The sequence below is a fragment of the Silurus aristotelis genome (assembly GCF_946808225.1).
Source record: "Silurus aristotelis genome assembly, chromosome: 17".
Classification (NCBI taxonomy): Eukaryota; Metazoa; Chordata; class Actinopteri; order Siluriformes; family Siluridae; genus Silurus; species Silurus aristotelis.
In genome coordinates, this window is record NC_139590.1 from 8,811,269 (window position 1) to 8,919,832 (window position 108,564).

The following is a 108,564-nucleotide window of genomic DNA, read 5'->3' on the forward strand; positions in this document are numbered from 1 at the left end:
TATATATATATATACACAGTGAGGAAAATAAGTATTTGAACACTCTGCTATTTTGCAAGTTCTCCCACTTAGAAATCATGGAGGGGTCTGAAATTGTCATCGTAGGTGCATGTCCACTGTGAGAGACATAATCTAAAAAAAATCTTTTTTTTTTTTTTTTGGCTGGGCGATTTTATCGATTAACTCGAATGTGTAGTTTACATCGATATGTTTTAATAAAAATCGGTTTTCTCTTTAATGTCCGCCGACGCTCCGCTCTGGGCTTCCATAGTTTTGAACTCACTGTCGAGTGGGAGAGATGTAGGGCCCTACGAAATGACAGCGGCAGCACAAGACTGCGGTTAAGCAGCCGCATTCCGAAAATACACGGTTAAGCAGCCGCACTTTGTTTAGTGTTGCGCGTCTAATCGTACACTTCTGGTATGGGTGGTGAGAGCGGTCAAAATACCTGTAAAGACGATTCAGAACGGCGTTTCCGTTAAGAAACAGAACAATCAGAGCATTTGAATCACCATATTCAAACACTCATAAAACATTTTTTTGAGGTTTGCTCAATCTTTCAAAGAATTCTTATTTAGAATCTCGCTGTCTAGTATATCCTTATTTTAAATTTCAACTCATTTTACTGTGAAGTCTTTAAGAAAAGTAAAGGCAAAAATTACTCCAAGCATCACTGCATTTTTAACCATGTTCCACATTCAAACACTCATAAAACATTTTTCTTTATAGGTTTGCTCAATCTTTCAAATACTTCTAATTTACAGTGTCCCTGTCTATTACTTGAAATTTATTGTTAAATTTCAAGTCATGTTACTGTAGAGTTTTGGAGAAAAGTAAAGGCAAAATCACTCAAAACCTCAGGTGCATTTTCAATCATGTTCCACATTTAAACACTCATAAAACATTTTTCTTTGTAGGTTTGCTCATTTTATGTTATGTTACGTTCTATATTTACAATTCACAATGGCTTATTGTTTCTGATTGCACGTTAACCCATTTAATGAAGTTAAAACTTTTTTTTGAACATTTTCTTTGTCATATGCAGGTTGATTTTAAGCCGGGGGAAAAAAATTATTTAAATCGCAAATCAGATTTTTTGTGAAAAAAATCGGGGATTTCTTTTTTAGGCCATATCGCCCAGCCCTAATTAATATATATATATATATACACACATATACATATACATACACACACACACACACACACGTTTGGCTCTTCTCTTCCTCACCTGGAACCTTATAATACGAATATTGATATATTCACTGAAGGTGGTCTGGAAAGAAATGTAAAACTTCTTACACCATGCTCTGTTTAAATACTCGATTCTAAATGATCTAAAATAATTATTTTTGGGTGTCATTTAACTTATAAGGTGAACATGGCAATTTTGATGATCGGGCCGAGGAACAAAATGAATTTGAGGCAAAATAAATTAACAAAAAATGTCACAAGGTGTTAACACCAACAGCTTCATTATTAGTTAATTACACATACTCACTCTTTCTTTGTCCTAACTATTATATTTCAATTAAATAAATGTTTGAATGAATTGTATTTGTATATAAATTTATTTTAATATAAACATATGTATATACGTTATATACACAGAAATATGGAGGGAAAAAAAGCTTCATTATTTTTTCATCCACTCAGATTTTGGTCATCACAAAACCTTGACACTTTAAACCTCTGATGCTGACAAGTGTATGATAAAAAGCTAAATGTGGGTTAAACAATTTTAACTTCACATTAAGTGGTTTTTCACCTCCACAATGTGTATTAAAATGATGTAAGACACACCTACCTGGGAATTTTTATTATACAATAATTATATATTATTAAATCCATAATTTCCTGTTTATTATGTTTAATCTAATTGAAAGGCTACCTATTCCCTACAATGCCCACTTGATATAAGGAAGTGGTAGTTTACTGGTTAAGGCTCTGGGTTACTGATTGGGAAGTTGGGGGTTCGAGCCCTGGTATCACCAAGCTGCAACTCTCGGGGCCTTGAGCAAGGCTCTTAACCCTTTGTGCTCCAGGAGAGGTGTACCATGGCTAACTCTGCCCTCTGACCCCAGCTTTTTTAACAATGGGGAACACGAAGAAAGAATTTCACTGTACTGTAATGTACATGTGACAAATAAATGCACCATTAAACAATTTGGTTGTACAAAACACCACCACAGAACTGCAGCTTAGTCCGGCAGGGCAGCTGAGCAAGTTTACAGTCCATCTCCAATCTCTAAATACCACTTAGCAGAAACAGGAGCCACTGCGTGCGCGTGTGTGTGTGTGTGTGTGTGTGTGTGTGTGTGTGTGTGTGTGTGTGTGTGTGTGTGTGTGTGTGTTCTTACTTGTCAAATACAGACTTTAACAAGAAGTGATGCTTCCCTGGATCTGAACAAGTGCATCATTATTTCACTACAGAAGAAAAGAGAGGTCATTTCTGCTCCCCACTTTGAAGAGGTGGCTTTAATTTTTGTGCTGTGATTCACTGACGGTTTTTTCCCTCCTTTTTTGAATCTCCAATCAAAATTGGAGAAATAAGAAGAAATAACTGCTTTATGTTCACCCAGAGACCCATAAGAAAAGAGGCTTTGGCTAACTGTCAGTTAGACGTACTTCCATAAAAGTTTTTGTCACAAAACACCTGAAAATCTTTAAATCTGAAGGCGGATAAAGGTAGAAATGTGGGTAAACATGGTAACAGTCAAAGAACAAAGTGAGCACAGCCAATTTTATTATCCTTTTTTTTGGTTGTTTTTGTTTTCATACAGAAAGCCTGGGTTTAAATACAGAAGTGCTACAAGGAGGAGAAAACTCTCAAAGAAACATCAAAAGAAATATAACCTTGTATTTACATACTCCCCTGCTTTCAACCCTCTTATGTGCAATCTAGCACTCTCCAAAACACAGGAGATACACAGGAAGTCCATCTGTGCCTCTCGCTCTCTGACCGGCCAATCGGGAGTCGGCTTTAGATAACGGCATCAAGTAAAGTCACTTTCTTCAGGATTTTGCGACAGAAGTTGAGGAGAAAACGTCGTTGAAAAACAGACACATGACCTACTTGAACGCTGGAACGGAATGCTGATATCATAAGGAGACAAGCTACCTAGTTAAAAGCTCTGCAGTTCCCCCAACAAAAGCTGGGTTGTTTTTTTCTCGTCCTAAAATCCACGGGAACAAATGACACACACAGTAAAGGAGAATCCATCGCAACGGGATGGTGGGGGACGGTCACAGTCCACCGATAGAGAGTCCTTGTGTCCTGTAGTCACTATCCGTCTTGCCGATCCGTTTATCTGATCTGTAGACACCGTCGACTCCCACTGAAAGCTCGCTTATCCTGGTTAGGTTGGGCGCTTGGGGAGGGGTGTCAAGGAGGGAGCACAGGTGGGAAAAACCCTCGTGGGGGGTTTGGGGGTACAGCATCCCACTAGCGATGACCGTTCGGCTGGAGGTTCCCTGACGTTCCTGGGATTTTTGGCTGAGGACGTTTGAGGAGGGCAGGGAGGGACGCTACAGAACACAGTACCTTGGGATCAAGGATTGGCTAGAGTCCCTACAGGGAGTATATTTAGAAGGGGTAAATTTAAGAATGGCGCCTCGTTGTGGGCAGTTCTGTCGAAGCGGGGGGGCTGGGTGGATTGAAAGCTCGGGGCACTATGATTGTTTGAGGCGCTTTCGGGGTGGGCCCAGGAAAGGGCACTGAGCCGACGCCAGGGAACGATACGCCTCGGCGACCAGGTGAGGATGAGACGCCACCATGGACTTCCAGCCGGATGTCTCCATCACATCTGATGCATGGCTGAGAGAGAGAAAGAGCGAGAGAGAGAAAGAGCGAGAGAGAGAGAGAAATCATTTTTAGACACAATGTACACTTGTTCGCATGTTGTCCTCGATCTGCTTCCACCGCGAGGGGGCCAAACTGCACTATCACGCACAACAATGGCCTTTAACGACATTTACCATGCGCCTGAGTGGGTTTCGCTGGTGTGTACGGCGTGTCCGCTACCTCACCCCGCCAAACTCTCGCCCTTAATTGCAGTACAAGACCAGGATTTGGCAGGAAGCTCGGTCCTGCGAACGCATTTACCCCCGAAAACATGCTTAAGGTCGATCGAAGGACTACTGTCCTGATACTTTACGCCGGGAATGTAGACTTGAGCGGTGAAAAGCACACAACTAGACATAAACCTGAACAGTTTCTAACACGTGCAGCCTGTTTTGTAGCTGTTACTGTTTTATTTTTGTCAAGAATTGTTCTGTGCCAGGATGAAGGCTGTAAGTGCTCCAGCTCAACCCAGCATGCTCCAGTCAAAGCCCTCCAGCAGTTCCTCAACAGATCAATAGCTAAACTATTACTCTGCATGGAGCCGCACGGCCCCCAGGAGAGCGCAAGACGCTCATAAACAAATAAAAGAAAAACGGTGATTGTGAACATACAATCGTTTTTACAGCCTGGGAAACCAAAACACCACCGGCTGAGGGATTTTGGTGGATGCTGGAAAGGTTGCATTCCTGGCAACCGGATTTCACACATCAGTGCAAATCAGACACGTGTTTTAAAAACAATTGTTTCTATTCATTTATGCTGTTTCCAAAAAAAAAAAAATTAAGCCACAAAACAGCTGCACATAATGTAATGTGGTTAAAGAGCAGGCATGCTTTTGGCATCCCAAAAGACAATGGAAGGAATGCGCACGATTCCTGTGATTATGGTCACATCAACTGTAATGTTATTTTGCCTGTGCGGCTCCATCAAGCACAAATCTGCCATCGTGTAGTGAAGCAATGCTGCTCTCAATGGGTCTTTAAAACCCACTAAACAAAACAATCATAAGAGCTGGATTAAAAACATCCTACGTCGGATTTACATTATTTATTGAGCTGAAGATGTACATTAGTCCAGTCTCGTCTTTATTTATAATTAGTAACTCTGATTGGTACCTGGTGGACAGAAACAGACCGAATCTCATAGAAAACTTGTTTTTAAATCAAACACCAGCAAAGATGCTTTTGTGAAGCTGGTGATAACATTTCTTAAAAGAAAAAAAAACGTGTCTAAAACTATTTTTGGGTGGTTACACAGCAGAAACGTTGTGTGGGACTAGAAGTGCACGTGGATACTGAGTGATCTTTGCGGCTTGTGTTGTTGATATTGTGGTTGCTGAATGAATGTGCATTAGAAAGAGAGAGAAAGATAAAGAGATACAGACAGACAGAAAAAGACAGATAGAGAGAGTGAAAGGAAGAAAGGAAGAAAGGGCGAAAGGAAAAGCGGGAGAGACTATCAAAGACAGAAAAGGACCTACAACAAAGAGAGGAAAAAAGAGGGAGACAGACAGGAAAGAAGACAGTGAAAAAGTGAGAGCGAGTAATAGAGAAATAGAGAAAGTCCCCGAGAGAGAGAGAGAGAGAGAGAGAGAGAGAGAGAGAGAGAGAGAGAGAGAGAGAGAGAGAGAGAGAGAGAGAGAGAGAGTGTAATGGGTCAGGGAAGAAGTAAATCCGAGATTTTGAATCTTGAGAGGGGGAAAAGAGAAAGAAAGGGAAAGAGCCAATGAAAGATGCAGCAAGAGAGAGAGGCAGAGACACAGAGAGACATTAAGAGACAGAAAAAGAAAAAAGACACACGTTGGAAGACAGAAAAGGACCAACAGAAAAAAAGGAGACAGTGAGAGAGCGAGGGAAAGCATGCTGAGGAAAGTGGAGCATGGAGAAGCAACACATACTTGCATCAGCTAGATTGTAAAAATGAAAGAAAAACAAAAAAAAGAAAGTGCTGCATTACAGCTACATGGTGGTGGATGGAAAGGTTAATCACATGAGTGGGAAATCTAAATAAGGCCTCAGTCAGATGGAACTGGCGGGACTGAACCAACCACTGTACCACAACCAGCATGCGCTTTGTACAAAATTACCTTAAAGGTTAACGTTTATCTACACTTTATAGCTCCTGTGAGGTGGGAGGTCGGTGAAGCATGCTGGAAAATGGATGTGATGGAAAAGGACAGAGGTCGGCTTGAACGTGATGGTAGGGGAAAAAAGAAAGAAAGAAAGAAAATAAAAAAAATCAGTCACTCACTAGTTGATGAAGTCGACGGCTTGGGTTTTAAGCTGATCGGCGCTGTGCAGGTCAGCCAGAATCAGGATCTCGGCAGCGTTCTCCACAGATAGACTCGTACACAGGGCGTCCTCACACATCACCTTCAAGCGCTCCAGAGCATACTGCACACACACACACACACACACAGATGTGTCATGTAGAAATCCAAACCCCAAATAAAACAGCAATGTGGCTAATAGCTTCCCGTTTACTATACATGTTCACAACAACAGGTTGTAGAGACCTACAACAAAAAAATTATTTCAGCATCAATCAGAGAAGAGAAACTCTTACAGGACCTGTTAATTAGAAGCGATTTTTAATAATCTGATCAATAGATCGATTCAGATGAACCTACATCAAGTGATGTAAATTAGAGGTCGAACGGTTTTACAGAAATCGATAGTTTAGGTTGGATCGTACTTTCCAAAACACGAATAATCACCCGGTCAACAATTGTTTCTTTGGATTCCTCGATAAAAAAAAATACCACCATGTAAAATAGTATATTTACTTTATAACAAAAAAGTTACAAATAAAAAAATACGGTACTAAATTATGAAAATTCTAAATGAAACGTGAATAGATTAATAATTATATCAATAAATACTGAGATAAATTAAAGGCATGCATTTAAACTGAAACAAAAAGCAACACAATTAATAAAAGATTCAGATTAATAAAAACAGTTACATCCAAAATAAATAATAATAAATAAAAAACCCCGCTTCAAATAAACAGCACGTGACTTCAGTGAGTTGCCTCTAGAGGCTGCTCTCATATTGGATAAAGCAACCCGGAAAAACTAAATTGATATTTACACACAGTTCCAGGAATCAACTATATATGCCAAATAATCTGCAAAACCAATGAATAGGTCGACCTCTAATAACAATATCTGAATTCGATTATCAGGGCTTATAGAGATATAAATAATCCAACTGTGCATAGAAACCATCAGTAATATCTAATCCCTTAAGCTATTCCTTAAAAAGTTTTTTTTTTTGCTGCAACAATGCCACTTCTTTTATATATATATAAAGAAAAAAAAAAAAAAAAAAAATACACGTGCAAGCACACGTGAACACGCATACACGAGACGTTCAGAGAGTTCCAAATAAAAGCATGCAATCTCCCCAAAGACTCGGTCTGTCCTTTAACTGTCATCCAAAACACACAGAGACACAGAAATGAAAAACTATTGCCAAAACAGAACGTGTGAGGAGCTTCAGGATGTTTCCTGACAAGAGAATGCACCATCAGTACACACTAAAACTGTAAAGAATAGCCACAGGGTCCTCAAAAACACACAAACACACACACAAACACACACACTTTAGCAAGACAAGCAGCATTATGAGTGGTGCATTGAATAGGCTGATGTTATAAAGCTGCACAAGGCCAAAAAAAGCTGATAAAATGTATAACAAAAAAAAATACAAATGAAGGACCGATGTAATAAAGCTATGAACAATGCGAGTGTGAGGTGCTTATGCGATGGAAACCTTTCAAAAGACAGGCCACATCAGTTCTGCTCAGAATGGGATTCTCATATTCGGTTTTATTTAACAAAACAGGAACATTGTGTGCCTCTGTTGTGTAATAGACAGACTGAAAGAGATAAAGAGAGACAGAGACCTTGTCAGCAGCAGCAAGCAGGTCGTCGGCCATCTTGTCCAGGTTGGGTGCTTTGCCGGTGTAGATGAAACACATCATCTCCTTAAACACTTCGGGCTCCACGTCGTTGATCTCCACTCGGTTCTGCGAAACACAGGAGCGTCAAAATGTTCATATTGTTCATCAGCACCACAGCTGCCTTCTGTCTATCGAACAGTTTTTCCACTGGTCAGAATGGTTGGTAAACTCATTGTCTCAGTCAATTAATGTTCGTTTAATTATTTAATCGTATTAGTCTGTGTGTAATCTGTTACTATAGCAACGAGTGTATAAACATAAACCTTTTGCTCGTGTGACAGCCATCCGAGCTGCGCAATTACACGCAGAAATATACCCCAGTCACCCGACCAATCAGATTTGAGAATTTATTCATGAGATCCTGATTCAAAGATCTTTTGGCTCCCAGATTAATTGTTTCTTTTTTCTTTTTTTTAATTACCACCATGTTTTGACTGTTGCAAGTCTAACTGAAAAACACAATATTATGACAGGTGAAGCAACCAACACAATGTTATGGCTGATCGGTGTATATAAAACATCATACTACATAACAGTCCTCAGGGCCAAGTGACGAACCAAATACAGCAGAAAACCTGCTAAAAGGAACTTTAAATGTCTCATCCTACACAACCGTTACCACATTGACAGCATTATCAATTCACACACACAGCAATCAAGGCATTAGCCAGCCTGATACGATCAATCGGAAACCAACACACCCATCATCCCCTCATTTCAGGCGGGGAAAAAATTTTTTAAATCAACATCAGTGACTGGTCACATAGGAAACACATACCAATCTGACACAAGGACATGTTCTCTCTGACTCAAGTAATAAAAACAAGAAACAAACCACTATTTTCTTTCTACTCTTTTTCTTCTGCCAGGTTGATTTCATAGAATTAATCCTGCTCTCTTTCTCTCTCTTTCTCTCACCTCAGGCCACTTCACTGTAGCAGCATTTTATCGCTCTCCGCTGTGCTAACAGCCACCCAGCACCTTTTTCCTGCTCCGCCTGGGAACCAATTACAATCCTGCTTTATCCGAAGCACGCCGACCCGCGCAACATGACTGAGGTCAACACAATAGAGCTCCAGTCTAAGCGTGCACGCGCACACCCTTCTGCTGTGACTAAGCAAAAAGGAAGAGTGAAAAACAAGTCTATAAAACCCACAAACGTAAATTAAGTTCACACTTTTTCAAATGAAAAGGTCAAAGCGAGGCCTCAGTCACACAGTCATTCATCAACATCTAACTAACAACGAGAACCGCACGGTAAAAAAAGACACGCACACACACACACACACCTCGGTTGCCACAATTATTCTTGAGTTGACGGCCTTTGAGAACAACAGAGAGAAAGAAAGAGATGGCGAGGTGTACGAGGGTATGACATGACAAGGAGCAGTGAGAGTGTTTATAGCTAGTTGGATGAGGGATGGAGCAAGAAAGAGACTGAAGTAGAAGAAAACATGTTATAGAGACAGACAGAAAAGAGAAAAAGAAAAAAGGTGAAACACTAAGAGCAAGAAGTAGAGAGGAGACAGAGAGAAGGGAAAGAAGGGGAAAGCGGAGCAGGAAAAAAATTAAAGTTTGGTAGAGGGACCAAGAGGAAGAGAGACATGGGGAGGAGAGACAGAAGAGAGGAGAGAGCGAGAGAGATGGGGTAGAGGTAATTCAAAAATGACAGGAAAAGAAAGGAGTGAGAGGAGAAATATATGCAGACAGACATAGAAGAAAAAGAAAGAGAATGAAACATTTTAAGTGAGTGTCAGAGTGAGTACAAGGGATAGACCGAGTTAAGGGAAGTATTTCTTCTCTTTTTACCCCTTAGATAGATAGAGAGAGAGAGAGAGAGAGAGAGAGAGAGAGAGAGAGAGAGAGAGAGAGAGAGGGATGGATGGATGGATGGATGGATGGATGGATGGATGGATGGATGGATGGATGGAGGGAGGGAGGGAGGGAGGGAGGGAGGGAGGGAGTAGAAGAAAGAGTGATAAGCAGACAGACAGAAAGGTAGATAGAGAAAGAGAGAGTGTGTGTGGGATGCTGGAACCTGTTAAGGGTGAACATCCCTTTAACAAACAAGAGGAAATGCCTTCAAAAAAATAAATAAAAAAATAAAAAATAAATTATTTTTCTCCAGCCCCAAATCTAGACCATCTGAAAATGTAATAAAAAAACAAGGTGATGAAATTCTAGGAAAGAGGAAAGCAGAAAAAGATGAGAGGAGAGAGTGTGTGTGTGTGTGTGTGTGTGTGTGTGTGTGTGTGTGTGTGTGTGTGTGTGTGTGTGTGGCACAGTGACCCAGCGGTTTGTGAGCGGAGGGAAAGTGTAGGGAGAAAATAGAGAAATCAGGAAGCGTGTCAGTGAGGGGATAATAGTGGATGCTGCTGCGTCAGGGATGAGGGGGTTATAAAAAAATGGCACAGACATTACAATGAGGCTCACAACATATTATTTTTACTGCCAAGATCCTGAAAGGTATTAACATTTACAGCTCAGCTCACCTAACATACTCCTGTGCTTTAGTGACTCTACAACAGCAAAGCTGCACGGATTTCTCCTATCATGTGCCTCATCCTCCTGGCGTTTCCCACCGCTGCTCCGTCGCACAGGATTATTGGCTATACAGCACGTATAGGACAGAACAGGTTAATTGTAACCCTCCTTTTAAATGTTAGTTGCTGATTCCTGAAAGCATCATGTGTCAGACACACTACTTCATTTATTACCAATGCTAAAATCATTCAAAAAGATTACAAATTGTAATCGTGGGTTATTTTGGATAGATTTGGAGGATACGACACAATGGATTCATACTAATGCTACATGCTTCTGACTGTTACGGTACGTGTCTCGGTAGATCAGACCCCGGATGCAAACATGCCTAAAAACTAGGGCAGTAACGGTTCCTCGAATTATTCGAGAATTAATTCCGTTTGGTCCATTTAACAAAACACGGAACACTGTGTTTCCCACGGGCAATTATTAGTGGCGCACCACCCGCTGATCTCTGGAGCGCTCAGGACAGGTAACAGAAGCATGGATTAAAAATGGAGGATCTGCGAGAAAACAGCAAAGGGACGATGAGAAGAAAAAAACGCCATTAGGGACGATGAGAAAAAAAAAAAAAAAACGGCATTAAGTTTGGGATCATTTCACCTTAAAACAAAGAAAACACCGAACAGTGCGGTTACCGTTTTTAAAGTAATTGGAAATAAATTTTGATGTGTTTATTTGTATACAGTGCCACGTAGAGCAGAGGAGTGGAGCACGTTCGGCGATAAACACGCGGATTTAGCGCGTGGAAAATTTCAAGCAGCTTTTCTGGAGACAAGTAAACCACATCGCTATACTGTGCGAGATTTAATAAATAAATACAATAAGTGAGAATAATTAAGATTTTTATTAAACTAATCGTTTTTTACACTACGTGGCCACTGCGGAGGGATTTCTTTTAACGCAACTGTATTTGTATTTTGATGTAAAAATGGCTATTAATTGCACTAAATTGGTTTAGTTTTTTCGCTGAAATTCTAGCGTTCGATTTTAGCAATAAAAACGTACAATTTTCTCGAAAGAAAAACAAATGACGGTCGTTTTAAGAGACCCGTCTGATTTTCTCGCTCTTATTTAGTATCGCTCTTCAATACAGAAAAAGCACTAATCCGATGACTCGATTAATCGATGGAATAACCGTTTGAATACTCGATTACACAAATAATCGATCGCAGCAGCCCTATTACAAACGTATAAAACAAAATGTTTGCAGGTTCTGCATGAAAACGTTTCAGTTGCCTGGATGAATGTAAATATATACACTATATGGACTTTTCCAGCCCTATGTGGTTCGTTCCCGAACTGCACACGATTGAACATGATGTCTTTGGACGCACTAGAATAAAAGTTTCTGTTCACTTGTACGACGATACCACTGTGCACTAGAGCAGCTCCATGAAGATCTGCTGTGCATCAGGGATGGTAATATTCAGCCATTTGCATCGGGAATAAGTTGGCATTTGTATCACGGTGCATGGTTTTTAACATATTTGTGTCACTAAAAATAGGAATTGTTTATATATAATAATTAGTAGATGCCTTTTTCATTTAGACAGTGCCCAATATTTTAGATGTAGACCGATTTCTCCTCGCTAAACTGCTGCTACATGAGGATGACGCATCAACACTATGGGGACTGAGGCGTGTCCTGAGAGGCACACAGAATTCAGATTAACATGGCAGAGGTAGAGCTGCATCTTCCTGGAAACAGAACAGGAAAAGAACATCTGGTTTATTTAAGTTTTTTTTATTTTTATTTTATTTGCTCTACAAAAAGACTGTGTGTGAAAGAATCTGAAGGCAAAGTAAATTGATGATTTGCTGTCTGTTTCAACTAAAGAAATAAAAACTATCTGTGCCAGATTGAATTGTACAGCGTCATATTGTTTTCACTGCATAGGCAGCTGCTTCATATGTATCTTTAATGCACTGCATTGTTTGTGAGGTCAGACGCTGATGTTGGATGAGAAGGTGTTCGATCGGGTTGAGGTCAGGACTCTGTGCAGGTCGGTGAAGTTCTTCCACACCAAATCTCACTCATCCATGTCTTTATGGATCTTGCTTGGGTCGTCCCCAAACTTTTCCCACAAAGTTGGGAGCATTTAATTGTCCAAAATGTCTTGGTTTGCTGGAGCATTAAGAGTTCTTTCAGTGGAACTAAGCGGCATGTTTGGAAGTGATTGGAACACCTGAACTGGAATGATTTGGATGGGTGACTACTTTTGGCAATAAAGTGCATCATTTTCATCACAAGACTCTTTGCTTAATAAACTCAGTTTATGTGAAAGGCACTGTTACACTCAGCACACCCTTCTATTAATAGAATGACATTAATGAGTCAAACACTGATGTCTAGTCAAATTATCATGAGCCCAAAACCTTCATTTTGACTACTTAAAAAAAAAAAATATTACAATTAAAGCCACGGGTATTGTTGCAAGTTAGAGTCTGGAGTCTCTTCTATCATGTATTACCCTGAAAACGATGCTGAACTGTAGTTTCCACCGAGCAGCAACCAAAACAAATTTCAAAACGAAGCACGCGCTCTACCCTGATTGGTGGTTTGCTGTGTGATGGACCAGTTTCTATCAACCCGTAAATAAAAAGGAACGACTGAATTAGCAAAAAGTAATTGAGTAAAAAGTACCATATTTGACTTTGAAATGTAGTGAAGTTAAAGTCTCCCCAAATGGAAATACGTCAGTAAAGTACAGATACGCCAAAAAGCTACTCAAGTACAGTAACAAACCCGTTAACATAGTTACTGTACACCACTGTTTGGAATGTTAGGTTTGAAATCACAGGTGATCAGATGTCCACAAACTTTTGTCCATATAATGTGTGTATAAATACAAATAGTGTAGATAAGTGAAGCGAGAGAAGTATTTATTTATTTATTGTTTTCTTGTCGCATTTAAGGCAGAGCCGCGTGTGGCAAGTGTGATAAGAGTGTGGCGTTAGTGTGTGGCTAACGATAAAAATAATGCCTGGAAAAGAAACTCTATCCATTTCATCGAGTCAAATTCATAGCCATAAACTAATTACTGTTCTATATGCATTAAAAGTTAAATTGCGTATCCAGACTTTTATAACTAAAGTTTAAGTAAATGAGATCTTTTTTTTTCTTTCTTTCAATATGAAGCATGCATTTGCGTACCATAAACTCTTTACGTGGTTTATTTTTCGTGTTTTCCTTGAACACCCTCGCCGTTTTTATTTTACATATAGTATATTCATTTATTTTTAACAACACTGGCAGATATGAACATTTCATCGTGTCAGTAACACATGGTTAAGACGTGTGACTGAACAGGAATGATAATCGGTGTTAACGGGTTACGGGTGAGAGCATGCGTTTCTTGCCGGAAAAGCAGGAGGTGTTATATATATATTATATATATATATAATATAAATAAAACCATCCAGTATGTAAGGGACAAAACACAGCAGGTGATACTAAATAAGAGAGAGAAAAAAAAGCGCCATATCCAGTGCCACATCCAGTGTGTCTGGTTTTTCAAGATGAATTGATTTTATGTAGTGATAACGAGCTCGGTTTCTCTTTTCAAATGTTCCCTCAATTCGAGATCTCTGACCTTAATAAAAATTATTTAGTAAAACAAGTCTGAGACACAAAACTGAGCTTTTGAATGGTTTCACATCTTCAACGTTCAAATGGAATATTTGGCAACAATGTATAGTAGTACATACTGTACAGTACGTGTTTAATTAAAGACTCAACACTGGTTCATTAAGTACGAGTAGACGGACTGGAAAATGCAGAGTATCTGGAGGGGGGGCACACATAAAGCTGAAGTTTAACATGATTGAACGCGATTAACATTTGAAAAAACGCACAATCCCTTTCTAACATTAGAGAGATGTTTTAAATGAATCTGTACAAATGCGGTAAAAAAGGGGAGATTGTGCGTTTAAAATTGACCCTTAATTTGGGAACCCCAGCAATCCCGATTCTGACTGAATTCATCTGAAAATTTCTATATAACAATATTTTATACTTTCTTTTTTTGTACTCCATTTCTCTTTCTAGCTACATGTTGGACAGTTGTATGAATGTGTACATGACGTAGTTTCTGGAGGAGGAACTGCATAAAGAGAACATGGCGTATATTAATGTACGGCGCTACGAAGAACTGTGTCGATTCACCAAACGCAGCTACACGACGTCCGACGTGTAGAGGCGTGGGGACGGCACGCGTTTCCACTAAAGACAGATTAGCGAGGCACTCCTGCGCTGCAGGACGACTAAGTGACTTCTTACAATTACACTTGATCGTCTTAGAAGTGTTTAAATGAAGCTCTGCATCTTCTACTGCGTCCTACACTGTGGGGGCTTTGTTCCCTTCTCTGAAGTTTAATGAGAGAATAAAAGCCAGACAAGGCAACTGAGAGTCACAGAAAGAGAAACAAGCAGGAAAGAAGTTTTTTTTTTAATTATTATTATTTTATATATAAACTATTTAAATAAAAATAAAATTATAAACATACCTTTTTGCTTTCCTCCATTTCATGCTCGAACATGGCGCTGAAAACAGGAGAGCGAGCTGAAAGAGAGAGAAGCAAAAATTCAGTCAAACAAGCTTTAAAATATCGTCGGTTCTAATCATCAGCCTTGCCAGGGAAAAAAAAAAAAAACAGAGCGTGCACATTAAACGTAAGACGAATTCGAAAATGGCTAGCTGTTTCTGGATGAAGAAGAAAACGAGACGCCATCTTAGATCATCACCCTGCTCTGACCTGAGACTGCCATCTGGTTGCACCTCTAATTACCATAATAAGAGAGAGCAAATCCTTCATCATTCCTAGGAGAGAGGGAGGAATGAAAGAAAAAGAAAAAATAAATCATATGGGACCCGCGGCCATATGTTCAAATTCGGCACGACAGCACAAAGCGAAGCGATAGAAAAGGACATTTTATATAATTGCTGTCACATGGTGAAATTCAGACATTAATACTGGAGATTTTTCTAGCATTTTAAAGTACAACAATTCTATTTAACATCACAGATACCGGGAGAGATGGCATCTGATTGGGTGAGGGGGGGCGGGGGGGAAATTATAATAATAATCACCATGTGTTTGTACTGAGGTTGCAAAGAGATGGGAAATTTCTGGTAAATTTCCCGAAACTTCATCTGGGTCTAAAACTTACCAGGAATTTATGGCAACTTAAAGGGAATTATTTAGAAATTTTGGAAAATTTAAATAAACTATCATATACAAATATAAACATTTTATTTGGTCACAAGCTGGCATGCAATTTAAACTAATACAGATTTAATTAAAAAAAAATTACATTGTTAGTATCCATTTGTTGCACAACAGCTCATACACAGCACAAGGAAGTTTCAAGTATAGACTTATGTCATATTTATGTAATTTACGTGGGGACTCGCCAAGATGCACAGTGTGTGTGTGCAGGATTTGCACAGTGTGGGAGAGATGCACAGTGTGTGTGTGTGTGTGCAGGATTTAAGAAATGATGTTATTTTGCGGAGGGATGCAAAGTGCATGCAGGGGGTGTGGCCTCAGTAACCCTGCAGTAAGTGTGCTGTGTGATTGATAATTGTGCATTAAATCTGGTTGTGTTAACCAAAAGATTTCCCCACTACATTTTATTTCCCGGTTATAAGTTAACCTGCAATTTTGTCATTTCCCAGTTTATTCCTATTCATTCCCATGGAAAGTTCCCAGTTATAAAAAATCCCCGGAACTCTGCAACCCTTAGTTTGTACCACGCTAAACAGTATTGTTTTGTTAAGTTTGTTCCAAGTGGAGCATCTGCATGTACACCTCAAGGTTTAACATTTGGTTTGCTACGAGATGCTTTTCTGCGCATCACGGTTAAAGGGTGTGCATTCGTGTTACCACAGCCTTCATGTCCACCTTTAGTCATTCACACACACCCAAAGCCTCAGTTTATTAAAGAAAGACGTTTATGTTGGCACCTCGCAGTTGAAATTTGGTAGACCTGGCTGTTTTTTGTTTTTTACCGAATATTTGGCTCAGGTAGAAATAGGGTGACTGTGTGTTGCGGAGTTAGAGCTGTATAAAAAATTATCTATCAATTTCCTGTATTGTTTTTACAAAGTTTTACACAATTTTTTTTTTAAGCACCATATAGCTATAGGTGCTGATTTTTACACACTTCTTTTCTCAAGAAATGAAGACGACCATGTTCTTCATGCCATGGCATTCCACCATAACTAGAGGTCAACCTGGGGTATGCTTTTCAATTAGGAGTTCCTTCTCCGATTACAGCGTGATGACAAATCAGTAGCCGTTCAGTATCAACATCAACAGCACCTTTAGATCATATAGATATTTCTTTGATCATATGTAGTTCTTCCTAAAGCTGCTAGATTTAAAGGCGCACAATTGTATAGGATGCCTTTAGGTGTGGTAGAACTACATTCTCCATCACTTGAACTAGGAGACCCTAACCCTAACTCAAGCTGACAATGCCCCGTGTACAAAACCAACTCCATGAAGATAAGGCTTATAAAGTTTGGACTGAATGATCTTGAGGGGCCTGCTATAAAGCTCTGACCTCACACTACATGAGTACCTGACTTTACTAACACCCTTGTGGCTGAATAACCACAAATCTCTACATCCACATGGAACATCTTCCCTAAAGAGTGGAGGTTTTTAAAACAGCAAATGAGGCTAAATGTAGAATAGGATGTTCTAATGAAATAAACCATTATTTCATGGTTGGGTGTCCACAACCTTTTGTCCATATATATTAATATGTAAAAAAATAAATAATAAAACTACATTGTTTACTGTTTGAGGAGGAAAACAAACACCTCACTTGTTGTTCTCATCAATTAAATCCATATCTCTGAGGTGAAATGCCACCTTTCTTTGCTAAAATCCCAACCCTCAGAGCTGCTCATCTCCATTTTTGCTGGGTTTTTGGTGTAGGAGGAGGTAGTAATCTGTAATAGCTGTAAATTTGGAAACGCAACAAGCCACATTTCTCAGCCTTCAGCTTCAGTCGTTTCCCTGAGATTCTCGCCATCGTTGAAATTCTTGCCGCTGTTTTCCTCACTGGAATCTGAGGTAACTAAATATTACAAAACGGCGATTACTCGCTGACGTCCAGTACACCACAGTTATTAAGCCCTTAAGCCAGTCATACAGAGAGGCTTCACCACAAACCCCAACCAGATCTCCTTCTGTCAATCATACAACGCATCTCTCCACCAGTCAATAAAAGCAGCTGCGGGATTCATGTTTTTTAATAAAACTCTCTGTGTGGCTGCGGTGTGAGCAACCAAAAAAAGAGAAAAACAACCTCTATATCATCACTGACTAAAATAATAAAAAACTCTATACACCAAACAGCAACGTGAGAAACGCAGCAGACCATCGGCTTTTAAAATAGATACAATTCCATAGCAGCTTGTTGATGCAAAGAAACCGCTCGTGCTGCCTGCAGGGTCAAACTGCATTATCCGTCTTTTAATCGGCAGCGTGTCAAGTTCGGGAAATAAATAAAGAATAAAATTACTATAAAGAAGTGCTAATGACGCTGATAATTGCAACGCTACAAAATCGTGTTATAGTTAAGGTTTTCACTCTGAAACTCGAGATAAGGCTAATCTTAGGCCTGCTTTTTTTTTCCCCTCCTCCTGCTGCTGATAGTGTCTGAATAGCAGGTGAAGTCTGGCACATTGCAGCCTGCTCTAATCACTGCAGCCTCTCACGGTGACTCGACCCGCTCTGACCGGCCGGCCCCTCGGCGATTAATGAGCCGCGAGCTGATACGGAGAGATAGCGAAGATGGCCTTAGCTGGGCCATGAATGAACGAGCGACATGCTGAGAGTAAGAGAGAAAAGCGACAGAGAGCGGCGGTAGAGGAATGAGGGACGGTGGAGCAGGAAGAAAAGGAGGAACAGTTTTAACTGGTTATTTCTTTAACTTTTATATAGGCGAGTACTATAGTGCAAAAGTCCCCCTGCAATGCAGGAGAGTACTGCAGGGGGGGATTTGAATAGTGCTGTTCATTTTTCATTCCGCTTGCGTGATATTCGTGTCCAGTCTGAACAGACGCGCAAGTGTGGACTATAGAGTGCATACTAGTTACAAGAAAAGAAAAAAAAACAGGTACGGCATTATCATTTATTTTAGAGCAATTTTGTGAATGACGAGGTTGCCTCAATCAACAAAATCCATCTTTGGCCCATTTTCTCAAAGGAATTATAATCCAACATGCAGTATTTAACTGGTCTTGAAGGCTCTCTTCATTATTATTACAAATGATTACAATAAAGTCACGGAAATTTGATGCTTCATAGACAACAAAGTATAGAGTATATGTTTCAGTTACGCAGTCTTCATTCATTCGTCCTTCTCCACCAAATGGGTTTGCATTCACTGTCTACACTATACGGTCACCAGACTATAAGATTAGTATTTGCTCTTCAAACATCCCGTTCCACATTTAGCCACCCACTCTCAAATAACCTCCACTCTTCTGGGAAGATGTTACGGAGTGTGATTGTGGAGATTTGTGCTCATTCTGCTACACAGGTGTTAGCAAAGTCAGGTACTGATGTAGGGTGAGGAGGCCTGGGGTGCAGTCAGCATGAAAAATTCATCCCAACAGTGTTCAAAAGGTTTGAGATCAGAGCTCTACAGCAGGCCACGAACACGTGTATAGCATATGGTCACGGAGCTGGCTTTGTGAACAGAAGCATTGTCATGCTGGAACAGGTTTGGGTCTCGTAGTTCAAGTAAAGGGAGAATTGAATTCTGTCCCAATACTTTTGTACTTATAGTGTGCACCAAAGTACCGCAAGGAAAATAGATTACGGCTTTATATTTTACAGCAACAAAATCCACCTTCAGTTCGTTTAAAAAAAATAATAAAAAATTGAAGTTTTCATATCAAGTGGCTTTGTATTCACTATTTATGCTGCCTACGTAGGACATGACATAACCTTGTTATGAATGCGGAAAAAAGTGGGCTACATTGAGACCAACTGCGATAATTGAACTGCGTGCGTGATTATCTTCATATTATTTTATATGGATGCTGAGGTCAGTTATGCATGTGTGAGAAATGTGCATTTATTCCCAGTTCTTCTATTAAACCAAGTGTTTAGGCCAAAAAAAAAAAAAAGAATGTTTTTGAGAAATACATTTGCAATTGCGAGTTACAAAAGGCAATTAATTAAAGTTGAACAGTCCAACGAGGTGTTCGTTTTGTTTTTTTATTCCAACAATAAAATCTGTTCTGCTAATATTGCGCAATATTGATTTTTTTTCCACATTAAAACAAAAATCTCGAACATGAATCAGCCATAAGAAATTAACACGCAGAGCTGCTCGTCTCCATTTTTTCATTTAGTTTGTGCAGTGTGCACAAGAGTAGCTATAGTGCAGTCACGTGCGCAGAAAAAATTAAACTTTCGTTTTCAGAAGCGTTCCAATAGCAGACATAATAAATATTTACATTCCGATTCAAACCATGAATATTCAGAAGAATTAAAATGCTGAACGAATACATTATTTCAGTAAATGCCCATATCGCATACTACTAATTATGAGTACCTGATGAGTGTGTGTGTGTGTGTGTGTGTGTGTGTGTGTGTGTGTGTGTGTGTGTGTGTGTGTGTTACCTGCTAGGATGGCTTTGTGTGCTTGGAACTCCTGGCCAGCGACGCACAGCGAGCAGTCAGTAAAGCGAGAATGTTCCCACAACCCGCCCAGTTCATCCGCCAGTCTGCAGTCCGGAACCTTCACCATGTTCATCGTGTTCTGTCCAGAAATGTTGACCGAGTCCTGCACCACACTCACCTAAACACACAAAAAAACCACAACACAACAGTTAATAAAAGCATCAATAATCCCCAATAGCCCTGTGGATCATCCTGCGCTGTATCCTTGACGATAAAGGCGTGTCCTTAGCTCTCGATTGGTAAACACTTCCTACGAGCTTCCAGACGTTCGCTCATCTGTTCAGAAGATCATATTTCAATCAAAACAACGGAGGAGCCTTGAGACGCTAAACTACAGGTACTCCAGAGGGACACTGGCATGTCGAACAAAGTAGATAGCTAGTTATCTCTTAATTTACACAAATTGCTTCCATTTGTTTGTGGCAAAAGTGTGTGTGTGAGAGAGAGAGAGAGAGAGAGAGAGAGAGAGAGAGAGAGAGAGAGAGAGAGAGAGAGGGGGGGGGGGGTGGCCACCATGCTGACTTTGCCACCTGTTCCTGCAGACAGCAAGCACATTCATTTATCTCTCTACAGGGCACACACACTTCAGCCCAGAAACACAACACACACGCATGCACATGAAGATCTCTCCCAAAAAAATATTAATAAATAAACAGATCAAAGTTGCTAACACTCTAAAATGCGATCGTGCGCACAAAAAAAATTCATACACCGATCGGGTAAGTAATAAAACGAAAAGTCATAATTGCGCGCACATTTACATGCTGCTTGTCGAGCCAACAGATGGAAGCTTTTTAATTCTTTTTTTTTTTTTTTTTACTCTGCTATAATTAAATTCTGTTCCTCACGGCTATCAGAAAAGAAAAAAAAGAAAAAAGGGGCTTTTTTTCCTCTAGAGAATTTGATGTCAGGCTAGTTTTACACCTGATCGACATCCCATAACGCACGGTTCATCATAGAAACGGGATCGCGCAAAAGCTCAAGGCGGACAACGTCTCGTCTTTCTCTCGCTCACGCACACTTTAAGAGAGTGAGAGTGTGAAGAGAGAAACAGAGAGGTGGAACATGCACAACTTGAAAACCAAACACACGCTCGAAGTGTAATGTGCTGACAGACTGACAGCGAAAGAAAAGGGGCGTGTGGGAGTAAAGAGTGGCACACAGGCAGAGGGGAAAAGTGCACCGCAAACAGGAAATTAAATGTCAAGGACCCTTGTATGTCCTTAATGGAGGACTAAATGTTCACCCCGGGAGAGGAGGGGGGTGAGAGAGAGTGAGAGAGAGAGAGAGAGAGAGAGAGAGAGAGAGAGAGAGAGGGAGAGATGTTAACAGCAATAAAAGGATCAGATGTGTCACGAAGAGAAGATTGATGAGAATGAAGCTTGCATTGTATTCCATTATTTCATCTTAACTGGTGGTTCCTTGTGTGGGCTTTTCGGAAATGACTGACAAGTTCCACCGCTGAAATGTTCGAATATGTGTGTTTAAGCTTGTGGAGGGTTCGATCGCCTGGAATCAAAAATCCCTATTTTTTCATAGCATGGTTACTGGAAACATTGCTTGGGGACTCCATGTTGACATGACGTAATGCTGCCAATCACTAATACACCCCCAAAGGAGGATCGAGACCACTTTTGCTTTGGCATTATTATGCAAATTGTGTCCATGGTGGTTCCCCACACGATTACACCACCTCCACCAGGCTGCTGCTCCAATTTCTGACCCTACCATCTGTATGTCTCAGGCTTTTTTGTCATCAAGTGACGAGGTTTGAAAAATCTGTGCCCACTGAACTTTCTGTTCTTGGCTGAGATAAAAAGGAACCAGACATGGAAAAATTCTCAGGGGCTCAGCAGTTATAGAAACACTCCCCCCACAGACAGAGCTATTCAGAATACATGTCTGATTGGAACATTAAGCAAAACTCGTGAGCTATAACTTTATGCATTGATGCTACATGATCTGATCGGGTTATTGCATGAATGAAAAGGTGTGATAAGTACAGAGGCTCCGAAAGCAGTATTTACTGATTGTAATAAATGCTGTTATTTTATGAGCGCACTGCTTAGAACGATCATATCTTACTGGACACCAGCTGTTGATGATAAACAGGATCGACTAACCCAGTTTCTGATAGAAAGTTGCTATATAGCTAGCCTACAGGAACTGAGATGTGGAGGTGAGGGGCGGTCTGCTGCAAATAGTTTAAAAAAATACAAAAATAAATAGTAATAATAAAAAGCATGGTGGTGGTAGCATCATGGTATGTGGCTGCATGAGTGCTGCTGGTACTGGGGAGCTGCTGTTCATTGAGGGAAACATGGATTCCAACATGTTCTGGAACATTCTAACGCAGAATATATTAAAGCAGCCCTCCTTTCAGAAACTGAGCCGAACGGCAGTTTTCCAGCATAATAATGACCCCAAACACACTGACAACTGTCTTGCTGAGGAAGCTGAAGGTGATTTAGTGGCCAAGTATGTCTCCTGAACCTTTGAGCACCTGTGTGGGATCCTCAAGCGGAAGGTGGGGAAGCGACATGTGTCTAACATCCTGCAGATCCGTGATGTCATTATGGAAGAGTCTCCCAGCAACAACCTGTGCAGCTCTGGTGAATTCCATGCCCAGGAGGATTAAGGTAGTGCATGATATCAATGGTGCTCATGCTAAATATTCACACTTTGGACACAGTTTTGACATGTTCACTTTGTGTGTACTCACTTTTGTTGGCAGCTATTTAGACCATAATGGCTGTATGTTGAGTTATTTTCAGAGGAGAGTAAATCTGTACTGCTATACAAGCTGCACATTGACCAAAATATATCCAAGTTTCATTACTATAGTATTGTACCTTGAGAAGATTGAAAATGGATGCGCTAATATGTACTTACTTTGAGAGATACTATATGTGCACACACAATTTTATATATAAAATATATATATTAAATATGCTGATACTGGGTTGGGGTACTGGGTTGAGGTACTGGGTTGGGGTACTGGGTTGGTTGCTACAAACCATGTTTCTGAATTTCAGTGCTTCTGGGGTGGTACTTTGGCCTATTTAAAATATTGGCCTGATGTTTACACGCCCAGTAAACACACAAATGATTAAACATCCTATTAAATGCTTTACGTCTCTACTTAATGTTTAGCTCTAATTATTATCATTTTATTGTTAACCAAAAAATAATAATAAAAAGCCCATTTATGAGCTGTTCATTCATCAGTGTGAATTAAAAAAAAAAAGAACGTTGTAGATGAAGTGAGTAAAGCTTTCGCTTTCCTCTGGCTGCACTCAGGCCTCCACGGGCACTAAACCCTGACACGTTTATTCTCTCATTATTCTGTCTAATACGAGCAGTAAAGTAATGCCTTGTTCGGTGTGACACACTGCTTTAATGCAGATGCTTCGACACCTGCTGCTGTTCGTAAAGGATCAAACTTTTTTTTTTTTTAAAGGGAAACGGAGACAGAGTGCATTTATTAAAGTAGCCGATTACGATCGATACATGGATGCACATACAGGTATCGTGTGAGAAACATGTGTGTCCCTGACATGCAGCTAACGAGCGCTTGCCGAATGTTAAACACATATGCACATCCCTGTGTGTGTGTGTTTGTGTGCGTGCACACGCATGCATGTGTGATCAGTCAGCTCAGCTCTCTCCCCCTGCAGTGTGATTAATGAAAGCAGCTGTGGGAACCATGCTGTGAAACACAAGAACCTGCTCCTGTGTCTCTCTCTCACACACACAGACACACACACACACTCATCACTTGCTCATTAGTAGAAGAGTAGCAAGGGAAGATTAAGAGAGTAGGAAGAAAAGCACACACACACACACACACACACACACACACACACACACACACACACACACACACACACACACACACACACACACACACACACACACCAGTGACTGGACTGAATTTTGTCCCCCTTTGTGACAAAATTTCAATAACCAGCTTTGAAATGCAGTCGATACGCATCACCGGCAGCCTCGAGACCCTTTCACACACACACTACAGTTAATCTGGACAGGGTTAAGGGTCAAGCCATTTCAAATACTAAGCAATATTTCTTTTTAATGCAAGTAAGAGTTTTCATTATTGACCTTTACCTCAGTAAGCACAGTTAGGCTCCACATACACAATGAGGGGAAATAAATACTTTAGCTTTTCTGATTTCATATAGTGCATACATACACCTCTAATTTAGACACTGCTTGTTGCATGTATACTCACTTAATAATGTTTTATATATATATATATATATATATATATATATATATATATATATATATATATATATATATATATATATATATATATATATATATATACACACACACACATACATACATATATATATACCTCATCTAAAAAGAAAAGAAAAAAAAAAGACAAAAATATAGATCTAATTGCAAAATAACATTTAAGTAGAAATTGTACTTGGTGTTGTTATAAAAGGGACGTTGGGAATTTCACACAATTTCAAGTGCAATTATGGTAAAGGAGCTTGCTGGCGTTTTAAGGACCGGCGCTGTTTAAATAACAAAAAGCTGTAGAGCACCAGCAGTATCAAAAAGTTGTGAATGGTGTAAATGGTGCTATTCAAAAAAAGTGTGTTCCTCCAATTTTATTTGTTAGACCAATAGCAAGCATAAAAGAAAATCAGCGTGAAATTCGTCCAGTCGTTCGAGGTGTTCTCAAGAGCATAAAACCATCACTGGAAGACGACGAGAGATCAGGAAAACCTTCGATGAGCCTAATCCCCAAAAATGGCGAAATCGCTCGGCAACTCGTGCTTGATGATCGTCAGAGAACAATCCACGTGATCTCACTTCCGCACACACCCTACTGGCCAGATTTGGCTCCTGCAGACTTCGCCCTCTTCCCGAAAATGAAGATTCGGCAAAAAGCTTGCCGTTTTGACACCACTGTGGAGATCCGGCACGAATAGCAGATGTTGCTTGACAGGACACATTCCAGAAGTGGCTGGAACGCTGGGAGCACCGTATTTCTGTGCAAGTAGATCATTTTGAAGGTGATCATGTGTAAACGTAGAAAGAGTAATTTTTTTGCAAACAGAGCTAGTCTCAAAGCTTTTTGATACCACCGCTGATAATGTGGACAATGTCGATGGTAGAACAGTCCCTAAGACCTTGGACCACTGATCAGAAGGTCATGAGTTCAAATCCCAGCCCCACTAAGCTTCCAATTTTGGGTCTTGTTAGGGAATTGTTAGGTCGCTCTGGATAATGATGCCTGGCAAATGCCATAAATATAAATTACAACACCTTTCAAGTCTATTCTATATTCGACCCAGTGTACTAGTCAGTGCTGCACCGTCACTGTGCTATATTGTTCGTTTGTATTGTTTTGTGGCCTTAACATTGATTGCACATCCGATGTAGTCCTTTATGAGAGTCTACTCAAGGCAATGGCAAATTGATTTCTTATTCCCAAATTGATTGTCCCTCAACAATACATTCAAAAGCAGAGAAATCACTTACCTTATACTCAGCTCCCTGAATACACTACAAAACAAAGCCCTCAACAGAGTTTCTTCTGTCAGCAGGTTTTAAAACTTACAATCCCACCAACATATAAACCAACCCAAACCAAAAACACGAATAAAAATGGAGATTTGGGCAATAAGCAACATTTAAAAAGTAAACTTGCTTGGTATCTAAGCAGATAATTAGAGCGAACAGAATACCTCTCAATTGTTAAAAATATTAGTGACCACAAGCTATTCTTTCGTAACACTCACGGTGGCGTACTGTGTGTTTACATCAACAGGGAATAGTGTAAGGACTCTGCCCTCGTTTCACCTGTTGCTCACCATTGGTGGAGTTTATGGTTGTGAAATGTAGATCTTTTCATTTACCCCGTATTCGGAGTGTATATTCCACCTAGCGATAATGCCAAGGGGGCACTCTGTAAATTCTACGGAAGCATTAACGAATTGCAGAACACACCCTGACGGACTGTTTATTGTTGCTGGAAATTTCAATCATGCAAATCTCAGGACTGCGTTTCCTAAATTTTACCAGAATGTGGACTTTGCAACCAGATGGGAAAACATGCTGGATGTTGTTTACACAAACATCCCAGACCACATCTCTGTTATGCTGAACCCAGCAAACAGACCACTCAACAGGCGTTCAAAACCAGGTGAGAACCTGGCCAGCAGGGGTCATCTCTGCTCTTCAGGACTGCTTTAAATGCACTGACAGGGACATGTTTCTAGAACAACTTCTATGCCCGGTTTGAGGTGCAGAACAACGTGGCAGCAAGGAAGAGCACCTCTCCTCCTAACCACCAGGTGCTCTGTCTCACCACAGCTGAAGCTAGGTAAACTATATGCAGAGTTAACTCTCAAAAGTCTGCTGGTCCAGACAACATTCCTGGCAGAGCGCTCAGGGAATGTACAGAATAGCTAGCAGATGTCTTCACTGACATCTTCAACCTCTCCTCATGTAATCGCCAAGCTGCCAACTCACAATGCTCATAACCCTCTTTGCTCCAGGGGCGCCAAATCATGGCCGACCCAGCGCTCTGACCCCAGCTTCTGAGAAAGCTACAGGATATGCGAAAAACAAATTTCAGTGGGCTGTAATGTATATGTGACAAATAAAGGCTATTTTTCTTCCCTGAGCAGTGCCGTTGGTCCCACGTTCCACAAGACTATGACCATCGTGCCTTTTACAGACTCCTGCTTCAATGACTATCATCCCATCGCACTCGCACCCATTGTAATAAAGCGCTTCAAGAGGCTCGTCATGAGGCACGTCAAGACCCTGCTACCCCCCTCACTGGACCCAATGTAGTTTGGGTATTGTCAAATCTGTTCCACGGACGACGCCATTGCCAAGACCCTTCATCTGGCCCTCACCCACCTGGACAATTAGGAAACATATGCACAAATGCTGTTCATCAATATGCACGATCATCCCTCAGGACCTGATTAAGAAGCTGAGCCCACTGGGCCTAAAAATCTCCCTCTGCAACTGGATCCTGGACTTCCTGACTGGGAGACCTCAGTCAGTTCGGATCATGAACAGCATCTCCAGCACCACCACACTGAGCACTGGGGCCACTCAGGGCTGTGTGCTGAGTCCACTGCTGTTCACTCTGCTGACTCACGACTGTGTAGCAAATGCACAGCTCGAACCACTTCAAGTTCGCCGATGACATGACCATGGTGAGAGCAAGAACGACGACTCAGCATACAGAGAGGAGCCTGTCTCTGAATGTTGACAAAACTAAAGAGATAGTTGTTGACTTTAGGAGATCACAGAGCAGCCAATCTCCCCTGACCTTTGATGCATCCTCTGTGGAGCTCGTCAAGAGCACCAAATTCCTTCACCTGGTCACTCAACAGCAGCTCCATCCCCAAGAAAGCCCAGCAGTGCCTCTACCTCCTGAGAAGGCTGAGGAAAGCCCATCTCCATTCATGACCACATTCTACAGAGGGACTTTCGAGAGCATCCTGGGAAACTGCATCACTGTCTGGTTTGGGAACTGCACCGTCTCAATCGTGAGACCCTACAGAGAATAGTGAGGACGGCCGAGATCAATGGAGTCTCTCTCCCCTATATCTCGGACATTTACACCACACGCTGCATCCGCAAAGCTAATTGTGGATGACCTCACACACCCCCCACACACACACTACAGCCTTAACCCTAACCCTAACCCATCCCCTAACCCTAACCCATCAGGAAAGAAGTTCCGAAGCATTCAAAACTAGAACTAAAACTCTCACTCACACACACACACACTTAACTGTGTGCTACTGAGCTTTCACACATCTAGTAGATTGCTGCTGTTGCTGTTTTGCACAACATTGTGTTTTCATTATATTTACAAGTACACACTTGTTTACAGTTCTCTTTTTCACATTGTACTGTATAAGACATTATACAGTAGGTTTACTGGCAGCACTGTTTTGTGTATCTGTCCTGCACTTGTCTTGCGTTGTCTGTTTGCAACGTCTTTTGTCTACACCAGGTTGCAACACGGTGCACTTTATTTGGCGAAGACAAATTACTTTAGTCCTTAGCTCTGTGTTTGGTTATGTAGCACTATGTTGACTAGTCTGGCTATTGAGAGACCCACCCACAAACCAAACATGGCTCCCTCAAGAGAACAGAGTGTGCAGTCACAGTAGTCCGATTGAGGTTGAGGCGGTGGGACACTTTCTCCTTTAATGGGAAACCTTTCACAACGTAAGAAATCTATTTACATTTTTTTTTTTTATGTTCTTAGCTCCTCCCACAATTTGGCAGCTAATCGGAAGCTGAGCAGATGCAAGGGTGCGTGTGCAAGTGATTCATCTCTGAGCTGCACATGCACAGAAACCAATTACCTCCCGGCCTGCGCCTCAGTGAACCACTATATACGCCGACTTCTTATTCACTATACCTCTCATTTACTTTTATGTATTTTTACTTATTTATCTTCACCTAAAATGTTCTTTTATAATTGTACATAATTACTGTAACTTTTTTGACCTGCAAGGCACGCTACAATTTTGGTCACTGTTCCTTAATATAGACTTTTGGCTCCATTCTGTCGAAGGGATCTAAATAAAATCATCTCAGAGATCTCAAAGTAATGTGCATAGATGGTTGGATATGATGATGATATGATGATAGAATAGCCAGAATAGAATAGCCTTTATTTGTCACATATACATTACAGCACAGTGAAATGTTGTTCTTCGCATATCCCAGCTTGCTTGGAAGCTGGGGTCAGAGTGCAGGGTCGGCCATGATACGGCGCCCCTGGAGCACACAGAGGGTTAAGGGCCTTGCTCAAGGGCCAAGAGTGGCAGCTTGGCAATACCGGGGCTTGAACCCCCGACCTTCCGATCAGTAATCCAGCGCCTAAACCACTGGAGCCACCACTCCCCTTATGGATATGTATATAGGTGCTAGTCCTTTTAAAGAGTTGGTACAATTGTGCCATCAACAAAAGTCTCTAGTACTAGTTATTGTTGTCATCTAGTGTTAATTTAAGTCATTTTAGGTAGCAATTGGAACAGTGTTTATGAATTTCTTCACTGAAAAAATAGATAACATTAGAAAAACAATTGTGTCAGTTCAACCTCTGACAGCATCTCCCGACACAATCGTACTTACAACCCCACAACTACACTGTTTTACATGTATAGGACAGGAAGAGCTGTATGATGCTATTATGAAAGCTAAATCAACATGTCAGTTAGATCCAATTCCCACTAAACTACTGAAGGAAGTGTTATATACAGCTGGTGAGCCTCTTCTCAATATTATTAACTCCTCACTATCGTTAGGTCACGTCCCTAAATCCCTCAAGTTAGCAGTTATTAAGCCCCTCATTAAAAAACCTAATCTGGATCCAAACACGCTATCGAATTACAGACCAATTTCAAATCTCCCATTTATGTCTAAGATTTTAGAAAAGATTGTCGCTGCCCAGTTATGTAACCACTTGCAAGAGAACAATATCTTTGAAGAGTTTCAGTCAGGTTTTAGGCCCCATCATAGCACAGAAACTGCTCTAGTTAAAATCACTAATGACCTGTTTTTAGCTTCAGACCAAGGCTACATCTCCCTATTAGTTTTACTAGATCTTAGTGCTGCGTTCGACACTATAGATCATGATCTTCTCCTCGATCGCTTACAGAATTACATCGGTATTCAGGGACAGGCATTAAGCTGGTTTAAATCCTACCTGTCCAATCGTTACCATTTCGTAGATTTAAATGGAGAGCTATCCAGGATAATGCTAGTAAATTATGGCGTGCCACAAGGGTCAGTTCTAGGACCCCTGCTTTTCACAATATACATGCTTCCATTAGGAAATATTATTAGAAGGCATGGAATTAGCTTCCATTGTTATGCTGATGATACCCAGCTATATATTTCATCCAAACCAGGCGATACAGCTCAATTAGCTCGCATAACTGAGTGTGTTGAAGAAATAAGAGATTGGATGACCCATAACTTTCTGCTATTAAATTCTGATAAAACGGAGATTTTGCTCATCGGCCCAAAAAATAGTACACAGAAGCTCCAGCATCTCAGCCTGCATTTGGACGGTTGTTCTGTAACTACTAGTTCAACGGTAAAAGACCTGGGAGTTATTTTAGACAGCAACTTATCTTTTAAAAATCACATCACTCAAGTTACAAAAACAGCCTTCTTTCACCTTAGAAATATTTCTAAGCTAAGAAATATGTTATCTATATCTGATGCAGAGAAGCTCGTCCATGCGTTTATGACCTCTAGAATAGACTACTGTAATGCATTACTAGGTGGATGTCCTGCATCATTAATAAACAAGCTTCAGTTAGTTCAGAATGCGGCAGCAAGAGTTCTTACTAGGTCAAGAAAACACGATCATATAACCCCAATCTTATCGTCCCTACATTGGCTTCCTATTAAGTTTCGAATAGACTTTAAACTACTGCTACTCACTTATAAAGCACTAAATGGTTTGGCTCCAATGTATCTATCCAGTCTCTTAACACGCTACAATCCGCCACGCTCCCTGAGATCTCAAAACTCTGGGCTTCTAGTAGTTCCTAGAATAGCAAAGTCCACTAAAGGTGGTAGAGCATTTTCACATTTAGCTCCTAAACTCTGGAATAGTCTTCCTGACAGTGTTCGGGGTTCAGATACACTCTCCCAGTTTAAGTGTAGATTAAAAACATATCTTTTTAGCAAAGCCTACACATAACACACATCACACACATCACATCACAACCTTGTGCTCCAGAATATATGATTACATGCACATTATCAACTTGTGCTGTTAATATCATGAACAGCAGCTACGCTAATTCCTCTCCACTGCTTCTCTTTCTCTCCCCATCCCGAGGCATCCTGAGGTTTGGCCAGCTCCAGTCACGTCCCACCTCGTGAAGATTATGGACCTATGGATGATCATGGAGAAGTAGATGCCGAGTGTTTAAAGGCCCTGGCATGGAGAAGCTGATGCTGGATCTATGATGATCACAAATTGTTCTGTATTGTTGAAAGATTTATGACCAAACTCTTGATGTCACCCATATGAGGATGGGTTCCCCTTTGAGTCTGGTTCCTCTCAAGGTTTCTTCCTCATATCATCCAAGGGAGTTTTTCCTTGCCACTGTCGCCACGGCTGCTCATCAGGGACAAACGCACACCATTCACCTTCACTGTTGTTTTCTGTAAAGCTGCTTTGAGACAATGTCTGTTGTGAAAAGCGCTATACAAATAAACTTGACTTGACTTGACTTGAGTGTTTAATTTTACTGTGTATTGTAAAAAACTGTATATGGATGAAATTACAATAAAAGTCCTCTGAGCAAGATTTCACAAAATACTATCGGACTAAACCAGAAATTCGCTTGAAAAGAGTTGCAGGACAACCGGAAAGCAGCAGGGACAATACTGGCAAAAGGAACACGAAGTTTAAGGTTTCTAAACCCTTAAACCCTAAAGGAGCAGGAAATGACAAAGAAAGCAAAAAAGTTAAAATTATATGGAAATAAATAATAAAGTTCATCATGTTTGCAGAAAGAACTGCAAACATAAGTGCCTTTCAACTAGGATGCCGGAAATCATTAGGAGAGCTTGAACTGACTAAAACTGAAACCTTTCCAGGAAACATAAGGACATGTTTAGCATTTATCATACAATAGTCTGATTGGGAAAGAAACGAAACTGGAAGCAATGAAAGATTTTTCAAAATTGTCAACCGAACGAGGCGGCCTGGGGTGCATCGTGTCAGAAAACTCCTGCATCCTTCAAGAATACAACATACAGAAAAGATTAAGGTGATCAGCAAGTGTTTGAAAAACAAAACGCCACCAGGATTGGGAACGGGACTTTCGCAGCAAGTGTGAAATGTGTGTCCCAGTGAAACATCTTCCCGAGTCTGAGCTGGTATTCTGCTCAGCACAAACATTACTATTAAAGCATCTGTAAATTATGTTAATATTAAACTTTCAATTACTCAACATGTAGGAAATGTTTTAATGAATTGCTATCAACATGATAAATGATCTAACCAGCTGTTAATATGACAACTTCCTTCAAATATATGAGGACTCGGGTTGCCCGTGGCTGAGTAAAAAAATTGTTTAATACAAGAAAGTTTTTTTTTCCCCTCCAGCAAGACCCCCATTCGTTCAAGCAATTAACCAGGCAGCGGCGTTAAGCGCTGACTCGTGCAGATACAGGTCAAGAGCTTCAGTTAATGTTCACATCACACATCAGGAGAATTGTAAGATGTAGGACAGAAAACTAATGATATACCATAGGGGAAAATGTTACACTTGTAAAGCTTTTCATAAAGACTAGACTATACAAAAAAAAAAAAGGTTTGGGACACATGCCCATATGTGCTTTTTGAACATCTCATTCCACATTTAGTCCCAATTCGGGGAAGCTGTTCCACTAGATTATAGAGATTTGTGCTCATTTAGCCACATGGATGTTAGTAAAGTCAGATACTGAAAGTTTCTACACACATTTTATTCCAAAATTCCATACTTTTCCAGACTCAACTATGCAGACAAAGATTCTTAAGACCAGATTTCACAACTGAAACATTGATTTTAAATTCCTACTATAACGTGTTTAACATTATGATTTCTGATGTATGTCAGAATCTCTGATCTTTTCTGTGTGTTTAGTCGCCCGGGCCAGGGGGCGCTGTACTGCCACAACAACTGCTGCCTCACAACGTAACAACCAATCACAGCTGTGCGGATCCATTCGAATGCTGATCTTGTGGCAGCGCGCATTTTGCATATAGTGTTGTTTCTTATATCAAGTATTTTGGACTAATTCTTAATTTTAGAAGAAAAAAAAAAAAACACTAATCCTGAACTGGAAATCACTCAAATCGAATACCACGCTTTTCTTCGTTTTCCAAAAAGCGTAGGAACCCTGTTTTGATGTAGGGTGAGCAATCACGTAGATGCTCCGCTTCATCCCAAAAGGTGTTTAGTAGGATTGAGGTCAGAACTCTAGAGTAGGCCACTCAAGATCTTCCACTCTAAACCATATCTTAATGGAGCTCGATTTGTGCTCAGGGGCAATGTGATGCTGGAACAGGATCAGGTCTCCTAGTTCAAGTGAAGGGAAAATGTAATGCTACTGCATCCACAGACATCTTATATAGTTGCGTGCCTCTGACTTCGGTGGTAACAGTTTGGAGAGGAACAATATAAACGGATAGAAATGTCAACTGTCCCAATACTTTTGGCCAAATAGAAACAGAATAGAGTAAGTAAGTAAGTAAGTAAGTAAGTAAGTAAGTAAGTAAATAAATAAATAAATAAATAAACCATTCTCTTATGGAGGCTGCTTGCGAACAGAATCATTTTAAGCTTCACCCCGGTATCAAGCACCCCGAAGGCCTGAGGGGCATCCAGCATAAGTGAGGTCTGAGTGAGAGGATGATCTTTCCAATCTGTCCTGCTCGCCTGTTAACGCGTTAAGCCTCTGCACGACACGACACGACACGCCGCGGCACGGCCCTGGCCTCTCTGCCCGCTAGCTACCGTAATAAACCCCTGCGTCGTGTTCAGACGTGGAGAAGGACAAACACCGCGTGCCACCCCCTCCGTTTTATTCGTCCGTTTTTAATAGATGTATGCAGAGGACTCGGTTTGTGTGCTCGCTGTGCGGCCAAGCATGAAATAGTGTCAAAAGGAGGAACAACGTATCAGATGCAATACATTCATTAAATCTATGGAGAACGGCTATTTATTGCTTTAGTGTTTAATTTAGCTGAACAAACAGTAACACACACACACACACACACACATCTATGCATGTGCAAACAGTGCACACACTGCAAAATTAACCAAATTAGCCTCATCAGGACAGGGCTTCTCTTTCAATCAAAAGTAATGAGATGTTAGGGACGCAAACATGCACGTATACACACACACACACACACGTGTACACACATATATATATATATATATATATATATATATATTTTTTTTTTTTTTATATATATACATACCTATATATATTTTTTTTACTTTTTACAAAATTTTGCATCTTTAGAAGGCATCTTTTTGTAACACAGGCCCAACACACGTAAAAAAAAAAAAAAAAAAAAAAAGGACATATCAATCGCTTTTTTATAACGTAGACAAGGACGCAGTGTGAAGTGTGTGGTGTTCGTAACCTACTGACGACTTGCAGGATCTATGAGAAAGAAAGGAAAGGAAAGCAAAGCAAAGCAAAGCAAAGCAAAGGAAAGGAAAGGAAAGGAAAGGAAAGGAAAGGAAAGGAAAGGAAAGGAAGCAAAGTGCTGGAATTTGAGCTACTGCTGATGTGTGAGAAAAGTCGATCTTAGTCTCACACACACACACACACACACACACCTTCTACGCATCATTTCCTCTCAAGCTGTTCTCAGTCTGGCCCTGACCGCAAACACCAACCTGCAGCTCTCTCCAACATGTGCACATCTCTCTTCTAACCCACTGCTGGGGAAGCATTTGGAGTGTTTTTTTAATCAGCTGCTGCTCCGATGAGGCTCCAACAGAGAGAAACCCAGAGAAGTGTTGCCTTCGGTTCTTTTCAAGGTTCCTTCCCAGTGTCATCTCTGGGTTGTTCATTAGGTTTCTAAGGACATTTGGTGTAGTGTGAAAGCTAGTTTGGGGCCTTGAACGGTCCAACCAACTAATCCGTAGTAATAAATGGTGATCAAGGACTTGCTTCACCTGCACTATAGTGTAGACCACATTGTGTGTAGAAACTACTGTCATTCAATGAAATATAAACACCCAGCTTATCATGTAAGATCCTGTTTTAAGGTTGCCAGGTTGTTATACACCTATCAGGCATAACATTATAAGCGGTAAAGAAAATAACACTGATTATCTCCTCATCATGGCACCTATTAGTGGGTGGGATTTATTAGTCAGCAAGAACATTGTGTCCTCAAAGTTGGTGTGTTAGAAGCGGGAAAAATGGGTGAGCGTAAGGATTTGAGGGAGTTTGACGAGGGCCAAATTGTGACAGCTAGATGACTGGGTCAGAGCCCATCTCCAAAACTGCAGCTCTTGTGGTGTGTTCCCAGTCTGCAGTGGTCAGTATCGATCAAAAGTGCTCCAAGGAAGGAACAGTGATGAACCGATGACAGGGTCCTGTGGGGCCGAGGCTCATTGATACACTTTGGAAAGCGTTTCAAAACGGCGTCGACTGAAAACACTGTCAGTTTCCGAACAAAAAAACATTAGTGTGGACAAGGCCTTAGTCTACCCAGTGAGAAGACACACTTCATGCTGTCTGAAGAAACATGGGTTAGGCTTCACCCTTTCCTTTAGGTAGCATCAAGGAGATGAGGGTGTGTGTGTGTGTGTGTGTGTGTGTGTGTGTGTGTGTGTGTGTGTGTGTGTGTGTGACCACTGATCCATTGACAAATTCTTCTAACTTCTGAGCTCCGCTCTTAAACAGTTAAGTGTTCAATGCAACATCAAAGGCTTCGCTCCTTCCTCAATCATTAAAGCAGAGTCGTTTACTTTTAAGGCTTTATCATAGAGCTTTCCTCCCTGCATTAGCAGCGTGTACTGCGGATGCTGCAGGCTTTGCACTTTTCTCCCTCTTTGCCTAACTACTTACTGCCAATTCGGTATGGGTGTGAACGTGTCCCCGCGTGTGTGCGGGGCACAGATGTTGCAGCTGTAGTAGATCTCCGAGTTATCAGCGTGGCATATGGCGACACTGAATGAAAGATGGGTGCTGTCAGGGAAAAAGAGAGAGCGAACGAGAGCAAAAAAAAAACAGAGAGAATAACCACACGTCGAGGTGAAAAGAAAGAACGAGGTGAAAAGCAGCCATAAAATGGAGATCGATGGCAGAGAAAGAAAAAAATAAAACACAGGCACGAGACAAAGAAGAGTCAATTCTAATATGAAGAAGAAGAAAAAAAAGAGGAAGAGTTTAGGTCTATTTTTCTGCCTTTTTCTCCCTCAGCGTGTAATGACATACGGCGCGGCACCTTTAAAGGCAACTTTCTCCTCATTAAATACCTACAGTTTGGCTCACACACGTGCACACACGCCTTATTACTCCCATGGTGGAGATGTTCAGTCCACACAGTGAGCTACATGATGATGCCACCACTAAGCTACTGGCATCCTCTTGGATCAGCAGGACACATGATAAGGATGAAGACGCTTCCAAAATCTGGCCACATTTGTCTTGTCTGTAAAACATACAAATTTTTTTCTTCACTTTTTATAAACTAAAACTTTATAGAATAGAAAAGCCTTTATTCAGAGCACAGGGTCAGAGATGATACAGCGCCCCTGGAGGACAGAGGGTTAAAGAGTGGCAACTTGGCGATCCAATCAGTAACCCAGCGCCTTAACCACTGAGCTACCACTCATTATGGACATCCCATTTCATTTAGTTCCCATTTGCTCTTATAATGACCTCCATTCTTCTGGGAAGATGTTCCACTGGATTTTGGATATCTTCACGGAGCTGACTTTGTCAAATCCAAATGAATTGAACTGAATGGAATTATTGGCATGCTGGAACAGGTTTGGGTCTCCTAGTTCAAGTGAAGGGAATATTCAATGCGACCGCATCCAAATACATTTTATACAATTGTGCACCTCCAACTTTGTGGGAAAGAAACACATACGACTGGAAGAGTCGGGTGTCCCAATACTTTTGTCTATAAAGTGTAAGAGAGAGTAGTAGTTGCTGCTCATCATCAGAACCGATGCACAAAACCATAAAGCTCAAAAACAATGTGATGTACATCAAATGTAAAAATCTAAAAGAAAGCATAATTCAAAAAGAGAAAAAGTACAATTATTACAATTCCTGAAAGTTCACAGAGTTCCTGAAATACCTTTCCAAACTTATTTACCTCCTCTTCCTAAAACATTCCTTCAGAACCATAATGCCAGGTCTCACAGACTCCCTTCGCTAAATATCCACATGGTAACATCCACACAACATACAGCCCTATGTGCGTCCTTTCGTTTATTAAAAACAAAAACAAAAAAAAACACCACCCTTCAGGACTGTCTCGTTTGTACTAATGAGAAGTCTAGCGATGGCTGCTATACACGACCCTAGACAGCTCTTTAAACCACTGAAAAGCTGTCTTCCAGCACCGGACAATAAAAACTAAATAAGAACGGAAGGATCGAAGCGTCTCTGATCCGACCGTAAATAATCCAGGCGCATTGTTGCCTTTAATAACCCTAATAAAACTGAGGTGTCTCTGCAACACAGCCAATCACCATCCAGCCCGTCCCAATTAGCGTATGCTCAGGATGCCCTCTCGTAGCCCTCAGACTCTGTCAAGATGACTGCTCCTGACCGGTTACCGTGACAGTAATGTCATCTACATAAGCTGTCCGAGGAGAGATCTTTTCTCCAGATGGATATGTGGCAGCAGAGAAGTTTTAAGACGTATTAATTACCATAAGCACCTGCTTAGACAACAGCGACATCATGATGGTTACTGCTGTGTGATGCTGGAAATCAACTCCTCATGCTGAGTGTTATGCTCAAAAACCTATTTCAACATCTATAATGCGGAGGGTGAGGGGAGGTGAAGTTTGATGTAAAACCTGAAATAGAAACAAATGTGCAGGGAGTCCCTGACTTATGATGGAGATGCCTTCCAATCACCCCATCAGAACTGGAAAAATAGCGTAATTTCCATTCATTTAAATTTTATTTTAGTAATTTAATATATGCCAATTTAATCAATTACTCAATTTAATTAATATAATAGTGTACTGCAATAATTAGATTTATTGTACATATACACTGGCGATCAAAATTGGAGAACAACAATGACTGTAGCATGGAAAAAGATTACAACAAAATTTTCTGAAGGTTACAACAGTCAGCAATTAGTAGGAAGTGTACAGGCCTCTGCTCTGAATGACTTCAGCACATCTGCGGCCACAGGACAGCACTAGTCTCTCACTAGTGTCTGGTGTGATTTTGGTCCACTCTTCTTCCAGTCTCCTTCACAGATCGGTGACTGTAGTGGGTTTCTTGGCCATAAGTTTGTCACCAAGGATTTTCCAGAGGTTCTCTATTGGGTTGAGATCAGGACTCTGGGCAGGCCATGTGATTATTTCAATGTTTTCAGTTTTAAGGAACTGCTTTACCCGTTTTGCTGTGTGACATGGAGCGTTGTCCTGCATGAACACTGCGGGCTGATTGGGTGATGAACGCAGGGAAGGAACCATATGTTGTTGAAGAAGGTTCTGATAAACATTTGCATTGCCTCTGCCATGTAGCTGTATAAGAGGCCCAACTCCTGCTGCAGAAAACATGCCCCAAACCATGACACTTCCTCCTCCACTTTCCACTGACTTCTTTACACACTTTGGGTTCAGTCTTTCTCCAGTTTGTCTCCAGACATAATGTTTCCCATCGGACCCAAATAAATTAAACTTGCTTTCATCACTGAAGTGAACTTTGGACCAGTTCTCCTCTGTCCACACAACATGCTTAGTCTAGCCTTTTGATTCTTTCTGCTAATGAGAGGTTTGGTCAAATGCAGAGTGGGCTTTCAGTCCAAATGCTCTTAAACATCGAAACACTGTATGATGAGACAGATCCTTACCCTGTTCAGCGCTGAACTGGTGAGCAATTCCAGCTGGAGTGTGGAAACGATTGCCCATTGAGATCCTCCGCAGTATCCTGTCCTCTCTTGTATTTGTCTTCCGTGGACGACCAGCCTTCTTGGTGGACTTGAATGAGTTTGTGATGTTGTAAAGATTCAATATTCTTGAAATCACAGATTTGGAACGACCAACTTGTCTTGCTATGGCTGATAGGGTCATCCCTTTGGCCTTCATCTGGACAACCTGCTGCCATAGGCTTTCAGTCACTTTAGAACGGCCCACCATCTTGCAGAGTCAGTGAAACTGGAAGCTAAGCTGCCGGTTAAATAGGGGTTGACAAATAATCAAGGAAATTAGCACCAGGTACCAGATTAACACCAATAACTGGGAGGTATCGGAAAGTGTTCTCTAATTTTGATCAGTGTGTTTTCTGCAAAATAATGTTTTTTTTAAATGCCTTAGTTATTTTGTGTAAAAAAATTTTTTAATTAAAAATATGATTTTAGATATTTTTTAAACAAGTGGGCATTTGATTTAAAAATTGTTAAATGTTAAATTGTTAAAATGTAAACTGTTGTCCACAAATGCTAATAATAATAAACTGCATTAAGACAAAAGAAAAAAGAAAAAAACTACAATCAATTTTGTGTTTTGCATTTCTTCCCTCTGACCGTACCGAAATTGAACCGAATCGTGAATTTTGTGTACTGTTACACCCCTAGCATGTGGAAGCGGGTGCATTTAAAACAAAATAATAATAATTATTATTATTATTATTTTAACAAATAAATAACTAAAAACAAATATGAATAAATAAATAAAATTATCCTTTTTTTTTATTTATTTATTTTTTTACAATTGTGTCATCGTAACTCAGCGACTGCCTGTATTGTGTACAAAGAAAAACATGACGCAAAGTCAAAGTTACACTATATGGACAAAAGAATTGGGACACCTGACTGTTAAAGCCATATACACTGTGGTTCTTCCCCAAACTGTTGCCACAAAGTTGGAGGCAGTTGTGGGTCTCCCTAGTGTCAAATGACAGTGCCCCTGTGTCCAAAGCCAGCTCCATGAAGAGATAGATGCATGGGGTGGAGTAGAAGATCTTCAGAGCTCTGCAGCAGGCCTTTGGGAAGAATTGGAACGTGGAGGGCTTTTTAAACTTCTGTACATAGTGTCATTGTTGATTATTAGCACAATATTTGTCTTTGTCAGTTAATTAACTGATTTAGTCACACAGTCGTGGCTTGTTCATTTATCAACCCCAAGCCTTGCTGTGGTTGTGCACGGCATTTCAGAAATATGGTTAATTAGGAATCTTGTTCTGATTCCCGGTGGTTACAACGTACAAAGTCAAATGACGTGAAAAGAGCTGCGGTGCTGTTGTGTTGAGATGGCAGTACAAGGCTATTTTTATTCAACGTCGTCATTCGGAAATGCGATGTCTGGAAAACCGGTGAGCGCGGCGAAGACAGGACAGTGAGACTTTCCGTGTCAAAACAGAAGTCAGATTTGAGACGAACTCGCTCTTATTCCTTCTCTCAAACGTTCCCGAACTATTTCACAGAAACTAAAGCCGGCGCATTAACCACCAACGCTGCTCAAATAAACGCGCACTCACTCACTCCAGAAAAAAAGGAGGGAGCTGAGGGCATGTTTTCGTTCCCTGTGACGTAAACAGACCCGGTTTGGAAAGACTTAAAACGAGCCCTCATTCTTCTTCCCTTCTTCCCTCCCCCAGCTTTCCCTCGTCTTCCACATCCAGAAAGAAAGAAAAATGTGGGGAAGCCTTCTTGTGTGTGCCTGCAGGCTTCATTAGGCCGGCTTGAAACAGCCAACTCTGTGGAGCGTGCGTTAAACATTAATCACTGCATAGCATTAGGGCATGTAACCTACTGGAGGAAGGAGAAGAAGAGGGAGAGTGTGGCACACACTCGAAATTCAACCTGAACTTTTCCTGCACAAGAAGGAGCATTAACGCAGCAGAGCTTTCTGTGCATGATCAAAAGCACGTCTCTAGAAAGTACAGCAGTGTGTGTGTGTGTGTGTGTGTGTGTGTGTGTGTGTGTGTGTGGGTTGTGTTTTAAGTATAAATGATAACCATCATAATCTTCAAAGGATATCTGACAAGCCGTTAAGTAGAATAAGCTCTCGTTGATGATAATGTTAGTTTAAGGACGGCTGAAATGTCTCAAATCGGTCACATTGAGATAATAGAGAAAATGCGCAATTAAATAGGGAAATGACGGTGAGAATGCATTTCAGTGACAGCAAAAATTCTCAGTTTTAGGAAAATTAATAGCGGAGAGTTGATGAAAGTATTGGCGAACCCGACTCCCAAAACTGTTACTACAAAGTTGGAGGCACACAATTGTATAGAATTGCCTTTGGATGTGCTGGAGTTTTTCATTCACTTGAACTAGAAGGCCCAAACCTGCTCCATGAAGATCTGCTTTACATGGGTTAGAGAGGAAGATCTTGAGTGGCCTGCTCTGGAGATCTGACCTCAAACCTACTGAACAGATTTGGGATGAATTGAAGCAAGTCCGTTTCTAGCCTTTTTGGCACCCTAGGCAAGATTCCTATTGATCCCCCCCCCCCCCCCCCCAATACCATACAAATCAATCGCAACCTTCTATAAAGAAAAAAAAAAAGTTAAATGGATTGATTAATAATGCTTGTCAAACTGCCAGAATTATAGTATTTATAGTATGTAAACACAGTGTATATTCAAGTTTAGTTTAAAAAAATATATATAATAATCGTTTATGTCACATACATATAGAACAGTGAAATTATTTTCTCCACATATCCCAGCTTGCCTGGGAGCTGGGGTCAAAAACGCAGGGTCAGCCATAATACCGCAGGGTCAGCGTTTGGAGCATAGAGAGTTCAAGGGCCCAAGAGTGGCAGCTTGGAAGATCCGGGGCTTGAAGAAGCGACCTTTTCCGATCAGTAACCCAACACCTTAACCACTGAGCTACCACTCCCCCTACAGTTGATAATTTAAATGGTCATGGTCAAGGCAGGGGGCGCTATTTTTTAGGATAATGTTGGTTAAAATACCCAGATTTACTGCAATTTCTGTTGAAATTTTCACACAGCACACCAACTGTAGGACTATTAAAGCCAGTGCCCTACATGCACATTCCTCCATTACCAAACACCATTTCTTGAATCCTGAACACAGATTATTCAAGTCAAGTTATTGTGCAACAAATTTATACTAACAATTCGAGGTCAAAAAGTATTTTTTGCATGCGTCATCTTATGACCAAACAAAATGTTTGTATTGTTATGTTTATATTTTATACAGTTTAAATAAATTTCCCCTCATTTTAAACTAATTCCCATAAATTCCTGGTAACTTTCCAACTTGAAATCTTTCCAACATTCCCCAGATAAAGCTCCAAAATTTTACTGGAAATTTCCCATCCCTTCGCCAGCTAGGAAGACTTGTTGTTGTATACCTAGCATGAGTTCTAGCACACAGAGCGAAAACAATAAAAGAGATTTGTATTCATTCATTATTTTACTTGTATTTAATTAGTTATTTAAAAAAAAAAGCTTCTCAGAAATAGAAAGGTAGATATAGAATAGATATGAAATTGCTATACATCAGCACAAAAAAAACCCGAACCACAGTCGGCAGATCCTCTCCCATTCGAATACGTGGCATGATAATCTAGCAGCAGATAATAGTCCATCAGCCAATCACAGCAGTCTTTACCTCACAGAAGAGTGTCAGCTTGTCGTCAGGTAGCAGCCCGTTGGCCTCATCCAGCAGGAAATCCCGCCTTATAAACTTCTTGAAGCCCCAGTCTTTGCCTTGCACGAATCTGTAGGCCCGCTGACTCTCTGCAAACGCATCACATTAGCAAGGTCAGCCGTTTAAGCTTTAAACTGCATGAAAAACTGAGCAATATATAAAGCCGAAGAGCAACTCTGAGCTCCGCTTTGGTAAAATAGCATCGTTTAACAAAGTCAGATTTCCGCCTTGATGTCAGGTTCAAAATGGACACACTGGAGCTCCTGAAGATTTAGTAAGTCAGGAAGAGAAATGAAAGCGCATTTGTTACAGATAAGAAAAAAATATGTAAAGCCATAAATGAGATAAACTTGATTCAAGAGAATAAGTGTATACTAGGGGTGTGTGAGAGACATTGTCTACGATAATATCGTAATTGTGGTTTTAATGAGGTGCGATTTGACATTGAGTATATCGCAAACCCCCCGTTACGTGATGAAGTCTAGTAGGTTAGACTCATTTACAATGCGTTCTTGATTCAGTCCTTTAGAATGCATTCAGAATGATCACAAGATATGGGAGCAGAAAAGTTTTTTTTCTTAAAAAATCAGCATGATTACAAATGAGATACTGATGTTATACAAAAAGCTACAGCACTGTTTTGTGTCTCTGAGCAACGTGGTGTTTCGTTCCTGAATGAATCGCCCATCTAAACGATTCGGTTCAATGATTCGCAATGACTCCCTTATTAACAGTGGCTTACTGGCCACTGTAATAATTTCAATTTACAGTATCTTCTCTTTTTTTTTTATAATCTCTATTCTCAGTATTCAACGTTTTATGTTTAAAATATCAAAATTACATATGCATTTGTAACTGCAGGTTAAAGCAGGACGTCTTTCTGAGCCGCGTAAGTAAATGCATCTAAATGCCACTTTAGATGCAGCTTCTGTTTCCTCTGCATTGCAAAGATACATTTTCTTGATTGCTTGGAAACAGCCAAAATGTCTTCTCATTCTAGATGAGTGATTAAATGTAAGGCTAAAAAAATTGCTTTGTATAAGTAAAAAATGCCCATAAAAGACCAAAATGATTGTAACTTTACTGGAAAAGGGTAACCTCAGAGTAATTCACTGTGACGTGACCACCGGACAGAATAGGGAAAATATCAACCATATTCAGTTTGTGCTGTCTACGGTGGTCCTTAAGCTATCAGCACAATAACACACAGCAAAATATTGTATAATTATCGTTATATGATTTTATTTTTTAATATCGTACACCCCTAGTGTATACACGTTTACTCAATAATATGCATTAACTGCTCATGCAAATAATATCTTCATGTTTCTCCCCCCCCATTTGGCTTAAGACCAAATGCTGTCTGCCCTGTTCTGCATACCTGAGCTCAGAGATGCCCCTGACTGGTTCATGTCACTGGGATTAACGGAAGCAACAAAAAGCGAACAATTTTCTGCTGATATATAAAGTCTCTCAGATACCAAAAACCAGGCCATTCGTTTAGAGTGGGATCATCCGACAGCAAGTTTGCTACAAATGTATATTTTGAATTTGTGAATTTTTCCCTAGATGTCCAATAAGAGAACAGTAAAAAAATTGGGCCTCCATTGTCAATCATGATAAAACGACCAATCAGGCGCCTCAGTGAGCGGAAGAAACACTATATACGTCAATGTGAAGTGCTTCTAGTACCCATCTTTTACATATCGCATCCGTTCATTGCTCTGTGAGAAGATTTTTTTTTTTTTTTTATGATGTTCATACCTCACCAAAGCAAGGGGTCGTACACCGTAAATACCGCAATACATCTAGAGCTATAAAGCGAATATCGGCACCTCGGAGTGTCGTATCATTTCTCGGTATCATTTCTCACTTTGACGCCCTTTACTCCACTGTTCATCTCTCAATTATATTATTAGCAGCCGTTTGATCTGATTGCTCCTTTCACATGTCGCACACATGCATGTATATCTGGCTGGAGATATTGTAAAATCCTCGGCTCGCGCACGCGATTGACATTCACGGCGTGCGATTTAAAGCAAAAAGCCTGCGCGCCGTGCAAACAGCCAATCAGGGTCAGACCCCTGCAGTGGCTGTCCTTGGATTCGAGTTGCTACGCAATCCCGTAATTTAGACATCATGCTTTTGTAACAAGAACGCCACGATTTATTTGATGGACAGAGAATCAAATCGTCAACCCTCAATTTTTCAGCAACACCGCAAAGCTTGCTGTAGGCAGATGGGGTGAACTATGGGCAGTGGATTGAATGTATGAGAGACACAGAGAATCTAAGACGAAGAGACAGAGAGCACGAAATGAAATGCTGAAATGGCGAGAGCTCCAGACGGGCTGCTAGACGGTTTGCTAGAAACCGAGCTCGTCCGAAAGTGAAGGCAGGGGGAATTTACAGTTACGCCCAGAGCGGGAAACACGGCTGGTCTCGCTGGACGCAGGCTTCTCCCCAGACACGTCAGCAGGGTACGCTCTCGCAAATCCGTGGATCGTAAAAATAAATTCGATAAATCAATCTGAGCTTGTGCGCAGGAGGCTGGGCCTCGACAGCACAGGAAACGGCATCCGAGGTGCAAATTGAGAGCAGAAGCTGGCTGCCTGAGCGTGCGCTTTCATAAAAAGACGCTCATTAAAAACCGAGATGATTTAAGAATCTGGGTTGGCTTGGGGTTAAAAAAAAAAAAAAAGTTGACGCTGCTTAGCGGGAAAACGACGCCTAATTCAACGTGTCGTAGACCTGGAAAAACTTCCGATTTGATTGGCAGATCACAGAAGAAATTGTTTTCTTTAACAATGCTGACTGGCGATTATTTATCCCCCTATACGTGTGTTGCACCGATTGAGAAAATCTTCCTCAAAACCTTGCTCTAGTTCCTTTATCAGCTTTCTCTCGCGTTTATCTTCTCCCTTGCCCTAATAATGGAGGACATGCGGCGTGTTGTAAATGCCGGCGGTCTGAGTGACACCGATCCGCTCCGCTGGGGAGGATAAGTGAAAAGGTGAGACAGACAGGCAGTCACTAGCTGACTGGCATTTGGAATATGGGGTTCTGTGCAATTCGCTGCAAGCGATTCGGCAGCCGACCAACAACGTTCTAGCAGAGGGAAGTCGAGGTGACAAGTCACCGATCAAGGTCAGGCCCAAAGGTTGTCTGACAAAGCATCACAGATTGCAGACGAACTGAGAATCAGGACCAGAGAGCCGCTCTGTGACATGGCCAATCTGGAGTAACGAGAAAGAATGAGTCACGAACAAGAAATCTAAGCACGTGTCCATCTAAAAAAAAATAATTTTTGGAAAGACATGCTGGATGAACTTTCTTGCAACAGATGCTGTCAAAGAACTAAACAGAACGAACAACTCGAAAGTGATTGACTTGCACCGGCATGTGAGTGTAGTGGGGCATTAATCAGCAGGAGCTCCGAGTGTGCCTTATACTTATTATTCCTCAAAGACTTTCACAACAGCCACAGCCATAACCAGCTACAGAAGACAGTGATATCTGGACCTCTGTAATTTTGTAGTCCAAGTCTAATTGTTCAATTCAGCACTGGAACAATGCAGTCTGGAGAACGTAGTGGCTGCCTGCTATATAGATATAGATATATAGATCGTTTCTGCAGGTTTCAGGTGTAAGACTATTTACGACCAATAACAATGAAATTTAAGATCTATATCACAAAACCAACACAACTAAACCTGTTCCCGCACAAAGTGAGCTTCATGGCTCATCAAGACTTCTCAAGTGTCCTGCACAGAGACCTCAACTTAACCCCACTAAACTTCTTTAGAATAAACTGAAATGTTGACCGCAGACCAGGCCAACATCCTCATGCCACCATCAGTACTGTCCTCGTTAAATCTTGTGACTGAATGAACACAAATCTCCATATATGTGCTCTAAATCCTACCTTCCCAGAAGAATGGAGGTTTTAACAGAAAAGAGAGGTCTTTTACTCCATATTAATGGGCACGGTTTAAGACAATGATGTTCACCAAGCCAATGTGGTGAGCTGTTCAGATGTCCACATACATTTGGCCAAAACAAATGCAGCTTAGAAACGACTTCTGGCTGGTTGCTGTATTAGCAGTCGCAGGGTGGAGTGGGTGGAGAAGAGTGACAGGAGTGATTTGTGATAGTAGGGTATCTGCAAGAGTAAAAGGGAAAGTTTATAGGACTGTGGTGAGACCTGCGATGTTGTATGGTTTAGAGACAGTGGCATTGAGTAAAAGACAGGAGATGGAGCTGGAGGTAGCAGAGCTAAAGATGTTGAGGTTTTCGTTGGGAGTGACGAGGATGGACAGGATTAGAAATGAGTTTATTAGAGGGACAGCGCATGTAGGACGTTTTAGGGGACACGGTGAGAGAGGCGAGATTGAGATGGTTTTGACATGTGCAGAGGAGGGACATGGGGTACATCAGTAGGAGAAGGCTGAGGATGGAGCCACCAGGAAGGAGGAAAAGAGGAAGACCAAGGAGGAGGTAGAGGATGAGGAGAACGGGTGGGGTGGGGGCTGCTGTGGCGACCCCTAATGGGAGCAGCCGAAAGAAGAAGAAGAATGAAACACTTGTACATGTGTAAATGTCATTGTATTGTGCAACTCATTATTAACATACTGCATGCCAAATAACGATTATAACTAATGTATTGATGCTGAGTGACGTCATGTGGGCGCTAACCAACAAAACAGGCAAAATTTGAAAACTTGATAAAAAAAGATGTGGAATTACATGGCTAGGATTTGAACTCGCAACATTAGGATCCATAAGTCCATTGCTTTAACCAATAAGCTACTGCTTCCCATTAGATACATATGATGTATTGAAACGCTCGTCCTAATGAGAAGAACTGCTTTACAAAGATAACCAAATGCGCCGGGTGACGACTTTTTTTTTTTCCCGTGCACCACTCTAAATCAGGAAATGTCAAATTCAAGGTAACGTCTCGTGTATTAAAGTCATAACATCATTTTAAACAATTTGTGTAACTCATTCGGACTGAACCTGGTCGTTCGAAGCTGCTTTACTATGTGTGAAATTCGACAGCAAGTCAAGTCTTCATAAAAACCATGCAAAAACTTTTCAAAATTGATTTCAGATGTTTACAGCAGCATAAATCAGGATTTAAGAGAGAGAGAGAGAGAGAGAGAGAGAGAGAGAGAGAGAGAGAGAGAGAGAGAGAGAGAGAGAGAGAGAGAGAGAGAGAAAGAAAGAAACAAGTATAGATGTGGAAGGTGCTCTGTGGTAAAACATTCATAATCAGCTTCCATCTCTGGGCTTTGTGGGCCGACAGTCCATTGAACCGGAACAGGGTTATAGAGAGGGGGACCTCTCAAATGTCAAAGGTCGCATGCACAATTTGAAAGGTCGACGGGTCAAAAGGGCTTAAATAATAAATAATAATAATAAATAAAGGCCTGCTGTACATGTGAGAGAAATATAGAGTAAGTGCATATGAGGCAATAAGTCGAGCCTGAATCCAGTCCCTTTTCATTAGAATCCCGATCGGCAACAAGACACGAGTACGGAGAGAGAGAGGGGGAGAGAGAGAGAGAGAGAGATCATTATAATATACTGGCAAAGCAAAAGAAACACTATCTCATCTTCATTCAACAGCCGGCACTGTAGTGAAGTGTCAGCACAAACGCTTGTGGATATCGACGTCCTCTCAGGAGACGTCAATACGATCTTATACAATAAACATTCGCCGATAATTCCGACTCTATAAACCGAGAGTAAATCTCCGTATTGGCCGAGCGTTCGATGCGACGAGGCGCAAATATAGTCGTGCAATTGTTAGAGCCTTGACAGGGCCGGCAGTGAAGAAAAGCTGGATAACAATAACATCTGCACTCTGTCCTGGTCTTCTGATTAGAAAACCTTGATTTACAGTCAGGGCGTTTAGAAAAGAGACGGATGGATTTCTTTTGAAATCACGTCTGGAGCTGCATAGGGCTTAACGTCAAAGTTTGCGATTCATTGAAAAGTAATCAATTGATCAGCTTCCTATTAATGAACCGAACTGTTAATCATTTGCGTTAAGTGTCTTTCCAATAACATGCAGCAAAACAGATCTGTGAGAAGGATCTTGTTAACGTCGTGTGGGCCGAGTCTAGGAGTGGGTGAGAATCGGAGGGAGCGTGGTGCAGTGCGGGGTGAGACGAGTGCCAGCACATAGAGGACTTGACGGTCCGATTGCATCTCTGCAGGCAAGCAGGAGTGCAGTGTTGAGATGATGAGCAACTGAACAAGCACTCAAATGGTATTTGTGGACTGAAACAGATAAATACACCTGATATAGTGAAGGAGAAATCGACAGATTAGTAATGGAAGAAGAAAAGGACAGTTGATTGTCCAAGGTTACATGCAGTGATTGAAGGATAACTTTCTCTCTATCTAAAGCAGGGGTTTCCCAAACTCCAAAACTGCAGCTCTTGTGGGATGTGTCTGGTCTGCAGTGGTCAGTATCTATCAAAACTGGTCATGGGTTTGGTAAAATCATGAAATAGGTGCACTCAGCACTTCAATTCATTCAATAGGGTTGAGGTCACTCAAAAGACCACTCAAAATCTATTTCATCTTAATGAAGCTGGCTTTTGTGTGCAGGAGTACTGTCATGCTGGAACAAGTTTGGGATTCCGAGTTTAAGTGAAGGAAAATCGAATGCTACCTCGAGTACTTTTTGTACCTTTAGTCAAGTAGAAATGTAAATGGAGAACTTAAGGGAACCATATTTAATCTGGATATTTAAACTTGTTCTGAAGAGAAATTTGATTGTATAGAAGCTAAGTACAGATTCAACTTTCCAGGGCTGTTCCCTGAAAATGACTGGCATGAAGGATTTGGGCGGAACTGAAATCCTTCCAGAATGATCACATTCTCATAATACAGAATCTGTTACAATGTCAATGTTCACTATCGAGGAGCGGCTGTGATGCCAAGTGATCATTTATATGTGCACATAAATAAAGGGTAAGGCAGCCGTCTGATCGTTCACCGTGACTAACTGTGAAACCATGACACGCCAACAACCCCAACCGAAAATAAAATGCATGCTGATCGAATATTCATAGTTGACATGACTGGCTGAACTCAGGAACTTCCTTGCTTCCAAAAACGGCAGGAATGCCAATCCCCACCCGATTTCCCAAAAGCATTCTAAATGTTACGAACGCGTTCAGTCTGACCGTTTAACAATGATCGCAGTACTGCACCGCTTTTGCGAAACTCGACCGCAAATAAATACGCTTCAAACGCAAATTCAAACGAGTCTTACGAGTATAAAAATCCAGCTCTAATGATATTCACTAATGGTATTATCCGGAGCGGTCCATCTGTACAGTTCTATAAAAGGCTGGAAATAATAGGCGTTCGTTGCCAGCAGTCATGTATTGGCAGTGTGTGGAGGCATTGGGCTTCCTGAGAGGTTAAAGGCAGTGTGGCCGAATGCCATTGTGAACAAACCTGCCAAAACAGAGAACACACTTCCAAACCCTGAAATGCAGCCGGAGTCCAAACGTGCCAACCCCGGGCAGCAGAGCCCTGGACGCATACAAAATCCCGTTTAAAAGAGCAAACGGGAACAGAAGAGCGAAAGAGAAGTCCGGCGTTCGTAATACGGCCAAATGTGGACTAACGCCGGTTTGTTCGAGTCCAAAAATCACAGAACTAAACAGAAACCTTCTGCTTTTCAAGAGTTTGATGCATAGTCCTAAAATGCATCCAAATAAACTCAAATTACGTAACCAGCATCTCAACGGAAAAACCGCATCCGTTTTCACGTGTTTCAGCCAGGAACAGGAATCCGAGGCTACAGGAGTGAAGATTGACACTGGGCAAGATTTTGCAATGCTTACCTCCTACACAAGTGTGTGCCTCCAACATCTTGCTAACATTTGCTAACAACAAAAAAACATCGGGATGAAAGTCACTTTTGTCCATACAGTCATGTGAAACGAAAGGACACATTCTTTGTCTTCTATGGTTTTATGTATCAGGACAAATATAATCATGTGGTCCTTATCAAGTCTTAGATTGAGGGAAATACATATAACTGATTAAATGTAGTAGGTAAATAAACAGGTGTAATAGGTATGAATTGGGTAAATCGTGTATGTATCTAAATGCGTCTTTCACATCAATATGGAAAGAACTTTCACATAACCTGCTAATTGAGGCCTGTAGAGTCTGAAATGCAACTCTTTGTTTTTCAATTTCTGGAAAGATCTTAAATGATTTCTTTTTGAATAATATTCCTCCTCTATAGAATCATTAACTTTAAAGTATTTGGAAATGGCCTTATAACCCTTTTCAGACTGATGAGCAGTAAAGAATTGCTTCTCTAAGGTCATTGCTGATGTCTTGCCTCCTTGGCATTGTGTTCGCACACACACTCGAATGCTCCAGACCTAAAAAAATCAGTTAACCAAGAGCCTTTAACGAGCAGCACCTGGATGCTTATTCAGCATCTTAATTCTCATGAACGACTTCGTAATATAAATGATATGGTGTAATGTGTCATGTGATGGTGTTCATCTGAGGTTGCATTCAACCTGATAAGTGGCAGACGATATCCAGATACCTAAAACCAGAGAATTCAAATAGGGTCTACTTTCTTTTGATACATGACTGTAATTCCCAAACGAGGAGGACACACTAGACACCGAGTGACAACGAACGCTCAATAATCAATGGCTTCCATTCTATAGAGCGCTATCGTGGGAACAGATTGGCAAATTCCCCAGAAGTAACCAAATTTATCAGCTAGTCCACACCCAGGCATGTAAGTAATAGCTCCAGTGTGCAGCCCAGGCCTGCTGGGTGTTTTTGTGTTTGTTTGGGTTTTTTCGTGTGTCTTAATATATCATAAAAAGGTAATAATACATATAGTAACCTGCTTGGAGTGACATCATGAGCAACAATGATTCCCTGGTGCTTCCTTCCTGAAAAAGAAAAACCCATTCAGGAGCACACCATACACCCACGCTTGTGCAGAAAAAAAAAAGAAAAGAGCAGAATGGAGGTGTGTGACTCAGTGAGGAAGAGTGAAATGAGAGTTAGAACTGAAGAGTAAAATATAATAAAATGAGGTGTCTTCATGGTGCAATATCTTTGAGAGAAGTTTGCAGACAGCAGGCGCATGTCATTATCAGGGATCGGGCATCAGGTGGTACTCAGCTCTCAGTTATTAATAACAAATCAAAGGAGGGGAGGAGGGGGGGGCGGGTGTTCCATTGGAGGAAATCTTTTATTTTCATTCGGTAAGATGCGAGCACTCCACAGGGCGAAGCGTGAATAACGTGAGGTACATGAATAAGCCTCGGTGTGTGTGTGTGTGTGTGTGTGTGGATAAATATTCATGCTAAAGCACCCATCCACTTGCTTTATTGCTTTATCAGGACAGATTGGTACTAAATCACACGCAGCGATGCTCTAACAGGTTCGGCGGAACGATCAATACACAGACTGGGCCTCGAAATACCTCCAGCCCCGTATCGAAACCGATCTGTCCTATAGTTCACTCTCCGATCTCTTCATCAACCCGTAAGCACATACGAGCTCAAGCGTGGCTACAAGTTCATCTGCGCCTTGCATTATCCGGTAAGGACCGTAACGATGCGGATGCGCTCAATTGCGACAGCGAGTTTCCTTAAAGAGGAAAGAAAAATAAATGAATAAATACCTAAAATCGTGTGGATGTGCGAGGATACGAGTCAGTGATTCGACTCTCTTACTCAGCATTTAGCTGCTAGTCTCTCGGTCCGTTTATGATGCGGTGTAATCGAGAGAAAATGGTACAAAAAGGGAGCTGCGCTTGTTTCGTCAGCCCTCTCCTATTATCCCGCTCGCAGACTAAACACACACCCACACAGACAGGCTCCATAAACAGCACTCGTAATGTAGTGTGCCTCTGCTGACTCGCAGCCCTCTTAATTAAAGCACTTTACTTTGTTTTTATTTCGCTCGAATTTTTTCTTCCTCTCTCGTTGTCTCTTTCTCCTCTCCACCCCACACCCACACCCCCGCCCACTCTCGATGAGGCCAGGATTAAATTGGATTCTAAATGATCCAGAACCGATGGAGCGATTTCTGCTGCCATTTTTTTTCTCCTTCTTGAGAGAGTGTCCTCCTTTTAAAAACTCTCCCCGAAGAGCAGTCAGGGGCTTCATTTTCTCCAGCGAGGGGCTTCGCCGGTGCCCGCATCTCCCCCGGGAGTGCTGAAGACTGTCAGGGATGGAGAGAACAGTGGGGGCCCTGGATGGCGCGATCGAGGAGGGACGCCCATTAAAGTGCAGAAAATGAAAGAATTTTGAAAAATGAAATACGAGGCGTTTCGACCTCTCCTCAGCCTCGGGTCTTTTCTCTCGATGCTGCTCGACGTGCTTTAGGGAGAGAAGTCGGTGAATAAAGCTCGCACCTTTACTTCCCATCACCACGGCGGAGCTCGTTCTCTCCCTAACAACTTCTCGATTCGCGGCGAGGCTCGTCGCGATTAGTGAAAGTTTGCGCGCTAGGCAAAGAAAGTTACAAGTGGTTAAAACTGCTTTAGTTACTCGGTCAGGTTTTCCATTTGTAGTTTCAGAGCTGATCAATAAAATGAATATCCAAGCACTAACACTATATTTGCAGGGTGTCCCCAAAGCCTCCATATAAAATACAAATAAACACCAAACACCTATTCTGTATTTGTTACAGAAACGCGCTCAGACGAAAGACTCGTGCCCAATCCATTTTGATAAAAACTGTTCTACACAAAATAGAAATCTGTGCCACTGTTACAAATTAACACGAAAGGCATCCGAAAAGCTTATATTTCCAATATCACTCCACTAGTCTGTGTTTGGAAGGAAGACCGACGAGTAGGTTTATGGATGTGGTGAGGGAAGACATGCAGGTGATTGATTTAAAAAGATGCACACATACAGTACAGGGCGGTAAGAAAACGGATGACCCTCTGTGATGACCCCTAGAGGGAGCAGCCGAAAGAACAATTGTCCTGTACAACTGAGTGCCTCCAACAGCTTGAGGAAAAAAAAAAGCACATGTTGCTGGAAAAGTCAGGTGTCCCAATCGTTTTTGCATTCAGTGTACAGTGAGACTGTCGGCACAATAGAAGACGCGACGACATCAGTAGACGTCACACATACGATCGCCAGATGAAGATGAAGGTTATGTGTTATATCACGAGCGTGGCTTGTGTTTTAACAAATTTGGCAGCATTGGGTTCATCTCGATATTTAATTCTTATTTTTAAAACTACACCTACAGACTCTCACACATTAGTGAACGAGGGGAAGCGGGAGCTTAGTAGAGGTCGACTGATTCTTGTGTTTCGCCAATTAATTGGCCCCGAAAGTTGATTGCTGGAACTATAGAAAAATCTATACAAATGGGTGTTCCGGCTTCTGATATGCTGATATTACTAGAACGGCCTCTAGAGGCAAATCACTGACGCTAGCTGCGGTTTGTTTTTACATGCGAGACTGCGCGCTGCACGGAGAGCACAATATTCTATTGATTGTTTATGATTTATTAATTCGAGATTACTTAGATGGTATTCATTTATAATTTAGCACATGATTCAGTACTGGTTTTTTATGTTTGTCATTTTGTAATGTCAATCAGTTCGAACTCTATATCTTAGTGGAAGTTGGACTTTGGATCAGAAGGACGTGAGTTCAAATCCCAAAAGTAAACATAAAAGGAGGAGCATCTACTTTGTGTGCAGACTCACCCATGGCTTTCGTCTCCTCGCCCTTAGCGTTGAGGATGGAGAACTTGAACTTTGCACGCACTTCGCTCTTGGGACAGCTTACCAGGAGCAAATAGAGGGACAGGTAATCCTTACTCTCCTCATCCAACCCTTTCGGATTCACCCGCAAACACCTGGACGAGAACAGAGCATTAAAATTCATACCTCATCTACAATCGAAATTTACAGCCAATTCGGCTCCGATCACACCTGCAAGGAACATGAGGTTCTGACGAAATTGATTGAATGCCTTGTGACTTTCTGCGCTTTCCTCTAACAATACGGATCCCTTGAATACATTCAATTACTAAACGAGCCTTGAAGATCCGGTTTAAACCAGATAAGTGTATAAAACGGCATCGTGTACAAACGGCTGAATTTGTGTACCATTTGAGTTTGTCGTTTGCTCCCGAAGAGAAGGTGGAGCTTTTGATGACCTCGCCCATCTCCTCCCGACAGAAGCTGAAATTGTTGATGGTCCACATGTAGGAGAACTTCACTACTTTGATCTGAATCACACACACAAACACACATGCATTTCTTGTTTCCTTTCTTTGAGATATAAGTAAATAGTGTCCAGGACTTCAAAAACAGCCACATCTCCATAGAAACAAACAGGAGGAGGCGAGGAAAAAGGGGGTAAAATGGTTATTTGAGAGGGGGAAAAAAAAAAAAAGTGAGATATGGTGATGTACAGACTTCTTAGATCTTGTGTATGAGGCTGGTGTGTAATGTTTATTTTAAAGTTTATCCTGAGCTAAAACTCCCGGGTGAATTTTAGGGATGGGAATCCCTTGAAATTGTGCCCCTGATGGCTTGTCTTTTATGGAGGATTGGATGAATGGGTGGAGGTGTGAATTGATGTGCGAGTTATTTAATTAATGGATTATGGATGGTTGGATGGGTGGGTAAGTGTATGGAAGGATGGCTGGCTGTCTTAAGTTATGCATTAATAGATGAAAGTGATTGAGTGAGAATGAGAGAAAGATGGGTGGATAGGTGGATGGATGGGTGAATGGTTTAATAAGTGAATTATGTATGTTTGAATAGAAGAGTAAGTGGACAAACGGTTCAATAGATAAATGGCTGGTTGTCTATCTGTGGATGCACTGATACATTGATGGATGGATGGATGGATGGATGGATGGATGGATGGATGGATGGATGGATGGAAGGGTAACTAGATGGAAAGATGACTGTATGAATGGCTGGCTGGCGGCAGTCTTAATGGGCACTCTGGAAAATTGATGAAAGGATGGATAGAAAAACAAGTGCATAGATGGATAGCTAGATGGATGGATGGATGAGTGCTTTAATGAATGGATTATGGATGGTTTGATGGAAGATTAAGTGGACTGAAGGATCAATGGATAAATGACTGGCTGGATGGCTAAATAGGCAAAAATCACACATCTCACTAATAGCAATCTATTAATGAAATCACACTACGTCTACACACTTATTGCTGCACGTACTAAGTACTGAATGCAAACTATTTAAACACACACATCATGCACATTTACATACAAACTGAATTTCCCTTTACTCGCACACATGCACGAACATTCACACCCTCACACACAAACACACTCACCTGTGTGTAACACCAGCTCTCGGCCACAGGGCCGCTGGTCATCTCAGCAGGAGGGGGCGGACTTGGGACCCTGGACATCGCCAGCTTTGAGTGTGTGGGGGTGAGGAGGGGCACGACACCTAGCAAGGAGGGGAGAGACCCACACCCACACACCCCTAGACACTCTCTCTTTCTCAGAGTAAGAGGGTCTTCCTCACAGTCTCGCACACGTGCCAAGCTGCAACACCTCAGCTGTTGATAGTGGTAAGTGCACACTGGGTTACAGAGGCACCCAAAAGAACAGTGATGGAACAGGGACAGAGAACTGCCTCTGCAGCTGAAGAACCTAAGAGAGAGAGAGAGAGAGAGAGAGAGAGAGAGAGAGAGAGAGAGAGAGAGAGAGAGAGAGAGAGAGATTAGGTCACAGAGATTTGATATTCACTAGCATAAATATTAAGTATCCATTTGTCCGAAGAATAAAGCACCCAGATCTGCAATAACTATCAATAACAATGAAGAAAGCATTTATTATGCACTGTGAGACTGTAGCTGCACTAAACCCATCACACAGCAGCACTGATCTGACTCTTTCTGACCTTTTAAACATTTACTTTTTACTTTCTTATCTTCCATATACACCCAACACCCAATTAGCACTCCTGTCATAAACCGATTCAAGCACAACGCAAAGAACCCGCAAAACACATACTAGCACACTCCAGAAAAAAAAAACCTGAAGCCATCTCATCTTTTACTTTCCAGAGCTCCCTCATCCTCTCCTTCACCTGCGTGTCCCTCCTCCTCCGGCGAGCAGACGAGCGAGACACCCTCTGCGCCTTTCTTCCTTTTTAATTAGCGTCCTATAGAACGGCTGGATCATGGCCCGGTAGGAAGTTTTAAAAAAAAATTATCGAGCAATTTTGAGAAAAAGAAGTTGAGAAGGTGATCAAGAGAGGAGGAAGAGACGCCGAGAAGGGGCGTTGATGGGGAATGGGATGATTAAGCAGTGAAAGAAGGAGAGAAAGTGCAGGAAGTAATACAGAGGTTGAGGGAAATAAGCAGGCAAGAGGAAAATGAAAAAAAGATTACAGTAGAAGAGAAAAGAAAGGTCAACAATGAAAGTTTTGAAAGGCGAAGAATAAGGATTACTGAGTACCTCGACATTTTTATTTGCATTTCTTAATAGTCATGGATATCAAGTTAAACTCAAACTTGGACAGAACTTTAATTTTTCAGTATTAAAAAGCTATCAACCAGCTTGCTCAGATTTGTGTCCTATTTGGAGTCGAGGGGGAAAAAAAGAAATAAAAAAGGAGCACTGATGGCATTTTCACTCAGTAAAACAATAAAATATTAATCGTTCAAGTTAGGAGGCAAGTTGGTGCCCATTTGCAATTTAAATTACCTTAGACTTCCTGGCAATTAATTTGTGTGTGTGTGTGTGTGTGTGTGTGTGTGTGTGTAGTCATCTGTCTCCTGCTGTCTATTTTCTCAACTTCATTTTCAGTGGTATTTGTATCATGTCTATTGCAACTGTCAACTAATCAACAGGAGTCTCGCTTGGTGGCAACATAATAATGTTCACAAAGCAGCTAACAATCTCTCAACTCTGTAAATAGGCCCTGGTGACAGTAGATCTGAGGTAACACACACACACGCACACACACACACACACACACACACACACACACACACACATATACACAATGTTCAAGCTGACGACAAAAAGGATTAGAGTCCAAGCCGGAAGCATGTCAAGGCTGATGAGAGAAATTAAAGTCTGCCAATGGAAAGCCTTTTTCATCGGACTTCATCAAACACTTCAGTCATCTCTCTCTCTCTCTCTCTCTCTCTCTCTCTCTTTCTCTCTCTCTCACACAAACACACACACAGCTGGCAGAGAAGGTGATTAATGGATGATTATCTGCAAGACAAAGAGGATGCACATACCCTATTAGGAGCATATATATATTATGTATGTGTGTGTGTGTGTGTGTGTGTGTGTGTGTGTATGTATATATACATACACACACACACGAACATATATATATAATGCTGTGTGTATTGCAGTCGCGATGTCAGCTTGTGCGATTATATGATAGCAAATAATCAATTATGAAATAGAATATATTTAAGCGCATGTGTGGACATAATTTCTGTATATATTTATTCCAGGCCACTAACAAAACAAAAAACAAAAAGAACAGAAAGTCTCGGTTTAGGCAGTGCACGTGCGGTGTGTGTGGTCACGTGAATTTCTGATGTGCAGCATGAAGACCAGGTGAATATGGATACCGAGCAGACCGACAGGGGAGAAAAAAATAATACATTAATAAATAAATAAATAAATAATAAAAATAAACACGCTAACTGTTATATAGCGATATTTTAGCTTTAAGATCACCAGCACTGTACAGAGAGAGGAACTGTGCCAGATTTTCTAAATTAAAGTTGCTACATCACGTGGCAATCTGATGAATCGGTAACAGATCTCACTGGTTCCGGGATGGAAGAAAGAGACGACAGGCGACGGTTAAAAAAGACTGAGCTTTCACTCACTTTTGCCCCCTTGCCGTCCTTTTACTCACGCCGGGACCCACCCACAGTAACACACATCTTTCCTCCAATCCAACGCGTAGCCCGCACACACTCGCGGATTTCCCACACACACACTGTCAGCTCTGACTGGTGTATCTCTCCCTCCCTCCCTCCCGTCGGTTACATCCTGTGTAAACAGGGTCGTTTCTAGCCATTTGGAACCCTGGGCAAGATTCCTATCGTCACCCCCTCACGGCTCTGCCCTCCCACAACAATGCTCCACTCCCACACCATGCAAATCAACACCATAATAAAAGCTTACACACATTTAATAATAATGACTGCAAGATTGCCTGAATTCAAGTATGTAATAAATACATAAACATATATATATAATGCTGTGTGTATTGCAATCGCGATGTCAGCTTGTGCGATTATATGATAGCAAATAATCAATTATGAAATAGAATATATTTAAGCATGAAAAAAAATGTGACAATGTGAAAAGAAAGAAGCTTGTATTAAAAAGTAACGTGTGTGTGAATAAATCCAACCCCCCTGTGACAGATTTCAGTTGTACTTTCCCTGATCAGTGACCCACACAGGAGCATCTTGGCGGCAGGGATTTGAATACCGAACAACGTCTGTGATTTTCTGTAAAAGGTTTATTCTGTTCTGATTTAATTCTGAAAATTCATTTTTGACGGTTTAAGGTGCTGTTTTTTTTTTGTTTTGTTTTTTAGTTTATTAAATCAAAATGTATTAAATGTGAACTGCGATGGTAATATAAAAAAATATATAAAAAAAATTTAAAAATACTATACTTCTGACCAAGTTTCCTTTTATATATATTTTTTCTTCATTTTATATGCATATACATACAGTGGAACCCGGTTATCTCGACCTCGGTTACCTCGACAACCCTATTAAGTCGACGTTTTTGAAGTGGAACCGCCAAATTCTCGCTTTTTCTAAGCATTTTTTTTTTGGTTATGTCGGTGCTCGCGGTGCGCTTTGGGAAGAAAAGCGCAGCCGGTGAGAGAGTGTCGGTGGGAAGACACGTACCGGGATACGCATGCGCGATAACAACGACCGCCGTGAACCAGCATATACCAACAATAACGGACAGTGAGAGTGTGGAAGTTTAAATAGGAGCTGGTGATGATGATAAACGAGCACCATATGTGCGCGATTGAAGCCGGGAGCTTCAGAGAAAGCGGCCAAGAAAAGGGGGCGTGGCAGGTGGATTCCTGACAGATAAACATGTACTGTATGTATTTTTATAGCATGCCTTCATCAAACAAATCGCGGCAACGCTGTTGTGTAAAAAAAACCTCCAAAACACGTGCATGCACATTCTCATTTATTAACGCACATCATGTACATAAAGAAATTTCAAGCACGTTAATATACTGCCGCCATTTTGATTTTCGTTTATCTCGATCATCGGTTATCTCGATGCTTTTTGGCGACCCCCTAAGACATCGACATAACCGGGTTCCACTGTATATATGTATGTATGTATGTACATTTTTTTTGTTGCCAACATACAATATATGCATATGCATACGCATACATTTTATATATATATATATATATATATATATATATATATATATATATATATATATATATATATATATATATATATATATATATATATATATATATATATATATATAAAACACACACACACACACACACACACACACACACACACACACACAGAGGGGGGTTTTGTGAAGGGGCCCTGAATGAAAATATCTGTAAATGAAATTACACTACAAAGTAGACACACTTTTTGCTTTATGCAAAACTATTTAAATATAATTAAATATGATTTCCATACTCCCTGAATTCTCCATACTCACACGTGTATAAACGTATATGCATGCGAGTGTGGTGCACAACACAACAAATCAAATTAAGCACCCCACATTACCATGGTGACAGAATTTGCTGTTCAGAATAATGTCAAACTGATCACACTGCACTTCCTATATTTACTTACAATTAGCTCTATATATATACACACACACACACACACACACACACACACACACACAATGTATAAGACCAGGCCCAAAAAAAATACAAAATAAACACTGAGCATCTTCGAACAGTGTATCAATCTGCCTCGATGCAGTTTGTGTCCTACATTCAGTTTTGTGTTTGTGTTTACTTGTGTGCAAATGTTTACTCGGCTGTTTACTCAGCCTAGCTACTTCAATCTTCTGTAGTGAGGCTCTGAGCGCAAGAAGGACGCCGCATCAATAAAACATCCAGGTACGACAGGTACCGTAACAAAGTGTTCAGAGCTACAGCTGGGCGAGATCACAAAACACGTGTCAATACACTTTTCTAAAATACATCATATATACAAAATTATTAGGTGTCCGAAAACTTTTGCCAACATACTGTATTGAGTTCTGTCCCCTGTTTCCCCAAAGCTGGATGCACACAATTATACAAGACGTGTCTGCTTTAAAAATAGCATTTCATTTTCCCATCACTTGGGTGAGGAGACCCAAACCTGCGCCAGCATGACATGAAGATATGCTTTAAATGGGTTAGAGCAGAAGATCTTGAGTGACCTGCTATCCACAGCCTGGAGCTATGAACACAAAATTACCTGTGTTCTCTAGGTGGGAGGAAGAGTGTGAAGCCGAGGTCACAATACATTTTTTTTTGTTACACCGATTCCATTCAAATGCATGCAAACGCCGGGCACCAGAAATGGAAGCTCGGTGTGAAGTTCAGAAGTTCATGTTAGGTAAACTCTGACCTGAGAATTTGTATCGCTCGAAGACCAGCGACCGACAAAAAAAACAAAAATGAAGACCTCACGGCATGACCTTTTCTGAAAATGCAGCACAATTTTAAAAATCGTTAAAAAAAATAATAATAAAATGTACAAATTTAAAAAATCACTATTAAAATAATACTTTCATCCCTGCTAATCAAAGTGGCAGTGAGAACATGTATGCAGAAGAGGGTAGACGGCGCACTCCTCCGAGTGTAATAATGATCCCGTGTGTTTCAACAAAATAAAAGACCCGTTTTTTTTGGGAGACATGCTTCTTTTTTCCACTTCGCACGTCCCGATGGAGGGAAATGATGCTCTTACGACTTACAAATGACCATTTACAAGTCACTGTGAACGCGGCATTGACTTTCACCCTCCCTGATATGTTTGACAGAGAACAGCTGGCGAGTGGGTGTAATCGAATTAGGGGGAAAAAAACCAAACAAGGGGGGATGTACATTATAACTAATTCAAATCCGGGAAATACTTTAATTCGATTTTGCCAGATTGCGCCACATTGTATTCCTTGTACAGTGTAGAGACCTGGTGCTAATGTAGCTTGTGTAGACTTCCCTTTGCCGTCATATTAATCATGGCTGAGGAGAGATCATTTTCCAGCTAGAAAATCTTTGTGGGACTGGAATCTGTTTAAAGGCACTTGTTCCGACATCTACAAACCGATATTATTAGCGACATTCATTTCAGGAATTTTTTGTCAACCCAACAGATAAAACTATAATAAATATTGATTCTCTTTCTGACTTTAAAGTTCATAAACATGGTCTGAAGGTTCAATTGGGACACGACTTTTCCCGCCAAACGTTTGCTTATTTGTAGGATGTCTTTGGAGGTGCTAGCATGAAAATGTCCTTCATTTAAACTAGGAGACCCAAACCTGTCCAGCATTTCAGGAAGATATGGTTTGCATTGGTTAGAGTGGAAGATCTTATGAGACCTCCTATAGAGCTCGGACCTCCTATTGAACACCTTTGGGATGAACCGAAACGCTGACTACACCCCAGGCCTTCTCGCCTCACCTACACCAGAACCTGACTTTACTGATGCATTTGTAGCTGAATGAGGACAAATCTCCACAATCTAATGGAACACCTTCCCAGAAGAGTGGAGGGTATTAAAAATGGCAAACGAGGACTAAATGTGGAATGGGATGGTCAAAAAGCACAAACCAATCTGATGATCTTATGGTCTGTGGATGCCTGCCCCTTTAGTGCATGAAGAGTCCTTTTATCGCTTATCATTAAGGAGGCTTCCTTTGAGGGGTCAAAAAGGAAAAATATAAGGTCTTAAACTTTAGGTGCGGTGAGACGTAAAGCTGAGAGCTTTAGACCTGCCTGAAGAGACAGAAAAGCTACAGCAGGGTCACACAAAGACCAAGTGTAAAATTACCTCCAGGCTTTTTCTAAAATCGTTTCTGATATGACGACCAGGCTGAATGATTTTCATCGCTTTTTGAGAAACGGCCCGGTACTGCAGAGCTGAAATGTGCAGGTAGAGGAGTCTTCGTATGCTGGAGCATCTAGAGATGTAGCAGGAGGAATCAGCTGCCAGGCGAGGTGATTTAGCCCTTCAGGAACTCATTAAAAGCAGACGCGAGCCTGCCAAAATAATTAATGAATTAACGGGAGGAGGAGGACGAGAATCCCACACGCAGCGGCGGCTCTGGCCTAAAAGTTTCTTTTAGCAGTCGACTTGAAAGAACAAACATCAAATGCACAGCAACTCCGGCCCGATTTTTCCCACTGGCTCTGAGCTTCATGTGTAGACGGGGGAGGGGGAGAAAAATGTATTAATTAAAAAAGTGCGGTCCTATGTTTCTTTAAAGGAAACCGATCAAATGTGTCCAATTCGAAAACGTCCCTGAGCAAGCAGCTGGTGCTCTGTAGTGGAAATGGGAGGAGTAAAGATTTTAAAAGCTGGGTTTAGAGGATGTCTTTCTTTCTCTTTATTCCGAACGAGTGACCGAGTCCGAGATACAGTCCAGAATGTTCCAGCGCTATGGTACATCCATGTTGTGCTTTTGATCCATTTATATATACATTTAATGTCCGTAACAAAAGTGGGTTCCTGTAAGCGCTTGTATTACTGGCACTGGTGGACAGTAAGGAAGTAAATGGGATTCGTACTTACTACTGTACTTAAGTAGCTTTTCGCATATCTGACGCATTTCCATACGGGGAAGAGTTTAACTTCACTGCATTTCAAAGTCAAATTCATTCGAAAATCAGTCGTTCCTTTTTATTTAGGAGTGGATTAAAAACTGGTCCATCACACAGCAAAAGACCAATCAGGGTAAAGCACATGCTCCGTTTTGCCACTTACAGTTTTGGCAACATACAGTTCAGCGTCAGTTCAACAGGAGGCAGATCATTTAGTGAGTAATAAATGATGGCAGAAACTCCTGACTCGAATTTGCCATGACACCAGTGGCCTACTATGTGCGAATTGTTTTGAAGTAGTTGAAAAGTTCTTCGTGTTAATGATCATTTGAACAGATATTAATAATTGATTATCATCATTCTATTAATAGATCAGTGTGCTGAGAGTCTTTTCACATAACTTTTCAGTTGATTAAGTGAAGAGTCTTGTGAGAAAAATTATAAGAACATTATAGCCATAATAAATTTTACTATATATATATATATATATATATACACACACACACACACACACACACACACACACACACACACTACTTAAAGTCAACTACATGGTTTGTGTACAGGACACTGGAGACTCCTTTTGAAGTCTTCGGATGTGCCGACATTGCGTTTTCCCTTCACTTGAACTATAAGACCCAAAGCTGTTCCATCATGACAAAGCCAGCTCTATGAAGATATGGTGTACATGGGTTGGAGTGGAAGATCTTGAGCGGCCTGCTGTAGAGCTCTGACCTCGAACTTATTAGGACCATTGGGATGATTTGGGATGCTGACTGCACCCCAGGTCTCGGCTGTATGTGACGCTGACCTCGGAAAGATCGAAGTTACCGTGACAAAATAACGCTATTTCGGAAATGCGGGTAAGATGAGATCGTTCCAGTGTAATATAATTACGCCAGCTGCTCTGAGCTGCACGTGGTGTTTGCGCTTCATCTCCTCGAGTGGCTCTTACGAGGGAAATGGATTTGACGTTGACGGAGACCTCAATCCAGTCGTCTGGCAAGAAGCTCAATTTGACCACCATTTCTCTTTAAACTTTCCTCTCTCTCTCTCTCTCTCTCTCTCTCCCTCTCTCCCTCAGGAATTAATAAAGCAGGAGTTTAAGTAACCTGGTTACTCATAATATCTGTTTCTCAGAACGTGCAGTATTGGAGTTTTAGTGTCAGGCAGTCAGAGTCTCAGAGGGAATAATCAGATTATAGGAACTGTGGAAATGAGCAGCAGGTAACGCAGAGTTTCAAAAAACCAACACGAGCTGCACAGCCTTCAATCAGCAGCTCATCAGCTACACGCACTGTACTGTCCTTCATCCCTTTCTTCTCTGGATGTGTGTTTTTCACATTCACATTGTATCTCTCGCATAAATCACTGTACACTGTACAGCATGCAGAGTGATGCTTCTAACGACTGGGCCGTGTGATAGAATAAAAAAATTAAACAATTAAAAATAAAAATGTACACAGATTTTTATAAAACAAAGGAATAAAATAGGATTAAGATTATAAGAAAGAAAAAATTGCAAAAAAAAAATAGAATCTAAAATGTTTATATATTATCGACAGAGCAAATGAATACAAAAAGAGTATGTACATCATACGAGTTACCATTTTCATTCTCTCTCCATCTCTTTCTCTATCTTTCTCGTTTACTCATTCATTCCCTTCTGTACGATTCCTTTTTTTTCTCCCATTAGTTTCTTTCTCTCTGATACAATTTTGGCTCTCGTACTCTTAAACTCTTGGTTTGCTGCAATGTTGCTCTGCTCCTCTCTTCAGATTCCTTTATTCGTTCTTTTGATGCAATCTTTCCGTTTTCCTTTCATTCTCTCTTACTCGTTTTTCCCTGGATACACCTTGATGTCCATCCCTTATATACTCCATTTCCTTCTTTCTTTCCTTTTATCTTTCCTTCACCCATCCACTATTCCCTTCTGTCAATCATTCATCATTTATTTATTCATTCACATTTTCTCTCATTCACATTCCCTTTCTTCCTTCATTCATCCACATTTCCATTCATCTCATTCCCTCTAAATTTCTTCCTTCTTTTACGGAAACAATTTTCTTTCCTTGTTTTCACTCTCCTGCATTTTCTCTTTTCCTTCCTTCATTCGCTGACAATTTCCTTACTCCTGTCCTTCATTGATCCAGATTCTATTCTTCCTTCTTTCAAGCTCATTTCCTTCCTTTCCCTCTCTATCCCCATTTCTGTCCTTCGTTTGAAAGGAAGAGATCGAGTATTGCCTACAGAGCACATTTCACATCTCTGTGTGACGTTCGACACGGATTTCGGTTCGGGAAAGAATGAAAATGAAGAGAAAAATCCGAAGAAAAACACCGGGGTTCCAGCAGTATGTGCCTGGACCCATAAAAAGCATGAAAATGAATAAATGGTTCTGGTCCTCCGGGTTTCGAACTTCTGACTGTTCTGTTAGACTGTACTGGAGATTTAGTCTTTTCTTCCTGCAAAACCTTAAACTTCCTTAAATAGCTTTTTGAGCTTTAAACTTGACCTCGTGTAAACCCTGTTCCTCAAGTCAAGTGGCTTTTATCATTATTTCAGCAACATGCAGAACAGTTAAAGATGGTAGGATTCACAATTCGCATCCGCGCATCGCATAAAAGGTAACGATGTGACGCACTGATTTAAAAGTGTGCATCGGGATGCAACGTTTTTAAGATTTTAATAGATGCGCTATACTTTTATTTTAAAAAGTGACCAATATTTTAGCTGTAGATTGATTTCTCCTCGCTGAACGGTTTCTCGAACGCGTTCTCTCAGCACCACTGCTGCTTTGTAAATAAGACGCATCAACACTACGGAGACCGTGGCGTGTCCTGAGTCACAGAGAATACAGATTAACATGGCAGAGGCAGAGCTGCATCTTCCTGGAAACAGAACTAGAAAAAGAATGTCTGATTTTATATAATCCTTTTTTTTACTGTATGATTTGATGTCTGTCTGAACCAAAAGCCAACCGTCTGTACCATATTGAGATGCATACCATCATATTTTTCCGCCGAATCACATTTTGCTGAATCTAGTACTGAAGCGATTCCTTGAGTAACTCGAGTAGTTGTAATACAAAAAAATAAATAATCGAGGCGACACTTCATTTAGTCCATTTAACTACACATGGAGCATTGTGTTTCCCCACGGACCATTATTACAGACGCACCACCCGCTACACACTGAAGCGCTCTGGACAGGTAAACACAGAAGACACTTCCAAATGAAAAGTTTTACACATTGAAAATTAAATGAAATCAATAAAATCAAAAGAATCGCATGGTATCAAACTAAGCCTTTGATTGTTAGAGTTCTCTCCAGTAATCAGCTCTGGAGGAGACAGAACAAAACAGATGAAGCAGAGGAGCCACGTTTATACACCAACAGCTTCAAACTTCAGGCCGACAACTTGGTTAGTGGTGGATGCACCAGAAATGTTGGATGGTTGTTTCAGTCTGAATTAAGAGAAAAAAGCCTGAGCACAGCAGCACACAGTACAGCCACACAGCAGGACAGAGCAGCACCACAGAGCAGCACCACAGAGCAGGACAGAGCAGCACCACAGAGCAGGACAGAGCAGGACCACAGAGCAGCACAACAGAGCAGGACAGAGCAGCACAACAGAGCAGGACAGAGCAGGACCACGCAGGACCACACAGCAACACAAAGCACCACAGAGCAGGACACAGGACACAACAGCACAGAACAGCACAGAGCTTCAATAACGTGTGCGAGTCCAGTCTCTTTGTATTGAGGAGTTGCGGAATTTACATTTGCGGCATTTAACAGACGCCCTTATCCAGACCAAAAAAGTTGAACGTCTCGGGAGGTAGAAACAGTTACACAATCTGGACAGTACCTTTATCCAGATGGCAGGAGGGTCAAGTGTGTGTGCACTGGTGGCTTTGAGGATAAAGTGAGGCAGCGTCAGTGTGTTGTTAAAGGCAGTTAGGAGATCGGTTTGGAAAGACGTGCTCAGTCTTCACAGCACTCCTTCTATCTCAATTACTATCAATAACTAAAGAAATCCATCAAATGTATCATGTCTGACTGCCGGTCATAACAGTATACACATAATTCATAGCGCTCTCGGGGTAGAGGGCAGGAGGAAGGAGAGGAGGTGTGACAGGTGAAGCGGTTAACCAGCTGCCTGTAATTACTCCGTTTATAATTAAAATGTAAATGCGCCACGCTGCCAGTCTATTACACGTGATCAAATTTCACCTCCTCTTCCTCCCTCTCGCTTTCTCCAGCACGTTCTCCACTCCTCTGTGGATTGAGGACGGTGATACTACACAGACCTCTTACATGCCTTGTATCTTTTTTTTGGTCACTTTACAGCAGCGCTGACTGGCCGGGGAGGTTAAAAACGTCTTCAGACGTAACATTGGTGATTGTTCGAGCCATGGATGAGTGATTGATATTACATCTCGGAGCCTTAGCAGGCAGGAGCGACAATCTCCTTACAATTGTGAGACCATTCAAGACGATGTTGATTCCATTTCAAAGTATTTGCAAAAAATAAATAAATAAAGATTTAAGAGGAAGTGGGAAAGGATGAACCTTATCGGATTCCAAATTCTGCTAGAAATATCACAAGAAGTGCAGCATAACAAAATGACAATGTAAGTGATATGAGAGAAAAAGCCGTTCAGGTCATTGTTCAGGTTATTGGTTTAAAAAAATAAATAAAAAATTTCAAAAAGCCCTTTTTAAGCACATTTTTAACACAAAAATAAAATTTTATAAATCTAAATAATGCAAAACATTTATTAGATAGGTTAAATTGAGTAATCAGTTAAAACAGCACAAATTAAATTGATATAAAAATTGTATAAATGGGGAAAAAAAAAGAGCCCAATTGGATAATACAGGTGTGTGTGTGTGTAGTCATTTAATATTTACATTTCTTAAGTTTCTACTTAACTGTGCTACTGATTTCAGTAGACTTTAACATGTTTTCATTCCTTCTATTCTTCATTCATGCACTTCCTTGATTTGTGGAATTGTCAGGATTTTCTCATTTTAAGAGGAATTCTTGAAGCTGGACATAAAACATTAACTCTATAGCACTAGCATTAGCCGCTAGCCACTTCCTGGTTAGCGGATAAAGCTAGCGCTATAGATTCTTTAGCATATCTATCTATCTATCTATCTATCTATCTATAGATATATATATATATATATATATATATCTATATCTATCTATATCTATCTCTATATCTATCTCTATATCTATATATATATATCTATCTATATCTATATATATATATATATATATATATATAAAATGTAAACGCATTAACATACATTATATGATGGTTCAAAGGTTGTCCTTTGAGCTTCTGTCAATATAGTGTACACATCTTGTGCTAAAATCTTTATACACATCTATAGGAGATGGTTTGATTGAGTGAGCAGCTGAAAATAGTACTGTAATATTCAGGAGGACCAACTTTAGTTTCTGACGTTCTGGGGGGAAAAGTTCTCCTGGAGCTCTGGGGAAAAACCCTTAAAGGGTCTCTGTAACACAACAGAGGATTGTCCTTTAAAGAAATAAAGTCGAATACCTCAAAAACACAGGACCGTTGCGCATTCCCAGAAAACTCAAACATCTCTTTTATGAGTATAGATAACGCGGCGTCGATGGTCTGTTAGTTTCCACAATTACGGTCGAATAAAAGGTTCAAAAAGAGACGTGTCAGAGGTCACTTTAAAAATCCGATCCAAAATTATTTCGAACCTGAGCAACATTTAATCCCAATGAAAATTTGCTCATGCAAACCTGATCTCCTGATCCTCAAAACCCAGATTCTATTCTACTCCATCATCAGAATCCTTTCTAATTGCGAGCGGGTTATGAGACCGGTCCTTCTTGTCCTTTTGCTCTTGCACACAGGGCATCCCAGGGCTCCCCCTCAGGTGTTCTGCTAATTTGCTGCTATGCTTTAAATGCAAACGCTGGCTTCAGCACAAACACCACAGCACTAAAACCCCAGACACAGCAAGACTAACAACACAAAAAAAGAAAAATATCATTATTAAAAATATATAAATAAAAAACCTACAGCCATGGAGATTTCTGGGGGAAAACATTGAGCTTGCCTTTGCCAGGTTAACACATTCCCAGCATCAATTATCTCCAGTGGCTTTCAGAAATCTTTTTATATTAGCACAAGCCTTTGCTCCTAAGCGTTTTTTTTCCTGTTCTTCCTGGTTATGCACTCTCTCTACTGATGAGTCCCTTTCACGTGTGCACGCGAGTGATACAATAGCACATGCGTGCTTCCATCAATCTTGCCGACGATCGATTGAAGAAAAGGTCAAAATCTCCATTTTACTTCGCGTGCGAAACGCCACCGTCCGTCTTTTTAAATGGAAGAGACAATATGCTCGAGCGTCACACAAACACGTCCCGGTGTGGGGAGAGAGAAAGAGAGAGAGAGAGAGACGGAACTCACAAAACACTCCCAGACCTACAGACCAAAGTATCACAAAGCAGCGAGTTTCAAAGCTTTTCCTCACATTTTTCTAGAATTTTGTGATCAGACTGCTATAGAGCTCTGACCTCAACCCTATTGAACCTTTTAGGGATGAATGTGAACCCCAGGCCTCCTCATCTCACCTACATCAGTACCTGATTTTATTAACACCACCCTTTCAGCCGAATAAGCAAAATCTGCCCCACCACCACTAGGGGTGTAACAGTACACGACATTCGCGCTCCGGTACGGTGAGCGGGGAAAAAAGGCAAAACATAAAATTGCTTTTCTTTTGTTTTTGTTTTTGTTTTTATTAACACAGCTTATTATTAACAGTTGTAAATATCAACAATTTACATTTTTAAACCAATTTTATATAACATGCCTAAAAATATATACAAATAAAATAGAATAAATCTGATTAAAGCGATACACTTTATTATAACGATTAAATTGAGTGATCAATTAAATTGGCACAAATCAAACACGGGGAAAAATTTAATTGTATCGTTTACATTTGTTAAACCCTATTTAGGTAATACAGATGTGGTGGGTTTTTTTTTACATTTAACATTTAAAAGTATCCATGTCGCTAGACTGTCGTTACGTGTACCGTTACACCCCTAACCACCACACTTCAAAATCTAGTGGAACATCTTCCCAGAAGTGTGGGGGGTTTCTTACAACAGGGGGAAAGAATATGGAATGGGAAATTCAAATAGAACCTTATGGTTACGTGTCTGCAAACGTTTGTCCATGAAGTGTATAAGAAGCAAACATTGTGTGGCTTTGCATCAGGCCACATTTGATCAGAGCTGCAAGTCATGTTATATTCCTCACTGAAAGCCGTGATTTATATCATAGGATACCCGAAAAGTGCGAGAGAGAGAGAGAGAGAGAGAGAGAGAGAGAGAGAAGGAAAGCATGAACGCCGCAGAGTTCCACAGCTGTGCGGCGCTCATTTGAGTGAGAATAGAAAGAAAGCATTATTCATTTCACTTGTATCTGTCTATCCGTTGCAGACAGCTGCGGCATTCCGCTCAGCCAAGACATCCCTCTTTCTCCCAATTATCCGATTTGGGTCTAAGATAGATCGCACCCGCTGCCGCACTTCAGTTCGATCGCAACTGTAATGCATAATGTAGAACACTTCCGCTGTCTGTGCTTGCGGGTGAAAGATATTATTTGGAAAAAGAATCCCGTCTCGAGGGAACCCGGGACCGTTAACCACAACGTAAGCAGAGACCCTTGGCGTAACTACTACGATGGAATGCCAGAATTCCCGAGTGGACGGTTGGAAGGAAACCGCATTGCTCAAAATGTCTTGCTTTGTCGTGTCAATGCGCAGTGAGCCGCCCCACTGGGGTTTTAGTCGAGTATGAACACACCGGATTTGGGGGAGGAACAAAAGGAAGGGTCGAGGTTTGATGTGTGGATTTGTTGTGTGGATTATGAGGTGTCAGAAACGTGTGAGGAGATTAGCATCTGCTGTCTGGGGTGTTCTTCCGACTGGAGGGAGAAACCGAGACAGCAGCAGAAACCTGCGAATCTGAAAGCGCTGGCAAACATAACAGGTCTTCTTTAAAGTTAACCTGGGTGATGGGGGTGACGTAAGCAGATAGTGGTGAAGGATACAATAATCAGCACTAATCCTGGACACAGAAACTCGTTCAACCAAGCAAAAAAATTAAGCTGCATTATACTATTGCTGCTTTTTATACACCCTGTCCCACATTTAGTCCAATTTTGCTGTTTTTTAGATAGATAGATAGATAGATAGATAGATAGATAGATAGATAGATAGATAGATAGATAGATAGATAGATAGATAGATAGATAGATAGATAGATAGAGCGAGCAAGCGAGCGATAGACAGAGCGAGCGAGAGAGCGATAGACAGAGCGAGCGAGAGAGCGATAGATAGAGCGAGCGAGCGAGCCAGACAGACAGACAGACAGACAGACAGACAGACAGACAGACTGAGGAAGCCTAAGCAGTCAGTGCTCCCATTTTTTTCCAAAGATATTCAGTAGGGATGAGGTCAAAGCTCTACAGCAGGGTCACTCAAGATAAGGGTTGCAAATCAATTTTTGAGTCTGGGAACTTTCCATGGGAGTAAACAGGAATCAATGGGAATAACCCAGGAATTTACAAAATTGCAGGTTAGACTATAACAGGGAATTAAATGCGGAAAGTTATTTTGTTATTTAAGAAAAAAAAAAAAAAAAAAAAGAATAATCTCGCAGGGCAGTTGTGTTCAAAACAACCAGATCTAATGCAATTTCAGTTGAATTTCTACCCTGCACATTCAATCACGTGCACACAGCACACTTACTGCAGGGCTACTGAGGCCACACCCCCTGCATAAACTGTGTATTGCACTGTGTATTCCTCCACAGCACCACACCATTTCTTCAATCAAGCACACAAAATGATCTCGAAAAATGCATGCATGTCATCTTATGACCAAATAAAATGTGTATATCTGATACAGTTTCTCCCCCCAAATTTTTTAATTAACTCCTATAAATTCCCGGTAAGTTTCCAATTCGGAAAATTTCAGCAATCTCCCAGATGAAGTTGCCATGGTAATCTACCGGCCCTTTTCAACCCTGAAAATCTGCCACACAAACCTGTGTAACCATCAATTCCTAGATAAAATAAGAGTGCATACATTTGTTCCTTATTATTGTAAGTTTGTCCCTAATGAGTGAGCCAGTGAAGACTGCAGTCGAGGAGAAACTCCCTGAGATGGCATGAGGAAGAAACCTTGAGATGAACCAGATTTTAACAGGGAACCTCGTCCTCATCTGGGTGGCGCCAAATGTCCATTCATTACAGTGAATCACTTTTAAGTGTGCAGCCTGTGCCCTGTAGTAGACAGCTGATATTAATAAGTCCTAATCCATGATCTCAATGAAACCATCTCTTAATGAAATGGTTGAATAGGTTAAAGTTCTCCTAATTTATTGAAAATGTAAAATGCTAGTGCATCCGACGGCATCCTGTGCAATTCAATGTCTCTAACTTTGTGGCAAGATTTTAAGGAAAAACCACATATTGCTTAACATATAACTTCCGTCCGTAGGCGCATCAATCTCCTTTGCTCTCAGCTCTAGCCTGAAAAAGTTCAAAGTTGGCAAGCTCTCAGCCGAGTGTCCTGATTAATGTGGAACTGCGACGAATGATTCTGTAAACGGTCGACCATCTCTTTCAGGAATGGAGAGGTTTATCAATAGCGTGGAGCAATAACCCCAGTTCATTACTTATAATGCTACACTGTAATCTACAATGCAGCGCTAGCGTGCAGGCATTAATATTAATCCTGGGCCCGTTTTCATGCTCGCTAGTCTGCGATCACAATATTTACCTCATTTGTCATTTCGCAAATGAATCACGGGTCATGTTCCAGCCTGCTTCGGGATGTGTGTACGTGTAGCATCGCTCGCGGTTCCGCCGCAGTAAAAGAGCTGTTTTTGCCATCGAGCTCGTGACTAATCCTGGCCTGGCTGAGGCAGCGTGTAAAAATTAACCCAGGCGAGGAACGAGGAGACGGCAAGATCCCGAGGCAGCGATCCACTATGTTCGGGTTTGGCAGAAGGATGCGTCTTTTCACTACGCACACTAGGCTGAGTCGGATTTAGGCCTGACGTATGGCCCTGCACCCCTGCTGCACCCTGCTTCACCTCGTGGGTGAGCTGGATCCGTCCTCGGCAAAGGAAAACGTGCGAGGCAGGGCTTGGCACTGAGCGGTAGGACCGCAAATCCATTAGAGGGAAGAACGTTTGTGAGATGCAAATAGGTTTTATAGCTAATCCAGATCTCACCGGGGGTCCAGAAACAAAGCGGTGAACATGAGGATGGTGGCAATATCTTAATGAGCACGGTATAAACGTATCAGGCCGAGGTTGTAAATGAAGCACAGCCGAACAATCGCTCTTTCGCGTTTAGGTTTACGGTATTTGGCACACGCCCCTTATCAAGAGCGCCCTTTGTTTATCTCATCTATTTATCTGAGCAGGTAAGGAACTTGCTCAAGACTTACTCAATAGTGGCATCTTGGTGGTGCAGGGATTTAAACTTACAACCTTCAACCAGAAGTTTAATATCTTAATCACTGAGCTACCACAGCCCCGAGACACCAAAAAAGACAAAAAAGAGGGAAAAGCTGTTAAAACAGGAGAAGTGGGTGAAGATCTTGGTGGTGCTGTAACTCTCAGTTGGGGGGCTGTGGGACAAAAAAAAAGATTTCCCCCTAATAAAGTCAGTCGAGCCTTAAAACCTGGTAATATGTCTACACATGTACACTGATCAGACATTACATTATGAGCGGTGAAGTGAACTACACTGATTATCTCTTTATCATGGCACCTGTTAGTGGGTGGGATATACTGAGCAGAAAGTGAACATTGTGTCCTCAAAGTTGACGTGTTAGAAGCAGGAAAAATGGGCGAGCGAAAGGATTAGAGCGACAGGGTCAGAGCCCAGTGTGGTATGTGTTCCCGGTCTGCAGTGGTCAGTATCTGAACATTGATATTTATTGTAACTAATCTAAAAAGATCTGATCTAAACGCACAGATGTTACGTTAAGCACAATGAGGGTCTTGTTTCATCTTAGTTGTCCGTTTCAGATATTACTTCATTCAGACATTGTTCCTTTTGCATCTTTAAGGAAAAATGATAAAAAAAAATGATTAAAATCAAAAGCGCATCAGACCTCCAAACCGTTTCACTGGGAACCAGTGATGATGTAGCTTCACTCTGTACATTTTAGTTATAACGATCTGAATAATTTATCTACGGTTTGTTTCAACAAATCGTAATTTCTTTTTTTTACCGCTCCAAAAAAAACAAAAAAAATAAAAAAACATTTTCTTGAGAGTGAAAAGTCAAATTGCTGATTTCTAAGGAAAAGTTGTCATTTTTGTAAGTTTCAAGTAGGCTGAACTGCAAGCCGTTATTGGTCAGGACATTTGGATCATAAATACACTATTAGCCGGAAACGAGCAGGATTTCTGCGAGTTTTACAGAGTTAGATTTAAGACATTTTAAGCCCATTAAGAATAAAATTTAAGACTAATATCACGACGTCAAGAAAACACACATGATATTAGCAACTGGCCTTAAACCAGCATTAAATTCTCTTATCGTTAAACTCGTACTTCCTCATGGCTGAAAAATAAAATCAGTTTTACGTCTGTGGTACAATCCGATCCGAAAAAAATCAGCGCCAATATCAGAAAGCTGATTGGCTGTTTCATGTTGGGCTCGTTTGCAGTCGTTATAGACAATTATATTCAGACTAGCAAAACAAAAATAAAATCACCTCCACCACCACAAACAAACAAACAAAAGTGCTGCAGGAGCATTTCAATAAGGGTTACATGTACATCAGAGAATTAAGAGCTGTTTAGGACCTAGAACAGCAAATTGAAGGCTTTTTAAGAACTAAAATATCAATGTTAAAATGTTAGACTTTTTAAGACCCTGTGGAAACCATGAAAAGGATTGGAGCCAACATTGAGAAATCATTTACCCAACAGTGGAGTAAGACTAAGACGCCATTTGGCAGCAATCTGGCCGAGAAAAACGCATATACAGTAAAGCGACGAGGTATAATTACTCAAGCGTTTTCCGCCCCTGCTGATGGCGCATGCTGTTCGTTCGCTGAATTCTCATTATATTTCGCCAGTGAAAACAATACCTCCGCTGAGGGCAGAAGCGGAGCTTCGCAGTGAAGGGCACAGCACTTCGAGTTTGGAATCGAAGCACAATTGCCTGTGTGGGGTGATTTATCACGAGCGGGTTGCGACGGCCAAAGTTTTAAAGCAGATGGTTTGGGGCCTCTATATTTGTTTTCCACTGCCGCCGTCTCCGAGTAAAGGAACAGAAAAATCCGTACTGTTTCGAAAGCAAGTTAGAAGCCGGGTAATGTCTGGTGTGTGTTTACTGGGCTCCACACCCTTGTGTCTGTGGTCTGTGTGCGCTCGAGACGTCTTTTAATCATTTTCGAGTCTTAAAGCGAGTCAAAATACGGCTGACTTGCGGTTTTCGCTCCATCAAACAAAGTGAATGGCTTGTGATAGGAGGTTGTGTTATATGAAACTATACCAGACTTATAATTCTATCTTTTTTATATTACTGCATGACAGCGTGGCGGGTTTCTCCCACTCCTGAAATTTTGTGCTCATAGCAGTGTGTTGGAGCTGTTCTCTTACCTACTAAATAAACCGAAATGTCTTCTAACACACACACACCATCTCTCTCTCTCTCTCTAGTTAAAGGAGTACATAAACAAAAGGGAACAAGCATGTATTAAAAGGCTTAAAGAGAGATAGAGAGAGACGGAGAACAAGGATACGAAGGGGGACGAATGACATTTAAAAATTCCTGGTATGCAACCGGCTTAAAGCGAATGACGTACACGCCCACTTGCACAGCTCTCCCACTCGGTAAAGGACCTCGAAGTAAGTGTGAAAAACAAGGCAAAGTTTTCGGAACTCTGAGTCATTTGGAGTCAACTCCGAGCAAAATCAGCTTAGCTAAACGCTGACACGTTAAAGCGGCACATCTGACTCACGGACAAACTTTAACGCGGATAAATGTATACAGCACTGAGTCAGATTAAGACGATCTGCAAACGCTATTAAGAACAATGTTCGAAATGACCTGCTGTGAGGCGAATAATCACACGAGGCCTAGAGACAGGAGGAGGAGGGGGGCGATAAGAGCTCTACTTCTGCTGTATGTTTGGGGGAAACATGAGGCTGATTGTGATGCTGCAGAGCAGTTGCATTTCTTCCCTTTCGCTGAACCGAGATTTCATTACGTCAAACGTTGCTTTCTTTCTAAATCGCAAATCAAGGTATTCGTATATATATTCAGGAATATATTAACTCAATGCTTTTCAGATCGCCACATAGAAAGAGTGGCTACTTCAAATATTTTCAGCTGTGTTTACAAATGTTACACTGTTCCCAAGGTGTCATTACATACAAAAGTAAAAATATTTTTTTTTTTTTTTCTGAAGAAGTACATAAACAAAAACACACACGCACACACACACACACACACACACACACACAGAGAGAAACACACACACTTTTTGATTTTTTTTTTGCATTTCAACTAAATTTTTTCCAACATTGTTTGACATTGTTTTTTTTTCCCCCCACTTTGACACCATGTTACACAAACCCAATCTAAAAAAAAAAATTTATAATAAATCAAGTCTCACACTATATGTATTAAAGTATTGGGTCATATGATTTTTCCAGTCATTTGCGGAGGCACACAATTTTATAGATCCTCTGGATGTGCTAATATTACATTTTCCTTTTACTTAAACTAGGAAGACCCAATGTTTTCCCAGACAGACCATGCATCTGTGCACAAAGCCAGTTCCCATTAATACATTCTTTACTAGGTTTGGAGGGGAAGATCTTGAGAGGCCTGCTATTAAGCTCTAACCTCAACCCTATTGAGCTTTTTTGGAGAAAAATTGGAACGCTGTCTGCACCCCAGGCCTCCTCACCTCACCTACATCAGTACCTGACTTCACTTAGACACTATATAGGAGGATATAATAAGAGCAAATGGGGATTAGATATGGAACGGGGTGTTCAAAAAGAACGTAATTTTAAGGTCAGGTGTCCACAAACATTTGTCCACATAGTGGAGTGTAGATTTTGACTTAAAAAATGTAATCAATAAAAACCACTTGCCACAAACTGCGTGATCACTAACTGCTATTAAAAATTCTCGTCCGTGCTATAGAATAACACGATTAATATGCGGCTGTGCTGAGTAGTTACAGCAACAGGCTGAAACGCCTGACCAGCAGAGCTTTACCTCCCTATATGCTGAAGCTAGATTGCAAACTACAAAGAAGTGGAGAGAAAAGGCTGAGTGAGCACGGGTGTGTGTGTGTGTGTGTGTGTGTGTGTGTGTGTGTGTGTGTGTGTGTGTGTGTGTGTGTGTGTGTGTGTGTGTGAACCCAAGCGGAAGAGGCAGAGGTGTTGATCAAAGGCATGAACACATTTCGAATGGCAGAATAATTAGTCATTTCTGACCGGGGGTCAGCCATTGCCTTTTTTTTTTTTTTTCCCCGAAAAAAAAATTACTAAATAAAAATCATGCCATGTTAGATCCTTCGTGTGCACACGTGTGCTGAAAAGACCTCCCGTTGTGCCTTTTCCTCTCCACCAAAACACATTAGGGACCAAGTACACAATTGAATCCTATGGAAAAAGTGATTACCGAAGTGATGAGTGACTGAACGACATTCGGATTTGACGCTACCTCTCTATTTATAGAGTCTAATCCTTAATCAGAAAGAATGGGTGTGAGATGAATGTCCCGGATTGCCAGGCACCCAAAGCCCTTAATGTAGAACCGTTCAAATGGGTCCTGTTGCTATTATTTCAAAACAAGCTTTAGATCACTAATGACTCAGTGGAAAGGAAAAAAGTCCCAGAGACTGAAAGGGAATTAATGCTTTTCTAGGTGGGAACGGAGTCTAGTGTTTATGATGACTGCAAAAATCAACAGCATCAATGTGACATACACACAACATGAGATGCAATGTGCTTGTTGAACATCCCATTCTACACCATTTGCTGTTCTAAAGCCCTCCACTCTTCTGGGAAGACGTTCCACTATATTCAGGAGGGCGCTTGTGGAGATTTGTGCTTATTCAGTCATTAGGGTTTTGGTAAAGGCAGGTATTGATGTAGGTGAGGTGAAAAGCCCTGGAGTGCACTTAGTGTTTCAATTCATATAGAGTTGAGGTCAGAGCTCTAGAGCAGACCACTCAAGACCTTCCACTCCAAACCAACCCTTTGTGCACAGGGGCATAGTCATGCTGGAACAGGTTTGGGTCTCTAAGTTCAAGTGCGATCAAAATTGTATCATCCGAAGACGTCCGATACAATCATGTGTTCAGTCGTGATAACAGTTTGGGAAAGAAACACAAGGAAATGGAGGGAGGCTGGAAAAGTCAGGTGTCCCAATACTTTGGTCTGTATGTTGGATCATAAGTGTTTCAAAGTGTTGTGTCACCGCGTCCTATAAACAACAGTGACAGTCATCAAGACACAAACGGAGGACGCACCAGCGACTCGTCACCTTCGAATGTAATCGAGTTAATTCTGCAAGTCAGCTACTTCATGCATGAGGCTTGTAGACTGTTTAAGCCTCGTCTAAAGCAGTATGTACTGTTCCTGCTTCAGAACCCCATCTGAACTATTTGTAGGAAAATTATTCCTATTGTATGCTCAGGCTCATCCTGTCTCTGTCTCTCTCTCTCTCTGTCTCTCACACACACACTTCAATCCTGCAGTGCAGGCTTTATTTTTCAACATTTATCCTTCTATAATTAGCATAAAAATTAGTCACCAGTTTTATCTAGAGGACAGGGCGGCCTACACTCTGCTCTCCTCTAAGTCTGTGTTGATGAAACCGTTGCACGGTGGTGGACTGACGCATACCTCATGGCAATACTTCACTTTCATTTTATTATTTCCATAGTGTTTAAATGTAACGTTCATTCGAATCATTAATAGTATTGCTATCAAAGGTGGCTATAGTACGAGGTGGTATTAAAATGTTTCGAGAATAGTTTTGTAACAAGCCAACAGATGGCAGCACAAGGCTGCACGCACAATCACAGGGAGCGCCGACCTTCATAAGTCGGTGTGCCAGAAGACACCGTCCTGTGTACATCGGAAGCTGTGCAACTGGTGCTGTTCTGAGTTTCTCGCCGGGAAACATGATCTCACTTCTGCACACACCGGACTCGCCGGATCGGGCTCCCAGGAGCTTTCGCTTCCTGTACCTGAAGATTCGGCTCAAAGTTCAGCAAGTGATTCTGAATCCACTTTGACTAAATGGCACGTTTTTTGGAAATAATGTAGAAATGCTTTATAAACAAACATTGACCTCAGATCCATCATCTTACGGAAAATATAGTACTGAATAAACAGTGTAGAAGTGCAGGAAGCAAATAATCACTCCCCAGCCTGCTGCTTAAAAAAACCTCATGTTTCCTCCACAGCTTGAAAATATGCATAACTACGAGTTCCCACTTTAAGTCGAAAGCAGTATTTCAGCGAAGGCTACAGATGGTAACCCGAGCACACACATTTACTCTGGTTGGTCTCTTCTTTTACTTCCTGAAAAATATATACCGCCCTTCATCTTTCTGCTACAATGCACCTCTGTACTCTCTCTCTCTCATGCTTCTTACCTATTTCAGATCAAAGCCGGTTAAACATCTGGCGAGGCAGGTGTACCCATTGCTGAGCAGGTGAGTGCGCTCGTCTCGGTCACTCCGTCTCTCTCTCTCTCTCTCTCTCTCTCTCTCTCTCTCTCTCCCCATAGGTCGGGGCTGTGTGTTGATCCGACCCTGTGTCTCAGTTGTGTGCTGTTGTGCTTTTTCCTCTCAGGAATCTGTAAGCAGAACACAGATGAACAGGGGGAATTCCCGTTAGACTCATCGAAAGGTAAACACCAGGAGGTGCACTGACGTGAGCATTGTTCAAAATCTCACCATGCATTTGTTTGTTGTCGTTTTTTTTTTTTTTTTTTTTTTTTTAAAGGGATATGTTTCCACCCCTTTCTTGTTTCCGAGCTAGTTTACCGATAAGCCGAGCGTGTAAAGGCTGCAAGACCTCTCTCGTATTATCTCAGGAAAGGCATGCATAATTGAGCAATCTCTCTCCGAAGGTGCAGGATGTGGAAAATCGCCCAGCTGGCCCGTCGCGCAAATAAAACAGCTGTTCTGGTGTGACGCCGCACGCACTTCATACACAGCTTTTCCTCCCGACACGGCCGTGCTTCCACACTTCTACTAGATCTACGGCTGGATTTTTTTTTTTTTTTTACTTTACAATGAAATAATTAAATGCTTTCAGCAAGCAAATGTCACTTAATGACTGATGACTCCTGACTTCTAACAGACTTATGATTATTAATAAACTGGGTCTCCACAGGTTTCACAAAGTCAAATGTAAGACTTTAGAACACACTTTTAAGACCATTAAAAATGAAAATTAATCAAAAACACACACAAGAACATGTTAGCAACTGGCCTTAACCAAACCTTAGTCATTTTTTTTCAAGCCGAGTATCGCTGAACTTTCTCTTCCTCATAGCTGAAAAATAAAATCAGTTTTACGTCTGTGGTTCAATCCGAAAAAGATTCGCGCCAATAACAGAAAGCTGAAAGAACGAATTACAACATTACAGAAACGAACAGACAAAAATGCAGCAGGAGCATTTCAATAAGAGTTAGAGGTAGTGTTAACATGGACATCCGCAAAATTAAGGGTTTGTAAGACGTAGAACAGCAAATTTGAGATGTTTTAAGGCCTAAAATTTATTACAATTTTAGACTTTAGGACTTTTTTTGTGATAGAAGGGAGAGTAAAAGGGAAGTTTATAGGACTGTGGTGAGACCTGCGATGTTGTTTGGTTTAGAGACAGTGGCATTGAGTAAAAGACAGGAGGCGGAGCTGAAGGTAGCAGAGCTGAAGATGTTGAGGTTTTCGTTGGGAGTGACGAGGATGCACAGGATTAGAAATAAGTTTATCAGAGGGACAGCGCATGTAGGACATTTTGGAGACAAGGTGAGGGAGATTGAGATTGATATGGTTTGGACATGTGCAGAGGAGGGACATGGGGTATATCAGTAGGAGAATGGAGCCACCAGGAAGGAGGAAAAGAGGAGGAGGTTTATGGATGTGGTGAGGGAAGACATGCAGGTAGTTGAGTTGAAAGAGGCAGATGTAGAGGACAGAGGGGTATGGAGACGGATGATCCGCTGTGGGGACCCCTAAAGGGAGCAGCCGAAAGAAGAAGAAGACTTAAGACCTTGCAGAAACCCCCATTAAACAACAAATTAATTGTTAGGGAGCAAAGTACCAAAAGTGCACAAGCACCCTATTGTTATTCAGCCTTTTCTTATTATTCTTAAGATTCCATAGGACTTTGGAATTTTTTTTGTATTTTTTATTTGCCACAATAAATCAGGAGGTCAATAAAAGGGATGGTAATTTCCACAATTGATTTTTCTTGGATTTTGTAAAAATAAATTAATTTCTTTCGACTTCCCCTGCAAATTTGGTCCAATTACCATCAAACGTTTTTATGTGATATTTAATTAAAATAAACTTATTTTTTTTCTTTTACTAATCGCATACATTTGTCTATTAAACAGAGTGAAACCTCTCCGAGAAGGAGAGTGTGGGATTTGGGGAAACGAGAATCATTAAAGTAAGAATAAAATAAAGTAGAAACGTTCCTCCAGCAGCTCTAATTCACAAAGCATGTGTATTTGAGGTTTATTGGATTCCCGATGCTGCCACATGACCTACAGCACAAAGGGCTCTACATCAATGAGCCGTATTCAGATACCAATTTTAAGCATCAGATGCTTCACTGACATTTCTGAATTTCTGATGAAGAAACAAAACCTGTGAACTCGTTCCTAGTTCTTTTTTCTCCGTCGCTAAAAGACTTTTGCAAGGAAATAGTCATGTGACCTTCAGGGGGGGGGAACAGGTGATTAAAAACAGGCAGGGAGGGAAGGAGAGAGGGAGGGAAGGAGGGAACAGATTGATCAGGTCGACACTGTGAGGCTCTTTTTAGTCATGCACTTGGAATAAATCACACACGCATATGGGATAAGAACATGTTTGTGGAGGCGTGTTTTTCTTTAGCAGGAAAGTTGAATTAAGTGCTGAGGGAAATGTGTTTCAGGGGGAATGGATACATTAAAACTTTATTATTGATGATTCCAAAATGTTTCTCTCATTCACTCACTCACTGCCAGTCACTGTCACCTGCTCACTCTCTCACTCTCACTCTCATTCACTCACTCTTACTGCCAGTCACATTCACCTGCTCACTCTCTCACTCTCACTCACTCACTCTCACTGCTAGTCACTTTCACCTGCTCATTCACTCACTCACTGCCAGTCACTTTTTATCTGCTCACTCGCTCGCTGTCATTCACTCACTTTCACTGCTAGTCACTTTCACCTGCTCACTCTCCCCACTCTCTCTCTCACTCACTCACTCTCACTCACTGCCAGTGATTTTCACCTGCTCATTTACTCTCACTTTCACTCACTCACGCTCACTCACTGCCAGTCACTTTCACCTGCTTACTCTCTTAATCTCACTCACTCACTGTCATTTATTTACTCTCACTGCCAGTCACTTTCACATGCTTACTCACTCACTCACTTCGTTCGTTCGATCGTTCGTTTGTTTACTCTCTCACTCATTCACTCATTTATTTACGCTCTCACTCACTCACTCACTTTCACTCACTCACTCGTTCACTCTCACGGTCATTCACTTTCACTTGCTCATCTACACAAGGTCACTCTTTTCTTCAATGTTACTCATTCATAGTCGCTCGTTCCCTCATTGTCGCGCAGTCACTCAATTCACTCAATGTCACTCATTCACTCACTCACTGTCAGTCACTCTCAGCAGCTCATCCCCTCACTCAGTCCTTCACTTATTCACGATCTCTCTCATTCACCGCCTCTCACTAATCCGTTCGTTTGTTGTTTTACACTCACCTGTTCACCGTCTCTCAAACTCACTCGCTGTCTCTCACTCACTTATTTACACATTTACTGTGTCCCACACGGTTTCTCTCAGCAGTAATTATTCACACACACACACACACACACACACACACACACAAAATCCTAAACCCTCTACTGTGCACCGTTTTGATTTGTAACAGATTAAACCTGCATAATCAATACACCATTTTATTTATCTTTTCTACATTCCCCTCAAACACACTGAACTTCAACAAGCAGCAAACCTCTCAGGCAGATCAAAGATAGACTGAAAACAAAAACATTTATAAACATTTATAAAAAAAAAAAAAAAAAACATGGAACTGGCTAGACACAAAAGCCCCCTCCCCAAAAAACAATAAAAACACACCACAGTAGGAACAGCAGAAGATGAATTAAGCAGAGGGGAGAACGAGACAGAGAGATGAGAAGGGGCATGAAACGAATGAGAAAACACGGGCGAGAGAAAGAGTTTATTCCCCGAGAGGAAAGGCGTGCGTATTTGCATGCGTTTCTCCGTGTGTCCCTGCTGCTCGACGGCAGGAAAGCGCATCAAACGTGCAAATGTGTTTTAAATGCCACTGATTTACTGTCATGATCAACAGCAGTGCTGTCAGAGAGAGAGAGAGAGAGAGAGAGAGAGAGAGAGAGAGAGAGAGAGAGAGAGAGAGAGAGAGAGAGAGAGAGAGAGGGCACCAGAGCCACAGGAACACTTTTCTAACACACAGCAGTGGACAATTCGCTCAGGACGAGCATGTTTCATGTCTGGGGCGATTACTGTGGTGAGCAGTTTTTCTCTCTTGGATTGTGACATCATGGTGTAAAAACACAGCATGGCAGGTAAATGTTTTCAAAACCAAAAACTGACAAACCAAAGCACAACAAAAACAAAGATAAACTATTTGAACAAAAGCTATATGTGATTTTTTCCCCAAAAGTGTGACCATAAAGACGGAGACAACTCTATTAGACAGTCGTGTCAAACCCTGTAAACATTTCCTGCTGCAAATGCAGTCTGCCTTTTAATTCGTGGACAATTTGATGGGTTTCTTGTAGGGTACATTCAGCATACTAAGCTCCATGTTTGGTGTCAAAATGCCAGCGTATAATGTATGTATAACTCCTTCACCTCCGACGCAACCTCGTAACACAAAACACACACCAGTTTGTCTTCTCGAAGCGCGACCGTATACAGTAATTCCCCCCCCGCCCCGCCCCAACCCCCATTTGTGCCTTTGCCACATAACTAATTTGTTGGCTGATTTCCCCAGGTTCTCGCCGATAGCACGATAAACCAAAAAACGTACAAAAAATTGTTTTTATGGCGTTTTATGTTGAAATAGTAATATACAGTGGTACCTTGACCTACGAGTTTAATGCGTTCCGTGGCCGAGCTCGTATCTCAACTTGCTCGCACATCAAATCGGTTTTCCATATTGAAAATACTTAAAATGGCATTAATCCGTTCCAACCCTCAAAATGACACCCTGTTTTTATGTTTCATGTTATTTAATTGGAAAAAACATTTCTAAATTACAAATCTTGTATAAAGATATAATAAGGTTTTATGGTGTATTTACCCTGGAGATGAGACAACTTGAGCTAACAAAATCCCTGGCAAAGGGGGGCAGGTGGTAGAGGCGATAAGCGGAGGTGGAGGGAAAACTCGTTTTTTACTATCACTCCTGTACACTACGTATCTCTAAACTTTTAATTTTTTACTTTTTCTTCTTTGCTTATCTTAATTTTCGTCACACACAATCTTCGCTTTCTGGCTTCGCTTTGCCATCTAGCAGCGGCGTCTCGAGCCCGTACCTCAATGTTTTGCTCGCGTAACAAAGCAAAAAAACCTCGGACCACTTGTTCATTAATGCACTCGTAGGTCAAGGCATAAAAATATCGTTATTATCATGAAATAAAGTAAAATGTTAATACAGTACTCTACACATAAAATAGCATTTTCGGGGTGGCGTCAGTTTATCGCGGTTTTTCATTTCGGGGATTTCTGTATATTCAGTTTCCCATCTTTAATTTAATGGTCTTTCTTCGACGTCAACATTTCTCTTGGACGTTTTGCGATTTGTTGATCTTCAATCGTGGAGGAAAAAAAAAATGGCTGTGAAACGCTAAAGTAGAAACAGCACTCTAGCAGTGGGACGTCATTTCGGGGGTCACGATGTGCATCGTGACATTTGAGACGATCTGATTTAAAGCTTTTGTGAGCCACATAAAATGGCGAGACCGACTGGATTCGAGCTTCGGGTCTCGAGTTTCACACCTGCTCCATGTCTCTGATAGCATTCAATTAAACTAGGAGGCCCAAACCTGCTCCAGCATGACAATGCCCCTGTGCACAAAGCCAGCTGCATGAAGAGATCCTTTAGATGGGTTGGAGTGAAAGAGAGCTCTGAACTTGAACCTATTGGGATCAATTGAAACACTGACTGCACCTCAGGCCTCCTCATCCTACATAAGTACCCGACTTTACTTTACTTTTAACACCCTTATGGCTGAATGAACACAAAATCTCCACAAGCGCACTCAGAAATCTAGTGGAACATCTTCCCAGAATAGTGGAGGTTTTTATAACAGCAAATGGGGACTAAATGTGGGAAAATTAAAAAAAGAAATCACGTCGGGTGTTACAAAACTCTGTATATTGTATCAGGAGAACATAAAGTCCATAATATCAACATGTTAAGCAAAGACAGAACACACTTTATATAACGTTGCCATAACCATGTCCACTCTCGATCTAGTGCTTAACCAGCAAAATATCAACATTAGTTTTTTTTCATGCAACAAAAACATTTCATTATTTGTCCAGTCTGAGTTTTTCAGTGAAGTGTTTTCACGACAGGAACCTTTCCAGCAATCCACAACCATATTTCTTACGAACCCTAAATGCATTTCCAAGCAAAATGATGAATCCTGCTTTAAAACGCTTACAATTACTGCAGCCCTTTTTTTTTTTTTTTTTTACCAGAACAACAGAATTTCTCCCGCAAATCTCCTGATTTCCCTTTTGTTTCCTTGAAAGGTTCCTGAACTTCAGCACCTTATATAACACGTCAAAGATGTCTCCGTGCACCTTTGGAATCATGAATATTAATGCGGCATTGTTCACACCTTTATTGAAGTCGTACGAACATAAATCCACTTGATGGATCCAAATCTTCCTCCCAAATTTAAAACAGACCGAGGAACGAGCAGGAGAGTGATAAGCTGCAATTAAATAAGTGAGAAAATGAAGAGAGATCGTGAGAGAGAGAGAGAGAGAGAGAGAGAGAGAGAGAGAGAGAGAGAGAGAGCGAGAGAGAGAGAAAGAGAGAGACTGGGAGAATGAGTTGATCATCGATTTTGCTTCCCAGAAGAAGGCGAAGACATTAAAGAACCTTAAAAGGCACTGACGTGTGCGCGCGTGTATACACACTATTGTCAAGAGTCTCTAATGCTTTTCAACAGCCTTCACCAGTAAACACAACGCCATCTCATCAGCCGCCTTTCATCACCCAGATAAGTCGTTAGGTGATCAGACGCCGATGAGGGGGGGAAAGTCATGTGACCTTCGGGGCCTTGAAGGACAGACTATCGCTTTGAAGGAATAGCAGACATAAATGAGGCAGTGTGCAGCAATGTCAGAGCGGTGAGGTAGAACCCTGGAGGATGAAGGAAGGTCCCTGAAGTGGTGCGGTGGGGTGGAGGTGGGGGCGGGGGTCTAATAGTAAGGGTCAGTTTGGGAGCTACGAATTGTTGAAGTCGCCTTGAACGATCGATAGTCAATTACTAATCAATTAATGATGTCGACACACACAAAACTTTCAGGCTTAAAAAAAAAAAAAAAAGTTTAGATTGGATGTCTGGACGACTAGGGGACTAATCCGTCTCCAGAATCTTCTGTATATCTCTGTATGATTAGGCTGGCTCAGGGCCATGTAAAGCTTCTCAAGGTGTTTTAACGCTCATTAGTCTGATTGCCGAGTCGAGATTAGAGTGAAGTTTATACTCCGCACCCTGGATCTTTATGAGCTGGGGCTTTGTGCACAGGGACATTATCATGTCGGAACAATTTTGGGTCTCGATTGAGTTCAAATGAAGGAAAAACTTCATGCAAGCACACCCAGTACTAGTGCAAAGGATCACAAAACTCACAGTTTGGATTACGGTGCAATTTTCGAGTCACGGAACAGGATCATTTTTCGGATCGATCCAAAAAAGGGGGGGGGGGGGTCTACTTTGCTTTCCATTTATTACAAGAAAATCACAGCGAGGAAATGCTCCCATACATGCGATCTGAATGACGCTGGAGGCTTTTCACGTTTTTCTGCTCCTCTGCAAGTCTTCCTTATTGACTAGTTCACGTAAACACATGACTGCGCTATGCACTTATGAAATTGGTCTAAAAAAAAGCATTTTCAACCTGCGATCATTACAAAAATTACGATTCATCCGCAAGGGAAATAAATAAATAAATAAAACAGGAGGAATGAATCCGCGGCTCACGTGCGTGACGAACCGTGGGTCGTGATCCGTTGCACCCCGAACATCCAAACACATCCTATACAGCTGTGTGCCTCCAACATTGTGCTCAGTGTGGCTGGAATATCTCTTCCACATATGGCTTAAAAGGTCAGGTGTCCCAATACTTTTGCCCATACGGTCTATTTCTATCAGAAAATGGTATTTTCGGTGGACTGGCTTTCGGCTTCTGTTCCGTTTGTAAGGCACAGCAGTGGATAATGAAGGTGTTTGTTAAAAATACAGTAAAGATGCAAATGAATTCAGCACTGATGCTGTTTATTAAAGAACATCACGGCGGCACACAACCGCCACATTCATGTGTGAAGTGCGTTTTTAAATTCACACGCGTCTTCCTTTTTGTTTCGTTTTTTTAGCTCAGGACCCTTAATATAAACACACACACACACACACACACACACACACACACACACACGCACGTGGCTACCATGTGTGGATAGTAAGAGATCAAAGGTATTGCAGATGGCTTAACGAGCTGTTAAAAACACGACAGCAGGAGGTCGACAAAGACCCCGAGAGAAGAAGGGAGGGAAAGGGAAAAAAGGAAAGAGAGAAAGAGAGAAAGGGGGAGCAGACAGACAGGAAGAGGGGGGGATTGAATGAGCGAATTGAAAGAAATAAAAAAGAGAAGAGAAAAAAAGCACGATAAAAAAAACAGATTTAAAAAAAAAAAAAAAAAAAAAGAATCCATGGGTACAGATGGCATTAACACGACTCCAAACTCCTCACAGATCTGCTGTCACATTTGATCCCAAAGAACAGACCTAGAATCCCAGTAAGGTGACAGATCTCCGAACGTACGAGCTCTGTGGAGATCACAGAAAAACATCGTGATCAGTCAACATCACCGGATTAAAAACCGTGACTGATCTAGTCCGGTTTAGCGTAGTTCAAACGCAGCACTGACGGTCTGACGCTTCCCCATCCGATCCGACATCAGGGTTTTATCTCACAACGTCATGCTTCAGTCATCGCCCATCACTAATCGCCACACGAGCAACTGCAGGAAAACGCCACCTATTGTCACGGCCAGAGCTGCGTGATGGATTGCCACACGCTCCTGTAGACTACTTGTATACTATGAATGATGCTCAGGTCAGGAATCCATGCTTAACACAACAATGTTCGAAGACTGTTCTGTCATGAGGTCACTGCTACGGTTTTTCTTCTAATGACCTCTGCATTTACACGCAATAAAAAATACTCCGATTTGCTACACACGTTTTTATAGCTTTATCATCAATTAAGGCGTGTCTAAAGCATCTCTAAACCTTCATCCAAATGTACAGTAAATGGAGAAAAGTATCGAGACGCCTGACTTTTCCAGCCATATGTGGTTCTACCCCAAACTGCAACCACAAAGTTGGAGGCACACAATAGAATCTTTAGCCATTGTAGCATTGAATTATCCTTTCACACGAACCCGGAGACCCAAACCTGTTCCAGCATGACGATGCCCCTGTGCACAAAGCCAGCACTATGAAGATATGCATCTGTTGGCGGCGTGGAAGATCTTGAGTGGCCTGCTATAAAACCTCAACCCTATCAAACACATTTGGGATGAATGGAAACACTGACACCTCAGGCCTCCCAAACCTACATCAGTGGCTGAACGAGCACAAATCTCCACAAGCGCACTCCAAAATCTAGTGGAACATCTTCCCAGAAGAGTGAAGAATATTATAAACAGCAAATGGGGACTAAATGAGGAATGTGATGTCCAATATTCACATTCAAATCTTATGCTCTGTTGTCCACTAACTTTTGTCCAACTAAAGTAGCTTCAATACACAAATATTCCCGTCCAATAAACATTCTCCTGTGTCCAGTGCTTCACAAGCAGGAGTACAACAATCGTTTGTTATTCCGCTCCCACCTCGGGCACACCGTTACTCGGGAGGGACTCCTGCTGCCTGACACACGAATGCAATCTTCATCACCAAACATTTACTGATAATTAATTTAATGATAATGTAATTATTTCGAGCAGGAATCTCACTGGCCTGGATCAAAACGCTGCGATTAGCATAGAGAACTTAGCGAAGGTGTGCGAGTGCTTACTGCTCTGAGCCAGATGTAATGAACTGATTAGCAGTGCAGAAAACTGAGTCGGGTTCACACGAGCACACAGACGAACTCGTTTACATGCTCTAACCCAAGGCGTGTGCTAAATATCTCGAAATGAACTCAAAACTAGCAAGTCAAACCTGCAAATGAACCGAGATAAAAAATAAAAAATAATTCTTTAACCAAAAATAAAAGGTTCAGTTTATTAAAAATAAAATTATTTGGAATTTAAAAAGGATAAATTAAGAATTCAAACCAATCACTGTAATTTTTTTAAGAAATAATCGTAAAACTTGAATGAATATTCTTCACTTTTTAATGTATTAATTTTATTAAATAGCTGAACCAGTAACCCTCGTGTGTGCTGTCTTCCAGTCTGCACGACTACATGCACTAGAACACCTGCCATTTAGTTCTTGGGCACCTGCTCCAACAAATCTTTTCAGAAATGACCTCTCAGGCTTAATATAGACAAACCACCTGCGTGCCACCGACAAGGACGAGGTTTTTTTTTTCTCAGCTCTCACTTTCACAGAGCGCCTCATTGTGTTTAGAAGCAGTTTTCATTTTAGGAAAAAAAAACGCACCATGCAAAGGCTCGACTACAGAAACTCTTAATCACATACAACCAACATAAGGGAAATTCTTTGCTTCACTTGTAAGAAAGCTGGGGTCAGAGAGCAGGGTCAGTAATGGTACAGCACCTCTGGGGCAGAAAGGGTTAAAAGGCCAACAAATGGCAGCTTTGGCGATGCTGGGGCTCGAACCCCAGACTTTCTGAACAGTAACTCAGAGCCTTAACCGCTGCGCCACAATGGCTGACCGAAGAACTACGAACAAACCATGCGGTAGATCCACAGTAAAACCTGCTTAAAAATAGTACTGCATTTCCAATATTAGCTTTCAGCAGTTTTTATGAACATACCTTTCAATCTCAACACCTGCTGCATCACACACACACACACGCTCCAATTCTACATAAAGCATCATGTTCATTGAATTACTGTTCCATTGACACAGAGCTTAATCTCACACTCCTAGAGAGCGTCACACAACTACACACTCACTAACTCCCTCTCACACCCCCCCAATCAGTCGTTCTCCAAGACACCATCCTCTAGTGCGCGCACACACAAACGCACAACGCTTAATCACATGCTCTCCAAGACATCATCCTCTACTGCAGTGTCACTCACTCTATCACACACACACACACACACACACACACACACACACACACACACACACACACACGCTTCATGAATATTCATCAAGCTCATTACCACACAGGTGGGGAAACAAGCAATATTTCCTCATCAACAGAGAGAGTGCGAGAGAGTGCAAGAGAGAGGGGGGGGGGGGGGTACAGGAAAAGCAAGCACATGCTCATGAGAGGAAGTAAGAGACAAAGACGCACACACACACACAGTCCCTGATTACACCAGGTATTAACACACGTCTCAGTTGGTCAGCGCCAACTACAAGTGTAAAAAAGGTCATGCGTGTCGATGAGATTTCACTCGTGCAACATCCGGACGTGCTTAGAAAGGCATGAGGCTAAACGCTAACTTGTCCTGGACAACATCGAAGGACCACAGAGGCACCAGTGTTCTCTCGTGTGCAAAGGGCACAGAAAGGAGATGCCGCTTTTCACTGATGCTTTGGGTTATGCAAACAATTATTTCCATAATTCTGCAGTTTTGCTTTTCGTCTGCAAAATGGGGATGTAAAGGAGGGGAACAGTTCAGAGTTCTGTTCCATCGTTACAAATTTTGGATCATGCTATCATGATCTCTTCAGTGCCTTTTACCATGTTTCCACTGCTGAGTGGTGAAGACAAAGTGCTTGGCCCCTTAATCGCTGCATGCATTTATTCAGTTAGATCAAGTTTGGAAAAGATGAATCGGAGAGGTATGATAAGGCCTGGCCTTTTTCATAGGTCTTAAATTCATCTCTGTCAAACGGCCCATAAATGGATCGAACAGTAGAACTGCTTGCTGCGATTAAGGGGCCAAGAACTTTCAGGCTCTACCTTTTAACAAAGGGGGAACGGCAAAAAGGCACTGAAATCAACACTGGTTTGCAAGGAGATACTGCGTCCGTGACCCAAAATTAAGCTCACTATCGGCACTCACGTGAACGTGCGGAAATTGTGCGACCGTTTTAAATCCTCGTGGGCGCAACAGGTCTACTGTGTGTACAATACAAGCTCTAGTGTGTGGGGGAAAATTAAATCTGTACACACAACCAATCTCAAGGCAAATATTACTTTTGCTGCCATTTTTATTTCTTTTTGCCAACTTTTTATGGGTGAATCCATGTAACGGGACTGTAACCTCAAATATCGTTGGCTGACTCGCTTTCTGTAAATCGGTTCTTACTGGCTGCTGGTCGCTGCGATGAACATGCCCGTCAACACTCGCGTTTTTCCGGGGAGTCTCCTGTATTTCACACCCATCACCCGCCCCCTCCTGTTTAGTTATTTCTCCTGGAGAACTCCTGTAAGTATTGTCAAGTCAAGTCAAGTCAAGTTTATTTGTATAGCGCTTTTCACAACAGACATTGTCTCAAAGCAGCTTTACAGAAAACAACAGTGAAGGTGAATGGTGTGCGTTTGTCCCTGATGAGCAGCCGTGGCGACAGTGGCAAGGAAAAACTCCCTTAGATGATATGAGGAAGAAACCTTGAGAGGAACCAGACTCAAAGGGGAACCCATCCTCATATGGGTGACATCAAAAGTTTGGTCATAACGTATTGTATGGCCCTCATCATATGAACGATCACATCATAGGAGTGTAAAGTACGTATTTGAACTGGAATTTTTCAGTGCAGGGCTCCGGTTTGTTTATTTTATATGCAGAACATGGTTAAACTCTGAGTTTCCTCAGAAACTTATTAAGTGGTAATAATTGTATTATTAAACTTGAAAACGTACACAACGGCAGTCGTATAAAATAGAAGCTAGAGTTAGCGCAGTGCCACAGTAGCTGCACGCTCTGTACCGGAAATACGATTTGCTTTGCGCATGCATGGAAACACTAAAGCGCTGTGGATTCTTTAGTGTTTTATGTCCAGCTTCAAGAATTTCTTTTAAAAGGAGAAATTCCACATTTCGAGGGAGTGAATGAAGACATTTGCTGAAGAATGTTGGTAGAGTGGTAGCTCAGTGGTTAAGGTGTTGGGTTACTGATCAGAAGGTCGAGGGTTCAAGCCCCAGTATCGCCAGGGTGCCAGGGAACCCCGAGCCCACTGCAGGCCTCCACTGTGCTGAATTGGAACTGTACTCTTTATTCAACAAAGCCAACAGCATTGTGGACGACCCCACACACTCTTCACCCTCTGGGCCGTCACACCCAGACTGTGCAATAGTTTCTTCCCTCAAGCCATCAGGCTTCTCAACACTGAACTGAACCACACACACACACACACACACAACTGAGTGATTGATCTGTACAACCCGGACTCAAACACACACTCGTACTCACTTCACACATCAATGCCCATATTATATCACTTCATCACTACCTACTGTTTACATGCTGTTTCTGCACAAACCATTTGTTTACATTTTGTTTAATTACAATTTTCACTTTCGTACCCCTTGACTTGAATAAGTAGTTAAAAGCAGATCATAAGACAATTTGTGGCAATTTAATTGATACTCATTTAAAGATTAGAAAATTAAAGATTACACACATTTTACTTGAATTCGTTAAGGGGATAGCATTGATTTGATTTATTATATTTATATTTATCAAATATCACAAAATATTTAATATATTATTTAACCTGTTAGCCTTTGACACAGATTTTGGGACTCACAGCTGAAATGCCCTACCTAACTTTAAATGTTAACAGTTCCTAATAAAAGTGGGCTTCATACACAATTTAAATATCTCTAAAAAGAAGACACTTTGAGCTTTACTGTCCATTATTCACTGTTGATATTGTTTAAAAAAATAAGTTATAGATGATTAAGTGCTGTAGAAAAAAAAAAATCCTTAAATAAATCTTTTTTTCCTTCATATATAAATACATGAAATCTGTCCTATAGCAATCCAGAAAAGTACTGGGTTGAAAGCTACATGTCTCATGAGTTTATATTTCAAATTTTATGAAGATTTTCATAACAAATGAGATTCCCACAAACATTTATCTGAGACTGTCTGAGCCTTTTCTCCCTCCCTCTGTTTGAGAGACACCTGCTAAACTCAGGTGATCATTCATACTCTTCATACAGTCTGCATATTAATGAATGGTTGACCATTAAAGGATTTTGTTATACATATTTGGGGCTATTGATGTTGATTTGGCATTCATATTGATGGCCAGGTAGCCAGACAAGCTATTGTTCTATAGTCATGGCCATTCATATTGATGTCTGGCCATTCCAATCTCAACAATACACACACACACACACACACACACACACACACACACACACACACACACACACACACACACACACACACACACACACACACACACACACACACACACACACACACACACACACACACAAACTTACTTCGCTGCTTCAGCCAGTAATAGTTTGTAAAGAGTAATAAAACCAAGTCTCACACACGAGGAGAAAAAAATCCTCCCATATATCGTTAGAATCCTGCACTTATTGGCTACATTGTCCATCAGTCATTTTGTTTCCATAATGTTACTGGCTGGGAAATAAAAGGTTTGAAATGAGAGGTGGCGCATAAGAAAACATGGCGACACCTGCAGAGAGAGAGGAGACTCCACCCAAGATTTATACTCTTTTACTTTTTTATTATCATTTTTTGTACTTTTTTGTGGTCCCAACCGTTTTGTAACACTATATTTTACCAGCCATATTTGGTTTTTTGTCACCAAGATGTTGGTTTTTATGTGAAAGTTATTCGGAAATATATAAACACAAACACCAGCCGAAGTTCTGTGACGTAAACAAGGGAATAAACATCTAAATTACAACACTATTGTTTGTTTGGAGCAGAAATGCTATACGGCATGTTGTTCACTGGACCCTTATCTTTCCTAATAAATCGGGATTAGCAGCAGTGGATGTGTTTGTGACTCGTTATTACAATATTAATGTAAGTAGTGCGGTTTTTTTTATGCACGTTGTTGTTGTGTACTGCTCACACAAATTCGGCAAATACATTCGTTATACGTTTTCCATTGAAATATAGTGATCTGAAATTGCTGCTTGAGACTTTGAGCTTTAGAATGATTTACTGTTCGTCATGGTTACTCTTCTCCCTATTTATTTAATCTATTGCTAAACATTAACACCTGAGAACAATTGGCTATTAGTTGCGTTCACGCAACCACGAAGCCCAAGATTAGGGTTAACCAAGCAGGCAATTTATTTAAAATTGCTTTAAAAATGTTAACTGATGTCAACAAAATGTTAATAATAAACTGTGTTAATAAAATATTAAAATTGTGTTTTGCATTTCTTTCTCCAAACGTATTGAGTTTTTACCGAACCGTAACTTAAAAACTGAGGTACGTACCGTTACACCCCTATTAAATCAATTTTATTTTTTCATATAATTATCTTATATAAAACTAATTCACCTCAGACAATTGACACGATATACCAAGATAAAGTGACAAATGGGTTAAAATTTGTATAAATACATTTATTTTTCTCACCGTGTCTGAGTAACTCAGCACATTAAACCACAAACCCTCACCTTACACCAGCTCCTGACTTTGTTAACACCCTTGTGGCTGAAGCACATATCCAGCAAATGGGGACTAATGTGGAATGGGATGTTTAAAAAGCACATACGAATCTTATGATCAAGTGACTACAAACCTTTTTCCAGCTTTAGCAGTCAAAAGACAGAAAATATTTTAGCGGTTTACTAGCTGGCCTTTGCATTATTGCACTAGATAGCAATCCATCCGGCTGATATCATCATATATCATGTTGATAGTCGTGAAGTAGGAAAACGAGTGCCAATAACACGGTCGGATGTTCATCAGCGTTGCCTTCTTCCACATCAAAACAAACTGATCCTTTCTTCCGAGGGGGTTTGTTTTTTCAAGAAATCTCACATCTGCCGATTTATAATAAAGCGTCTCGAAATCATACCCAGACCACATCTGAGCATTTAGACAGTGAATCAAAGCAGGATGTAACGATGTGCTGAAACGTCCTCAAGCTGCAATTCCTTATAGCAAATTACAGCTCCGAATTCCTGCAAAGTGACAATTAACTGGTAAAAAAATAAATCATCTTCAAAGTCTTGCTTATGAGTAACAAGAAGCAGATTTCTTGCCTTTTGTCTGTTCAAAGCTGAAGAGCTTATTAGTGATGCTGTTTTGGTGACATTTGAGCTCTGTTTCACAAATGAGTGTGCGGATGACCAGCTCGCAGTGCTGAGGCTTTGTGAAGTGTCGGCAGATTGGAGATTACATGCCTTCCTCGCAGCTGTCTCCCACAGGTTTCACAAACGTGCTAGTCTCACACGGCTAACGCTGCAGCGGTGGGTGTGCGCGCGCGCTCGTGTAAAACCTTGTGTGTTCAACTAGCTGCCAACACTCGGCAAAATACAATTTACGCCAGCACCTGCGGTGAACGTCTTCTTCCGTTTGAGCGTGTGCCGGAAACGCGGGCTACCGTTTGCTGAACGCGGTCCAAGCCGTATCCGAAAAGTTTTCTCTTCAGATGTTCAGAGAGAGTGTATTCCTTGTTGTGTTTTCAGTTTTGGCTGCCAGACTGGCAGGAAATGAATGCGGCTGGAGACAAAAGTATGGAGTGGAGGAGAGGAGAGGAGAACATCAGCTCATCATCCTCACACTTGTGTACCTTCTCCGTTTCCTGCTTTCGCGTCTATCACACCGGCTCTCTGGTTACACTGAAACACTGCCGTTCACCGAGCCAATACCCCATGAGCGAATACACACACCAAAAAAAGAAAAGTCAAAAGCACAAAAATGAACACAATCATCAAAAAATAAACATACACAAACACAAGACGTGCACAAATGAGCACACAACTGAATAAAGGACGAGCACACAATATATGAAAAATCAGTGCACACATGGACAGGAAGTGGTGAGAATGGAACAGATAACAGTACACAACTCACTCTGATCACATGACCAAACACACACCAATACAATGACTGATACACACTGTGTGTGTGTGTGTGTGTGTGTGTGTGTGGGTATATATATTATATATATAAATAAACAAACACTTTTATATGTGTGTGTCTCAAAACACAGTAAATGAGGATTTAAAGATCAGTAAACACCAAACTTTTAGGCACCCAAGACCCTCTGTATAATCAAGACGCGTTCACTGAAAAGCACAATGCAACACGTACCACTCTCACTCTCTTTCTCTCTCCTTCTCTCCCTCTTTCTAAAACAAAAAGGCAATTTCACAACCATATGAAGTATTGATTTCAATCAGGCGACGGTGTCTCGCTCTCTCACACCTGCTCTTTTCCTACTATTACTTTTTAGCTTAAACGCGTGACTCGGGTCGACCGCGCTCCGCTCTCTCTACCTGCTCTAATAGCTGAGGTCCAGTGCCATACAACATACAAATACACACACACCCCCACATCAGCAAAACAAATACAACTCACTAAAACTCAAATGCCAACCTTTCTGCATATCCAGGCAAAAATCTCTCTCTCTCTCTCTCTCACACACACACACACACACACACACACACACACACACACACACACACACACACACACACACACACACACGGTGTAGAAATGCCACTTCTCCATATCTCCTCACGATCATTTGGCCTTTCGTTTTCCCAGTCATGCTCCCTCCATCCATCTCTCCCCACTTTCCTCTTGCATTCATTTCTCTCTTTTTCTCAATCTCCCTCTTCCTATAAATATCAGCTGCAATCTTCCATTTACATGAATACTAGTGAAAAGATCCCACCTGACAGGTCAAAGCAAAACACAATGAATCTGTGTGTTTCTTTCTGTTAAGTGAAAAAGAGTCAATTACACAAGCAGCTTTTTGTTTTTTTTACACTCAGTGGAGTAAATTGAACAACTGAGAATTGTAATTTTCCAAGGTATTTATAAAGAATTGTACAGATGGCAGGACATCACAGGAATTAAGGAGGATGTCGTAATGATTGACATGCTGACACTCTCCAGAGTAGACCAACTACAGATGAACAGGAGGTATGTCTAGGAAGCAGAAGTGATCCAGTAGCTGAACGTTTGTGCTGAAGACAGAATCGGGTGATAAATGAGAGGCGCGGCGGGAGGCGCCGGCATCGACAATTACACGTAATTTACCAGCGGAACTTAAAAGAAGTGATGTACGTAAAAGGAAAAAATGAAGGCGATGAAAAAAAGTGGGTTTGGAATGTGAAAAAAAAATGTACATGCAAAAAACTTAAATAAAAATGTCTAGTCTGTAACGCGATGATGTGTAAGGACTGGTTTTGCATTTCTGCATTTAAGCATGATATACAGAGGGGGATTATGGGTAAATGGGCATTTCACTACCAAAATCACTATCAGTGTACACAGTGTAAAAGTGTAAAAACTCACGGAAAGCCCTGTAAAGCCCTTCAAAACCCCCTCAAGTCCACCAATACCCCAGGGAAACCATTTAAAACCCAACGAAACCCACTGAAATCCATTAAAACCCACTGGAACACAAACATTTTAATTCCAATACCATTTATTAGAGCTACATAAATAACACAAGCAGCAGCCTGGTGCCGTTTCAGAAAAGCGCACGAGCGCACGCAATATGAGAGAGCAATAAGATATTTCATCCTGTATATAAGAGCGCAGACAGGCATTCGCAACCCCAATCCATATTTCAATTTTCATCCCCTCATGTAAACTAATTCACTTTGGGCTGGATTTCCTCACCAGCAATCGCCTGTGAGAAATGAGCCTATTCTCAGCCATGGAGTTTAAACGCTCATATTGCTCTCTCTTACCAAAACACACACACACACACACACACACACACACACACACACACACACACACACACACACACACACACGTTGCCAGAATCTGTGATATTTAAACTGAGAATATTAACCTTTGGTTGATTTCCAATTTGAACTTTAAACTGATCAAGTTTATCACTTTAGTGGTTAATTTTACCTACAAAAAAAGGATTCGGAAGCAAATTCTGCTGTGCTGCTGATTTTCAAGTGCGACAGCAAACTTTAGGAAACGTGGATGTGATTAAATCCTTTCGGGAAAATGAAGACAAACAGAGAAACTGAATATAGTGCATTACATATCTTTGTAAACAGATACAAAGATAGAAAATACACGATCTGGAGAAAAGTATTGGGTTTCCGGACTTTTCCAGCGATATCTGGTTCTTCCCTAAACTGTAACCTCATGGTTGGATGCACACAATTGTAACTGTTGTGTTTGGAGGCAGCTTCGGATGCAGGACGCAGCCTGACATCATCCCTTCACTTGAACTAGGAGACCCAAACCTGTTCCAGCATGACAATGCCCCTGTGCACAAAGCTCCAGATCCATGAAGAGATCCAACGGTTGGAGTGGAAGATTGCCTTTATATATTTTTTAACTACAAGGTTGTTATGTACTTTCAAAGTGTGTGTGTGTGTGAGTGACTGCACATGCAAGTAACAATTACGTTCAGTTACATGGTAATGTACATTGTGCAGGACTCTGTACATACTGCGTGTGGTTTATATTGAGATTTTCTAACAACCACCTGTATTTTTTTTTCCTTTCTTCTATCCTTCCATCTTATTTCCTTCCATTTCCTTATTATTCTTCTCTCTTTCATTCCGTCTTTCTCTTCACCTTTCTAATTTCCTTCATCCATTTTTCATCTGTCCACATTCTTTCTAACCCATTTTTCCACCTTCCTTCTTGCCATACAACATTTCTTGACATTTGTTAGAATTTTTGAATATAAAAATAATAATAATTTGCCTAAAATTTGGTTTAGTCCATTTAACTGCACACGGAGCATTGTGCCACCTCTCTATAGTGCCATAAAGTTTTACACATTGAACATGAAATGGGCTACAATCAATAGAATCGCATGGTATCAAACTGAGCCTCTGATCCCTGGAGAGAACTCAGTCTAACAATCAGCTGTGGAGGAGACGGAACAAGACAGATGAAGCAGAGGAGCCTCGTTCATACACCAACAGCTTCAAACTTCAAGCCGACAACATGGTTACCAGTGGATGCACCAGAAATTTTGGAAGAAATAAAGTCAGAATTGCTCAAAAAAAAAAAAAAGTCGGAATTAGGCAAACTTTTTTTGTGTGTGAGAAACCGAGTTTTAAAAGGACTCAGGCCAAAGATTATATTTTTATTTATATATTTGTTTTGGATGTAATATGGCAATTAAATTCACTAAATTGATTCAGCAATAAAATGTTTATTTTTCTAAAAATGAAACAAATTACTTGTTCGTTTTAGGAGACCAGTCTTGTTTTCTGTTGTATATTTTAAATTGCACTTTAATAAAGATAAAGCACTTCTAAAAAAAAAAAAATATTTTTTCATTTTTTTTTAATCAATGTTTACTACAAGGTTGTTATACCAGGAAAACTTCACCTGTAACAAGTCTACATCGGGGACATCCACTTGTATTGGCACCCTTCATGGGCATCTTTGAACATCTCTCACAGATGATGGTTTCACATTGGTCTTATTTTATCTGTGAAAACCCAAAATCATACAGTGTATACGACCTACAACCTCCGCTATAGGAGAAGAGTTCAAAACAAGTGATTGTGTTTAGTGTGTTGTTCATCCATTAATTAATTCTGACGTCACCAGTCCGAGAGCCACAAACGTACTGTACATATACACACTGTTGTTGGCTGACCTGCACAACAAACTAACTTAACCAAAGGTGAACAAAGTAGATTTGAAGTAATATAAATCCTCCTGCATGCACATGCATCATAAATAAGCGTTTATGGCGTGTAGGCATTCCTTTTGAAATGGAAGCTTTATGGAATGATGGAGTAGCGCTGTCTCCTGCTACATGGCCCGGAGGTTTAATATTCATCTCAAAAGATGTACAAAATGGATCATTTCCACTTCAATCCTACATTTTCAGAGGGAAAAATGCCAATGCTGTTCTACCTTCGAAATAATATTGGTGCTCGCCAATCAAATTATCAAATTTTTTAATAACTGGGGAAAAAAAACTCCTGGATGAGTCACTGGGATAATTTTTGCTTCTGGATATCACAATAAATAGTTTTGCTTGGCTGATTTTGCAGAGCGTAACTAATGTAATTTCTCTGCTTGTTGTTGGAAATAAAAGCAGGTTTGTGCTAAGTCTTGGATTTAGCATGCTGCTGAGCCAGGAGAGAGAAAGTGAGAGAAAGAGAAGGGGTGAGAGAGAGAGAGAGAGAGAGAGAGAAAGAGAGAGAGAGAGAGAGAGAGAGAGAGAGAGAAAGAGAAAGTTAAGACCTGGCAGACCTGATGAACAGAGAATGAGACAGAATAACTCACCGGCCTTAAAATTAGCACCAGGAAACTGCGGAGGAACGTAAATGCACAACTGTTGAAAGTGTTTAAATTCAAGCGGATTAAACTTTCTGTAATTAAGTTCCACAGCAGACACACTTTCACTGTTCCTACTGATACTAACCAACCACTACAGAGGCAGGAGGGAGGGATAGAAAGGGAAAAATAAAAATTAAGAGAAGGAAGGAAGGAAAAGAGAAAATGGGGATTTGGAGAGAGGAAAAGGTAGAAAGGAAATGTTGGAAAAGAAAGCTGGAAAAAAAAGAGAAAAAAGAAAGAAACAAACAAACAAAAACAAAAAAAGAAGAGCGAGGAAAGGATGGAGAGGATATGCTGAGAGAAGGAAGGAAATAGAGGAGCAATTTAATGAAAAAGAAAATTTTATAAGAAAGAAAGAAAAAAGAAAGAAAGAAAGAAAGAAAGAAAGAAAGAAAGAAAGAAAGAAAGAAAGAAAGAAAGAAAGAAAGAAAGAAAGAAAGAAAGAAAGAAAGAAAGAAAGAAAGAAAACCAAAGAAAGAAAGGAACATAGGAGGAGAGGATGGTGTGACAGAGGAAAGGATGAGGAAAGGATGGTGTGAGAAAGGGAGAGAGGATATGCTGAAGGAAGGATGTAATGAAAGTAAAATGTAGCAATGAAAAGCCATGAGAAATTCAGTAAAAGTCAGTGAAAGGAAGAAAGGAAGGAATGAACAAACAAACAAAGGAAGTAATGGAGGAAGGAAGAGAGAAGGAAGACTGGGCGAGGGGAAGCAAAAGAAAATGTTGAAAGGAAAAAAAGATGAAGGGAGGGTGGACAGAAGGTACCTGTGCTAGGAAGAAAGAAAAGAGACAGAAAACATTAAGAAAGGAAGGCAGAAAGAAAAGCAGAGAGGAACAGAGGTGAAACAAGTAATACTGCTTACTGTCATGTTATAAATGAGAACAAAAAAATGAGCTGATAAAAATGTACTGTCCTGACATTTTAGACAAAAAAATACCAAAGACCCCTGGAGAAGCACAGACATCAGAGAACCTCATCCAGTTCTCCACACTAAAGAACCCTAATGTACAGCACTCCTCCCTTCTCCCTCACGCTTACCTTCACAGCTGCTCTGTAGTAGGTTTATTAAGACTAATTCACTTAAACGTTATTAGACATAATCCTGAATGACACTGTGTCGAAGTAAAAGTGAGGGAAGTGAATGAAAAAGCAGTTACACTGATTTACCACTGAGCCAGAAGCTTCTGCAAGAAGGACGTTGTGCACTTCTACACTCATCTCAAGTTATTCATCAGTGAACGATCCCTTGCAGCAGGCTTTCATTCCACCAGCCATGTTCGCACCACCAAAGGAAGTGGAGTTCAACAACTTCCTCAAACTTGTCAAAAGGGTAGCAAACTTCCAGGAATTTTTTAAGACTGGAAACTTTCAATGGAAATTAATGGGAATTTACAAAATTGCAGGTTACATCATTTCTTGAATTCTGAAAACAAAATAATATCAATGTCCATCTCGGCGTGCATTCACGTTATTTACATACATTTGTTTCAAACTTCGTTGTAGTTTTCATGCCAGCTTATGACCAAATAAAATGTTTATATTTATATATGTATATGATACAGTTTATATTAATTTCCCCAAATTTCTATTTAATTCTCAAAAATGTCTGTAAAATTCCCATAAATTCCAGGTAAGTTTCCAATTTGGAATATTTCCCAAAAAAATTCCCCAAAGATCCCATGGAAAGTTTCCAAAAATTGCCCACCCCATTGCAACCCTACTTGCCAATTCTACACTATATGGACAAAAGTATTGGGGGAAAGAAAACGCCATATGTAGTTCTTCCCCGATCTGTTACCTCACAGCTGGATGCACACAGTTAAGGTGTCTCTGGATGCTGTAACCAGCGATGGGTATCGAGTTGCTTTTTAAACGATCAAAAGTGTGGCTACATTTCGCCACGGTCGACGACGATAAGATCTGCCAAGACGGGCAACACATCAAATATGATTGAGCGCTTGAATAAACATAAGAGCAGAAATTTGCTCCTGCAAGGGGACCGAGCCAGTGCAGTCATCCACTCAGAATTTTCCTGCCTCAGGACCTCCTTCAAAATGCACACCACAAGAGTCCTCCATTACTGATGAAGATAGTGGCGCTATGACTGGGGCTCTGACAGGTAAACAAACATACAAAAAATCGGCTAACTTGTTGTGCTGCATGCTTGTGCACTTTTTAACTTAACGGTTGTGCGCAGCCACTTAGTCCTATTTTTTAGGACCTGCGCTATTATAAATGTTATATACTGTTTCGATGGCTTTAGATCAGCGGTCCCCAACCTTTTTAGCACCGCGGACCGATTAAATGTCAGACAATAATTTCACAGACCGGTTGTTTACGGTGTGTTGGATAAACACAACAAAATAAAATGATACGACCAGCATAAAAACTAGTATTTTCTGAATATAATAATAATAATCGTGAATCCACTGTGTTTTTTGTTCATTTCGCTCACTTGGGGGTTTGAGTTTAGCGGTAATGTATTATGTGTTACCAGCCAGAGCCCCTTTAAGAAGGTAGCGGATGTTGGTAAGACATGTGACCGAGGCATCATGACGTGCATCAAGAGTGAGTCATAGACAGATGTGGCAGAGAGAATCTGGTAATTTTCCACAAAAAAACATCGTTCAGAATCAGATAATAAAATACAACGGAAATAATGTAAGTTATGTATTCTTTCTGTGTGGCCCGATACCAGTTGACTTGCGGACCGGTACTGGTCCGCTGCTTTAGATAACTAGCTAAATCGATGCTTAGATGCTTTAAAGTTAACAGTAACTGATCACGTTTAACTCACATTAAACTTGTCATCTTGTTTAAATGTCCTTATCCTTGGCTGCATTAACAGTTTAGCTTTCATGGTTGTTCCCCTTTTCATATTAACTTAATAGCCTCTGACCGTGGAATTAGAAGAGCATCAAAATGAATAAAGAATTCAAATTCCTTTTTCTGAAGAAGAACTGCTGAGTGATTCAAAAGATCCTAAGCAGCAGTGAGGCTCACATATACTGACTTAAAACTGCTTGAACTTTATTAAAACTGGAATTAAAACTGTTTGCACTGAAATATTGTGTTGACTACATTGAGTTCCTTTGTGTAGTGGCTCAGGAGAAGCCTGTAAAAAGTGTTACCCTGAAAAATAAAACTAAAGTTTCTCTGAGATAATGTGTTAATGTAATCTTGTTCAAACCGATTTCTTAAAATCGCCATCGTTCACGAAACTGGTATCGATTTTTTTTTTTTTTTTTACGATACCAGTCCAAGCTTTAATGCTACATTTTCCCTTCACCTGAACCCAAACCTGCTTCAACCTGTGTACTCTGCAGCTCCATGAAGATATACTTTAAATTGAAGTGGAAGATCTCCCACTACAGAGCTCTGACCTCAACCCTTTTGAACACCATTGTGATAAACTGAAACACTGACTGCACCCCATCATTACCTGACTTTACCAACATCATCGTGGCTGATCACAAATTTCCATAAGCACACTACAGAATCTAGTGAAAAATCATCCCAGAAGCATGGAAGTTATTACAACATCTGATATTGTATTACAGATCCATGGAGCGTCGCTTTGGTTACGCAAGTCTGGCCACTGCTTTCCGGTGCAATATGTTCTCGTGTTAAAATATTTGCACTGGGTCATAATATCTCAGCGTTTAATATCGCTGAAGATTGGTCCAGGCTTGTTTTATTGGGCTGTATAGTTACCCGAGCCGAGTCTGAGCAGTAAATAAAATTTCACTGCCTTAGTTTTATTACTACCTATTCTGTAATTCAGAAACATGACTGGAGCGCAGCAGGATCTACGACGCTGCCTTAAAATACCAACCAGGGCCGATCAGAATAACTGTGCAGTACTGCTACTATAATCCATTTCATCTCATTACGCTTAGAGACGTCACAGGGAAAGAAAGCAGCGTTTTAATACTTATGATGTGCAAAACCTGTACTGTATTCTCATTTATACAACAGAGTAGTTTAGACCTTGCTCAGGGGCCCAGCAGTGGCAGCTTGGTGCTGCTGGGATTTGATCTCCTGACCTTCAGAAGTTCAACATCTTAACCACCGAGTAACCCTGTCCCCATGGCAGCACTTTTCTAACAGTGAACGGTTCAACTGTTACTCGCAGTACCATCATCTGGCTACAACATGCCGATAATGTATTTTGAATGTAAAGAAATCCACCGATAAATCTACACATTTGTGCTGGCTGTTTACCGGGGCACTATTTTACCAGCACTCAACGAAAACCCTAAAAAACAAAAGTTTCATGATTTGATTTCTTGTAAATAGCACATCTTTACATATAATATAATTCTCCACACGATATCAGAAACTAGACCCTGCACAACTACTGGTTTTTACTCCTCAACCTTTACTAAAAAAAAAAGAAAAGTTGACCTCTTGTCCTTTCTGTAGTCAAAGCGAAAAAGAGTTAAGACTTTTTGGTACATTTGCATTTTTCCTGTTGTTTTCATTCATGCAGAAAAGGAAACCTTGAACTCGACTTCCATTAACAGCTGCACATCAGCCACAAGTTCATTTCTTGCTACAATGCTTTTTGAGCCGCACATCACTAAAAGTCAACAAATGAGTTCAGAGCCATTCATATTACCATTCCCAAATGCACGGCAGCTCATTTGCAATCACGACAGATGATATGGTGAATATGATGTCCACAGCAGCGCATTGGAGGTTTTTTCACCTTGTTAAACTCCAGCTTCGGTGGCATCCAAAACCTCTGAGCCGAATGCTCTTGTGATCTGATGTGCTCCCCGCAGTTCTGAAACCACCTTTAGATACATGCTGGAATTCATTTGTGCACAGTCAGAGTTTAATCCATTTCTTATTTTAGGTGTAAAGTGAAAAATTATATAGGAAGTGATTTCCGCCACCATAACGTGGACATCGTGGACCACCTTGCTAGACTTCTACTTTGAGAACTCCTGAACTTTTCTGTGCAAAAATTAATTCGCCTTCTGAACTTTTGAATGGTTCGCTGCTGTGCTGCACTGAAGGGGTTCATACAGGGCCGACTTTGCTTGATCAAGTGTAAATATTAACCCAGATAAAAGAAACTGAACCATCACCAAATTACAAAGATAACTGTCCCGGTGTCTACATGCAAACACAGGACCAGGTTGCTTCGTTCAAATAAGGTATGAATGGGTAAAGGTGTTACAAACAAGCAGGTGTGTGTGAGTAAATGAGAGATTTAATATCATTACAGTTATCCAAAAAATATCCATTGTGCATGCAACACACAAAAAAAAAACCTGCCCCATTATGGCTTTAAATATATTTTATTTCTTCCCCATTTGATTACTGTTCCATATAACAATCTATTAGCTGGATCATTATTTCTGCAATGCAGCACTGGTTCTAAGGCTGTCGTCTCAAATCGCAATGTAGCTCACTTTCTGGCAGCGAGCACCCCTGCAGCCCTGCACTGCGCATACCAAACGGGGAGGGGGATCAGCTCCTTATTTCGCAGGATACAAAGTCGGGTCAGTGCGCATGCGCGGATCTGTAATTCCAGCTCCATACTAAAACGGTTCTTTATTTGGCAACGGCTCCATCACTGACGTCCAGGCCTCCTAACAAAAGGAGAATAATCACTTGTTCATCCAACAAGCGTTATAAGTGTATAACCAATACTTGTCATACATATTAATCAACACGAGCTTGGAGTCGTTTATTGTTTTGGAAGCTTAGGAATGAGAATTACACGCTGCTAAGTCTTCAGTCCAAACACAAACAACAATGCTAGCAAGTTACACACACAGAGAGTCGAGCGAGCTAGCCAGCCGGCTAGTCAGTTTTTAGTACAGAGGCAACAGGAGCTAAATGAGAAAGTTAGCGAGCCACACCGGATTAACAGTTGAATAAAAGCTGAAAGCCATAATCAGTTCTACTTACATAAACCAGCTGCTGCTCCTTAGATAACAAACACAGCACTAGCTAGCAGGCAGCTCCAGAGTTCTCCACCACACAAACCTCTCCTCACACACGCTCCTGTGTATCTGCTCTCCCCGGACACACACACAAATACAAACACCATCTATTCCAAAGAGTCAAATGCGTCGCCTCCTGCCTCATATTCTCCTTCTCAAACTTACCTTCTCAATCTTTTCTTCGATCGGATTTTTTTTTCTGTTGCGCGGCTTCACGTCCGGGTTAAAGCGCGTGACGACACTCGGACGGACGGGCGCGCGCACGCACGCACGCACTAAGGCGCGCGAGCCCTCAACTCAACGTTTTAAAGTAGGCAATAGCGTTTGTGTGTGTGTGAGAGAGATAGATAGATAGAGAGAGAGAGAGAGAGAGAGAGAGAGAGAGAGAGAGAGAGAGAGAGAGAGAGAGAGAGAGAGAAATATGGACAAATAAATCTGGAAATTATGCACAAAAGCAAAAGATGATTTATATCATATAAGATTTCTATTTGGCGTCTGGTCTGGAATGGATGGATGGATGGATGGATGGATGGATGGATGGATGGATGGATGGATGGATAGATAGATAGATAGATAGATAGATAGATAGATAGATAGATAGATAGATAGATAGATAGATAGATAGACAGACAGACAGACAGACAGACAGACAGACAGACAGACAGACAGATGTGGATTAACAGTTCATATGACTTTAAATGTGCAAAATGAACACCCAGTGTACCAAAAACAAGAAAGATTCAAATACACATATAAACAAACATTCATGTGCTTTCCATAAACGTTCTCCAAAACCGAAATAGGCTGATTGGGCTCAAGGAGTAAAACATAAGAAGCATTAAAATGTCAACCCACCTAACTTAGAGACTTACTATTGACAATTTGACTAATCATGCAGCTTGTAGATGGTGTTTGACATGTCTGTGGTGATAATGGATTGCTTCAACATCACACACATTCCCCTTAACAAAAACAAACAAAAAAAGTACCTGAACTTGGCAATATACCCCAGAGCTGATGTGTTCTCCTCTCTGATTTGTCCAA

General features: G+C 41.1%; 1 protein-coding gene across 4 annotated transcripts; it reads right to left on the reverse strand.

The window, feature by feature from the left end:
• Nucleotides 1-2,726: 2,726 nt before the first annotated feature.
• Nucleotides 2,727-107,857, reverse strand: spop (speckle type BTB/POZ protein). Of its 4 annotated transcripts, XM_083567405.1 has the most exons (14): nt 107,686-107,790; nt 107,486-107,589; nt 80,058-80,260; nt 55,818-56,142; nt 54,611-54,732; nt 54,206-54,357; nt 53,395-53,492; nt 51,365-51,413; nt 42,419-42,546; nt 20,006-20,183; nt 14,861-14,916; nt 7,751-7,873; nt 6,092-6,234; nt 2,727-3,814 (listed from the first exon to the last, which is right to left on the reverse strand). In XM_083567405.1, exons 4-14 carry the CDS (start codon nt 55,893-55,895, stop codon nt 3,670-3,672), a joined length of 1,272 nt encoding a protein of 423 aa, XP_083423531.1. In that variant the 5' UTR covers nt 55,896-56,142; nt 80,058-80,260; nt 107,486-107,589; nt 107,686-107,790; the 3' UTR covers nt 2,727-3,669. The 4 variants fall into 4 exon arrangements, with proteins under 4 accessions (XP_083423531.1, XP_083423530.1, XP_083423532.1 ...); XM_083567404.1 differs by lacking the exon at nt 107,486-107,589 and having other exon boundaries at nt 107,686-107,843; XM_083567406.1 differs by lacking the exons at nt 51,365-51,413; nt 53,395-53,492; nt 107,486-107,589 and having other exon boundaries at nt 107,686-107,857.
• Between the last annotated feature and the right edge of the window lie 707 nt (nt 107,858-108,564).

Coding starts and splice junctions, on each gene's coding strand:
- spop (XM_083567404.1), bottom strand. CDS start 55,895: ATGTCCAGGGTCCCAAGTCCGCCCCCTCCTGCTGAGATGACCAGCGGC. Junction 51,414..53,394: donor TTTTCTTACCGCCCTGTACT/GTATGTGTGCAT, acceptor TTTCTTTTTCAG/GAAGGAAGCACCAGGGAATC. Junction 3,815..6,091: donor GCCGTCGACTTCATCAACTA/GTGAGTGACTGA, acceptor TCTCTCTCTCAG/CCATGCATCAGATGTGATGG.